At 45.7% G+C, this 144179-nt stretch overlaps 2 protein-coding genes across 3 annotated transcripts; one reads left to right on the top strand and one right to left on the bottom strand.

The window, feature by feature from the left end:
• Window positions 1–41124: 41124 nt before the first annotated feature.
• Window positions 41125–70872, bottom strand: LOC143341434 (LHFPL tetraspan subfamily member 6 protein). Its single transcript, XM_076764394.1, has 5 exons — window positions 69882–70872; window positions 59664–59782; window positions 56640–56815; window positions 52444–52542; window positions 41125–51450 (listed from the first exon to the last, which is right to left on the bottom strand). Exons 1-5 carry the CDS (start codon window positions 69969–69971, stop codon window positions 51317–51319), a joined length of 618 nt encoding a protein of 205 aa, XP_076620509.1. The 5' UTR covers window positions 69972–70872; the 3' UTR covers window positions 41125–51316.
• Window positions 70873–71733: 861 nt separating this feature from the next.
• Window positions 71734–123147, top strand: LOC143340902 (band 7 protein AGAP004871). Of its 2 annotated transcripts, XR_013079521.1 has the most exons (7): window positions 71734–72495; window positions 114444–114656; window positions 114782–114962; window positions 117166–117327; window positions 121876–122041; window positions 122559–122985; window positions 123114–123147. XR_013079521.1 is itself a non-coding variant. In XM_076763298.1 (6 exons), the coding sequence occupies exons 2-6, from the start codon at window positions 114470–114472 to the stop codon at window positions 122781–122783; spliced, it is 921 nt and encodes a 306-aa protein (XP_076619413.1). In that variant the 5' UTR covers window positions 71734–72495; window positions 114444–114469; the 3' UTR covers window positions 122784–123007. The 2 variants fall into 2 exon arrangements, 1 of the variants encoding a protein (XP_076619413.1); XM_076763298.1 differs by lacking the exon at window positions 123114–123147 and having other exon boundaries at window positions 122559–123007.
• Window positions 123148–144179: the final 21032 nt, after the last annotated feature.

Below are 144179 nucleotides of genomic sequence, written 5' to 3'. Positions count from 1 at the left end.
TATTTTTATACTAAATATTACTCGTCGCCCTCTGACCTCGAACGTCCCTACAGCAGTAAGAGGGCCAAAGCCTGTGTACACACGAGGACTACAGGGATTTCCATCGTAAGCACGGCTTCGTCGACGGGGCGCGGTTCGTTCCCAGCGTCTCTCGTAATCGTCTTTTCGACGTCGTCGGGTCCGCCACCGGCTGAAAATTCCTACGCGAGATATTCCAATTTCTTTCATACGAATCGCTCTACCCACCGCGATATTTCCTCGCATATCTGGTTTTACGTTCCAGAAAATATAACGCTGGAATTTGTTAAAGCACCGGCGAGGCCAATTGCCAAATTTTTGCGAAAAGATAGACCGAGGACGAACGGTGGAGGACGTTAAAAAAATATGGTGTTTAATTTTTAATCGACGTCCACCCCACGCGATCTCAATCACCGGAGTATCGCGATCCCCGCGACACATGGCACCGCGTTTCCATTAACCGATCGTCCCTTCTGCTTGTAATATAGCATGATCGACTGCAACGATGCGCAATAAGCCCCGCGGATAATGTCCCGTTTCGACGATTCGCAGGATCCGGGGGAATAGAACGGTCGATTCCGAAGAACAAGCGCCAGCCATGTTAACTTCCGTTTAATGGCGCGACGTTTGAAAGAGCTTCGCAGCTTTAAGCGGCAAAATAAACCTCCGTCCAGTCCGCTCGTTCCTCTCCGCCCAAACGTTCCTCTTCCCGGTCCTTGTTTTTCTCCGACGACGGTAAGATACTTTCCGACACATTGACTTTTATCGCGGTGTATTTTTCTCCCGATCCCCGTTCCACGGTTTCGAGCGTCTTGAGTTGCGAATTTGATTAAGGTCCAGCGAACGGAACAGTCGACTACGCGAGACTCTTACGTCAGGGGCGTTCTGTCGGGGGAAATCCGTCGTCCTCGAGGGTTCGAACTCGATCATTCCCCAACAAATTTCGAGTTTCTTTCGTCGCGAAGGCGGACGGTAACGCCTTGGGTTTTCTCAAATGCTCGCATTTAAATTCCCCCGCGCGACACGAATCCAAACAACACGCATAATCGTTTCGCGTTTCCGCTGAAATCATTCCGGCAAATTCACTTTTACGCGTTCATTAGGAGCGTACCGAGTCTTTGTCGCGAGGTGAATACTTATCGCCTGATACCGCGTCCCCGGCGAAGGAATGCGAGTTTAGGTTACGAAACAGACGACCAACGTGAGAGTAACGTAGCAGGATCTATTAAGCTCTATGAATAACCGAGCGTTCAAATTAATTATCAAACTAAATGCGTGTCGAACGACCAGTATCAAATAATAAAGTACAAATATGGTTGGGTTGGAAATATAGATTGCGTTTCGTTGCTTGTACATCTATATTCACGAATATAGAAACGAATTAAACTTCGATGTATTCGGGATTGTACATTTTACGTAGCGGGGAATAAAATTTTTAAATTAAAATTAAATTTAAAAAAGATGATACCGTTACGTATCGTGTACATTGTAATAAATATTCGATCGATACCAGAATCGTATAATACCGAATCGCACCGATAGTATTTCAAATCCAGAAACGAAACACATTTGGTATGAAATATTCAATTATAAAAAAGTTCATTCCTAGGACAGACCACTCGAATATAGAATTGTTTCAACATCATGAATATCGTGCTTTCCAATAACTCTTTAATATAATTACTCGCTTATTTCACTTGTACACGGGCCTCTTAATATCGCAAAGCAGAGAGTCTTGACTCGTTAATTATAAATAAATATCTCCATCGTTAATTAAAATTAAGTTTTCGATCGATGTTTCGTGAACAGTGTTTCGATTCTGTTCGAGGCGATTTACGCGCCGATATAAAACGTGTTCGACAAATATTTTTCTCCGTTTATTGTGCCCTAATAGTCCAGACGTACAAAGAACCGCTCTTACTGCTCCTTTCCATTTAAAACAGCTTTAATCGTGGTGATTATACGGGTTGCGGTTCGATCGATAATCCAGTTTAAAAACGAAACGCAATTATCGAGTTTTCCAACAGCGGGTTGCCTCGATTAATTTTACGATCACGGAACTCCGTACTTTGTCTGATCGACGCACCGAGTAACCGACGTATCGAAAATTACGCGAGTTTCAGTTAAAATCTGAACAGATATTGAGATTAGAATACAGAATGAAAAGAAAATAATAATATTATAATTTCTATATGGTTAATTCATTTATTTTTGATCTCGATCGCGGTGCTTTGTATCTTTTACGACGGAATTAAAAGCAGGCGTGGAACCGCGAAATGTATTAACTGGTCACCGATTGAAGCTTCGCGATCGCATTATCCCGACTGCATTGAAACGTTAATACCTTCGGTCGGGAGCTTTGTCTCTCGATCGTTGTAGTTGCTTTCCACTCGGTTCCGCCGGTTGAAAATTAATTAGCAGCAAACTTTGTTCATTCTGATATTAATCTCTTCGCAATCCTGTTATCCGGCAAAATATCATTATGCCATTACCGATTGTTTTCAAGTGAAAAATACGGTGCACTGTAATTGGGATTATTGGTGGAATTCAGGTCATCGATTTTAGAGAAACGACGGTTCTTTCGAGTCCGAATATATCGGTTCCCGCCGTTGAATAACTTCGAACGTTGTTTCTAAAGAGTGACGAGAAGTTTAGCCAAACACTATTATTTCCACGTTTCGAACACGTTTCGTATATTTCTTTTGCTGTACGCGGGTACAATAGTGCCGTATTATTATTATATTTATCTAGACTAGGAGCTCGAGATGGTTGTTTTCCGCGAAGGTCCTCGTGAATAAATCTAGGCTTTAATGCAGCCGCTTCGGTGATGCTCGGCCATTATACTCGTAAAATAACCGTTGTTTTCGTTTGTTGTTCCGCGAAAGATTCCTCGGCGGTGCGTTTCCTCGCTGCGAAATATACAAAATACCGAGAAGGAGGATTGCGTTATCCAAGGATGTAATTGAAATCTCCAGGCGGTCTCGCAGCGACGAGCAGCTGCGAGGAGGAAGTAGGAATAAAATTGCACCTAAGCTGTTGCTCCGTCTGGAATTCATTGTTTCTGAACGGCATTGTCGCGAGTCTTTTATAGCATCGACGGAGGTGTTTAACGTTTACTTGAAATCATGAAAAGCTACGGTGTGTTTCTCCAGCCATCGAAGCGGTAGCAATCGTTTCAGCGGGAGCGCTCGAGCCTTTCCTCTCCTCCATCGGGGGTCCATTGGAACGCTTTCCCGGGAGCTCGAGGAAACGGCCAGACCTTCCGACGTCTATTTGTGCTCTAACTCGCAGCTATAGTATCGCGATCGAAGTTAATCAACTCCAAATTCCCCGATACGTTGATTAAAGCTTCGACAGCTGGTCTCTTTTCATCCAGCTCTTCTTCGAAAACCCGCCAGGACTCTCGTGTTTTACTTTTTTCAAGCAAGGTTCCCTCGGTTACGAAATGCAGGAAACGCGGCTAGAACGGTGTACTATAATAAAATGCGAAAAGCGTTGGACGCGTTATGAATAGATATAAAATACTTTGTACGCGTTCTACCTGGAACAAAGTCGATTTCTCTAATATCTTATGGCGGTGTAGTTCTTTAAAGATACTCCGCGCTACTTCTTTTCCATCGAGCCGTGTGTTTCAGCGGAACGTTATCTTTGAGAGGAAACGGAAAAACGTTTTAAAATCAGCCTCGAGGGAATTTATGACTTTAAACGAAAGCGGAGTGGGCTTTATCGAGCTGCTTTGACGGTATTGATTTTCTCCTTTCTTTCCACTCGTCTGCCCGACAAGCTGATGAAAACGAGAAGGTGACTCGAATTTGTCGATCGATCGAGCACTCGCCGAAGAATTTCTCCAATATCCGAGCTCTTCGATGCACGGCTATCCGCCTTTTAAAAAGAAGCCGCTTGGTCTTACGCTTCTATCAAGCGTCCGTGCAGCTCGTCGCGAAAAGTTTCCAAAACAATTCGCTTCGGGTGAACGAAATCTGTCCGGTGTGGGTAGTCGCAAAAAAAAAAAAGAAGAACGAAGTATCAAGTAAGATAGAACAGTATATTTTATGAGTAACTTCCTATTTGAAGCAGCAAAGTACAGTATAAAGGAAGGAGAAACTTTAAAGGATATAATTATGACCTGTCGTCGAGCCAACTATGGAAAATTCAAAGTAAACGTTTCAAAGCAGCAAATTTTACTGCACAAAGAGAAAGTAACGAAGCTCGGAGAGAAAAAGTACCATTCAAGAGCATGGTAATCCTTTCAAACAGTATAGAGGATTATGGAGCAATGTTCCACAGTAGGAATATTTAAGTTTAAACATTGTCGCGAGCGTCGCGCGAGTTTAGAGAAAAATGAAGGGAAAGTAAGATCGAATTTTGAAAGGCGTAAATTCTTAATAAGACGCGTCGAGTTACGGGGGGGATCTCGTTGCCAATGTTTCGTTTCTATCGGTAATTTCGAGCTACGAGGAAAGTTTCGTATCTCTTTTGGTGCGCCTGGCTTCCGCCGCCTTGGAAGCCCGGCGCTGATTTATGTAGCCGCGCTGAAGGTGTCGTGTTTGCAGTTTACTCGCCGCTGCGAGCTCTCTTTGCTTGCTCGTCGGATTTATGAACGTGCGATCTCGACATCGGCGCCGTGGCACAAAAGGATTATTCGTTGATAATTAAGCGTCGTAACTCTTCGGATCCGCGAGCAGAACTTGCCGGCGAAAAGTTGCTTTTCTTCCGACTGCGTAGCCGCGCAGATTGAGTACGCGACGCGACACGACGCTTTTATTACTGGAAAACATCGTTGACTTTCTACGAATGTTTCCTCGCGATTTCTTAATCTTTCGCGCTGGGCATTCGAAACGAGTCACAACTTGAAATCAGAACAGTTTTGAGCCACGAAGCCATTTTTGAAATCAGAGACGAGCCCGATTTTTTCCATGTAAAAATATCAGATAAAAAACAAATACTCTGTTATTTGTTAACGAGCAACAATTTCACACCGCAACAACTATGCGCTCCCACGCGAACTGCGTTTTCGCCAGAGTTGCAACCAAACATACGTTTATCGTTCTAATTAAACAAATATCGATTTTATTGATTTATATAGCTGGTCGGCGATGGATTAAATATAGGAGTCAATATTCTCGTTGTTTTCAGGAACGTTTGTTATGAAATATCTCGGTCTTATGAGTTCGCGCGAATCGAAAATGGTGGATGAATCGCGGGGGAACTCCAATAACGAAATAAACAGAGTTTTTGGTTAAAAGCAGCTTATCGAATCGCTTCCGCCCGAAACGGTGAACAGGTATATCCGATGCAGAAATTAGAAATTGTCGGCGCGCTAAACGCGAACGAACTTAATTGCAAATATCGATCACGAAAATTCTGTCGGATACGATAGCGCGCGATTAAAGCGTTTGAAACGCTATTAACGACGAGACGTACGCGTGTAACGTATCGTCGAGACAGCATCGGTTGGCAGCCGATGATAACTTGTAATAAGTTGCACTGGTGCACGACAAAGCCGATCGCTCGAAAGCTAACGTCGTCTAGGCTCTCGTGTTGTGCAACAGAAAAGTAGTTAGCGAGGCTTTGCGTCAAAGCGTGTAAAGCATGTAATTCCGTGGTGCTCGGGCGACATTAACGTTTCTATCGAATCTGATTAGCACGCTCGAGAAATCGTGCTCACGCGTGACTGTTTCGACGTAATTCGCTTTTGCCTCGTGCGAGGAAACGCGGTACGGTCGACGAAAACGACTCTCTTTACGCGAGGTCGCAACGTTTGGTTCATCTGCGCCAGTGGTCCCCAACCTCTCTGTCGTCGAATGGTGGTCAAGATTAGAAAAGAAAATTCTACTCAAAAGAAGCTATATCATCGTGACGATTTCAAGGTCCTCGAAAGCACCATCGCTAAAAATTTAAACGTTTTAGTATCTCCGACATTAGGAGCCCCGTTTTATTAGTCACGGTAGTTCTCGCTGTTATGAACCCCCGCCATTACGATAACTTTCTTTTCACAAATCCTGTCGTTGGTCCGCTATCGTCGCAGCGCTAGATTGTTACGAGTTAATTGCTACAAGTTCTAACGTAGCAGTAACCAAATCGTTTTAGGGTTAATCGCTTCGAAGACACAGGGACTCGTCGCTGACTCGTTGGAAATTCTGCTATCTGCACGGTAACGATCAGATCTACGCCAAAGCTTATTAACACCGATACGTATCGTTTCCCAAGTATTGTGTCCAGACTATCGCTGAATTGCTGACACTTCTTGCACCGTAGATGGGAATTCGAACGTCGGATATCCTCGAAACTCGCAATTAAACATCGTATCGAGATATTAACAAGTCGTATAGAATTCTGGCTTTGATAAATGATACTCGCTAGTTCTACTTGGATTTCTTTGAAAACGAAGCATCCCGTAGATTTTTCAAAGTTTTCTGGGTTCTCGGGTGCGTGAACTTTCGTCGTAAGCGACAGTTCGGCTGCAGCAGGGATTTTCCAGTCGATTAGTTTAGTTTCGATCACAAGACGTGTACGATTGCGACACGCCAGACGTCTCGAGCCTGTAATTATGCACCGCGACGTGACCTCGCGCGCGGGCATGCTAACGCCAACGTCGGGGAACATAACTTGGACGAATTCCCCGCGTCGAAAGTTTCACTGAATATCGTAGCTCATCGAAGAGCGAACGTCAGAAGGCACGAATCCCGCGACAGGAGGAAACTCTTTGGAGTTTCCGGGTAGGGGGAGGACTGTAGACGAGAGGGCGGGGAGGAACTGCCGATACCTGGGCGCGATGTTCCACGGAGAAACAGTGCAGGAACTTTTCCAACGGGGATAGGGCGTCGTGTCGAGCCAGGAAGGAAGATGCAACGCGGAACGAAGCTAAACTGAACGGCAATCGATGTCGCGACGTCTCGACGTCTTAGCAACTTTTTTCTTTTAAAGATCCTCGCTGCCTGGATAGTTTACGACGGTTTCCCTTTCTATCGGCCGTTATTTCGAACGAGACCTAAATCAGCGGCGGGCAACTTTTTCGCGGAGATTCCGGACCAGTCGAAATACGACGAAACCGAAATAAACGGTTGGCCAAAGTTTCACTCCGAACGCGTGACTAGTTTGACCCTTTGATAAAAAGCCTTTGGAATAAATTTCAAAGGGAGGGTAACTGTTAAAACTTCGAACTAAAAACGAGACCGGAAGCTGGTATTATTGTTACGGTATGCGAAGAATCTCACGGACAGATATTTCCCGGAAATGCGAATATCTTGACTCGAATTGCGCTCGAACGGATCTTCCGAGCGAGAGGACAGACTATTTTCGAATTCCGTGAATTGAGATTCTCGGAGATCGCGGTACAGGGCGAAGAAAAATCGCGGCACTTTCGAAAATGGAGCGCAACTTTGCCCGGGGAAAAAATTAGTTCCGCAGCGGTGCGCAAGGGATTCGTATCGGGCGAGATCGTTCGTCTTTTCAGCCGACGACATTCCTTTCATTTAGAACCTATAATCGCGTTTCCTTCCTTCCACTGATCGCACATAAATCATCGAACGAGCGCGTGGGTGCGACCACTGGAAGGAAGGGTCTCGAGAATCGCGAACTTGCAGGAATCTTTATCTTCGTCGAATATCGAACCCATTCCACGATCGGGAAATAACACGAGATACGCTCGATGATTCGCCCTAAGAGATAAATGTCCCAATTACCAACATATTTTACTCCGATCAGGAATCCCTCGGTCGATCCACGATCTAGGATCACGTCCCGACTCATACGTTTCGCGTTCAAAAAGTTTCTGCTCCTTAATAATTTATTAGCATTTTTTAAAATTTCGTTCGTTATTCGTTATTTTGAAAAGACGAACGATGCCCATTTGAAACTGGACAAGAAACGTGTTTGTCGCGCCGCGAACGAACTCCGCTCGCGATGATTAAAGCGTCGCGTCATATTCCGCGGGCGTCGATATTAAAATCACCCGCGTCGCTCCTCTATGATGGACAGCGCGTCGCGAGCGAATCCTCCGCGAGCTTTTTTGGCCATCGTTCGATCCGTCGGCGATTTTGAACAAAAAAAACGAAACAAATATAAACACCGATAACAATCGGAAGTGCGGGCGTCTGTGTCCGAAAAAAACGAGCCGGCCTACGGAAGCTTCGTATTTTATCCTGTGTCATTTTCCATCCGCACTACCTCGTACCGTTATAATAAAAACGTCGAAACAATGCTGCGCGGCCACCGGCCGAAATTTTTTTGTTATCTCCTCGAGAGCTTTCTATCTGTTCGACCGATCTTCCAACCGCAAGCTCACCTCTCTACGTTTGATACGCAAGTAGCAACCGACGCAAACACCGTATCGCTACCCCCCTGGTTTTCGGTGTATTTTAATAAACGTTATCTCACGGTCCATTTAGAAAATAAAATACACTCTTCGGTATTAGGTTTTTGATCGAATTGAAATTGTTTAACGCTTTTCGCATAGAGTGTCGTGGTTCTAGACCAAGACTATTTCATAGGGGTCTAATCAGCTGAACGTCGGTGGATATTTTCCAGGCCCTGGATTATAGGGAAAGTAAGGACAATGGGAATGGTTAATTTCGAAACAAACATCAGGGTAAAACGAGTGCAATTTGGGGGACGTAGGTTCTCGATAGGAAGCACAGTAGTTTCATAAAGCGCGTAACTCGAGCGATACGAGAGGTTTGGTTTGTGGCTCGCCGCGTCACGAGCATCCGGGTGCTCCGGAGCTGGGTCCTGTAACTCTGCTGGAACGAACGAGCGCGCTGTTAGGGATTGTATTCTGTCCCTGGCAGAACTTGGCTGCAGCACGAAATTCCATTACGAAATTAATAGAGAGACCTCTTATTAGCCGAACCAACCGATAGTGCACTTCTGCGATAGGGCTGCCAGATCGCTTGGCAGCGTGCACGCGCTCCCCGATGATGTTAATGCATCGCTGACTCGTCGCTTCGTCGACCGTGTTGTTGGTAAACGGCTGACAATAAGCTTTGATTGACGGAGCCTCGTACGTCAACAACGGCCGGAAAGTAACACTGTATACGATGTTTGGTCGCAAATTGACTACGATAATCCGTCGTGCGGAGTTTAGGGGTCCAGAGACCGCGAGAATCCATATTCTACTCGGAATCGGAGAATCAGTTTCGTTTCGAACGATTTCAGGTTTAAATTTATTCTCGTCTCGCACTGCGCGCAATAATTTTTGTTCGAACAGAAATAACGTCGTCGACGTCGACGTATTTGGAAATTGAGTTCATGGTTTTTGCCGAAGCAGATTTAGAGCACGCTCCGCATCAGAGATGCCACACCATACGGTTCGCCGAACGATATAATGTGGCTGGCACCTGATTTGAATAAAGCAGATAGCTATGTTAACTCTGGCACGACTATGGCTGGGTCACTGAATATACCAAGTTTAGAACAACACCGTACACAATGATAAAACAGTTTATATTGTAACGGAGCGACGATCGTTCCTAGAGCAGAACTCCGACGATGGAGTATTCTGTTGACGCTCTGGAAAGGAAAGTACTCGCCCGGTGCTCGATCTTTCGCGTCCTTGTTGCAGTCACGGTGAATATTTCATCCGTATTGTTCTACGTTTATGAAAATTCCACGCAGAAATTTCTTGCAAACGATATATACGAAACTTGCAAAACGAACGATACGAAGTTCTGTAACTCTTGGGGGGGTGGTGCACGTATCCCCCCTGGATTCGTTTGTGAAAAGAACCGCGAATGGAGGAGGAAACAGACGGGCATCGGGGAAAGAAATTAATATCGTTACGATAGCAATCGGTAATTCGATATGGCCGACGATGGAAGAAGCACGGCGGAGAGACGCGAAAGCAGAAGTCGATGGAAAAAAATGAGCAACGAAAGAGGACGGATAGTTTCGAGACACGGAAAGATTCTCGAAGAAGCGGAGACTAGTTCGCCCGGCACATGAAGTGGAAAGAAACGTAATTAGAAGTGGTTGTTCCACCTTTCGTTCGCAGTCTGGCCTGTTCTCCTTCAATATTTGCTCGGTCATTCTGCCGCTTTTCAGGCGAGACCATGACGAGTCTCCAGCTACGTTCTCGTTTAATTTGATAAATGGCCGCATCGAATTGTTGGGCTTTCGTGGACAACAAGTCATTTATGGTTTTGCCGTGGAATACTCCAGGAAGAAGTTTGCTCGTACTTTCTACCTTAAATCCGATAGATCGCAACAAAACTCATGGCGAGACTACAAAAGTTCTTTTTTCCCCAAAGAAAGATATATCGACTACAATTCTCTTGCAACGTGTCCATCTGCACTCTATGCTTTCCCACCGTTCGTACTCGAAGTCACACGCATACCGCACACTCCTTGGCGCTCTAAACCTCCACGTGCATGCCAGGGATTCACTCCCCCGCATATAACGTTCGCAACCGATACTCTAGTTCCAACACCCACTCGATATCTTCTGTGTTTCAAACATTCATCGGTCGCACAATACAATTTCTGACACAGAAATATGCCAAACGCGAACAGACACCTTCGTCATCGGACGCATTAAAACTACATAAAACAGTAGACGAGCAAATAATATTAAAAACCGTGTCAAAAGCACTTGGCTATTTCGTTCAATTTAGAGGATCGACACCCAGAAAATGTCTATCAATTACGGGAATACGATTCGATAAAAAATAGTTGGAAATAGTAGTATTGTACGGAATTAATTGCACTATAAAGTTTCGGTGGAACGAAATTGATATTCAGAGAGGCCGCGATTCGATCACCATTGCAGGTTTATTTAGAAAACAAAATTAGATACCGTGAATAACCGCGCGTTAGCTAATAGGGAGTCGATCGTTTCATTAATTTGTAACCGAATTTTCTCGCGCACGGCGGTCAATCTGCATTAACGACGTTTCCATCGGCGTAATTACCTGAGCAACTGCGGCAACTTCGAATCACCGTGGTCCGTGCAAACGTGGAACCGTGAAATTGAAACCTCGCGAAGACCTCGGTCATTTTCAGCCTAGGAATATTTCATTGCGAGCCGTCTGTGTCGCCCGGAAGCTCAAATTCCGCAACAGCGCCAATATTTTCTGCTACGCCGCGCGGTGCCTTCGATCCGGAGGGACGGTCCAATAAAAAACGAACGAAATAATGGAACGATGAGCGTGCATTGTTAACTCGTTAGACGAGTACCGTGGTACGTAGCCGTGGTTTTCCTCGCGAGCACTCGCTGCACGTAGATTTCGCACACGCTCGTTTCTGGAATTTACTCCAGTGATTTAATTCCGGGACGCGAAATAATGGTACGAGCTCGAAGACAGCGAATCAATACGGCTGAAACTTTGATCAAAAATATCAGCGTTGCCCGCGGAGGCGAAATCCCGGCGTTTCCCGGAACGAGAAACTTTTTTCCCGCCTTTCACCGGGCGATTACAACTTTATAAATTAACTTGGAAAATTTTATATAATAAACAGCGTTTATATTCTTATAGACCAGTAATTAGCTTGATCGGTTTCGAGTAACTTACGAGTACTTGGAGCGAGAAGAGAACTTAATCAGAGTAGATAAAAAGTCGATCGACCGTAAGCTTAGAAGCCAATTTGTTCGGGCTAATTGAAGACGAGTTTCCATCGAATTTGGCCAACTTCGTTAGGACCGAAGTCCTGGAGATTGAAATTCAACCAAAGAATTCGGCACTAATACCGCAGAGATCCGATGGTTGTACGTATGTAGGAGTATCTTCAGTGTCCCTGCGTCGTCTTCGGGCAGTTAACCCGATTCGTCGATTCGTTGGGGACCGCAGACCGGCTAACGAGAATTATTAAATTCGCGAAGTCGTCCGGACGCAAACTGGAACTCGGCCGCGGAGGACCGAAGAGACGCCGGAGAAACGGAACTCGCGATCGACGCAGGGTCGCCGCAACGTCGGTGTATTTGCTGATTGCATGGCTCGACTGATCAAGTTAGATGCAAACTGAGCTTACGACAGGTCGCACGGAGCCGTTCTCATCCTGTTCCCTCTGTACACACGGTTGGCCAGCACTTTCCAGCCGGGCCTCGGAGCTCGTGTATACATAGAATTAGCGGTACCAGCAGTCCTCTGGCCCGACGAAAGTGTAGAATGCTTCGTTAACCCGTCGATGCCCCGGAAGACGTGCCCGGCTTACGAACCAAACATCATCTTGGTCCGTGGAGATGACGTCGACCGAAATATCCTAAACGAGAGAGCTCTCTTATGCGAGCGATATCTGGCTCTCAAGAATCCTGTGATTTTGGATGAATGCATTCGCTGTCATTTGATATAAATGGGAAATATATAGCAGAGATGAAAGGAGAAAATCATCGGTTTCCTTTTTGTGGAGTTTGTTATTCAGAAATTTAGTATTAAAAATAGTCAAACTTTAGACGCGTGCAATTCCGAAACTACTAGTGCTTTATCCATTATTAAGCCACTGTTAGCGGCGGCAAGGCCTCCCCTTTAAAATGGTTTTTGGTTTTTGTCGATCCGACTTTTCGTTTTCGAGATATCGTAATTTATGTAAAAGGTAATTTTTCTTATATTCCACAATCCATGCGCTCTCCGTCTCCCGAGAGCCTATTAACGCGTATTAAAAATACCAAAACTTTAGACGCGTGCAGTTCCGAAACTACTAGTGTTTTATTAATTATTGAGGCATTGTTAGCGGCGGCAAGGCCTCCCCTTTAAAGTGGTTTTTGGTTTTTGTCGATCCGACTTTCCGTTTTCGAGATATCGTAATTTATGTAAAAGGTAATTTTTTTTAATCTCGCCATCTCACTGTCCGTCGCATGTACAATAGCCTATTCACGCGTATTAAAAATACCAAAACTTTAGACGCGTGCAGTTCCGAAACTACTAGTGTTTTATTAATTATTGAGGCATTGTTAGCGGCGGCAAGGCCTCCCCTTTAAAGTGGTTTTTGGTTTTTGACGATCCGACTTTCCGTTTTCGAGATATCGTAATTTATGTAAAAGGTAATTTTTCTTAATTCGACTATCGCTGTCTTCGTCTAGCGTGTCGGACCTCCTTGTCGCTCGTGCGTCGCGCTGACCTACCTTGCGTACGTGACTCTCGTGACCTAGTTCCGCGTAGTATTTCCAAGAATTTACTACGCGCTACTATTTACGCGCGCGCGGTCATTCTTCTCGCGTCAATGAAACGTAAACAAACGCTTCGGCCGTCGTATCTCCGAAACTAGCCACCGCATCGACTTGAAACTAAAATCCTCATATCTCCGGAACTAATTACGCTATCGGCTCGTACAAACGCTCATTTTAAAGGGCATTTCATCCTCTATCCGATGACTATACCACCTACTATATTTTATGCTGTCTTCCATATTTATTTTGACATTTACTTTGACGCTACAAACCCAAAGCAGTTTTAGCAATTCCTATTGATTATACGACCGATGCGCGATAAAACTGAATTATAAATAGTTTGTTTAATTGAAAATAAATATAAATTTGTACACTAAACGTTCGCGTAATTACCAGCCAGAATTTTTGCGTAAATTTGCGAAGTGTCAGTAGGTTTAGCGTTAAAAACACGCAGTACAGTATTACGTATAGTATACGTACACGACACACTCGTTGATAAATTTACGAGTTTCATTCCTCTGTTAAGCGACCGTACATGCGAAGATTATTGTTTCACGCGAGAGTGTGTTTTTCACGGTGGCGAGTCCGTTTAAAACGAGCCACTCCGTTGTCGATAAATCGAGCGAACCGTTTCGATTCGCGTAGACGTTGATGGAGCTATAACTCGAGAAACCGTTCTAATTGGACTGCAGATTGACACGCGTTCACGTTCATTAAATTTCGGTTTTCGGGGAAGAAAAAGGGAATCGGATCGATGGGAAAGTCTGGACCAGCGCGTGGATTTCCACCGTTTTGCCTTTCGCGTGCTCGAATTTAAATTACAGTCTGTCGCGCAACGAGCACCCGCCATGTTTACGAAATACAATTCGTAGAGTGCAGAAAGGGTGATAATCTAAGCATATACAGGGTGTCTTGGTAGCTCTGACGTCCGTAAGAAATTGAAATTTCCGGGTTCGCTTTGTCGAATTTAACTCACCGAACAGCTCGAGATAACTTTCTATGCTGAGATTGTAAACCTAAGCAAGGAACATGAGAATTTCTGATCATTAAAACGACCGATATCTTTCGTTGGCGGACTGTTAAAAGTAACAGGGATATTTCTTTACAACAGAGTTACCAAGACACCCTGTACAGCCCTTGTTAATACGAGTTTCGCTGGAAGTTCCTGCAAGGAATATTCGCGAAGCGTTCCACCCTCTCGATTTTGATGAAACTTCGCACGAGAGCTTGTTCAAAGACGAGGGAAACGTATTTTCATTTTTCCTTTGCCCATCGGATCTATCAGACGTTGCGCAAATTAAATCTGATCGTCTAATATCGTTAGTGCTATCGATTCAAAATTTTCTTGACGTAAAACGGGAAGTCCTGTCGCCTCGCGTTAAAAAGTGCCGCAACAAAATTTTCCTTGGGCAGCTAATTAAATTCTTGTCAAAGCATAACGTACACAGAGACCTTCGTGACATGTTGCAAAAATTAAATTCGATCTAATGCCGTTAGCGGTTCGATATTTTTTCATGGGAAACAAGAAAGGCGATTACGTTACCCGCCATTTTTCGAACGTATTCCTGCAATAACTCTCGGCACTCAAACAACTAACGACGATAAATGGAGTTTTCGCCAGTGAAAAACTGCCCCTCGTGTTTCACCCACACTATGTTGATAAAATTCACATTCACTATGCATATTTGGAAAATTGAACGCATCTCCAAAGTTTCTTAATTTTCAGAATTTCCGAATCGAGTATCTCGCTTTGACAGTGATAATGTAAACGCTAATTAGGCCAATTACACGAGCTCGCTAAAATACGGAAGGCGTATGGAGTAACATTGTCTTCCGCGTTTGGCTTCTTGTTAGACGCGCCTGTTATGGCAATTTCCTGCTCCAACGAACTATCAAACATTCAACGAGGTGTATTTACACCTTTTTAACAACAATTTAAGTGCATAGAAAATGATATATTGAATAACTGGAAGCTTTGTCATATATTATTAAAATAAAATTATCCAGGTAAAATCAGTCTTCGTTTGAATCTAATAATTGAACAGCCGCCTAGAACGTGGCAGACTTCAGGTGTTTATTAAAAATTCAGGGAAACTCGTTTTATTAACTTGGGCTCGAGAACTTCAGAGAGAAGCGTATAATAGTAAAAGAGGAGACGTAATAAAAAGACGAAGGGGGTTGAAAAATATAATGGAACGGGCCTCGTGCTAGCCACGTTTGCATTAAACAAGCAAAGAACGAGGCGCAAGGAGGGTTCTACGTTCATCTATCGCAGGCAGCTCGACGATAACCATTACCGTGACCGACATCATGACTCAAATTCGCCACTAATATCCGATTAAGCGTCGGCAGCTCGGGGCAATGAAACAACGAAACGAGCTCTAGGCTCGAGCTGATTTACGAGCATGTAAAATTACAGGTCCGCCGCCTGTAAAAGATGTAAAACGTTTTACGACCGTGTAAAAGTTTTCGTCGATCCCCTCGCCAGCGGAGTTATGCGAAAATAAATTGAGCGACTCGTGAAATTACGCGTGGAACTTCATCCGTTCGAACTGATTTCTCGTGTAATTTAATGCTCGAGTTCTCGCGTCGTCGACTGTAAATAGAGAAGAATCGTCGAGGTACATCCTTGATATTTGTAGATGCGTTGCGTTCAAAAATCGGAAAAGGAAAGAGCTTTTCGACCGCGCATATATTTCGAGGTCGATATCGGTTTGGCGGTAACGAAAAAATTTTCGTCACCGATATTGGCGGTTGGCGGTAACTAAAACAAAATTCACGCCTTCGTTAACGGTCGTCGGTGGCTAAATAAAATTTTAATCGTTTGTCGGATATTTCTCTGAGGTTTAACGATGCCTGCCGTCCCATTCGACTAAAAATTTATTTTACCCTACGCTTCGGGAGTACTGCGTTGCTCGTAAATTAAATTATAGTTATCAAATATTCGGCTGCATAGGGCTCGAAAGCTTTTCGCGGCGGCTTTCACGATGCGAACGAAGCTGCCAATGAATAGTCTCTGAAGCATGTACGAATCCAGCTTGTGGTGGATTTGCAGAGGGTAACAAGGCGACCGAATACGATTTATCGCGTGCCACGAATCGGAATGTTTTTTAAGAGTACACGCGCAAACGTGTAAACGAACCACAAAATCAACATACGCCCGGCGCGGCTTGTTCCCCAGCTCCTGAAAGATATGCAAATTGTGAGAAAGTCGCGGCTGCGGATAAACGGAAGGGAACGGGTTCCTCGTCGGGGAAGGTCTGTGCTAAAAAGAAGGAACGGTTCGAGTGCTCGGCGCCACTTCTGATCTAAATACGCGTGTGCCCTTACCCTACCCCGAAGACAATTGAAACGGGCGCATAATAAGGAGCCTCGTTTCGTCCTTCCGCCGCAGAAGGCCTTGCTTTGCATCCTTATTGTTTATATTCAACAGGAATAATTGCTTTTTAAATTAACCCCTCAGCGACGAATTAACATACCAAATACAGAGTCCCCCCGGCGCTTTTTCCCTTTGACTTTGCGCCGTTTGCGCGTCAAAGGCCACGCTGCGCTTGTTGCTCGTCGAGTGCCCTTGTTAGGGAAATCGTAAGAAAAATCATTTCGAGAACTTTCGCCCTTTATTCCCATTTTCTTCTCGAGTTTAATGGAAATGCGTACGGCTCGCCTCGCCTAGCGTCCCGAAATATACATTTTAGTTGACGCGGCGGCAGGTCGTTCAACCGAATCGAAAAACGTGCAGCGCGAAGCGTCCGGGAAACTATGAAATTCTATTAAAACTTCCGGCATCGAGCATTCCCGACGTTATTTTCATAATTTCCAAACGGGACATTCGTTATTTTCGTACGACGACGACTATCGGGTTGCTGTCGCCCGCGAGACTATTAAAAATATCGTTAAATATTTTACAAATCCTACGTTCCCTGCAAATTTCTATTATATATCACTTAAATTTGATAAATTAAATTCCGTATCCTCCTCATTATTTCTGAGAATGAAATTTACATGTGAGACAGAACGCGAGCTCGATAAGGAAACATGTTGCGGACTAATTGGCGTAGAAACGAAGGCTTTCCTTTCAAATCATCCTGCCAGTTCTGTTTTCAAGAAAATTATTCGAGCAGGACTCTGATAGCGTCGTGTATGGGGCCATTACTAGTAATTTTCATTTGAGTTCGATGTTGTAAACATTGATCGGGATACGGTATTATTTGTTTCCCGTCGATTTTACTACCTTCTAATTAGTTAGAACCAGTTTCAATGGATAATGCCGTTGATGTTTACAAACACCGACGCGAGTAGAAATAACGAGTAATGGACATACGCGTTAACCGAGTACGTGTTCGGTGGTACGCGTACTCTACAAATTTCCGCCATCGATTTTCTCGAAAACAATGCCCCTTACGATATCATACTTCCTCGATTAATTCCCTTAGCTATCGGTTCTACAAATTAATTCTCGACTTATCATCGGTATCTTTAGCACAATATTGTTTAGTACATTCAAATCACCGCGTGGGTTAATATACGCGATTTTCAATCCAAGTAGAAACGTCGATTAGCGATCAGACGCTCGAGTGGCAATACGCGTCAGAGTAAACGTTCACCGGAGAAAAAAGATCTTCAATTCGCGTTCCAGATTAATCTCCTCTCGCGGAATCACCGGCTTTCCGCTCTCACCATCAGTTACACGACACTCGGTACAATTTACCGCGCGAAAATACTCGGTGTCCTAACCAAAATCTCGACCCTCCTCGTCGCGTCGAGTTTCGCGAATCGTCATCCCCATTACATTAACGAGCAGGCGGGGTGCAATTTACAGCGGAATGGGATTTTTAACGAAAAACGTTGCGAAGTGCTATACAAAAAAAAAAAAAGAAGAAAATGAAAGCAAGGAACGGGAAAGCACGATCCCCGGCCGAGGACGAAAGTTTGTCGAGGCGTTCCTCGTAACGGATGTACTTTGTCGCGGGATGGGATCCGGTTCTGCCTTCTCGCGAGATAAAAGATTTCGAATCAAACGTCCGAGTGGCTTCGATAGAAAGAAACATTCATTCGTCTGGAAATTGCATCCCTCGGGAATTTAGCGACTCGTAATATTTTTAAATCAATAACTCGAGGAACGACACGAGCAATTTTCAATATATTTATTAAACAGACAACTCTTCTCTCGTTCGAGTACTTGTCGAAATATCGAGAAAAACTATGTTTACCATTTCTAGCTTTGCTGGACTGTGTCCACACCACGTACGGACCACTGCAGATAAAAATACACGCGTCGAACATATTTTTCTGAGAACTGTCTCGTGTATAAATTTCACTAAAACCAACGTTCCCTGCTGGCAAAAATTAATAAGTAGTATGTAAAATGAATAGTAACTATCCATTTCTATACGGATGGTTCTTTGTTATTAATTCCCTATAAAATCGTGCATTTGTCAACGTCTTATCAACTTTGTCGAGGGAAGAAAGACGTTTCGTTGAATGAAATTTACGAGGAGGCTTCTTAGTATGGCTTCGGAGGCGCGTGCTGGATCCTAAGGCACGCGCGACCTAAGCAAAATCGAATTTCGACCCTTTCATCGGAGGTAGCGTTCGTAACGCGAGCGAACATCCGAGACAAGCGAACCACTAATTCCCTGATTCGCGGTAACTCGGGAAATTAAAGGGAGAAAAGGCAGGCGAGAGGGAAACAGAGGAAGCGTCGGTCTGAAGAATCAAATTATCCCTTCGGCGATTTTATTTCGGTTAGCCGCCGGTCGAGATTATTTTCTTGAATTAAAGATGATCCCGGGGCCGTTCTAATTAGACATTCCGGGATAATTTTCCCGTCCAATCGACTCTTCCGCTTCCCGGCCGCGAAAGAACTTTTCGATCGATCGTCGATTCGCTAGGCGAGAGGGAACGCGAGCCTCCACGGAGCAGCGATTTCAATTGCAGTTTCGCGGAGACGACTCCGTTGTCGGTGAATTATCCTTTTGCGACGCGACAACGCGGCCTGTTATTACTTAATGCGAAGTAAATCTCGAATCGCTCGTCGAGCTCCCTCTGCACCGTAAATAGAGAGCCCAGATTAAGAGGAATCAGATTTAACCGGGTCCCGACGATGGAATAATCCGTCATTTTCTCTCACACTCTCTCCCGTAATGTTATCAACTTTAGCAGACTCCGAAAAATTGGACGTTGACAAGGATCAAACTTGCTTTTCGACTTACACTCGACGAGCCAACCGTTTCTATTCAAGGGATTTGAGTAAAATTTTTAAAAATCGGATTCTTTGGTCGTTCTCCCTCGAAACAATTTCGACGATTGTAAAGCACGATAGCGCGACGCAAATTGGCCCCGGGCGCCAAAATGGATTGCGAGGGAAAATTAACTGTAGCCTTAACGCGCTCGTTCGGCGACGCCATCAACTTTAATTAAACAAAGTTTGTGGAATTTTACGGACGCGTCGATAGGTGATTTTGTCCGGACCGGGGTTACGAATGTTTCGTCCGCGCTGAATATCGCGATAAAAGTTCGACTTCAATCAACGATCGCGAGGGGACGAAGGGTCCTCTCGGCATTAACAATGGAACATCCAGCGTTGGTTTCGTGTAAACACTCGCGCCTCCGCCTTTCGCCATTCAAGCCCCGGGTCTGAAAAGCTCTGTAAAACGTCCGTGCGAATGGGCGGAAGCTCGCCGTCTGTTCTTTATTGCGGCGGTTAAACAACCAGCCTTGAATATTTGATTGGCAATTTCACGCTCCCACAAAAGATCAGCCCCAGACTGACTGGGCTGTCGTGGCTCGGGTTCCCCCGACTCGCTAACCGCGCACAATCAGCCGCGTATAATCAAACGCGAGCCCTGAAATGTTCCACGGTTACAGACATCCGCACGCCCCCGCGTCTTCCGCGTCGCGAACTTTTCCGCAATCCGAGATTTCGAAACAGCGGGGGACCGGTGTCTCGCCAAGAGATAGACCTTTATTCCATGCGGGTGCAATCGATCCGCGAAAGAGTCGATTTTATCGAACAGGGCGAAAGTAATATCATCTACCAAAAATTAGATCGCTGCCAGGTTAATTCCTCCGAAAGTGTGAAGAGATTTCTTGAGTTTCAGACGGTGTAGGTTACAACTGTTGAAATCTACGGATTATTAATTGCAATTGAGAAACTGATAAGAGTGTACCCAATATAGATAGAACTATGGGTTGATTTCAAAGGAATATCGAGATCACGTTGCTGTATCTTTATTTTGTTAATACGAGAGTATTACTGTAATTACGGTATCGAAGAATATCCGAATGTCGTGTCACGCGATCCGGGGGACGTGAAAGTTCAGCGATGTTGGGGCTCTTTCATCGATTCTTTGTCTTCCAGGTACCGAGTACATTGAGTATCTCGTTATCGGGAAACGGAAAAATGAAAACTCGAGGGGGGATGTCTCGAATCGAAAGAACGAAAAATCTTGAGATTCACGGTACGTGCGCTGGAGACACAATAAGAGAATATCAAATGAAGACATATCAAAGGAGGCACTCCATTACGGGGCAAGAAAGAAGGAAAAACGTGAAACGGATACCTCTGAGAACGAACGGGGCTGCTTGATCTCATCCAGGCGACATTCGAGAGAGTTTCCTACTTTCCGCGGCAAGATGAGACGAAAGAGCCGCAGAGGATATAGGAAAGCTCGACAAGCCGGGGATATTTATCGTTCCTGTCGTTAATATCGCTCGCGGTCAGCAGGAACAAATTAACAAAAAAAAAAAACCTCCGTGCTCGGATGCTAAAATTCGACGTTGTCTCTTTTTCCTAAAAGTCACGAAAACGAAAGATACAGAAATCAATTTTACTCTCGTACGGTTTAAATAGGAATATATTTAGCTGGTCGTGTAAAACTTGGTATCGACGTACACTCGAATGTAAAAAAATATTTAAAAAGATTTGCCAACTTTTCGGATGATCGACGTCTTAGGAAAATTCGTCGTAAGAGGGTTGAGACACGAGACTTATCCGGAGGGTAAATTTGCTGGAGAAGCGTCGATCGCAGGAGCTCGTTGGAAAGCTGATTAGAATCGCAGGGTTCGTTGCGTCGCGTGGATGAGAACGAGCCGGAAGCCATCCCCGTCGAGGTATCGCGTTTCCCGAATGAGAAAACGAGATCCTCTACAGATGTTCCGGCAACTTTCCATCTTACGGGTGCCCTTACAAATCCCATCAGAGGCGCGCTAAGTAACCGAGTCGCGGGGAAACTTGCCAGGAGGATCGTCCTGTGGGCGTAGCGACGAGGCAAAGTGCGAAATCGTGTGGAGTCCCGTTTGATTTAGGGTCGATCGAGAACAGCCGGGGAACGACGGGGGCCTCGCGGTCGGAATTCTCCAGCGACGAATGGTTTCGTCGACGACGAGACGCGATCGGTTTCGAGAGCAACTTACGAGCAGTTAAACGTTGCTTTAATAAGCGCTCCACCTTTCTGCTCGACAACTGTTTAATCGTCCCCCGTACGATTAATGGCCCGAACGAGCGGAATAATTGTTGAAATTAGCGTTTCTGGTGGATTCGAAGCGATCCGTTCTTCGTGCTCCAATATATGGAAGTCGTTATGAAAATTGCGCTGTTCCGGTTTACTTCGAGAAACCCAATTTCCACGAGCAACGTTCGAACGGGTTCGAATTTGACGAGATAGGATTTATTAACGGTCCTGGGAAAAAATATTCGTTATAAAAGCGGTGCAAGACCATTTTTAGCTACCGGGAACGCATTTTTTTACGGGTAATTATATTCTACGAACACCTGATTTGCTTTTCGATAATCAATAGGAGCATGCAACGGCCCAATTAGCGTTCATCAAAATTTTCCGGGTATTGAAACCTGTACCTATTATATCTTGTAACAAAAATAGCTCGATCTACATCATTTCCATAATGAGCTCGCGAGCAGACCAGTCATTAAATTAGCGTGTATTTTTCGCAGATACGAAATATAATAAAACGATGATATTTACTTTTAATTTTTAATACTCGGTTCGTTATTCTTTCCAACGTTTCGCCGTTTTTCAGTTGTAAAATCACACTGGTTTCAAAGGAAAATAGTGGGAAACTACATGTTGGGTTTTATTTTCGTTTGGATACAAGTAACAAAATATCCGCGCGAAATCACCGATCTTCCGAAACAGAAGGCTCCACAAAGCAGCGCAAAAAACAACGTTTAAATGTTTTGTAATAATGGAAAAAAAAACGGGGAAAATATTTTATTTGCTGATGGAGAGGAAATTTAATTTAGTCGGTTCAAACGGTTTTATTTACTACTGCCACGATTTATGAAGAGAAGAAACGGTGAAAATTCAACGACAAATGGCTCGTGGTGGTCTCATAATTCCAGTTGGAATTCGTTATAATGGCAAAATAGATGTATTGTTCGTTCAGGGGTGAATAAATGGCAAAGCACATTTAAATTCAGCAAAAAAACAAATTAATAAACTCGTGGAACGATTGACTAAAAACGGATTTATTTTCCGGCCCGATAATGCAACGGTTCGTCGAGCAAAAATTATAGAAACGTATTTTGCAATACAGAGGACATTCGTTTTACCGTGGCTTGCACGTTTCGCGAACTCGGACGTTGTAGAAAATTCCTGCGGAACATAAAAATGGGAGGATCTACGAACAGAAACCATTAATATAACATTCGCAGTAAACTTTTCAGAAAGTAAATTCTTTTTCAGAAATTATTTGATAAAAGTCGAGTACCAGTGTCCACCCATCGAACGTAACGTTTATCCACCGCTTATACGAGATAAAAAATCCCGAATGATCGTGGTGAAATTAAAGATAGCACGGACGATAATGGGTTCCACTTGTCCGCTCGCGGAATCGATTGGTTTCGTTAATTTTCGAGATAACTTCGGTCCGTTCGATTCCAAAGTAAACGTTGCATCGTCGCCTATCGAATTATACTGAATTTAATTAATTGGTGCAGCCAACGATGCGTTGTTTATCTTAAACGTCGATTGATGGAATAGCGCAGAGGGGGACGATCCGCAAATATTTAATCCGTTCGAAATCAATGTTTCATCCATTCGGTAAAGCGCAAACTTTTATTTCTCGTGCTCGTATAATTACGCGAAGATACCGTTTCGTTCTTTGAAAGTTCTTTAATATCGGAAACTGTTCGAGTTGCTCCGTCGCCGGCCAAGTGGATGCAAATTCGAGGAAAACGGTTTCGCTTCCACGGTCCCTCGCAGAAAGAGGACGCGAATTCGTTCGTGAGAAAGCTCCACGGTCCGCGGGCTGGTAAATGAAAATTTAAGGAATAAGGATTGCGGTGGCTGTATCCGCGGACACGAATAATCGATATCGAACGGTTGTTCGATTCGAGGGGTGGCATGACACAGTTTAGCATTCCAAATGCGTCGTCCTTTGTCCCCCAGGTAAGTGGATCTCCACAGAGCGCATAGTCGACGTAGCCTGATTCCAAACGCCTGAAAGCCAGCTTAATTTGGCTTCTCCGTTGCTCGCCGCGTGTTTATACGCGCGCCGCACCCTGAAAACCGCATACTCCGCGCAGGTTTCCTCGGATCCACAGAGATTTTCACGAATCGTCGGAAAGGCCATCGAAAACCGTCGTACAACGAACGGAATTTCTAGATCGCGATTTACTATAAATTTCTACCAATCGGGGGATGAAACTCGTGAGATTTATGAATAGAAATATTTTCGAAAGTTGGAGGAGAGTCCTCGTCCCCTTTAGCATACATCGTTCTTCCAGTAAATCATGTCTCCATCGAAAATTAGTAAAAAATCGATACGATGGAAAGGGCGAAACTTTTCACCGAGAGGATATTCGAGAAATTATTTTCCCTGTCCCGGGAAAGGTCTTAATTTCTCTGTCGATCGAACGGACAGCGTTTATGGATCCGATAAGCCGCGAGCCGTATATTTTCGCATGCTATCCGCAGCAACCCTTCGTCGGGATATTCCGCGTAGTTCGACAGGGAAGATGATGGGGAACTATTTGCACGATCCTTGCGAAGTCAGCAATAGCGATCGCGCCGATTCGATGGCATATAGGGTCTAACCGAGAGACGATCGTAAAACGACAAGAACCGCGCCGGTGCTCGTTTAGGAATTGGAAAAACTCGCGACGACAATTTTTCTGCGGTGTCGTTTGAATTCCAACTTATCGCGCTCTCCAGCAAGAGCATGAATTTCGAACAACGAGGACGTTAACATAATTTCTGAGTGCGACTCGATATTGGAGTGGGTTCTAAAATATCCTTATTTTTTCCGTTTGAATAAAATTTCTCCTTCGTTAAATTTATTCTACGGTAATTAGAACGATAAAAAGTCGAGAATTCTAACGTTGTAAAAATATATAATAATGTTTCCGTAACGCGACTAACAGGTATCTAGATTTTGAGAGTCGTGTATCCCATTGGGGGTGGAATACCGATCGGGAAATGTTGACCCGTCGGACGGGCAGTTTCGAGGAAAATCTAGCAGACGGTTATCGTTCGATCCAGCCCGTTTCCATTCCACGGACACTTTACGACTCAGCGGTATCGTTGAATAATTAACGAGCAGCCAGAGTACACCGGGACCGTCCAAGTCCGCGACAACGTCACGAAGACGTCGACTTTGGTAACGGAACTCGGACGTCTTCTGCTTCTCTGCTCCTTTTCTATTTTCGAACAATTACGTCGCATCGATCATAAATTTCGACCCATTGAAACTTTAATATCCGGCCGTTGCCGCTGGAAAAGTCGAAAATGGCGCGCGGTGCATCGAACCCGCGAGCACTTCCATGGAATTAATCTTTTGGTGCTTTCGAATTTTCTGTCCACACACCCCGTATTTCGATATTCTTGCATTTTCAATCAGACAAATCGTCCCGAGGAATTAAGCCTCGATTTTTTCAATTAATTCTTCGCTCGATCGTACGTAACGATTGCAATGCACTATGAAAATTTCTCTTAAGAAAAGTTCCCTTTCGTAGAAGAAGTTTCTGCTTAGCAAACGTCTTCCACGATCGACTACAAATCCCTCTCGAAGGGCAATTCGCTCGAGCAACAATTCCCTTTAACATTTTCGCCTCTGAATTAATCAGTGACAAGGAGAGTCTCTGGTTCGAAATATCTCCTTGCAAGGGAATTACTAAAACATTCTAAATAACGCAGTCGATTTTTCCGAGCAACGAGATTAAAATTCATTGGTCGCGGAAGGAGCTCGAATCCGTCGCTATGGTGATCGATGATTTTCCTCGATCCCGAGTGCCCAGGGCTGTGGGACGAGGTCCCCGGAGGAATCGACAAACGGAAAAGGAGTGCGTTTCCTTTTCTTCGTACCGACTGTCCACGATTTATCTTGGACGCGTCGGCGTTTTCCGCGTCGACGGCCGCGGGGAACGCGAGTCGGAAAACGTCGGGGTGGGGTTCCCGGGACACGCCGAGCGGAAAATTACAAATAGTTGGCGAATTTCTGGCGGCCAAGATTCGATACGGGCCGGAAAGTGGCAAGAAACGCGCCCCCGGAGGACAAGGAACGCCGGCGAAACAAAGAAAAGCGCCGACCGGCGACGCACGGTTGGATAAATAAATGGGAAGCTACGCGTTCGCTTCGGTCTCGTAAACATATTCCCAGGAATAATTGCTACCGTATCGAATATCACAGCAGCCGCGAGATATTTTCTCGGGGGAAAAATGGCGAACGCAAACGGAATAAATTTAGCGGTGATTTTTCAACGTTTGCTCGCCGCACGTTTACCAGATCGAACCATACTTCCCGATATAATAAAATCGCGTTGGTACCATTTTCTAATTTCCAAATAAATCGTAAATATCAGAAATTAATAGTTTTTTCAGGAAGCTTCGCGAGGAGTCTGGAGAATTTCGCGATGCAAAAGCTGAACTGCAAAGATTACTAATTCTTTCGCAAACGGATCGAAGGTACCAGCGTCGAGGTTGAAAAGGTTCTCGCGAAACGAACGCGTAAGAATGCGTGGGGCTCCGCCTCTGGCATTCTTCGGCAGCGTTTGCAACTCGAACATTGCAAGGTTGCTGGGCGTCTCGGGTTCCTGCGGAATAGAAATTTAATATTTCACAAAGAAGATGGTTGCACGGGCTCGCGGATGAGCTCGCGATCGCTGCTTACTTGGCCGCGACTGCCAAGAATCCAGCCGTTGCGCTCGGATGACTTTTGTTTCGTGAAAACGGAAACTTCATCGACCCGGTACGCGAGTTTCCGGGCGCGAAAAAACTCGCGAAAAGTCTAAACGTGCTCTGGAGATCTTCGAACACCTAATTTTGAAACGATTGCTCGTTAGAAAATAGTCTTTACTTGAAGTCTTGCGTATCTTTAAAATGAATCGCGAGTCCTTCGGAAAAATTCCAGCACTCGTTGGGAAGTCGAAGTTATGGAATTTAATAACCAACAGGTTGCGATAAGTCGTATCGAACGGTCTGGTGAAATTCGACGAAGAAACGCACCGAGCGCGGTGGAGGTAAAAAGCGGAGTAAAGCTATTGTAGTAACCGCGACGAAATCCAGACTGGAAAACCGACGCAACACCGCCGGGAACCAATAAACCTTTGCTGTTGCGAGGTACAGAGCTTTTCCAGGGCTTTGGAGAGAAAAAGAATCGGAGAGGAAGGATGAAGGGAATTTACAGAAGAAGCGGTGGGTGTTTCGGGGGACAGGATAGACTGTATAATGTTCGCAGGCCGCGAGAAAGGCGATTGCCGAAAGAAAAAGCAGGATAGTACGATGTTGGAACATTGGAGAAACGAGCACCGTCCGCCTAGAGTAAATCTTAATCGATTGGTGTTTTGCGTTCGATTTAAAAAACGCGATCGTATATTGGGAAGGATCTTCTTCTATCGGTTTCCAGAATTGCCCGGTGGGGAAGTAAATTCTATATAGCGAGATAAGCTTTTTGGCCAGCTGCTCCGGGATTAAGACCGCCCCGGTCGTATTTCCCATTCCACGCGAGCGGTCTTTCTTCGTGGTGTCTTGGCGGGCGTCTGGAAGCCAGCCAAATAAAACGTCGTGGCAGGTAGGACGCGAAAAGCCGCGGGAACTTGTTAAACAATTTGCGGGACGCCGACTGCGGGCTCGGAGACGCGGCGCGAACAGGATGAAATTGCGGCGGCCGTTGCACATTAGAAAGGCAAACAGTCGTAAAGTTGCCACTCGGCCAAAGGAAAGAAGCCAAAGAGCCTCTGTAGACGCGAGAAAGAGAGAGAAAGAGAGAGGAACGCTTAAGAAGAAATTCAAAGCGAGCGAAAAATGAACGTGTCAAAGGAGGCCATTCGAAGAAAGGAAATCGTAACGAGTTTGCGCAACTTCGCGTCAAAGTTTCCCGGCAAAGCGACGTTTCAAGAGCTCCAGACTCGCGTCGTGTCTAGGAAAATGCACGCTCGTGCCTCCGAAAGCTGAAATTCCAGCTGCAGCGTGCCGCGAGGGCCTCGCGATCCTTTCTGTCGTTCAAACTTACACACCCACGCAGCTTTCCACGCAAAGATCGACGTTGTTCCGGTCCTCGATTTAATAGAAAACGATTCGGCGATAAAGACATACTTTTCTGTCTTTCGTACGATGCAGAGGAAATTTTTATTGTTCGATAATATGTAGAAAAGGAATTGAAAATCTGCGTTACTTGCTTAGTTGCGTAGGATACACACACACACACGTTCTTCAAAAGAAACCCTCGAGTAGTTATAATTTAGCTTAGAATGATCTGAATCAAAAAGAAAGCGATGTCTGACCATTACTTGATATTTCTACTTGCACTGGTATTTCTAAACGTCTTATCACGTCTAACATGTCTCTTCACCAACCTTCCGATCTTCTAACTAGAACGAATTAAAATTTCCAGCACATCACCGTCAACGCAAGTAGAAATATCGACCACTGGTCAGACGTGCTACTTAAGAAATCGCACTCGCTAGGCAAGAGGGACGAATAGACTCTGTTGACAGTACCCGGGGACCATGTAGGGATTTTTGTAGCGAACAAAGGGCTAATTCAAAGCCGGATTGAGGGAAACAAGAACCGAGTGGACTTAATGAAACGTAATTTTCATTCCCCCCGTAATCCTTTCTCCCGTGGCAATTAGATTATCCAATCACGGTTCCGCGTGGCTCCTCGTTGAAAGTTAACAATCGCGGTGGTCCCACGGCATGTACCAGCATGCGCGGGGAAATATTTTCGTTTCTCGTTTCATAATTCCTGGCGGCACGCGTGCCGTCTCCGTTCTCACGGGACGGGGTGAGCGTTTCCCTGGAATGGTCGTCCCGTTTACACACGGAGGGAACTCGGAACGATCGGGGCCAATCTTTTCTCGAGATCGTAAAGCAGAATTATTCACCCGCACCCCCTATAACCCACTTAACCCCGCTCTTCATCCTCTTCTCCTTATTCCCAGCCGAACGCGAACCCTCTTCTCCTCGGTCTTCTTTCCGATCGGTTTAGCCCAGCACCTCGGTCGATAATGAAATTCTACCTTCGAGCAGCATGTGCCTCACCGGAATTCCATAGAGGGTTCTCTCTCCGCCTGTCCACGCCTGCCAGGACCATGCGATTCAAAAACGTGACGCGAATCCCTTCTGCTGCCTACGCGCTCGTCCCTCCAGGGCCACGGTTGCGCATTGTCTAGATCAGACGTCGTCGAACTCGCCTGTGAAAAAAATGCCTTTGCACCGAGCGAGACCAACGATTTTTAACAGGCAATGCTGCACTGTTTTAATTAACTTTGCACGAGCTCGGTTCGTTTTTGCTAAATCAATTTTCTGGTATCCAATACCGCGCGTAGAGAAACGTTATTTTAACATTCTCGATTTGCTTTCGCACGTGGAATCGTTTGCTTTTGTACTGCTCGTTATCGTACATTCTGTACTGTTATTCGAAGGAGGTCACAGTTATTCTTCGTGACGTAAGTTTAGTTAAAACTCTGTCTCGAGTATTTAGTTCCGCGTAATCCTTTATAATTCCTGGGGCTCGGATAATCTGCTTACTTTTGTTCGATATTAAAATTTTTATCGTCGCTCTCTGGATTCACGAGAGCCTCGGTTTGAGAAACTCAATGAGAACAACAATGTTTAATTCGTTGGTGAAATTTCGAAAACGCGAATGGAAATGAGTCCAACGGCGGTGCCCGTCGGAGATCGGTGGACGTCGCGACGTCTGGCGAGGTCGACGGAAAAAAAGAAGCGTCGAGAGGGAGGGACAGAGGGAGGATGCAGGTCGTGGGACGAGGAGGGCCAAAGACATGTCCTGCGGGATTAAAGCAAAGCTCTGCGAAATTGCAGGAAAGCCACGCAGTTTCAATAAACCCGACCGCCATGGTTAAAGGCAGCCCGTGATGGATATTGATTTTAATTTGAAATAAATCCGCTCTCTTTCGCGTGCTGGTTAACACGAGGGAACGAACCAGCGGAGCGACAGGATCGCGAAAAAATCAGACAAGTGTTCCATCGACGATTGAAAACTGCTACGTCGAATAAACTTTTCGAACATACATGGAAAAATTCAACCAGCGGATCTTCGAATACCTTTGCTATCGAGTCACGTGTGGTGGATACAAAATTATTTTATTTAATTTTTTTTTAGAACAAACACAGTTGTCTCGTTTCGTTTTTAACTTTCCTCTTTGTTTCGCTTTCTCGAAAGACGTAACCATTTATAAGCGAACTAGTGAATAAATTTGAGAGACGCGTAGATAATGCTCTGAATGTCCTTAACGAGATATTCCGTATCGCAACAAGCTCGGCTAGACTTCTCCCCTGCAGCACCGTGAACAGCAGCTTGTCGTTGGATGTCCATGGAGGATACCGTAAACGAGATAAATCAAATTTCCTTTTCCCGCTATCGAATATCGAGAGAAACTGACGATCGTATCGCGCGACGATATTCCTTAATTACTGTCCCACCGAGGCTGGAAAGGACGCGATTTGCGTTTTCCGTTCGCCTTTCTCGCGGGTCCACGATATAACGATCCCTGAACAAATCTATTGCTTGTTCTAGAAACGAACGAATTTCATTTTAGAAACAATTTTAGAGACATCTCGTTACCTCGGCGGAAAATGATTTTTCAAAGTAGATAAAGACGACGATCGCGAGAGCACGCCTGTATCGCGAGAGCCAGGGAATAATTTGCATTTGAAATTATTCGAGCCTCCCCCGTAGGGTCGTGCTTTGGAAAAACTCGAGCGGCTTATCCATATTTGCACGTTAATTGGTTCGCTGCGTCGGTCAAACGTAATGCAAATCTTGCAGTTGGTCGGACTGACGTTGCAGCCGCGCGCTTTGGCAAATTGGCTGGGAAGGAACCGGCGGAAACGATTCGTACGAGCGTCCAAACGAACGCAGACCAAAAGAGAGACGCGAATTCTTCGAAGGTACGATCTCGTCGCGGAAGAATCTCGCGAAGGAACGAGACGTTCCCTACCTGTTAGACCGTTCACCGTTTTGCGATATCAAATTCAAATTCCAACGATGGAATTCGCAGCCAGCGTTTCACGGAACGTTCGCGATTCGCGACACGCGAGTTCCATCCTCCCGACTCGAGGACGTCTGATTAAAAAATCGAGTGGCTCTGTTTTCGGGCGTTTAACACTCGGGTCTCGTCGAAGAATAAATTCTCGCGCGAAATAGAAAAGAATTTCAGAACCATTAGGAGTCGGGTGTTTCAGGGGAAACGTTCGCGGATATCTGTTCGCGTAGCGACGCTAAACGTTCGCCGTACTTGCATCAAACTCCCATTAATCATACTCTCGGTCCGACGCAACGCTCTGGCGACGACGTTTTTCTCAGACTCTCTTCCTGTCCGATCGCGGGGCTTTCGATCTCGAGGTTGTCGCCTCGAAGACCAAATTACCAACTCGCCCTCGGCGACCGAGATACTCGGGGATAGCTTAATCTTCCGCATTCGAATTACTTCCTCGTACCGTGCGCGTTCCCTGGCAAAACAAACCGAGCGGAAGAACGGACGCCATCTTGGCGTATCTCGGTCGCCTCTCTCAGCAAACGATATTATTATCGTTGTGCACTTTCTCTTCTTTTTGGGTTGCTTGTGCCATAATATCGCGTGTAAAAATATTAACGAAGACGTTTACAAACATACGCGTATAAATTAATCGCGTACAATCTGAAATTTCGAAGACTGTATAAGTAGTCTATACAATATTACCGAATATTTTTATATTTACCAGGAGCCGTTTGAAACGATATCGAATTAATACTGTGATTTAGACGTTCTTGATCGCACGATATCACGGAGCAAGGGATGAATTTGACGCGACAGAGCGAACAAGTTGATCGTGGCGCCTTAATGAGCGATATTGCGCGTCGCGCGGTACGACCCTAACTAAAAGGGCTCGATTCCGTCGTCGATAATGCGGCAATTCGGTCGATCGTCTAACGGAAAATGCAACGGACGATCCCGTAACGCTGTCCAAGCGTTTACTGGGCGTCGATCTGGCGAAATACGTCGTGACACGGTGCCAACAGCATCCAGGCACGTTTCTCTTGCGGTCGAGCGACCCCTTCCTCCGTTTCTGTCGTAGTTTCCGCCCGCGAACTTAGTTCTCTTCGCCGCTGTTGCCGTAATTACTAATTATTCTTGGAACGCTCGTGCCAGCAGCTACACGGCCAGTCAGTCCCTAGAACCAGTCCAGAACAGTTAGGAGAAAGTCCCAGGCAACGGCCAGACGGTCTGGCATTGCGATCAGCTGGATTCCTACGTCCGTCTCTGCGACTCTTGAGCGTAATTTACGCCTCGACTTAATTACTTTTAACGTTTGCACGTTTCATCGATGAGATTTCAAATTTTTCTAATGCTATACGTGTTATGAAACTTGCAATTCGTTTACTTTTACGCCAAGAGTGAAAGATCCACGCTGCAAGTGCAGTATTTAGGATTTTCCGCTCGCAAACTTCCACGTAGAAAAACATCGAAATTCATGGGAAGATGCAAAACGATGGTCGAACTTTTCCTGGGCGCTCTGTCATTCCGGGTAGCAATTTGCCTTGACGATTTACCATTTTACCCGTCCGCCTAGGTTCCGTAACCGTCGTAGCGACTCTTGCCCGTCGAGTTATTCGACTTTGTCGTTGTAACGTTAGCAATTATTTTCTTGGAAACGCGATAGAGCCGTCGCGAGACGAGAACGGTTCATCGCTGTTATGTTGCGCTTCTGGCAACTCGGGCTGGAGGGGTGGAGGTCGAAAGCAAGAGGGGATGGTCCAGGGGTGGAGAGAAGGAGCTAGACAAAGTAGCTTCTCGGGGGCTTCCTTCCTATTATCTGTGCTTGGCGGTCCGCTCACCCAGCATGCATACAAAGCAGTATTTATAGCCAGCATAGCGAAGCACGCCCCTCAGGGCCAAGTTGAACAAATATTTATCCCCTGGAGTCAAAACACGATCGCTCCGCTTGCCAGTTCTCGCCGCTAGCTGTTTCGGACTTGGAACTACGTAGTATCGCGGTCTTTCGGTCATTGTTCAGGGCTTTGGTAGAACCCCATGGCCGGTAATCGCGTTGATTTCCGGTTTGGGTGAACGAAAAATGGGGAACAGATTCGCGGAAATTAAGAGCAATCGCGATACACGGCGATGGAAACGGACGAAACCATTATTGATCCTTACAGGTGCCCTTTCACGTGTTTATGCAATTTATCGAGTACGTCATTCTATCAAAACTGTTAATATTCCCGCGTATATATAATTAATTATCTTACGATAAACGATACGCAACAATTTAAATAAAAGTATTCGAATAATTAAACTTAATTTATATTTTAATAGCATGTGGGATCCATCGACATAAAATGAAAGAATTTTTACAAATTCCATCAGCCTCCGATTTTAATTCCCAGTGTATACGAATAAAATGAAATTTGCATTGGAGATCGTAAAAACTGTCCATTTTGCGTCGCGATGTTGTGGCGAAAATGTTTGAAATTCGCGAGGGATGATTAAACGCGCGGTTGTAAGGAGCGACTAGGGGAATGGCTAACGACAGAAACGCCCGGAAGCCGCCCGGTGGAAGATCGTTATCGGTTTGCAGTAAATGACAATTTCCGAATACTGGATCCGTTAAGCGACACGGCGGATCGTAAATAGAATTACAGAATGGCGGAATTCTGTTCAGTCGGGAAGTTTCGAACGAAGTCTCGCCGGATTCGTTCCGTTTGCGTGCAACGTACCGGAACTATCGTCCATAGTGTCGCGCTGCGCATCCCCATACACGGAGTTATAAAACGGACGTAACCCGGGCGTCATTGACTCTCGCGTTGCGTTTCCCAGACGCGTTCGTTTCGATTCGATTGCGCGCGCGAATAAAGACGCAACGTCGCGTTGCAACGACGTCGCTAAAGCAGATAAAGACGCGGGATTCGCAGGCTACCGCGTGTAAAACCAAGAAGCTAAAATCGAACGACCCGATCAAAACGATTCCCGTGTTCGAGGAATACGCGCATTCGATCCCGTTGTATCGCCGTGATCCGTCCAACTTTTCCGTTCGCCTAACAGCGAAAACGGTTTTATTCCGAGCCCGAAGCACCCGTATCTGGCTCGCGATGGCGCGGTGTCACGGACTTTTTAACGATCGCCCAGTTATTATTATTACTTTAGCAGTTACGCAGGATCGATCGTACGCCCTGACGATCTAAACGGGTCTTCGCGTATCCGATGGGACAGTTTACGGAAAGTTCCACTTCCTATGTAAAATTGCTACTTTTTTACTACCCGGGTTTATGGTTCTTTTCTCTTGGAACGCTTACGATCCTCGTCGATATCATTTTGGACGCCACGCGCTGCGATTCTTGGTTTCAATTTAGTTAAAATCGCACGGAGCAATATATTTCACGATTTAGAATTCTATTCTTTCTGTTAGTCTGGCCCAGATAAATTACGTTACTCCGTAGCTCTAAACATAAATCAAACGATCCTTGATTTTCAGAGCAATTCACTGCCTGATCATTCCGTCAACAATTAGTTGCGACAATCGAGATACCATCGTACCAAGTACAGTAGCGATCAATCGATCGGTTCAACACCATAAGATTGCACGCAACAGTTTGTTCTTCGGACGTGCTCCGACTTCGAGCAGCAGCTATTATATTTTTCCCGTCCACCGGAGAACCTAAGAACCCGAGGAGGCTCGAGTCATTGCAGTAAAAATAAAAATTCCTCCGAATCGTGTTTAAGATCGAAGGGGTAGCTGAAGAAATTTCTCGGCGAAAAAAAAAGATTTCAAATCCTTTTGAAATAATTATTTTTAGATCCTGGGGTCAAGCACAACCATTTTTGGTCAATAGACATACCCCCGAAATCCTATCCACTTTCGAGAAAAAAATTCGAGAACGTGTGAAATTTTTCGACAAAATTTAAAAATTTCCAATTGTTTTGGAAAAATTATTTCTAGTAGCAGGGGTCAATTACAATCATTTTTGGTCAATAGACATACCCCCGAAATCCTATCCACTTTCGAGAAAAAAATTCATTACCGAAAACATCATGTCTGACCATACCTCTGGCTGTTTCCCTGAAATTTCATACGTATGTTTAAAACGTCATAACTCCTGAACGGATTGGAGGATTTTAATGTTTCAAAATGCAAACAACGCGTATTTTGACGAAGAATAAGTGGAATTTCTAAGAATGTTCGAAAAGTTATTCCTCAGGTGCTTTAAAGCCCCGGAAATACTAGCCGAGAAAGTACATTAGATATAAGGTCTACTCGTACACCTAATTGTGCTATAACTTTCATCGATGCGATCGAGGATGTCCGGGAAAGTTTACAAGCCGCGACAACGCCAAAGTTGCGACGCTCGGAGAGCTTATAATGTTCGCGAAATTACCTGTAGGTTGATTATCGCCTAGAACCGCGCTGCACTCCTAACACGTTCCCTCCCACGCGTCGCGTACAAGTTTATTACGAGCACAAAAGCATAGCACGTCTTACATCGTTTTTACAAATTCTATATTATACCCTTCTGCGTTTGCTGCAAATAGTTTCTGTCGAATACGAGCTCGAAATATAAACGAAACGGCTAGTTTTCGATTTAAAAAGCTTTTCTTTCGAGAGACTCCGCGGACCACTCGACCCGCGGAAACGGCGGCTGATAAATTTGCAAATTACAGCGCCGTGAAAGTCACGCGTTCGCTGGAGGGGGCCTGGGCGGGGGAGGAACAAAACCGGGCGAAACAATATCTGCGGGAATGAGGAAAAATACGGTTAAAGTGACTTTCTCCTAGCCAGGAGGTTGGTTATCATATTTCACTGGCGGCCGACGTAAATCCGCGTAATTTAAATTTTAAAGTGCAAAACTGTTACGACGGTGTTTTATTTCGCCTGCCGGGCCTCTCTCTCCCCGTTCCGTCGTTGCAAGTTTACCGATTCTCTTGCTCTTAGTTCCCCGTTGCGAAGTGAACGCGACGAAGTCGGTTCGCGCCGGGATAAAGAAGTCGGAAAAATAAAGATACGAAACGTACGACGTCGGGTCAGCGCGGTCGCTTTCGTCGACGGGCCGAATAAAGTCAAATAACATGTTATTAACCCGCGACAAGCTTCGAATTGATTCAAGAAAAGTTTAGCAGACAAGGCAAGATAAATACTGAATTTGCACGTTGAACTTTTTCTTAATGAATCGTTATTATCTCTTGGTGAACTCCGCGTTTCCATATCCCCTGTTCGAGAAGCTGAAACAATAGCAAGGTCTCTATTGTTCGGTCAAGAGTGCTTTTTAAAAAAGACAATAGAATTTTCGCTCGGAGTGTAGTCTGTAAATTCTGCAAACGGTGCAGTTCAAAAGAAAATTCTACGAATAAGAATTTTAGTACGTAGAAGTATCTCCTATATTCGCGTGCTAGTCAGGGTGGGCTTTTCGCATGATTTGTGTTTGCTTTTATCCTCTTTACCTTCGCCTCCAGCATGTACTATTGAAAGACGAGACGATGGCACTCTATCCACATACTAATCCTAAGATTCCCCTCGCCCCTTGCGTGGTTTAACTCGTAGTTGCCAACATCTCGTCTTCCAACAGTACTTGTGAAAGTATTTCTTCGAATCTGGAGCGTCCATCCTGCTCGAAGAGGGAATATAGTATCTCAATAACAGCCGGATAAGGGAAAAGGGAGACGTAAAGGTGTCGTCGAGAAAAGAGAATCGAGGGGAAAGGATGAAGGTGGGCGAAGGGGTGAGGTAGAAAGGAAACACGTTGAACGACAAGTGCTACTTCGCACGTAAATTCCAGCTTCCAATCTCCTTAGCGATGCAGTGGCTCCGTTCCGTAGCGCACGGTCTCTGGCTTCTTCCGCTTTGCATCGGGGGCCGGTTTTACCGAGGGTGTTCGTCGCTTTGCATCGCTTTCTGCTTCCCGAAGCAACACGGAAGGTTGGGCGCATCGCGGCCCGGTTACTCGGCTTCTAACTGTAAGTGGGATTTATCGGTCCCGTTGCGAGCGAGCAAGAACGAACAACCACGGGTTTGTCGTGCTAAAACACCGGTTCGATATCCTCTTCGCTCCTCGAGATTTCGCCGGATCTGTCGCCAAGACAAACCCCCGGAATACCGTGTGCCGCCGATCTGCAGGGTTTAGTCGCGATTCGAGTCGCCGCGGTGTTTCGAGGCTCGATAAAAAGCGTTGGACGCGAAAAATATACAGCGAAGGTTGATTGGTCGTCTAACAGCGAGGGGATCAAGCCATCGACTGCCGGGCTGAATTTATAAAGCTCCCTTGATTACTTTGGGTTGTTTCATAATTCGTACTTTGAATTCAATTCCCTCAGTTTGATTAGTTTGGCCAAAATTTCTATGGAAGTTACCCCTTTCGAACGCTCGTCGAATTACAAAAGTTTCCACGGTGGATGTAAAACGTGCAAACGCCATAGAACTTTGCGATTAATCGTTTTTTTTTTAATTCTGACGAATGCGTAAACGTGTTTCCGATGAACCGGTGACCCGTGCGAAACCCCCTGTTCCGAGCAACGTTTCTCGTGGCGCCGCTACACTCAATTACCCCTCTTTCTTTTATATTTTCCTTCCCGGGGACTCGTCGCTGCGCGATCTTATCCGTAGAGAGAATCATAAATAAACAGATACGTCTAGGGAGAGCTTTAAGAGAGCGAAGCGTCCGGGAAAGAGGATCAAAGGGAAAATGTAGCGACTCGATTTGAATGCAAGGCCAACGCTGGGACCCGCGATACGCAAATATGTAAGATGATGCGCCATAGGAGCGAGGAAACCGAGCAAAACGAACGAAACTGGCTAGTTACCGAGCTTGCAAACTCGCCACAAATGGAACAACCTCGGTGCCGATCGACCGAACACCGAAGACCGTTTCAATCGCGATGGAAACTCGAGGGAAATAGGGACTGTGTTCGGTATTGACATCGGTTCAGGAGCTTTCCGTTCCGAGCAGCGTTCAATTTGAGCATCGACGCGTCACTAGAGTTTCAGATATCTTCTTGTCAGAGTCAGGACTTTCTATACGGAACTAACCTTTTGGGTGTCCTTGCCCGTGAATGTGTTGGTTCGTCAGCTAATTTGACGCAATAGACGATCCCCGACTCGCATCGGCAAACCACCCCCGCGTTTCTTGCGAGCCACGAGTCGAGAATTGGATTAACTAGGAAATTTATTGCATCTGGGTAAATAAACTATCTTCGATATATGGCGATCGAACGGTTTAATTAATTACAAATTGAACGCTAAAACATGCTCGAACCCTTCAAAATTCTACCTGTAAAATTTCATTACTGCGCGTTGCACCGTTTCCAATCGATACCGTTGCAAACGACCGTCCCCCGCTCGGTTCTACTGCATTTTTCGGTGGAATTTTTCTATCGATGTTTCTACCGACACGAGTTAAAGAGAAACCCCCAGACACGGTTTTCAATTCCAAACAATCGTGATAATAAATTGCTCGGGCCCAGGCAGACACAAAGAAGAAGTTTCGAGATAAGAACTACGATCGGGTTTAAACGTAACGAGTGGCGCGGTCTAGCTGTTAATTAGATGCTACGAGTACCAGATACTTGGCCGCCAGGAACAAAGGACAAGTTTCCCGAGACAAATGGATCGGGAAACCTAACGAATTGCTGCCCGACACCTGTGCGTCGCCCAACTTTTCGTAATGGCCGGGGTTTTGCCTCGAGAACGTTCCCGATAATTCAGGTCGGTCGTTGTTTTTCGCTCAACTTCTTGGCCGTTCTTTTTCACCCCGCTTCTTATCGCTGGGAATTTTTTTGGATGTATCGAGGCACGTCAGACGCGGTTTTTCCACAGTTTCCACCGTGCATCCGGCGAAATTTATCGTCGCGTCGAAGGGTGAACCCGTCGTCTCGATATCTCGTTGCCAGCGAGACCATTAACCCTCGAAGGCGACGTCGATCCGCGTTCTCCCAAGCGTCCCCGTCCGAGCATGTGTACCGACGCCGAGCGTCGGGCTGACCGAACATCGCACCCGCCCCAATTAACAATTAGGTTCGTCGTGCAGGACGATAATTAGGCGACTGGTTTCGAGGCAGCATGTTCCGCGTGAACGAACCGATATGCTTGCGTGTACCAATTACCCGCGAAATCGAGTAGAATCTTTCCGCGCGAACAATTGCAACAGAAATTTAGATAATTAAGACGCGAACGGTCGTAAAGGGTTGAAAACAATCGCGTTCCATTACCGGCGAGAAGCGTTTACTATTGTTTTCCACTTTATTTGAATTTATTTCACTCGAACGCCACTAGACTTCCTGTAGCCTAGGTAAGCGCTTCCCGTAACGACTTCCACGCGATTTTCATACACGAGCCGCCCCGGAAACCGCACGACTGCGTCAGCGGCCATAATTTTCAAGTATGCGCGTATACCACACGCCGCGATAAGGCGAACGTGTTTTTCATTTCGCGTCGTAAAATTATTTTGATCGTGTAGCGGATATTCTGCGCCTCTAACGCGACGGAAGTCGTTTTTAAGAGTAGACTGTTTTATCATTTCGAATTCTTTGATTGAAAAATTAAAATTGCTGTGAGACACTTGGAACCGACGCGTTAAATAACGTTCGTACGGTGAACAGATAGGGATGGCAGAGCGGGGAGTGGAGCAACGTAAAATTACGTCGGCTGCAGCGAGTGCATTAATAGGAAGAAATGTAGCGGAAAGCACTCTGTACGCGGCAGGGAAGCGGGTAGAATGAATCGCCCGGCGATGAGAACCGTGGATACGTCCGAAGATCGACAAGGACAAAGCCCTTCCCTTCGAGGATACTTTCCGAGTGTTCCGGTATTCACAAAGAAAGCTGGGAAGAGCGATGGAAGAGATTTTCTTTGAAACCGCCGAGTGTCCGTTCCAAGGTAACTCGAGGGAAAATCTCAACTTTACAGTCTCCCGGTGGAGTGGCTGGCCGTGGCTCTCGAATCTCGCTCGCGATTCTTCCCGAAAGCGTTAAAAGCTGCTCCCTAGTCTCGCCTCTACGGGGGGGGGTTTTTTTTTCTCGACCGGCTCCGAAGAATCGATACGTCACCGGGACATTCGTTCGCGCGAAACTCGCTCGTTTGTTCGCGGTTGTTTGCTCTGTCTATTGGACGAGGCGCCGAAAACAGATTCCAATTAAACGCGCTTCCCGGGGAAAACCGGAGAAAAAAGTACTGGTTTTGGCCGATGACCTCGATCCGGTGAAACAATAGTTGCTGCCGATCCCCCAAGCATTCGATCGAAACCCTTCGCGACAAACTCTCAAGGCAAACATTTATTTACCGGAATAAATCTCTCGGTACGGAGAGTACTTGATTACATAAAGCGATATTCCTACTATGAACCGTCGTTACGAAACACTTGGTGCAATATGGTGGATAGGAGAAACGAAAACAATTACAAAAGTTCATACAAACCATTCGTGCCCCATTTGATCTTGTTCTCGAGTTATGGTCGTTGTTGCGCTCCGATAATATAGCTGCTTAAGTTTATGGGAAAAGTTCTAAATGGGCGCCTTCGGCTTGAATACAAGCCTGCTGTCGCCATGTTGAGATTAAAAATTATAGGAAAAATGGCTGGACCTTGGGAATCTACTTTTAACGATAGAAACTTTTCTTCTTCTCGTAAAAAATTGTTAAACGAAAAAAGGGAGAATAAATGGAAACCCGTTTGTGTTTAGCAAGAATCGCGCTGTCGGCGATTACGGCGATCACGAAGCCCCGGTCGGCCAATTAATTTCACCTGATCCGAATCGAATTACCTTTTGTTTCCTGGAGAAGGGACGCCTAGTCGCGGATTCGTTGCGCGTCGATTCGATTCGACCATTCGACCGAATTTCCTGGCTGCCGCGATCCGAGAACCGAGACTTAGAGCCGTTGATTAATTAATTCTCGCTCGGAGCCAGCGCACGCAAAGCCAATGGCAGCATCGCTGTATGATACGCACCACTGCAAAGGTTGCACGCGTCTACGAACCACGCAGAGGCAAATTACTAGCGACGAGATTGATACGATTAGATATCAACGAAACTCGAGCAATTCGATACTAATAGACGCGCACGGGGACTCCGGAAAATGTTGGCTCGGGAATAGATCGCCCCGGGTTATCGACGTTTCAGAATTCAGTAATTGGTAACTTCGTACGGAAAAAAAATGTTTCATCGTAAAATTTTTTGCTTTCAAAATGTTTGGTTCCATTGTCTCAATCGAAAAATGAATCGGGATAGAAAATATTGGGTCGGGAATAGATCGCCTCGGGTTATCGAACGTTTCGGAATTCAGTAATCTGTAAAAGCGTCAAGATGCAGTGAAAATAGCTTTGTATAGAAAAAAAATGTTTCGTCGTAAAATTCTTTGCTTTCAAAATGTTTGGTTCGATTGTCTCGATCGAAAAATGAATTTTTGAAGGGATAGAAACTTACCTGTCGATGCGAGGAACGTCCAGAATTATCGTGTATCGCTGTCAATAATGATAGAATTGATAAATGTTTTAAACTCAAGCGTGACAGGGTTATCAGGGACAGGTTCGACGATCGAGCAAATGAATCTTAACAAGCTTTTCGTTTACTCCAGTTTTATTATAAAATATAATAATACGTAACATTTACGCCAGGTCGAATATTTACGTACTATATGTATATGTATATGTATAGTATGTACAGTCGGTGAAGGGTTACGCGAGTGACGGAAGATCGACGCACGAACGGTGTGCAAATCGTCACCACTTGCAAAGTTCGCGCCATTTCCGGCGTACATCATTAATCTAAAGATACTCGTTCGCAATTCCGCGAACACACATCGTAGGAATAATGCAACGACCGTCTCCGCGATTACAGCGACCCCTTCGTTTACGCGGTTCGTTCGTTTCAAACCTCCTTCGTAAGTCGAATTTCATTAATATTATCTCCGCGTAGCCCAGAATTGAATTCAAACTACACGAATGATGGATAACTCCGGATAAGAATTTCCCTCCACATCGAAGGTATTTATTTATTATTCGTGAACTCTCGATGTATTTTATTCTTCGTTACGAGGGTCAACTAAGATTAAACAATCTTAAAAAGTAGGCGTTTCATCGATGATTAAAAATAAACAATCAAACGACCGAGTAAATCGAGGGCTCGTCGTGCGCGTAATCTCGCGTCACGTTCCTAAAAATTCTAGACGACGTAAGATCGTCGCGACTCGTCCCGTGGAACGGGCGTCGATTTCCGGTTTCCGGTCGCGGCGTCGGGAGAAAATTCGCCGCGGCGCGAAAATAAAACGACCGTCGCGCGAAAACGTTTCGCGTCGAAACGTTTGATTCGTCCTGGAAAAATATTGCCGAATTTCGCTAGCGGCGACGAAATAGATTGTACAGGCCAGCGCGTCAAACGGAATTCATTTCGCCGCGGTACGGACGCGCGTGCGAGCTCGCCATTATTATTATTTACTTACAAAGCGACTCCTTTTTTTTTTTTCTTCCGTTTCGGCCGCAATAACGCACGGAAATTCCGACTTGGACGAGCGATTTCGCGATGGCAACGTACGAGCTCGAATCCTTTTCGAAACTTTCGACGCGACGGCGATATTTTCAATTTGCTACGGTTCGCGCGTCGCTCGATTACACGGCGACGCGCGCAATCCGGCCGGAAGTTAATTCGCCGAACTCTGTCGTCTCTGACACGCATCCGGACGCGTTCTCGCGCTTTTTGCGTGCCCGAAAGGCCAGCAATTTCCATGCAAATAAGGAGCAAACGGTCAATTATCTCATCGTTTCGCCTGTGAAACCGCCCGCCGTTGACAAACTATACGCGGCTAATTATACAACGAACTCGTTCAATGCTAGCCGGAATAATTTGAAAGTAATGCACGGCACATACGTTTCTTGATCGCTGATTTAAACAGCGTGAAAGGGACGCGTGGAAACGAGGCAATTTAAACTTTTGGCCGAACGAACGTTTCGTATATTAATTCTTAAAACTTGCTGTACAAGCTTATTCGAAAGCTTGCTATGCCACTTAAAAATAATCTATTTAAACACGCGTGATTATCCGTTGTTTGGGAACGATAAACGCCCTGTTATCACTCGTCAGAAGCCTCGCGTTTTACCGTTTCACTGAAAATTCTAGTTGTAGCTACGGTTACGCCAGCGACTCTGTCGTCGCTGACACGCATCCAGACACGCTCCGGTGTTTTTTGCTGCCCTGAAAGGCCAGCAATTTCCATGCAAATAAGGAGCAAAGGGTCGAGAACGGTTACAAATCCGTCGCGATCGATTCGCCGTTCACCCGGACCATCGAACGCTAGGACAAGTTTATGAAAACGATCGTTCGAGCGGAGCCAATCGTAATTTCGCCCGTTCGTTCGATTCCAGGCGAAATCGTCGAGCCAACAACCCCGATTTCCTCCCTGTCGTACGGCGAACATCGCGCCGAAATTACGTAGTCGCGAGAAACCGTCGCGTCTCCTTCGATAGACCTCCGACGATCTAATTGGGCATCGTTTCGTTTTCAACCCCCGTCTCGGACCGAATCCCCCGGCTCGGATTCGTTTTAATTACTCCGCGAATCATTAAGGCGCATTCAAGGTCATTCCCGTGATTCTTCCTCGACGCCCAGGCGTCCCCGGAAGACGCCCAACGAGAATTTTAACTCGGTTGTCGCTCCACGTTTCCGCTTCCTACCCTCCCACGCGACGAATCGTCCATCGCCCGGGGATCATCGGGTTTGCATACATCTGCGACCCACCGTGACGATTCTTTCGATCTCTCTTAACCTCTTCAAGGATACTTATAGTAACCGCTAGACTTACGAATGAATATAGATTTTCCCAATGATATGACACGGCAGTATTGTCAGAAAATCGATGGACGAACAAAATAATTTGCCCCTGAAGAGGTTAAAGACGCTCGTTCGCCTTTGAAAATTCAACGATTCGACCCTTCTTCGTACACTTTCTACCCCCATTTTTCATCTAATATTCCTCGAGCCTTGTCAGATTCGTCGTTGGACGATTGCGTGGGCTCGATTCCGAGTCCGTTTCTCTTTCATCCCTTATTTCGGCGAAGCTGTGCTCGGTGCCAGGCGAGTCTAGGGAAACGGATACGAGCGTAAGGGCTAAACGTTAACCGGTCGGATTCGCCGAGACGCGACGAGAACCTCGACTCCGTAATACGAACAGAGGAAAATTTAATCTGCTCAGAAGGGGAAACTATTCCGAAATTGCGTTCCATTCGTTCGTCGGGTACGTATATTCCCAGGGAGGGTTTGTTCTTCTCCGACAGGGCGCGTTACGCGTGACGCGGAGCGGAAAAACGAGGTCGGAATATATCCCGGCTTGGAATTCCAAACACGATTCTTTCAGACGTATCGCGGAGCTCGTTGCGAATTCTGCCTCGAGGCGTAGAAAGGGGAAAACAAAAACTGAAATGCACGCAAAACAGACGCGAAAATAGAAGACGCTCGCAACAGGTAAGGCACCATCGAAATCGACGGGAACTCGATTTCGGAGCGAACAACGATATCGTCGTTGGCTCGCAGACTCGCGAACGTCCCACCAGGAAACACCCCCAGCAGAACGAGTTCCTACAACTTTTGTTTCGTACGACTTTTCCCGATAACCAGCGCCCGGAAATACGTGCTCGGGCCACTTTCCTCCCCCTCCGTCGGTTTCTTGCCGGACGGACGTCGCGACACGCAGGAATCTCTTGGCGAACACCCTGGCGACGTATTCCCTCGCATCGACTGCGACCATCTGTCCGTGAACGAAACTTTTCCTAGTTTCTCTCGTAATTTTCCGCGAGACCGTTTCGCGCTTCTGCGGGGTGGTCCTTCCCAGGCACGCGTGGAAAGCACAGTCTAGTTTAGAAAAGTCGATACTCGACTGTCAGAGACGTTGCAGTGATCTAAACGCGCACAATTTTTATTTTTGCGAGCCTCCAGTCCTATTAAACATGCTTGGTCTGCACTATCCACGACGAATCGCAATTTAAGCTACCGAAAACGTGTTTTTTGGCCCTCTGGTCACCTCAAAGTTGCTCCGAAGACGAAATACAGCAAGAGAAAGGTTAGCAAGGGGCGCGTGGCTCGATCGAGGCAGGATTTACGAAGGAGCTTTGCGCCGGGTGCTGCGAACGGGCATCGATCGACGGGGACTCGATCCTTTACGTCGCCGGAAGCGTACGTTCGCCGAGAAGATGGAGGGCGCCGACTACCAGAAACGGAAGAACGTTAAAAACGGGAAGTCGAGCGTAATAATTTTCGCGGCGAGCGTCGTACCGCGCACGACGAGGCGGAACGGGACGTAAAGCGAGTCTCTCGCGGTGGAAATTTAAGGCGTCGAGCGCGCGGTCGGAGAAAACCGGGACGACGACGGATCGCGGGGTACTTTATTCGATTGTTTCACACCGTGACGGTTCTACACCGGTCTCTTAAATCCCGAACGGTAAATCTTTCCGTCCACGTGCTCCCACCGGCGAGAACTTTCCAAGCTCCCGATTCCCGACGTCCTCCGGAACCGACAGGGTGGCTTTACAGACCGTGTAGGAGGGGTCGAAACCCCTCGGCGGACTACGAAAGATCGTATAAGCGTACACGTTTTGGGACAGTTTGACAAAATTAATTTTGCCGTCGTCCTCCCGCGAAGGGACGGGACTCGGTAAATTATGGCCCCTTCGATATCCATTCAAATTCCAATTGAACGATCGTTCGATCGTAAGAAACGGTTTGGCGCGTTCACGATGTTCCTTAAAATTCTACGGCGAATGGTGTATGCAAAGTGTCCTCGACGGTATTCGAAGGGCCCGTGGAACACGCGGCGGCGAGTCGCGAAAGAATCGTTTCGAGCGAAACTGGGGAACGGATCGCGACGCAATTAGTCCACGCGCGGCTTAACGAACTCGGTTCTACAATTACATTTTTTCGTCTGACGGCGCGTGGCTGAAAATTCAGTCTCCGAGCAGGCGTACAAAGCTGGGGGAGGGGTAGGACGGGACACGGTCGCGGAGCGGGAAACGAAAGAGAGGCGAAAAGCGGCCAGAAATAGGGTCTGCGGCTTTTAACGATTTTATGACGTTTTCAAAGGCTACGTTGTTTTTGCCGCGACCGAGAACGCGCGCTACGCGACAGATCTTCCATTGAGCTCGCATTGCCCGCTTCTTTCCGCTCCGCGACCCACCCGTTTCCTCCTCCCACGCGGCCCTTTCTCCCTTTTCCGCTTCGCGCCTAACGCTTGGTCGGTCGTTCGAACAACGAAAATTTTTAAGTAACAAATTTACCGAGACGTCCCCTGCGAATAAATGCTGGAGCAGCCAAGAATGGTCTCTAAATTTTCACCGGGGCGATCGATGACCGAGAAAACTGTGGTTTTTTTTGGGTTCGGTTCACCGTGGAATTTTTGACTCCGGTGATTTTATTTAGTTTCGAGCGTGCATCGATGAAGCCCGTCGAACCACGATGAACCCGAGGTTGCGCACGTGCCGCGGATGCATCGAAATCGGATCGAACGGTCCGAGCGTACATTCACGAGGAGCCGACGGTGCGTGCAACCAGAACGAACCTCTCGGCTGCTCCGCCAACGCGAATTTAATCCGGACAATGCGAATACCTTCGCGAATCGCACTACGTTCGCAGAACCGAGCCACGGAGGATCGATGTCCTCAATTCCTTTGCGCTATTATTCGAGCCCGGCCTGCGCGTGTAATTTTAATTGCGACCGATCGCTCCGCGAGAAGGGCCTCCCGTGGTCTCGAAGGGACGTCGATCGCTCTCGTCGCGATCCAGTCTTTTAATTAGGAGCCCCCCCGCCAGACCGTAGCCCACCGACGAACCCTAAGTTAGGCTTCCCTAACGCGTAACTGAAATATTTTTATATCGTACCGCGATAGAAATGAAAAAAACTTTCGTTATCTCGCGTCGTGTGCTTTCCTCGAACGATCGTAGTTTGACCAAAAAGCGTTCCGAAGAGGCACGATTCCTCAGCGTCGGTGGAACGAAACGACCGCCATTATTGCTGTCTGAAATCGACATAGAGATCAGCTTGAAAAATCGAGCGAACGAAGAAGCGTGACGAATAACCCGTCTGTTGGAAATAACCCACATTTGACAGTAGTTTTCTGTTTGATTTGTCGAACACGTTTGTAAGAAGGTCGTGCTCGCGTCGCAGGGGAAACTCTTACGTCCGTGGCCTCTATTATATCCGCGGGTCTCTGTTCGATCGTTCGGAAAGAGCGGAGAATCCTCCGTCTAAAAGACTGCAGGGGACTGGAACTTTTCACTTTACGTGCAACTGCGCGTCGAATGCAGCACAGGCTACGCAAAGAGTGGCAAAGAGTTTTGGTCCAAGTCCCGAGCACACAGCTCGAGCGACGACCGCAAAGTATGGAAAGGGGTAAATCGATCGCACGACCACGGAACACCGCATTCGGGTGTTGCAGCTAGCTGGTCCGAACCAAAAATTCTTATCTGGTGGAAAATTTCGAGAAACGAACGAAAAATCCATTTCTTTTCATTATACAGGGTGTTCGGCCACCCCTGGGAACAATTTTAATGGGAGATTCTAGAGGACAAAATAAGACAAAAATCAGGAATATCAATTTCTTGACTGAGGCTTCGTTAAAAAATTAATAAGAATTAAATTCAAAAATTTCAAATCGTTCTAAAAAAATTATTGTCGGTTGCATGAGTCGATTACAATCATTTTTGGTCATTACACATACCCCCGAAATCCTACTCAGTTTCGAGAAAAAAATTCCGTACCAAAAATGTCATGTCTGACCATATCATTGATATGTTTCCCTGAATTTTCATGCGAGTTTTTAAAACGTCATAACTTCTGAACGGATTGGACGATTTTAATGTTTAAAAAAGCAAACTACGCGTATTTTGATGGAGAATATGTACAAATCGCAAAAATATGCGAAAAGTTGGTCCTTGACCTCGCAAAATGAGAAAAACCCCATAACATTGGTTCAATTTTTAAATGACCATAACTCCTACAATAGTGAACGTATCACATTGAAACTTTTTTTCTGAAGTAGAGCTCATGGGTACCTACAGGAAAGTATTAGACAACTTTTCTGTAGAGTGCCAAACAAAATTACTAAAAATGAAAAAGGAATTTTTAAGAAAAATCGACAAGGGGTAGGTTTTCGACAAAATTAAAAAATTTCAAATCGTTCTAAAAAAATTATTTTTGATTGCAGGGATCAATTACAATCATTTTTGGTCAATAGACATACCCTCAAAATCCTACTCAGTTTCGAGAAAAAAATTGGATTATGTGCTGAAATTTTTCGGCGAAAAAAAAATTTTCCAGATCGTTCTAAAAAAATTATTTTTGGTTGCAAGAGTCGATTACAATCATTTTTGGTCATTACATATACCCCCGAAATCCTACGCATTTTCGAGAAAAAAATTCAGTATGGACTACTACTACCTACTTTGGCGTTTAGAATCTCTCATTACAATTTTCCTCAGGGGTGGCCGAACACCCTGTATACCCATATTATCTCTCGTAAAGAAACGTGAAATAATACTGCTTCCGTAAGATTAGGCTCGAGATAAAATTTCCACTTCCGATTATTCCATGATGAACTCGATTTTTCAACCCTGGGAATTGACTCAGTCTATGAAACGATCGATGGGGGTGAAGTATGTACGTAGATTCTGTACTCGTCTAAAATATTCGAAACATCTTCTTTTCGCAATAAGTCGAACCAGTTTCTCTTTTTGCTGGTGGCTAGAGGTCGGCTTCGGACCTCGGTATTATCGAACGAGATTATGAAGGGGTTGGTTTGCACGAGCGTAGCCGCAAACGCGTCTGAAAGTAACCGCGACGGACGAACGCGAGACGGGAAACGCATAAACACAGAGCTTGGATCTCCGTCGGAAAGCACCGACCGCAAAATGGAAGTAAAAGCTCTAGAGAACCAGCGAAACCTGGTGGACTCTGGCTGGAAATAGGAATTGCCGCTCGAAATACGCGCGTAACGCTGCGAATATTTTATAGGAAAGTCGCGCGTGAAACGGAACGTCTGGAAACGCGAGCGTCAGCGAACGAGAAAAAAAGAAAAAGGAAACTGAAAATGATCGAACTCGCGCGGTTGCTCGTTCCTCTTTGCCCTCGACAATTTCCTCGGGTCGCTTCCTTCAGGCTAAACAATCGTAACGCAGACAATGATACGTGATTGAACCCGACACCGCAATGGAATTCCACGGCACAAACAGGAATGGCGTGAAAGAGTCCCGTCTCAAGACGGAGCATTCATTCGGTCGGAGATCAAGATTCAGTCTCATTCAAGGAGTCAAGAGTTCAAGCAGCCATTCATTCACGAACGAGTCGGCGAGCGGTCCAACTTACGGCCAAGAATCTAAAAGTCAAGACCAGAGCCGGAACAGCTCTTGAAGATTGAACCAGCAGATCGCGTATCGACTTCAAGGGGATCGTTAAAAAGATCCAACCGTACGATTGCAAACTTCCGATAGAAACTTAACGTTGCGATCCCTTAGAATCGATAAATATATTGTCTTTCTTTGTTTATAGGCGACATAGTCAAAATTGTTTGATCGGTTCTCCCCAAACCTCGTCTCAAACATTTGCAAACATTTAATAGCAACGATAACAACGCGTATAGAAACCACCGTTCCAAGTTCTCCAATAAACCACTGAAATTTTCTCAACAATTTAAGGGCACCAATTTTCTATATATGTACAGAAGTCAACGCTTCAAATTTCATAACGTTCCGATAGACTACTTTTGAGACACAAGGCGAAACAAACTGCAACGTTCGTACACGTGCACACAGAATTTTCTAACATCTGGAAAATGCAAAATAACAGGGGGATGAAAATTGTTACCCATGGAAATAGGTCCCCTGAGCTATGTTTAGCCTATCGATAGTTAGAAAAGCGTGTCCGTATGCGTGTCACGCGTTTGATTCCCGTCGAGTTCTTCGATCGAATCGAATTCCTTTCCGGCGTGTTTGTCCTTTCTTGGGGCCAGAAGCGAATCGGAAATGGCGTGCTGCAGCCTCCGATACGGTTGTTAAGCCTCGCGGAAAGCCCGTCTACGTGCGACTAGTTTCCGGGCGTGTCGATCGAATTAGTTTTTCGCGTGCTTAGCTCGTTGCTAGGCTCGTGCATCGAACAGGCGACACGCTTCGTCGTCGTGCTTGTTTCGTTCATTTCGTTACGCGTCCGTTTGGCACTCGCGTACTATCTATTCTTGCGAGGGTATCGCAGATAGTTTTCTACCAGTCGCGAAATTGAGCGAGGGACAAGAAGTGCTCTGCCCGTGGCAATTGTTGGTTGTTTTCGATTCTACGCGAACGAAAGACTTAAGGATACACCCCCTATTGTTCGACGGTCAGAAGATGGATAATTGAGTTGCGGTAGTTTAGACCAACCCGCGATTCGCGCGCTTGCACAGCGATTGCGGTTGCAGTCAACGCTGCCATCGCGAGAGGCTCTGGAAAGTATTATGCGAAAGTTTCCGGCACTCGCTGTCACTCCGCGTCACGGTGTTTCGATGGAAAATAATTACGAAATGTATACAAGATCCAGGAGATACGAAGTTCCTTGGAAGAAAGGGATCGAGAAGTTCGCGGAACGTCAAGACGGAATTAGAGTACACGGACGCAATAATTTTTTAGAAAATGTACAGTTATCGTGATACGACCGTCCGAACGATAATCGTAAATTCCGTTAAATAGCTATCACTGAAACTCGAGGTACGACTAATCGTAGGATACGAAGGTGGAACGATAGCCTTTACGGAAATTGAAATTTAATATCTACGGCAAAGGCGACGCAACGAGATAAATAAATAGAGTCTGTTCTTCTAGTAAATATATGGAAAATAAAATAAGATCAACGATCAGACTCGAGTAAGGAATTGGATATTGCAGGTATAGATTCGAGCACAGTCGTGAAAGTTAAAACCGTGTCGGTGTTCGTTTTTATGAGGTCTCTTTTAAGACAAACGTGCAATATGGTAAGTGGAGAAACCCATGCTCGCTCGTAACAAGCAGTCGCCATCGTGGATCGATATCGAACGGGGCTTGTTACGAAGGAGGCACACGATATTCCACTTAAGACGTCGCATATTTCTGTCTTAACCCCTTTGTGCCTGCGCCTGGGCATCGTTTCGCAAATATAAAGAAATTGCAAGGATAAAGAAAGAAGTCGAAGTTACGATTCAAAATTATACGAAGAACCAACGAATACTAGATCTTCGTTGAAGTAACAAAAGCAGAAGATGCCAAGCAATAATTTATTTTACTATATTTAACGATCGATGGATAATATCTTGCTCTTCCCCGATACTTTCGACGACTTCACGTGAAATCTGAATTTCCGCGAGGGCTTTCATTCCGAGGCTTCTGATTCGTTGCGTCCGTGGCCCCTGGAACGTAGCGGAAATTCCGTCTCGGCGACACGACGACCAACGACGTCGGAAGACCGAACGCCAAAACTTTCCGTTCGAGCTAATGCTAAGCTACACACGTAAACGTTCATCTATAAGTACATACATAGCAGGGATCGTGTGCCGCGCTATGTAGACGCACGCATACAGAGCCAGACGTACACTCGGACAGGCAGACAGTCAAACGTGTGTATACCCACGTGGACGCAGAGGCGATGGTCGTCGTTCGATCGCGACGACGACGCTCCTGGCCCCCGACGCTCGTCCCTGTTCACGATCAACAGACCGTCACGAAAGAGAGGGAGGTCGTCTTCGGCGAGGCATAGGCGTGAATCGACTGGGAGTATCTCGATTGTCAAATGCGCAGTGGATCGGTGTGCGGGTTGGACGGCTTGTGTCGCGCAGCGCAGAAGCTCAGCCCAAAGCACAGCATCAACAACGCCACGGAGCTGACCAGCAGGTGGCTCGACCAGGACACGGAACACTTCCCTAAAACAATCCCCACACTTGCGTCAACACCTACCCTTCGTCCTACATCCAACCGGATCAGGACAACTTTTAGTATCGCTTGGAGATTACAGTGACTATTTTATGTACAAGATAGATTGCGGATCACTTTTACGAACGTTTAAGAGAAAACAAAACCGGCATATGTGTTTGGTTAGCATAAGTTCGTAGAGGAACGTAGACGACGATGGCGGAGCAGTTCGAACGCGGTCGACGAACCTGAACGGCTCGTCTGAATCGCGGGGAAATCAAGAATTACTGGTCGCAGACGCGGGCTCGTACTTTCGCCAAGTTACAACCACCATAAGTCTCGACAGGTTACGCAAGGTACTGAAATGGCTGCAGGTCGCCGGCTGCTACGGCAAAATGTCTCGACCGCGGCGTCAGAACTCCCACCGAAATGTGCAAACTTCCGAGGACGTCGTTACATTTGTAAGAGTAATCCCATCGCGCGCCCGGCCGACTTTTTCTATGCATCGTCAGGGCTAAGAATTCTCGCTTAACGACCGTCATCTTAGACGTCGACGCTCCGACAACTCGCGTGCATCGAGGCGTGGAAAAATTACGGTCGTACGAAATTTATCATTCGATGTTGCGACGCCGTTTAAGGACGCGATCGGCTAATTTTGCATCGAGAAATTGAATTCTTTCCCCCCGGTGACACTCGAAACCGCCACCTTAAAAACACGAACAGCCCTTTGTATCACATTTTCAAATTTAATTTATATTATTCCAAATTTTTAATTATAGTATACTCGAAAGTGTGAAAAGATTCTTGTATTGAAAAATGAATTACAGTAGGAGCGAGTGTACCGTAGCGGCGGAAGAAACGAAATTTCCGCGACGCGTTCGATGGATCGTTCCGTCGATCGCGGAGTCGTTTTCGGTGCGGGAAAGCGTCGGAAGAATAGCAGAGAAAATAGGACGACGGTGGATGGCACGGGTCGTTAAATTTACGCTCAGAGCGATACTCACCGAGATTGTATACGTTAGCACCTTTCCCACAGGACTCCCGCACCTCCCGGTTGTCCCATCCTACGGGATACATCACCAGGCCGCCGCATATCATCACTGCTGTAACGAGAAAACGGCAGCACGGTTACTACGTCGTGGGGTTAAATCTCGCCTCGTTCTATCGCCAGCCGGGGTTAATCTTTCGCCGGATCGTTGGAATGCCAGGCATTCCTCGCGTCTCCGATACCTCGGCTACGGAATCAACCCCCGCAATTCGAGCCCCGTTTCGGTTTACGTGTACACGGTCAATCGACCCTACGATCCGCGGTCAACCGCCCGATTTTCTCTAATCTCTCTTCTTCGTCGCGATTTTCGCGGTTATCCCAATTCCTCTCCTCTAAACAAATCGATTCTCGCGATGCTTGCTACTACGTTTCTCTTCGTATTCTTTCCACTGTCGTAGAAAAGTCTAAAAATGCGTATTAAAAATACCAAAACTTTGGACGCGCGTAGTTCCGGAACTACTAGCGTTCTATCCGTAATTGAGCCACCGTCGGAGGCGGCAAGGCCTCTCCTTTAAAATGGCTTTTGGTTTTTGTCGATCCGACTTTTCGTTTTCGAGATATCGTAATTTATGTAAAAGGTAATTTTTCTTAATTCGACTGTCTCTGTCTCCGTCTGACGCGTCGGACCTCCTTGTCGCACGTTGACCCACTGACCGAGTGACCGAGTGACGTCACGTTTACTATTTACTACGAGCACGTGCGGTCAACGACCTTGCAAGGCCGTAGTAAGAAAGTTCATTGATCATCCGATCGATTTCAAATTAAAATCCTCATATCTCCGGAACTAATTACGCTATCGCCTTGTACAAACGCTCATTTTAAAGAGCATTTCACCCTCTATCCAACGAGTATATCAGCTATTACTAATTTTGCTGTCTTCTATGTTTATTTTGAAATTTTCTTTTACTCTATACACCCACAGAAGTTTCAGCAACTTTTACTGACCGATGATATGATATATGATATTAATTGACCACCCAAGAACACCAACATATTAATTTCTAATAAAAATAACGTACTGTTGTTATTTTATGGTTAACGTCGTCGAGTAAATTTGCTCCCCGAAACGACGCTCAAACGGTTCGTGCACGCAAACAGACCTTCGCCAACGTTTTCAATTTATATTTTTCGAGGGGGAAAACATTTTTCAACCGTTGGGCAAAAATGGAGCTACAAATTGTTTGTCGAAAAGGCAGGATACGCGATGCATCGTTTTCCCAATAACCTGACGACAATTGCTTCCGCGACCGGAAGAGTTACGGCTGCGTAAAAATGGCTGAGACCGTGGGCTCGATTTGCAACCGGATGAGCTCGGTTGTCCGACGAGACGAACGCCAGCTATTCCTTTTGTGCCTGATTGGGATACCGAGCATTCCGTGCACGGCCGATAGCGGCCAGAAAATCGAATGCCAGGCGTTGCTGGTTACGTTCACCAGGTTCTTTTAGTTCTGCGTTGCCTCGAGTTATTGTCGACGAGACAAGCAACGCGATAAAGGCTATATTTGGCTTCTTGATTCTACGAAAAAGCTTCCCACCGTGTTCCTCTGTTTCTATAGACTAAGACCGCCTTAATAGGACAGCTAAATAGCTCTGCGTTGATAGATAGTTGAAATTACAGCGCCCATTGTTCGAACTAATAGACTAGTCTGCTCGGATTAGGCAATTACCGGATAATGGAACACAGTCTCCTGACGGTCGTCCCGAGGAAACAATTTTCCTAATATGAATTTTAATTTCTTCTTAGTATTTGCACATTATTTATCGAAAACCGAAATTTCACGATCACATCTTCGCTAAACTCTCGTTAAAAATTCCGAGTATAATCGTGCGTCCAATCTGCTAATTGATTCCGTGTTTGGCAACCTTCAACAAACGGTTAAAAAATGAAATCTGGCGTTCCGGATAGCCGGAGGTGAACTCGTCGGAAACGCTGACGCAGCAAACCTTACTTCAGACACCGCATTTCCAATTTAAATTGCTCCTATATTAATCCCTTGAATATTATTAATCTATTAATCTCCTTCTTTCGCCTAAGGGTGGAACGGTTCGAGGCGATCGCGCTCCGTGGTCCACCCTGTACAGTGTTCCGGGTGGCTGTTAATATGTAGCAGCCCGGGATCAACGGCAGTCGGTGAAAAGCCAATTTAAAAGCGACAACTCCGGAACGACGAGCGAGAAAATGGAACGTGTCAACGTTTGAAAGAAGAATGATATCCGAGTAATATCCATTTTCTTTGTGAACCGTTCGTTGCGAGACTCTCCTCGGGAAACGACGCGTCTCTCTATTACCTTGCAAACAGTAGACGTTCGTTCCTGTTAGCGTTTCCGTTCGTCATCCTATCTCGCGAGCGTCTTGACTCCGTTCCGCTCTGCTCTGTCTCGATCGATCCGCGTTGGATCTCTATCCCGCGAAACTTCGAAAACGGTAAAATATTAACTTGCCTTCGGAAACGATACTGCTCCGGCCAGATAATACCGCGGGATTAAACTGCGCTCGGGGAATAGAGGAAAGTCGGGAAGACGCTTAAAATTCACTGTAGATCGTGCCACGTCGGTTCTCGACGGAATTTATTTTAAATTGTTCCGCGATTTAAGACCCATTCTCTACGACGCTCTAAAACGCTCCGGTTTCCTCTCGCGATAGGGTCGTTGGTCGTTCGATTCGAACGATTAACTTGCACCTCGCATATACTTGCGTTTTTACACGCTACAAATAGTTCCACGCAGTGATAATTGTTATGGCGTAGCGTATAAATTTGTTACGACATATTCACGTCGTACAATTCTTTAAGTATAATTCGAAGCAAACCCCGTATATCTTGACGGAATAAAATATATTCGATACTGTCTCTGTTTTAATTAATTGCCTTAAGGATTGTATCGAATGTATGATTCGCGTAATTTCGAAGCACAGCTGAATCTCGCAGCTTTCGAGGAAAACGATGGTAAAGCCTTCGATAATATCCGTCGTGTAGCGCGTTCGTAGCTTAATGCGGAATCATCTACTCGCGAATCTCTGGAACACAGCCTACCGTAAAATCTATCGCGGAGTCCTGCGAAACTTATTATGGAGTCTATTATGTACCGCCTACTCGGAAGCCTCCTGTCGAACTTATTACAGAACTTGCCGTATAACCCGTTACGAAGCTCGTTCCAGAGTCCACCGTGACGAGCTCGTGTAAACTTTATCGCGAGTACAGCGCAATCGTTACGCTGCAGCTTATTACGCGCCGCGTTAATTATAGGTTGCTACCGGCGCGGATGAGCAGCTCCTTTTTTTTTATTCAACACATGTCTCCGCTAACTTTTATAAACCATTAAAATTCACAATAATTGCCCGAGTTTTTACAATTATTCCTTAATTACTGCCCGTCCAGGGAAGAGGGCTAACGAGTGTATCTTTAGTTTACAGTCTAGTAGCTTCTCCGCTAACGAGAACCGCGTCGAAGATCAACCTATACCGATAGTTGCTTGTCATGGTAGGAAAGCTGGTAAAATTCGAGTCGTACGAGCACCAGGTAGTCAAGGTGTTGGAAATCGACGCGTCGCTTTAAAGCAAACGAGTTTACAAATTGCAGTCGCGGTCTTGGGGACTGTAAAACGACGGTAGTGACCGCGTATCGGTCGAGGAGCAGTCAAAAGTGAACGGTTCGCTCGTTGGACGCCCGTAGCGTTAATTACCCGTGAATACTTTCGGGGTTTTATTCTCTGGCTGTAATGGCTGACCCGCGCGCTTTATTTGCCGCTCAAGCGCGCGGAACGTAATGGGCCGATGTAACGATCCCCGTTGCCGATACTTGGTTAAACGATGCTCGCGAGAGCCACGATCATTCTCGGTTCGAAAGGATAATCCCGAATCCCGTCGGAAGCTGGCGCAGACCGGGTTATCCCGTCGATCCGGAGCAAGCTTGCGCTTTAACTTTATGGTAATTCCGAGGGGCTATTGTCTGAAATGCTACTTTACTCTGGCGCGCGTTTTATTGCGTGATTTATCTGTCCGGGAGAACGGTAACCGTGAAATATCGGCGGTATGAAAAGTCACGATCACATTACGTTAATTAACAGCGTTGGTGTCACCCTTGTTCGTGGTATATTTCCTTAATTCGGGACCGATCTTTTTCGAAAGAACTTCCAACGATAAGGGACACTTACCAGCAAGGAATTGCAGGGCGCCCAAAATTCTTGTGTGCTTGGGCGTTTTCAGTATGTGTGGCAGAAAACTGGAGGCGGCTGCCAACAGAGTCAGCGCGCCGATCACCGCGATCGCGACGCCGATTCCCATCGTCACGGTGCTCGCCTGCCACCAGGCGCTCGGTATATCCCAGAAACTGAAATCAACCATCGAGGAGATGCTCGTTAATCCGCGCAATTTAAACCCATTGTCTCGTTAAATCGACTACTCTCTTTAAAAAATCAGAATATTCCTATATTTTTGTAAAACAGTCACGGATTTGGGGTAGTTTATCCAAAATCCAAAAATTCCACGCTCCAAGTCCACGAACGCGTGAATATTTCGCAACTCGTACGCACGAGCATGTCGATGACAATTACAAACCACGAAACGAGCGTCGTCCAGACGATTGTGGTCAGATGCGAATCGGGAACAGGGGGGCATTCATTGATTGCACGTTTCCCGGGATGTTTGTGTGCGTCGAAGAACGGCGAACGGACTCCGGGCAAAAAGACGATCCCGGCCGTTCGCGGTATTCGTTGCTGTACATTCCATTAGATCCGACTGAGCGTGCAGCGTTCCAGCTAAATCGAGCGACCTAGAACGCGCGCGGCTTTCCCGATGAAATGTAAACACCGCGCGGAAAAGCGCACCGGAAGCGCGAAAACGGACCGTGTACTAGTTTTAATTAACGAGCTTTGACTGTAAAAGTTCCAGCCGACGGGGAAACCAACCTCGATTACGATTTAAAATTCCATCGAGTCGGTACTCGCTTCCGCCGTCTTAGTAAACACTCTTGCCAGCAGCATCCGGACAAAAGAATTTTCATCCGGCTTCGAATCGAAACGTTTCGCGGGGTCACGCTCGACTCGTGACCTACGGTCTTCCGCTACGGTTTCCAGACTCACGGAAACTCGAATCGGTTTTCAGTTATTCTTTAAACGAGACGTACCTTCGCGAATTCTGTACTTAAATATTATTTTCAATAGCTGTTTATTATTACGTGCGTAGACGAGCACACTAGATTGCTTTTTAAATACTATATTTACCGTTACGATAACACTGGCTCAGGTTCTCGCGAATGAATTTTAAAACGTTTTTAAACAGAGCGGAGAGCCAAGTATTTGAGGGAGTTTCGAGCCCACGGATTGAGTTCGGCTCGTGATTCACCGGGCGTTAAAACAAATCGCGATAATTCGATACACCCCGTGGAAATTGTATTCCGTTTTCGGTTCGCGGGGGCGGCGTTCGCTTCCAACGTTCGCGATTCCCGTGGAACTGCTTTCCGTGCAATTTGCCACGAGCCACGTTAACCCCGATGACTCGAATGCCGGTTCGAAATCAGCCCGAGAGAGTTTCATTCGCGGCTGCATCGACTTTCTTTCAATATATGCCCTTCGTTTTTCCGCGCGTCTCGGTTTTTCGTGCGTTTCCTGCGCGCCCCGAGTCCCCCGGCATCGTCGAAATTGCTGCGAAGTTTCTTTCAAACGAGTCGATCCGCGCGTAACAATACGTTTCGCGAGCAGAAATCCTTTGCGATAAAAAAATCAAATGGTCGTTGCCAGCCAAATCGATCGCTTTGTACGCGATAAAAATAGAAAAACTTTCATCGTCGCTTTTACGGAAAGAATATTTTATTTTGTTTTAATCAACGACAATTTCGAAGAGTTGGAGCTCGTACTCGATTACAAACGGAATGTAAATCGGAAAGATAATTATTATTTGAACAGCGTTTAAAATACACTCTGTCCATATCCGCTGGAGAAGTCCACCGAATCGACTTGGAATAATTTATACGCGCCTCTGGAGCGTTTCTCGAACGAATCCCTTCGCGATTATGAAAGCGTAATTCGAGCTATCTCGCAACGGAAAGCTCTCGATAAACGCGAATTCGCGAGTTTCGGCCCTCGGGATACAGCCACTTTAAGTTTTATTGACCCCGCTTCGTCGGGAAGTAGCTGCTTATGAATGAAAACGCGGGATAGTGGGTAGTTTCTAAGTGACAGCCAACTTATACCGTGCAGTTTTAGAAGTAATAAAAAAAGGCTTAGCATTCGCAAACTGGTAAACTTGGCGTGTTCGTAAATACGATCGCCTTATCTTTATTCTACGGAGCGAGTCTATAAACGAGGTAGAAAAGAAAATATATCTCGGTAGAAAAGAAAATATATCTCGCGTGGCTACGAAACAGGAAACATTTAACTCTCGACACGTAACGGGTTCACAAACTTTCTACGGGCAAAGAAAATATGGAAATTTTACGGAGAATAATCGCAATGTCAATAAATTGAAACATATTACACCATGGATCAACTCTTGAATAAATTTTAGTTGCATTAATTCCGACAAGTCTGAACCTTGCACGGAGCGAAGCTAATAAATTTCAATTCCATTATTACCGTCGCTAACGTTGTTATTTCTTTTAGCAAGTCGCGTCTTTTCCTTGGTAATCGGGTCTCGGGGGGGAAAAACTCGTTAATAGCTTAACAAATAAACGAACGACGTTTACGTGGAAATTGGAAAAAGGAAAATTCAACGCGAACGACGGAAACCAACGCCGGGACGACGCTCCGTGAGTTTGCCGGAGAGTAATCTGTCGCTGCGTGACTTATGCAAATACGGGAGGGTCATTCCACGCCAAATCGATCACTTTTTGCGCTCGATGTCAGGGAGTTTCGCGAAATTGCGATACGACGGGGTCCACGAAAAATTAGTGCAAGTTCGAGCCATCGTTTCTCGAATCTATTCCGGAAATGCGGGACACCGAATTTATTTCGAACAAATTGTTTACGAAGATTCGCGTAGTTGTAAATCATAGTCGACGATACAGAAACGCGTTTAACAAATCACAGTTTCAAATTACAATTTTTTTTCTCTCTGTTTCGTGATACAACGTGCGAACGAAAAGTTTTAATTAACTTACGTAAGTGAAAAATGTCAAGATCTCTCCGTCCATGGATATGTCTTGTTCGATAGGGGTTGGAGGAATAATTTGTTCGACGTACCTGGAGTACCTGGCGCACTCGTAAACGATTTCGGGAGCAGCGTTCGGCGCCCTTATTCGTGGATAGTTGCACCGTCGAAAGGAACTAAAGTACGCGTCCGCTTTTCCCAGCAGTCGTCCCTGAAATGCAAAACACACACGGGCACGTGAAACGAACACCGAACAACCAGAGGCCGCCGCGAGGGAATAAAAGCGCGAGAGCTTTTGCGTTTGAGATCCGATTTCCACGTTAACTGGAGGACCGGCGCGAAGGTTAAACATCGTCCTCGAGTGTACTACTAATTTCGCCAGCGAAACTGTTTCCGCGTCCTATCGACGAGCGTCCTCGTAACGGGTTGCCCCGGGACCGAGTCAACTTTTCAACGGCCAATTAAACGCAAAGTCAATCGAAAGTGGAGACGACCCGTCCCCGGAAACCCACTCGCTTGAATTTCACCGAGGATCGCGATCCCACCGTGAGAGCCTCGCTATTGCGCGTTCATCGACGAGAGGATTTTACTCGAGCTAATGGCGCTCAGACCGTTGGAAATAGTAGCGCCGCGGAACGGTTAGCTCTTTGTGCATCGCGGATTCCCGACGGTTTTGTGTTAGAACCCGATTCGCGGGGAGAACCGTTGAACCCGTGCCAACTGGTTTCTTCCACGAGAGATTAAGTTTCGCTGCCCGTCGTTTCTTCGACGCCTTTCTTACTCGCGAGACCGCGCACGCTTTGCTCGCCAGTAGAATAACCGTTTCAAAGTCGAGCAGGATTTTGCGGGAGATTATTCTTCCACGGGACAGCCGGCCACCGACGATCTTATAATGATTCCAACAACCGCGATATTGCGATGATTGTGACGAAAATGTTGAATCTCAAAATTTCAAAATCTCAAGAGGAAATGTAATCTTTTCAATGTGTTCTTCTTGCAATTTATTTACCCCAACTACATCGTGTGGATCTATTTGCGCGAAAGGAGTTCGAGCGTCTGACTATGTTCGGGAAATACTACTTGCTCGGAGTCCCGGGGACAGTGATCGCCATACGTAGAGTATTTAACTATGGGAGGCTTTGAAGGGATGAATCGAACAGAGATCGAATGGTTTTGCATTGATGTAAGCCTGGTTAAAACGGTCGAGTATTTGGTAGTCCCCTTGAAAAAGGTAAAAGGGAAAAGGAACACGCTGTAAACGTCCGCGAGGCAAGATTTCTTCTTAAACAAATGGAACCTGTTCCGAGCGTGTTTCTTGGGGTTCGCGTGCAGTACTCCGACGGTGGCGAAGCGATGAACGCAGGGTAGCAAATGTAAATTCACTTATGCATTTATTCATCCCGCTACTCGAGTATTTTCAAAGCCATTCAGAGCCCCCTCGTGCATTCTGCTACTCGAGAAGGGTATACGTTTCGAAGGGACGCTCCTGCTCGAACCTTGTCGAAATTATTCATTGACTGTTTTGTGCTCGTTTCCCGCGATCCTCTTAATAACGATTCTCTCGGGGGAAACGACTCGTACGCTCGCGAAACCCTTCGTCCGGATCAACGAGTAATTTAATGTTTCACGGCTGTTCTTCGATACGCTATTGAGAATTGTCTCTTTATACGATTAGCAACAGATGCTGTAAACTTGCATAAGCTTTCTCTATGCTCGACTGCAATTCTTGCTGTTGAGTTCGTACAAAATACTCCCTGTTATTCGATAATCGCGTAATATTATAGAAATATCAGAACCGAACGTGATTGCAAAACACACCGAAAACGTAACAAGTAATATATTCTATCGAAGGTAACATAAAATATCAATTATAAATCAATTATAATATTAATTATTTATAACGTGTCTTTGCAATGTGTCTACTTAATTTTGTCCCTTTTCAATTGGTCGCCGTACTCATTAAACACAAACTTGATTGCGCGGTAATGTTAATATTGGTTTCAATTATTAATTGAATATTCTATATATTATAACGATGCGCAGCAAATGAAATATAAATTTACACCGGTGGCCATGTTCTGATTACTTTCGAACGACGATTATTTCCACTCTTCCGTTTAATCTTCTCGTCCATGCAATTCCTCGTTCATTTTTACACATACTATATAAATATTTCTGTTTCGTCACGAGCAGTATATGTCTTTTTGAAGAAATATTATTTGTAAACGTAAAAAAAAGAATCCGGGGGTGCATGTTTTCGAACGCGTAACGAGCACCGATCTGCAATAACAAAATCTCTTGCGACCAATCTCGATAATGTCGCGATAAGCGCGGATTTGCCCAGCTTACCGTAACAATTTTTCAATTTCAATTATCACGTTACGTTATTAATGAAAGCGAACATCGGCCGGCCGTGTGTTTAACGGGGGTTCGTCGCCCTCGCAATTAGATTTTCGTTCGACGCACTTTCGTCAACGTGAATCGATTAGTACCGAAAAATTTGGCCTTTAAAACTCATCGTCACGTATGAAAACTTATTAATAAACCTCGTTATTAAACAGAACACATAAAATGCACAGTGACGTACCAGGACAAATAAATTCCACGGAGTAAAAAAATCCCATGAACGTGTTTAACTGCCACGATAGGAGTACTGCATTCAAACTTTTTCAACCTTTTGATATCGCACTGTTACGAGTGCTGTGCCATAATACCGTGCGTTCCCGTATTAAAGAACAAACGCACCACTGTTTATGCGAATAAATGGAACTGGGCCAGTCGTTGGTCGTTGTCCAGACATTCAACGACCTGTCTGGCGGTCGCTCTGAGAGACTTTAAAATAGATAAACGTGTTTTCATTAATCATACTCCTTCCCCTTTAAATCTAGATCGATCGCGCCCACGGTCGTAATTGTGCACGTCCCTCCGTCGCGATACGTTTCTAATATATTTATAGACCCGTCTCCTATAAATATTAATCCACCACTCCCATTTCCCATTAACCGTGAGGAGTCTAGAATATTAACCTGTAGTCAATACTGGCTTTAGAAGCCATCGAGCAAGGCAGATAAAACTAACTCTTCCCTACATTTTATATTTACGTATCGGTACATGTTTTCGATAAAAAGTTGATGAAAGAAAATTTGCTACGGGTCAGAACTGACCCGGACGTCTCTCTATCCAGCTTTCGAGGATTAATCCAAGGTTTCCTGGAAAATAGTTGACGTTCCTCCGACGCGATGCTTAACTCTTTGGCTACCTGGCAGCGTCGAAATAACTATAGTCAAAGAATTCGAGAACGGACGAGGGAAACGTCGACGAGATGGAATTTTTCTGGAAAGTTTCGCAACTCCGAAGCTCGAGAGAATTTCCCTGGTTCCTTTCAGCGGCTCTTCGGCCCAATTTACGAAACAAGCGCCGTTTCTCCGGCTAAAGACGGGGGGAGGGGGGTGGATTAAGCGAGGCCGCTTTTCCTCCCATTGGGATATGATCCCAGATCGCTGGATCCCGGGCGCAGAGAAGTTCGTTTACAATTTAATTCGAGTCCGTGGAGAAGGAGAGACAGCATTGGCCAGGTAACGTCGAGCAGTATTCGCGAGTTTCGAAGTTGCCCTTCCAGCGACGACTGGCAACTCGAATTGTCTCACGGTGCCCTCGAGCACTTCCCTCCTGTTCGCGAGTTTTCTCCCATCGTCCGTAACGAACCGTGCCTCGCGATCTGCTACCCTCGGTAATTTGCATCCCTCGACGTCCACGAGAACCCCGCACTTGTTGACTGCTCTCGATCGTCGCGACGCGAAAAGGACTCTCGCCAACTCGGATTAACTCTCGCCCAGCGAACGTCAGGCTACGAACGGGAAAAAGCCTCGATGAACCTTTCTAACAACGAACGAAAAGCAAACTGCATTTTCGATGGAGAATCTTCCAATTAGAAATACTTTGAAATGTGAAATATAATTAGTACCATCGTGAACACAGACGTGTACGATGATTACAGCATTGTATTTGTTCTCCACAGATTGGTCGATTATCAGTCTACGCAGAATATGATTCTCAAATTCTGTAGAGCGCTTTTCAATGCCGCTTGCAAATAGTTTGAACAATTAACCCTTGACGTGTATTTAGAGAACGGAATTAGTGTCGGAGTTTCCTTGCACAATACGGTCACGTTCGCGTTGCATCGTTGTTTATACCAGCGCGATTATCTTATTTCACGGTTGGTCGGAATTTCGAATACACTAATGAGCACTAGCATCGACGCGATGGGAACGCATTTTACGAGAGAAACGAGGGATTTCTCTCTCATCGCGGACACGACTCGTTTACATTTCACAGTGCGACACACGTCGAATGTTCCTGCACGAGCACCATTTGTCATTAAACTTTCATCGATCGCGCGTACCAGCGAACTGCAGTGCACTTGTTGATTTCGTATATTGTCGACGGCCGAGAACGCGGTTCATCGCGCGAAACAATGTAAACAGTTTCATGGAAAATTTGTAATTCGCCAGTTTTGGAACTCATCGGTATGCTAATGCGTAGCTGGCACGCGTCGCGCTCTATCTCGAGCTTTTTGGCCTTCGAGCGACCGTCGAACAGAGTCCCCCGATTCCGAGTCGAAAATACACGAAAATGCAGCGTGCTCGATGCACGGGAAGATAGAAGAGGGATCATGGCCGGTTGAGACTAATTTTACGACGGCGGGAACCCTCCAGTCCGCCACGAAAGTTGCCCAAAAATTGTTCACGCCTCCGCGATGCGGTTTCGCAGATTTTTTGTTTACCGTAGCTCGTGTAAATTCACCGTCCGCGTTACAGTACATTTTCCTAGCAATTTACAGAGAACACAAATCTTTGCACTTCCCTTCCATTGTGCCAACTATGTCCGTAATGAACCCGAAACTAGAATGTGCTTACACGCAAACATTGTTTGCTTCTGTGTGTTCCGCGGAGAAGGAGAGACCTTACCGTGCGAGTGGTATTGGGTCAGACATTATAGTCTCCCTTTGTGAGGCTAAATTACCAGACGCTGTCCTCATTCTGCTTACTCGCGGGCCGTTCCTTCTTTTTCTCTACGAGCTACCCCTTCAGGAACTCGTTTATTTACCATAATTTAATATCAGTTATTATTCTACGAAGTTTCTCGGTTTCGATAATCGAGGAAGAAGTCACTTACTAGCAACGATCGAAGATATACCGACGAGTCTATAGGGAAGAAACGCAAAGTTTTATCGGACGTACCGAAACCGGAAACTAATCAATTACCGCGTTAGAAGTCACGACCGTGCCACGGGAATTTTGACGAGAGTTTCGGAGGCGGAGGGGTCGTGTTCCCGATATAAATGCTCCAACAGCCATTAATCTCTCAATTTTTGATTTATATCACGAAGCGGAGAATAATGGTCTCGGATAGGGCATTGAATAATGAACTGCCAACGGTCTACGTACTCTAGTATTTTAAATATTTTATTAGGCGTGTGCAAAATTTCGTCGGACCGCAAATAGACGGCTATAATAGCGATTTAAACTTGTGATTAATATTCGCCGTTTCACCAATATCCAGGAACACTGTATACAATGATTAAACTACCGATTATCCGATGTATATACAGATCTCTTTTCGAGGGAAAATCGTTGAGATCGAACCGGTAATTTCTCGATGATCGGTAAGCCTAACCCACACCGCGATAATTTATCGAATCGTGTCCAATCGCGGAACGGAAATCAACGGGTAACGACGCGAATTAGGGGAACGTTCGCGTGTCTGGCGAGGCAACCAAGTTCGACGAAAGGTCTCGAATTTCCAGCTTCCTCAAGTTTCGCTCTTTCGTTTCCCGAAGGCTGCAGTCGACAAGCGTAAAGTTAGCAAGTATTTAATAGCGAAGCAATATCGGGAAACTTGGTCGCGCGACGCGCGTTTATCGCATTTGCTCGAAACGGCAGATAACGGAATAATTTAATCGTTAACGGTAGACGTCAGCGACGCGAACGTTACCGATACGCACGAATCTATGGCCGATCAAAATTATTGATCCAACAGAACCGTTTATCGGCTCCGCGACGCGACAACGCAATTTTGTTCTAACGTCGAGCTTCATTGGGGCCGTTTAAAACGAGACAAACAGATATATAGATGGCGAAATTGGTAAAGATAACCCGGTGTTTTGTCGTCGTCAAGGTGGCACGAGCCCTCGAGGGTGCTCGACTTTGTCAATGTCGTATGGCGTACTGGCCGAGTGGTAATAAAATTTTATCAACGCGTCTCGGACGAGCGACACGGGGAACAAGTTATTCCGGACGACGGAGCCGGACCCGTCTCCTGGTGCAAAAAATCCTCAAAAAGACGTCTGGAAAAGGAAAAACCGTCCGCTTCTTTCCAACCGGCTAATTTTAGTTTTTTCTTCCACTCTCCGCCTTCTCGTCCGCGACGGAATTCTTTCCCTCGTATAAAAAACGCAAAAAGGAAAACAGAATTTCGCCAGAACCGAGGGCCTATGTATCACCGATTCTTTGGGTCTTTGTTTCCGCGTCCCCGGTGGAACGTTAATACGAGTTTCCGTTTCGCGATAGAGTTTCCAAGTTACCAATTTGACGCGAGTCGGTTCCGCGTCGTCGCTCGGGGATGGCTTGAAATTAGCGAAGCTTCGCGCCAATTTAATGCGCGATCCACGACCCGACGCCCCGCCAATCTTCGTCTCGCAAACTTCCCTTCCCGCGGCGCGATCGCGAAGTCTCGCGTATGCAAACGCCGATCGCGAAGGGACTTTGCGCGCACTTTGCCCGCCCCGGAGACGTTCGACGCCGGGCAAAAACGACGTCGTACGGTTTTACGAGTATGGAGCGTACCTAACGGGCCCGACGAAAGCTCGATACCGTCGTGGAAACGTCCGAAAGCGTCGACGTCTCTCGAGGAGCCGAGCTCCCTCGTCACGGATGCTTTAAATAGGCATTATTCTTCTACGCCCGGAGTCTGTTCTTTGTGCCACCCTCGACGGCAACAGGGGTAAACGTAGGAACGTGCCGCTATTCGATTTTTCCGGATTACTTTCGCCCGGGCATTTCCACAATAAGAGACGTCGAGCAACGCTCCATTTTTTAAGCTTAACCCCTTGACCCAGGAAAGATCGACCGAAAATGTGGGGCACCGCGAACGCAGAAATAGTTTTCTACCCGGTCGACGAAGAAATCTCAAAGATAGTCGTCCAATCCATCACGAGTATAGTGCAAACGTTTGTCGCGGATTCCTTGACGACCGAGGTGCATAATTTTTTCATTTAATTATGCGTTCGCAAACCAAGCGAAATTATAATTAACTGAAATTCTGAACTAACTTCATTCCGAGCTCGCTGTAATATTCTGTTGGAATTCGGGCGAGACGAGGGAACACCGAGTTATAATATAATAATATATTTCGCTAACGGTCTCTCGCAAGACACGAAATTACAACGAAGTCTGAAGGCTGGCTTGTATTGTAGCAACTCGGCGTCAAGCGAGTTTGGTACCAAAGATCCCAAACGCAGCGTCTCGATAACTCTGTTACAAAGCATATTTTCATCAAATTTTAGTTTTCATAGTTCACGGTTGCCCGAAATGAAAGTTTTGCTCCGCGCTACGAACAAAGCTTAATTCGGTGACGTGTTTTTTTTTTTTTACCAAAATCGTCAACATTTTTACGCTCGCAAAAAGAGAAAAGGAAAATTTGTATCGCGTTGGTCGAAATAAAAGTTTCGCCGTTTGATCGAGCAAATAAATTCCTGCGCGTTGCTCTTCTTGGGTATCTATTATTCGAATGAAATTTAGCATATCTCCGATCTCGGCTCGCATTTTTCGAGCCGTACGCAGAAGTGTCCAATGACTTATGAACGACGGTGTACATTCGTAACGAGACTCGTCCTGCTCGTGCCTTTGTTACTCATGGATATTCGGATTAACGAGGACCGAACGAAAACGTTTTCCTGCTCCTCTCGCAGATACGCGCCGCGGAAAATCCAATAACTCGCGCGCGTTCACCTGGAACGTTGTAATCGAGATTTTGCTCGTTTCCCGCCGCGCACGGAAGAACAATTTACTGCCGCTGTTTATTAATCCAGTCAAATGACCGTGTTTAATTTACAAAACACGCTACCAGCGGTATCCGTTCGCGCGAGTGATACAATTGATATTGAAAATTTGATTCTGTCGAACGGAATATCGCCCATTGCTATGCGTTCCCCTCCCCCGCTTCGTCGTGGAATCATTCTCGAAACGTTGCTGGGAAAATTAAACTTTGGTTGTCGCGTGCGATCTTGGGCATCTGCGCACCAACGAATTAACCTTCGACGAAGCCCTGATCGAAGTTGTTAAATTCTCTTTCATAGAAATGTATGTGAAATGTTTAATTTCGTTAAGTATTCCAGCCCGGAACAATTGTCTATTTTGTCTCCGGTATATAATCGTACGAGCCTTCTGCGGTTTCCTCTCAGACGTGCCACTTTAATCGACGACTGCATCTGGAGCACTCGATGCGTTTTTGTCCGCAGGCTTTCGAGGCAATTTACATTTGATAAATTGTTTCTAGGAAATCGTATCGAGTCATTTATGCCCTGCGTTCCACGGAGAGTGGTTCTAGAAACAAGCACAGGCTGCAACTGTGTTTTAAGCAGAGATACAATTGATACGAGGCAGGATTGAATTTCGAACAAAGTGTTCCTTGTAACGGAGCCAAGTATAATTAAAACTAATTGATCCAACGTGGCTGCTGTACAATTTAAAAATGCGATTAAAGATACAAAGGATCGTGTAGGAGAGTCTTTAAAGGAGATAGAACTCTCTCTAACATCTGGAATAAAAAATATTGCCTGACGTAGAATGAAAAATGTCTGGGAACGTGCTCCAGGAATAGAACACTGTCAAGTTGACACCGACGGCGATGAAAGTTTCGTCGAGAAAACACGCAATCGCGATATAGTTCTCGAATGCCATGCATTTCTTGCTCTCGCGCATTGCAACCTATCCGTCAGAAAAGACACTTGCAAAGACGAAATGGCTGGAACAATACGACGCGTCAGATTCGTCCGACGAGCATTTACAATTGACTTTGATGACGTTGGTACGCTAACTTTGAACCCCAATTAATCCGTCACAGGTTTCACGACCAATTGTTACGCGGGAGCTCGCGCACAGAGGTTCGCTTCGTGTTTTAATTAGAATCGGAATGGATACGCGAATCTTTGGTGCAAATCCGGTATGACGGTTTCAAAAATTAAATCAGTACTTCGGGCCATAATTCGTAAAAAATATTTATAAATCCTTATACCGAAACTAAAATTATGGAATTTATTTCTTCCCCAACCCCTGCTCGAAACGAGAGAAACGATCGTTGTACGAGCGTGTTTAGGGCCTATTTGCGCGACGCGACACGAAGATATCCGGATCGGCAGCCGTTTCGAGAAGCAATCAGCGAACAGTCGGCCAATCATCGCGGCGCAAAATATCCCTACGGTGCGGGTACGCCTCTGTTGTCATTTCAAACATAGTGATTGCAAGCTACCAACCCGACTAGTTTGCCTAGCGTTCGTCCGTCGTCGGACCTGATTCGCTGCTCTTCTGAAAACGAACGACGACTTCTCGAACAAAGGTAGCCGACGATCTTCCGCTGAATAAACGCGACGCAGGCTACGAAGAAAACGGACACGTCGAAAAGAAGAAAATAAGTAAATAAAAATTAGAAAAATAACGAGCATCGGTCGAGTAAAGCGCACGGTAGGCTCGGTCGTTCGATGGATGGTGGAAACGGTTAATGGAAATCGCAAAGCCGAGAAAAATAACGCTTCGGACGATAAATCGCTGGTAATTCGATAAAAACGCTGGTCGCTCGATCGCGGTGAAATACGATTCGCGTCGTTATCGCGCGCACGCTGCGCCGACTCTCAATCCGAAATTACACGCTTTGTCCCAAAAGTGTCCGAATCCTTTTTTTTTTTATATATAAATGGTATTAATGGTGCCATTTTTTGTAACAGGGTGCTATTATTTCCAACGAAATCTCGCTCATAACTACGCGTTGCGAGCCAGAAGCTATTAATCGTGCTGACGGTACCGTTTTTTTTATATCGTCGAGTAATCACGGTAGAGCTGTCGGTGTGCGAAAGTTCCTTTCCTAAATTACTGGGAAAGCAGTTCGTTGAGCGTTATCTAAAAATAAAAATTGCCGTCGTTCCGTGAAGAAGCAAAGCTCTCGGACAACATTTGGTACGCACGGGGTTGCGTTCGGTTTCGCGCGCGGACAAAGGGGGCACAGAATGGTTCCGCGGGCCCGTAGGAATCGCTCACCTGAATCCAGTAAGGCAGATAAAATCCGGAACAGGCGAGGATCGATGCCACGGTGGACAAGGTTGCCCACAGCACGCAAAGCACTGTCATCTCATCGGTTTAAAAGCGTCGCTCCGCTGTCTCCTCTCCTGCTCTTCTGTCTCTATTCCACCCCTAAAAATCTCGGTGTTCCACTGATACTCTCTACGCGCGCATGATTAACGAACGTTCGTAACTGCCGGCTGCCACTGTCGGTGTCTCCAGGGGGGCCCTCGAACCGTCGCTGCACTTTTCGGTGACGCTTCTGTTCGCTCGAGACGACGTCGAACACACCACCGTCGAACCGTTCACAGTATCGCGAACTCGGATTCCTCGCACGTCACACCGTCGCTCTAAGAAAGAGGCACCCTCGTCTTGGTTCGGTAGCACGAGCGCATCCTCGACGCTCGGTAGGGAGAGACGAAAATAGAGCCGTTTAATAGGTCGTTTCACGGAAACCTCCGAACCAGCCTCACGGTCAAGGTTCGCGCGCGCACGGTATCAAGTCTCTCCGCAGGCCCTGTTCGAACGTCCTCTCTCGATCAGCGAGCCGGTTCCACGGGATGCTGCGGCATGCTCGCGCGTAGATCCCCCGTCGCCGGAGTACTTGGCCGTTTTATCTCGCGCGTTTAATTATAGACGGAGCGCAGAGGCAGCGGAGCGCGCGGAATCACCGAGCCCGTTCGTCTGCTCCCGATAAAAATTCACTTCCCTGCTTCATTGCTCCCTGGGCCCCTCCGCGCGCGCGAATCAACCGCCGTCTCGAGGGCCAAAGGGACAGGAGTGGGCGGAGGTGAAAATAGAATCACGAGGCGAGAGGAAACGTTCCCTTACGCGCGGTCACACCGGTCGAAAGTTTAATTTTAGACGCGCGTTTTTCTCGTCGCGGGAGGAGAGCACGGATTTTCACGCGAGAGGGAGAGCAAGACAGAGAGAGAGAAAGAGAAAGAGAGGTAAAGAAACGCGAACGAGAATCGTGGTGCTCGGCGCCGCTTCGTGACTGCGACTGAACCGAACCGAGCGGTGCCGAGCCGCTTTCCAGCGCGTCTGTGCGCGCTGCTTCGGCGTCTAGGCGAGCACCGTTCGAGTCTCGCGCTCTCCCACCTCCCCCACTCCACCCCCTACATCTGGCAGACATGTGTGCGCCGTGACGCGACCGCGGAGTGCGGATCCGACGTCACTCGGCCCGCGCGACAGCCGACGCCGGGACGCACCTGCGTCGCGCAACACTCGCGGCTACCTTTCGACTCCTCCACCAAAGAAAAAACATCAAACTACGAACGAAGATGGCTAACTAGGGCCGAGCTTCCTACCTGTTGATGGCTTTCTCGCGTTATCGGTCCGCTTTTACTTCCGTCGAACCACCCTCCCTCGTGGACGAGATATTACCAAGGAAAACCCTTTTCGATACGGTAACGATCCCTCTCGATCGAGGGGGACGAGGTAATCGTTGCGTGGAAATATCTCCTGGAGCGATATTCGTCTCAAGAACCATTGCCGTTCACGGTGGAAACTGTTTCGGACCTATTCAACGGTATATTTAACAAAAACTAACGGGCTGACCGAAACTCCAAGTTTCGTGCTAGCCACATCAAGGCCCCAGAGATCCTGTTCCAACTTCGCGCTGATCTCGAGTTGATACCTGAAGGAATTTCTCTCGCGGGGCTTATCGTGCCTATGGATAGCCAAAGTTTTTTTCCAACCCCGTGGCGAGTCTTTAAATTACAGTATAAAAACTAGCTATTATCCGCGGTCAATGGCGTTGCAAACAATTGTGTGACAAATGCTTTTACGAGTGTTTCGAGTAATCGGCTGTCCAAAGCTGTGAGGGAGGTATTGCACCCACCTACCGGCCCTCACAGCATGAGCCAACCTCACCTCCTCGCGGTGGACGCTGGGCAACGGCGTTGCCGGCTAACGAGGCTCTGGCTATTGGAATCTTTGGTTCCAAGAAGAGACAAGACCCTAGGATAAAAGTCCTTATAGTAATGGCTTGGAGTCAAGAAGAGTCGGTGACTATTCTACCTCGATGATATGGCAAAACAAACTGAATTGAGAAGGCTAGAAGTGCCATTTTTCCATGTTGAGAAGCTGAATTGATACGCAATCACTCTCTCGAGTGATCGTTTCTCAAGCAGGAACAGTTTCTTAACGTATGCATGTGTTACGAGAAGGTAGATCAAGATTTAAACAGAAGCTGGTAATTGAAGCATCCTCGGTACGCGAGGGTAGATTGGAGAGAAGGTACACAGGTACATACGAGACTATGAAGCAAGCACTTCGTAAACGAGATAGCAGAGACAAAGAATCCATTTCCGTCGCATATCCCGGCCAGTCAGAATGTTGAAACGCAGGTTGAATTTACGGGGACAGTAAGAATAACTAAGACAAGAATTTTGGATACACTGTACAGGCGAGGATAGTCGAGAAGAAATATACAGGCCATAAACCACATCGCAATAATCAAACAGAGAAACCCCTAGGGGTCGAGGGAGAGCATGAGTTTTGCAGTGGAAAAAGGACGCAAAGGAGAAGCGGAAAAGTACAGCGGAACGACCGAAACCTCCGTTATCTCGATTTTCAGAAAACTTTTCAGGTTTGTAGAACAGCCAAAAACAAGGCGTAAAGGTATTCTTCTCGCGGTAAACTCAAATTTTGGGGACGAAACAACCTCCGCGATTCGCTCTGAATCACAATTTCATCGCGTTCAATTCTAGTCGCGTTGTTGACGCAGTTTTTTGAAGCTCTGCGAGAAGTTTCGTGAAAGAAAAAGATCCGAGGTGTTCGAACCAGAGTTGTTCGTGCTTTTAAAAAGAAACGATAAACCGAGGGTACAGTTTGACGAGCCTCGATTCGTAGCTATTCACCGATTCCCGTCGTTATTTGCGGTTGGTTGTCCGTCAAAACACAAAGGAGTGTGATTTCGGGGTGTTCGTTACGAGTTACACTAAAATGCCGGAACCACCGCGCATAATTAATGTAAATGTTATACCTGCTAATGACTGCACTGTTTACCGGGACATGAAATACAAAACCTCGTGAACGCGACGCTCGCTGCTGCGCTGATAATTCCCGACTGTTCACCATTAATAATAATCATGCAATTAGCATTTTTCTGACCGCGCGAAACAGAACCTTCGCGTTTCGAACGATCGAGTAACTTAAATTCGATACGCGACTTGAAGGCACGTCCTGCCACAATTAGGATTAAATTCTGCCGACAATGGAGAGGCTCCGCGTTGTTTGTACGACTTCAAAAGGAAGCGGGACCTCGAAGTCAAGAACGTACCGGTAAAACGTTTTAACGTGCTATTGACAGAGAATCGAGTCGCGCAGTTTTCTTTCCGGGGAAAGGAATCTGCGAGAAACTGCCGCGAAAAGTCTTCCGCAAACGTACTGAGATCCCCGAGCGTTTAGTCTCCTTTGTTATACTATCTGTTGATAGAGACTGTTGCCACCTCCAGGCTACGGTAGCATCTATCAACAAACGCGTATACGTTTCCCGCTCCCGCTGAGTTCCGAGACATCTGGGAGATGCGTGCTCCGAAAATAACGATTTCAATAAGACTAACACGAGGTTTCGTGGTGCCCCCGTAAGTGATTCACCGCGCTTACGATCAGTGGCGTCGCTAAACTTAGCGTCGCCCAGCACTCTAACCCCCGACCATAAATCCCTCGAAAAAGACGAGGGCTCTATTTCGATCGAAAACAGTCAAATATCGTAGGGTACTTTTTATTTTCGTACGAGTTTATCTTTTATTCGGATAAAAATTGCGTTCATATTCTTATTCGCGTGCAAGCAAAGTAAGAACGACCGAATGAGGTGAACGGCTCGTTAAACTCGCGGAACGCTCGGAATTGCGCGCGTTGGAGCGTATTCCATAAAGAAACAGAGCGCTCAGAGTCGAGAGATCGAGGCTGAATTTCCACTTTTACGCGTAACGAGCCCTTAACGGAGCTGCGGTTTACCCTACGCGTGGTCGAAAGTTGGCGGGAAGCAGCCGCGACCACGGACGAGTATATCGGGCTTACTGCCACGGGGGAATTAAATTTTGATTTAATTAATCGTTCCACGGGAACTGCCAGCGAACAAAATCGTCCATGTTCGCCCCGTGGAAACGAGCTATCCACCGTTGATGTTCCATCGGGAAGTAAATTGTAAATAAATGAAAACTTTTCGTTCGCAGTACAAAACGGGGGTTCTATTTTTGAGAGGACCGCGAATGATATGACAAAATCAGAGTACCATCTGTTCTAAAATCATAAACTTTAGATAACAATTGCGATTATACTCCAAGCTTGATTCACGAGAGTGAGTTATCGTCCAACTTGGCAACGCCAGAACCGCAAATTTCGGAATTTATCGAATGGCACGTTCATGGTTCAAGAGGAACAATATAGCGTACACGTATGTTACAATCAGGTTCGAGAAGTTTAAGCTACGATACGTGTAGTACGGCGTTTTACACGTATTTCGATCGCAAAGTTATTCGAGCCCTTTCATCCCAGATACAAACGCAACGGGAAACGAGCCTCGATTCGCGAGAAAGCTCAACTTCCCAGCGAGTTCTTCCGCTAAAAGGGTCTCGGCCATTCGATAATTCTGCGCCAAGTATTCCAAAAGGTGCCAAGTTCCAAATCCGCGATCGTCTTCGACTCGAACAAGCCGGAGTTTCCGATCGCTCTTCGTGTTTCCGCGAGTCCGATCAAAGATAAAAGTTCAATCACAGTCATCGACGAGCGAACAAGAGACGAATTCTTTCGAGACGAGAGCTCTCGATTCTCAATTATTTCGAAAGCCAGCCATTTCGATGCAAACCATTTCGGAAACGAGCCTTTTTCAGCGACTTAATTCGTCGTTTAAATACTCGTAAAAATACTTAATTCAAAATCCCAGGAATATTATATTCTGAGAGGGTAGTCACTTTAATTAATACCTTCGATACTTGAAATTTTATCGACAAACAAAAGTTCAGTGGAACGAATGAATATTTAACGGCGTGTACCAGAGTGATACGTGGTTTCTTCGACCACCGATCGTTCCAATGTTCGAAATGGATTAATTTTCACCCTCGAAAGCTCTCGTCCCGGTCGAATTTCCGACGCCCACCGGGGTGGGGCGGAGAAAAACGCGACTGGCGATCACAAGGCACACGGACGGCGGTTCGCGTAGTTCAAACGGAAACAGGAAACCGTGTCATCGCGGTCGACTAGAATTTTACTCTCGATTCCTATTGGCCGCGTGTGCAAGCAGAGCTTGATGTACGAATCAAACCAACAGCGAGTCGGTTTCTCCTCCCGGAGGGACGACTTTTCGAACACAAGGTTTTGCGTTCCGCGCGAAGTACGACAGAAGTTTTCACGGGCAAATTGGCCTGACGGGAATTCCACGGAAAAATGGTGGCGACGTAATTGGCAGGGAAGCTGGTGTACGGAAATTGATGAAAAGCCAAACAGCAACGATGCAACGGGTACATCCGCGAAACGTCCCTTTTGATGAAACTTTGTGGGATGGAAACGGAGGACCGGGTCCTTTCGCCGGCGGCGAATCGAATTTTATTCAATCGTGCCTGAATTCTCGTTCTTCCGGGTAAAATATGAACGAAACAGATAGGAAGGAAAACAAGTAGCAACCATCCGATATTGTACGCGCGCAACGAAGACCTATTATTATTATTCTATCGGGACGTGTATTATTTAAGGTGCTTTTGTCGCGGAGGGATCCGCGAACCACGAGTTTGCTCGCGACTTGCGTGCTCTCGCAGCAAATTAACGTCGCAACAGGTAGTTGAATTAATGTGATTTTGAGGCGCGATATAAAGTGATATACACGTGTCGTAGCAGAACCAGTGAATTTAAAAATCGCGAAATTGTTAACAAGAGATACTCGTGCGCCGTAAATGCGAAGTTTACGCGTACGTTGCAGGCTGGAAAACTTATGGTAACGCTAGATTTAGGGTGTCGTCGGTTTTTTCGATTCACCGTTTCCTTTTTCGAGGGATCGGGAAACCTTGCGAGGGATTATTTACGATCGGCGGCTCGCAGCGCGCGGTGAGCTAAACGTTCGTCGAGACAAAAGGTAGCATGAGTTACGGGCCACCGAACGACGCATTATTTTCGGAGTCGCGGCACGCGGTCGATGTTTCGACAAAGCCACTTGTCCGAAACAATATTTTGACGTTGTAACGTGTCGCCGGGCAACGTGACCGATTGAAAAACCGACAAGCTCTGAATTTTTCCGGCGAATCCGTGCCCGCGTTTTTATCTGTTTTCTTTCGTCCCTTTCCTTTTTCCTGTACCTTTTTTTTTTTCTCTCGTTTTGTCACCGTTGCCCGGCCACGTTCGTCCACTCCGCTAAAAGAGGACGAGGCCGTCGTTATCGCTGTCCGACGCACGCTTTTCATGCAACGGTTTCACCCCCGCGTTGTCTGGTTCTCCATTACTGCCAATTAAATCTCGTTCCAGATGAAACATTTCACCAAGCAGCAGCTGCGAAGGATGTTTTTTAATTGTGATCGCAGCCGATGCGAATGTAATACGGTCCCCGGCGTTTCGTGATTGTACGACGTGACGTCGATCGCCTAATAAAGCTCATCGTCGGTTACGTTGTAGATAAAAGCCCCGCGAATCGATACGGTACGTTGAAAAAATACAAAATAGAAAGTTTTTCAACGCGAAGTCTCGCTGAACTTTCGCCGATTATCTATTAAAATTAAAAGCACTAAGTGTTTTTCAATTTCTCGAAACGTTACGGGAATTCCCGTGCAATGCAATTCGAATTCCAGTTTCTCAAGAACTCTAGTTTCGCGCTACGTCCGTGTACAAAGGGCTAACAGTCTGTACAATGACAGTGAATCGAAGCTAGGATGTAACGCTGTTCGAATCCGGTGTCGAATTAGTTTCCCTCCGGCATGCGAGAAATCAAAAAGGGAACGCCGGTAAAATTGGGAGAGATCCAATCGGAAAGAAGAGGAGACGGACAAGAAGGGATGCAAATCGAAACGGGAAGAGGCAGAAAATACTGAAAGCGAGAGAAGATAGAAGCTGTGATCAAAGCGCCAAGAGGGAAGGTTCCAAAGGAACCGGGAAACTCGACGAACAAGGAAAGGGGAAAACTTTGATGCGAAAGAGAAACTCGAGGCTGAGGTGGAAAAAAGAACATAGAGCGAGAGGAGGCTCGGATAGGGAGGGGAGGAAGATAGAATAGCGGCGAGAAAGGGAAGATATAACGAAATGTTCCATTTCGTAGAACGGAATAAAACTTTCCATTCTGGTGGATGGCGCGCGTGAAACGTGCCCACTCTCTTTCCCCGATCCTTCATCGTTCTTCTCGATGGTGCTTGTAACTAAGGGCCGGACGAAGGTTCGTGCGTGGAAAAAATGTCTCGTTTCGGTGTCGATTCCATCGAGTTTTATCATCCGGGGCCACCAGTGTCCGCATGGTAGAAATCAACCGAACGCCGAGCACATTTTCGACGAGCTTGGCTCGCCCTTCTCGAAACATTAACCCTTTGCACCCCCGGAGTCAACCTTTTTTTATATCGGTATTTTATTTCGTTCAAATGATAACGTTCCACGGCCTTACCCGACTTAATCCAAGCTTATAACTTGAACGTAAAACGGACGAAAGGATTCCGTTAAGTGCAAGAATAAAACGATAATGTACTACTATGGGAAACGGGGAAGAATAAAGGATCGCGCTGCATTTTTAATACAATCGACTCTCCTGTAACGCGGGCGAATCCGTTAATACTTCGAGACTTTGGTAACATAAAATTTTCTGTTTATTTCCATGGGTGTATGGGAATCGCGTTGCAGGAGGGCCGTCGTAATTTTTTACGAAGCCAAGCGGAAGCAGCGTGGGGTCTCGATAGATGAATTTAAATTAAAAAGTAACGGGAAATTACGTCGGTGAACGGAGGCGTGTTAATTCGCGAACACAACCGACGTCGAAATAAGCCCTCGATCTTTAACGCGAGACGAATAAACGGCTCTCGCGTCGTGGCTTTTTCTCTTTATCTCTGCGCTCGAGTTCGCGCTGAGAGCTCGATTTCGTTTGAAAGCTGTATCGCGATTAATTGGAGGTGCGTTCCCCTTTGGCGGCGTTCGCGCGCGGCTGAAAGGCAACGCCGTCAGCTGAAAGCTAATGGGAACGACACACCGGGCATGTATCCCCATAAACACAGTCGAGCAAGTCGGTAGAAATATTAAAGTTCGAAGCTTCCCGGTGACTGCCCACGCCATATTGCGATGCGTCGCGACAGCCATTTTGCAACAAAACCCTCCCAGAGACGACAGGAATTTTATACGAAACAGTTCATAGAGACATTCCATTGTAATCAGAAAATATTAACGCAGTCTCTCGAAGCGTTGTACGCGTAATAATAATTTTCAAAATAACCCTTATCGAAGCCAAAACTACGGAAATTTAGTTACAACAAAAATTGAACGTTGGAATCTTTTACTGGTTCCACAATAGGTGGATTGGTTTACCTTCTCCGTTGAAATAGAGTCTCGCGAATTTGGCTGCTTTATCGGGCTCGAAAGGTGCCGCGTGGAATCGCCATCTTCCGCCACAGATTACGGCCGAAGGTGGTACTTTTATGATTTGATCCTCGGGGATGCGAGCCGATAACGTTTTCACCGATTCGATGGGCGCCCCCGGACGCCGTAAAACGTTGACTCCAAGTATAACGAGGCACCCCGACGACCTACTGTTTTGAAACGTTAATTAAGTACGTGACCTTCCCACCCGCGCAACGAGGATCCAGCTACAACCGAAAGTTGTGGGACCGATCGAACGATCGGAGCCGTGTTACCGCGAAAGGAACTAATACCCCCAAATTGGCTACCATTTTTAACCGAACTTAAACGAGTATCGATCGACCGGGGGCGGGTTATATGGCCAGTGGCGTTTCACTCGTTGATTCCGTGACCCTGTTAGTTAATTAAAAAACAGCTACTTCTCAGCGAAAGGGACCTTAAGACGAGAAAGCTTGGGCTCGTTGGACTGCCTCTAAACTTTATTGCGTGGGCAGTCGTACTCGATATTTCTGTTTAAACGCAACCTGGTTAGCTAGTTTATTAGTAGACTAATTGTCACAGTGCAATAATCATCGTGATACAAGAGATCGTTATTGAAATAATTTAATTACCTTGGCCCTTGCAATACAGTACTTTTCGAGTATCATAGTTCCAAACAGCATCGCTCTACCGTGCAATTGAATTTACGCGCTATTCGATTTGAAGCTGCGGAACGAACCGCGTAAGTCGAGGACCGGTCTATTCGCGATGTTATCTCGTTAATAGATCCCAGTCGTAGCAAAATCGGCGTCTCTGGCGCAGCTGGCCGTACGTATCCAAGGAAAACGAACCGAGGAGCGAACATCGGTCCAAGTAAGAACGACTCGGGCGAACTGCGCCACCCGCGATAAGAACTTTCCACGCTGGAGATCGCGGGACCGCCGCTAGCCCCCGTCTCCAATATCCATTATTCATAATTCGTAGAACAGATCCCGGAAAAGTGACGTCAACAAGTAACGGTCGTTCCTCTTCCGGTTAAACGAGCCGGATCCGGAGCGTCGTCTCGCGATCGGCAACATCTGCCCGCCATGCTGTCTACGGTCGTTATCGTTCGGACGAACCGTCAACCAGGAATATCAGTTTTTCCATCGTTTCCCCGCACGAAACGGCTCCCCGGTGCTATCGGGCTAGATAAGAAGAGGACCTTATTGCTCATCGGTCGAGCGAAACGAAACGGTTGCCTCCGGGATCCACGCGGAATCGATCGACAAGCGCCGCCATATTGAAACGGAACCTCCACACCGCCGTCAATTCTAACTTTTACGCGAGAAAATCGAAGGAATTTAGTTGGAAGTCGATTCCGATTTTGTATAACTGGGAACACCGTTGGATCTCCGCGTTAAGGCGCGTTCCGAGCGTACGCCGGAAGTCACTTAGCCGCGGAGGTTCGCGCGCGACAGTGTATCGTGCCCGGGCGAAGCACGGTCAGGAAAGTCTAGTTTTATTGCCGCTTTCTCGCGGCTCTACGGCGGAGCTAGCGAGCCGAGAACCGCTCGAGATAAGAAGGAGTTTATTAGAAGGGAGAAACCGGGGTAAGGATGTAGCGACCTCTTGCCGGCTCGGTGCTCGCCGAACTAGGAAAAGACCCTTATCGCGGGACGAAAAGCCGGTGAATAAATACAGTTTCACCGAGTTCCTGGCATCGTTGAACTTTTCGATTCTTCGGAGCGTCGGTGAAGCACGACGAGGATGGCCAGCCTCCGCCTCCCCCCCATCGAGGCTGGAAAAGGAAAGAAACAACGGGACCGCGCGTTTAACCCGCCGTCGACCAGTATCGCCTTTTTCCCGCCCGATGTTTGTCCCGCGTTCGCTTTTTTTTTTCCTTCCACCCCCCCTCCGGGCAAACCTGTACCAGAGAGCTCGAGACTCGCCTTTGAACCGACTCGTTCGGTTCTCGATCGAACTCGTCCGACGAATCGAAACCCCTTTTCGCCTCTTGCGGGGCGAGATTCGTGTCGATGGACCGGCGCCTGGCACCCGACCGAACGGAAACGCATCCTGCGATTGGTTTTGTTTTTCCGCACAGGAAACCGAATCCAACCGATCGGGATTGGGATAGCGCGCTCGATCGGATACTCGCGCGGAACAATGGACGTTGAGTTCGTTAGTGTTATGTATTTTCGAAGCGAGGAACACTCTACCAAATAACAATTTATTCGATCGTGGCCGTCGAGCATTTATCATCCGACGTTTCCAACCCCCAGGACCTTATTCGAGCGATTAAATAGATTGCAACGCAAAAGGAAGCACGTAACGGTTAATACGTTAGAATCAGCGGATTTCTGCGTTCGTAAAGTATTATTTTCACGCATCAGAAACGTCCCGAGCGATAAAAATACGCCGGTCCCGTCGCAGCTTCGATCGCTGGTTTTTGCTCCCCACGACTAATCGTTCCAGACGGAAGAATTCATTCCCGGCGAACGTTTAATTACCTACTTTTTCCCCGCGTGTCCCAGCAGGGTCGTAAGCCACGAACACGAAGGGAACGTATGTTTTCGAAGGCTAACAAACGATCATCGTAGATCGATACAGACCGGCGCCGCTGGATCGGACGCTGAGACGTCGCTGGTCTGCCAGCCGCTACATTTTATTCATTTCTAGAAGCGATCAAAATTTATTTTACTTCCTTTCGATCAAGTTCGCTATATAAGGGGTGAATCCACTGGGCACCGGTCCAACGATGGATTTCGGATCGCCTTTCTTTCGCCCTCGATAAGCGTACGATTTTCAGAACAGTTACCAAACATTCGAAAACGCGATATTGACTTGGACGAACGTGGATTAATTGAAATTGCGTAACGATTGGGCAAAAAGAGAAAATCGGGAAAACGAGGCGACGGAGGCCACGCCACGGTCTCCGGAGAGATCGGAAACGAGAAAAATCATGAGACGAGGGAGCGAATCGTGTCCGAAGAGAAATTGTCGCAGACGATGGGAATAGGACGGAACGAGAAATGTCCGAGACGCCACGGGTTCGACGGAGAAACGTTGCGAAATCCAGACAACCAGGCGTCCGTAATTATCGAGGGTCGATCGAAGGACAGTATGGTTTCGCGTCGCGACGTATAGGCGACAGGTAACGGCGAAGATTAGGTGGGTGGCGTCGATCAACCCGTTGCCGTCAGACCTCCGACCCCCGTGGTCGAACCAAGCATGCTAATGAACTCGTTCACCGACGCAGTTTACCGTGCTCGCTTTAATCAAAGACCAACTGGCAATTACAATTATCCCAGGGATTTGTCGCGATTCCTCCCGCGTACCAAGGAGGGAAAAAGTTTAACTCGAAAATCTTTCACTTTACACGCTTCTGCCATGCGTAGCGCTGAAAGACTGCTTTATACCCATATTGGGTGATTTAATAATTATTTACTAATATGTGGAAGACTCTCGTTTTTCAATGTTACAGCTGAAACAAATCCAAAATTTCGAGTGAAACTTTTTCGAACGAGAAGCATTTTTTCACCCATCCTCGGATGTATTTTTAATTATCGCTGAAGAGGTCCAGAACTCGAGAGCTTTGCAAATTGACTTGCTTACAGTAGTATAGCCAGAGTTTGCGCCACCCGCGGCAGTCTCTGAATTTGCTTCAAGAATTAAATACACATCAAACGTTGTTAAGTAAAAATATGGATACTACGTACGGTGCAAAGAACTGAGCCTTATATATTTTAATATCGTCGAGATTTTAGGAAATCCAGTACCCGATTAAAATTTTATCCACCTGGAATCTTGGGGCTAGAGTTGACCTCCTCCCCTGAAAAATTCGTGGATCCCTTTTCGATTAGGTCAGCCTCCTGACAGATTAGAGTTACATACGCGTTCGCGTAACGTCGTTTGCGCCACTTAGCAAACGTTTCACCGTCTAAAAGAGCCGCGGTAACAAGGGCGCGAGTCTTCCCTCGAGTATGTTTTTCCAACGTTTTTGCGCCATCCTACCGTCCCTGCGGCTTTGTGTCGACAAAACGAGCACGTATGAAAACGGCAGAAGAATACAACGAGTTGGATTTCATTATTAAGAAATTGCTCTGGACCGGGGCGCGTTTCAAGAAGATACTTCTGCCGCCTCGAGGAGCGCGAGCCTCCTTTGATACACCGTGCTTGGCAGCTCGCTTTGAAAAAGTCTTATATTCCCGCGGCACAAAGTCTCGCGAACGGGCGAGAATTTCTCGAGCCGTTCGAGTGATACTCGACCCTTTGCTACCCCTTTAAAACCCTCTGTCGTAGCCGCTGTCGTTGAATCGCGGCACGACCGACAAAGCAAGGATTGATCTTAGACTGCCTGTGAAATATCCTCTTCCCTCGCGACGGCTTTTCGCGAAATCAACCTCGTTTACGGTAAATCGCGTTTCGTCGGTCTCGACCGCGATAGCCTCATCGCGTGCACCGTAAACGTACTGGATCTTCCGCGAGTTATAGTTTAAATTGCTTTCGACGACCGACGGACGCTCGGGCTAGAAAGCACGAACGGACGACTAAATGGCCCACCGCGCTCGTTTCAGACCGTTATTATGTTCCGTAATGTTCGAATACACGCAAATCTGGGTCCCGTGGGCATTGGGAATTTATGTTCCACGGCACGTCCTTGGAATATCCGCTGTCCCTCTAATACCTTTGCACGGAACGCGAGGACTTTAAATTGCTTAAATCGCGCGATACATATTTCTCCGGGTCTTGCAAATGAATAATATAATCGACTGGGACCTGGTCGAGTATTGGGTCTCTCGCGATGATGGGTCGAAGAACGTCCAACGACTGACGTCTCCGTAAATTGGAGGACAGTGAGACGGGTCAGGTCGGTGGCCGCCTTTGACGATAGATGGTCCGCCATGGCGGGTGGAAGGCACGAATGCCGGCAAGTTCCGTGACAATTTGAATATATCCGACTAATGGGCGAGACGTCAGAACGAGTCGGGGCCACGTAGGACCCGTATACATGTCCCAGGACCGATTGTGTTCGATTCCCGATAACCAGTTCGAAGTTGCCGCGGGTACGTGAGCGAAATTTCTCGATGCAGCGACCGAAACTTTCGCCGAGATTGACGCTTTAGCGTCGTCTGCCGCGCCCCCCACCCCCTCCGACCAGCCAGCCGCGGGAAACCATAAACTGCAGCCCTTGTGTTCGGGGAACCGCTTCAACCTGTATTAAACTTCGTCCGCGTATTTATCCTCCGAATACGAAGTTTCCGATTAAGCCGAAGCCCGATCCGCGCGAATTTCCATCATCGCGCGGCCGATGTACGGCCGCCACCCCTCGACGCCCACGCCCCCGCAGCGACCCTTCGAACGCTCGCGACGAAACGGATCAAAGAGAACCGTTCAATTTTAGCTACCGACGGGATACGAGACCGTACGCCGACCAGATGACGTTTCCTCGGGAGCCGATCGAATCGAAACGACCAACTTCGGGGAACAAAGGACGCCGATATAGATTTGTATACGCGACTCTGTAACGAGCAGTGTATTACGGGAGGAAAGAGATTCTGCTAGCTAGTTTCAGACGAGATCTTGGTGACCAAACGAATCGATTCTCTTCTTTTATGGTGTATTGAAATTTCGGGTGTTCTGAATTGCACTTTGGAGGGAAGATGCTTTCGAATTTGTTAATATTATCGCGAACGACATGGACTGGGATCGAGTAGATTGCTTTTCCAAGCCTTAGAGTAAAGTTTCCGAGATACAGTTGAGTTTCGATTATCCGGTAGGTGAAGAAATTTTTCGGTGAAAAAAAACATTTCAAATCGTTCTAAAAAAATTATTGTCGGTTGCATGAGTCGATTACAATCATTTTTGGTCATTACACATACCCCCGAAATCCTACTCAGTTTCGAGAAAAAAATTCCGTACCAAAAATATCATGTCTGACCATACCATTGATATGTTTCCCTGAATTTTTATGCGAGTCTTTAAAACGTCATAACTACTGAACGGATTGGACGATTTTAATGTTTAAAAAAGCAAACTACGCGTATTTTGATGGAGAATATGTACAAATTGAAAAAATATTCGAAAAGTTGGTCCTTGACCCCGCAAAATGAGAAAAACCCTATAAAAATGGTCCAATTCCTCGTTTTTATCACTTCATACGTAGGTATAGACCAATTATCCATTTTATTTGATTTCCCTGCATTGCCACAATCCCGGGCATGCCGGATAATCGAATTTTTACTGTATATCTTAATGATAACGTTAGAGCGTGGTCTGTGGCCAAAGTGTATTTAGAGTACAGCCAAAAGTGCGTAATAACTGGTACTACGAATTATATGCATTTCTGGCGTACGATATGCTAATACGAAAAACGTATGCATAATGTGTTTCATTAGTCAATATAATAATATTAATATTTCATGTTCCACATTTGCATGCATTCTGCATACGTTTAGCATATGCTTTTCATATTCGAATCTGCAGTCCAACGAGAACTTACTGATATCAAGAAGTACGATATAAAAATGTGAAAATCACAGTTGAATAGACCCGGTGTTGGTCGAGAAACTTCCGATAGAAGTTACCCTTACGTTCGATGTTAACAACAAGTAGTCGTCAGGGTTCTAAGACAATTCAAATACCGTGTATACGGAGCGCGTAACATACTCAGAACTGTAATTGGTTCGCGGTGCGAATAACAATTAATCTCGAGCTAGAGCTTAGGAACGTGTCAGTGTCGCAGACAGCGAATGCTAACCGAACCCTTACTCCTCCAAGGCAGACCGGTGTCCAGAGGAAACTACCCTTCCACTTCCTCACACTGATGCACAGCCGCGTGTCGGAGGTCACGTATACGTGACTGTGCATCAGTTTGGGGCAACGGAGGGGTAGTTTCCTCCAGACATCAGTCAGTCCTCGAGGATTCCAACAGCTGATCGGCGTCGATCGGAAACGCTCGTAAGCCAGGGTCAGCAACCTCCCGAAATTCGACGCAAAGGGTGGAACAGGGGCGGGGGTGACGCCCGCGCTGATCGGATTTGAAACCGCGTCGAACGCGTTAACATATGCTCTATTTTGCAATAACACGTAAAATAACATTTCCATAATTGTCGTGTTTACGGTAGCTGAGCCACGCTTCCGTAACGAATTACTCGTTTTCGCATTTCGGCTACCGATAATATATTCCCGAACTAACTAAACGTTCGACGAGGTTGCAAATAATTTTTAACGCGTTTCAAAATCGACGATTCTCAATTTGAGGAAACAAACTCCGAGGTATCGAAGGCTTCGATACGTTGTCAACGCGTAAAATCGAGATCGTAGGCGAAGGAGGCGTCCTGTAAGGTTCGTCGGTGATTTCGAGTGGACTCGCACGAGGCTGTCTCGATCCCGGGCAGCCAACGGCCTCTCAGGAATTGCGAATCGTGCTCCCCGGATGAGGAAGCAATAAAAATATTGTTTACGACGGAATAAAACCCGGTCCCGTGTTCCATCTCGCGAATAAAAACGCCACGGGGGTGGTTCGAGTCGCGGGACGAAGGGGGAGGAAAAATAGACCGCGGACGCGAATCGCGAAGACGAGGAAAGCTCTCAGCGTCGATTCGTATTTAGAAACTCGCGCGCGTTTCGCTGATGGCGATGTCGGGTCCACGAGAAAATATAGAACCTGCGAGTTTCGCTGCTTTCTTTTATCGGCGACTCTTTCCATCCCCTCCCGGGGTCTCTTCAATCGGGCAGGGAACGCCTTTCCAACGAAAACGGAAGAGTCACGATTCGCTTTGATTCAGGGGTTTATATCGAGACACAAAGTGCAGCTATTGCGCCAATACCTTCCGGTTATGTCTGGGGAAAAAAGAGAAACGACTACCGATGTTATTGCGAGCAAATATCCTATGGAGTTTGCACTTTCTGTTATTAATACGAGCTCAAATTTGTGTACTTCTACCATTCACACCCTTTGTCTTTTTATTAAAAAAAACCCTGAGTGTACTTTCTTCGCGCGCGTTTTGCTTTTGTTTTCAAACGACTGACAGAATCGTCGAATCGAAAAGAAATATCGCGCGTCGGTGTTGTTATTCCACGACTATAATTTAACAAGCGCGCGTAGAAAGGGACGAGACTAAACGGCGTCGGGAGCGCGCTCGCACGAAAAGTCCATCGATCGACGGAAATTCGCTAATAACGCGAAAGTTCGTTGATTCGGTCCGTTGGAAAATCGTTGGCGAATAATACGGTGGCGCGCAATCTCTGGCCAAGGGCAGAGAGACGAGCCATGAATATAGATCGCGGAAGTTAAGGAACGGCCGCGTCCAGCTTGTTATCCGCGAATCTTGGAAAGTTTGTTCGAAAAATCCCGTTCGACGCGGTCCCGTGCTGCCGGGGATGCGCCTTTTTTGCATCGACGGCCGCTCATATTCGAGTAAACACGGCTACTTCTGCTTTCTATGCAAATCGAAATGCTCGAATTACTTTAGGTTGAGGTTAACCTACGTTATTAATCGCTCGATGATTATTAATCTTTCGTTAATTTGTTGGAAATTTATTTCCAACGCTCGTGTCACACCTGTTCGAAAGCACGGACGTAAGTCATGCACAGTCTGCAACGCGCTTCTATGCGCCATCTTGCACGCATTTCTAAGCTCAACATATCCGAATTTTCGTCCCTTCGAAAAGCGTTGCTCGACACTTTCCCAGGGATAAATCTCGTTTAAATATTTTGGAAAAGATGCCAGGTATGAAAAACTGTGATGTGAAATACGTCAGCTGTGAAGGATTGGAATAACTAGAGTTTAGTGGCACATTAGTAATGAAATCGCTACCCATAAAACCGGAGGATTCCTGATAACGATTCGATCCTCGAGGCCTGGACTGCTCCCAAAGTCTTAAAAGTAAACCCCTTGATTTATCGACGCTTCCCTTTAAATCTCTCGAACGTACAGGCCCTAACACTGTTCTACTTTATCTGAAATCCTAAAGCTGGAAGATTCCTCGTTGCTTCGTCTACGAACGAGCCTTCCGAAAAGTTGCGTGGGGCGTTAGCGTCGAATTAATTTTCTCGATCGACGCGTTAACGAAGAGAGAACTATACTCTGATTTTTGGATTTATTTAACGGAGCTTATCGATTCGCCAACCGAGCGACCCAATTCATGCTCGACGCGTAATTACGCGAACGTACACGGTCGACGGTACGAGAAAAGCGCGGTGAGTTACCGCGATATCTCGAACACGCTAAAGAGCTATGAATGTTTAATGAAACACGAGTTTCGTCTATTGCTTATTTCACGACGAAATTTCCGACGTGCTGGACGCATTAATTTCACGCCTCCGTCAAATACGTGGCGGAACGGACCGACGAATATGTCCGTTCGCCGGATACCCACCGGCTGTCGACGCCATTTCGTTAAAGTCTGATTCCAACCGTGTCCGTTTAGATATATTCCGGAAATTTCGAACCCTCCAACTCCGTAATTTATCTTTGAAAATAAAATCTCTCGAATAGAAAGTGACTCATTTACGGTAGAATGTATCGCGACTAATCGTCCAACTTGTAATCTATTCCCATAAAAATCCAGGAAACTTTCTGTCCTTCGAGGGAATTTTTAAGGGAACGAAACACCGTCGGCTTATTCCGATAAATCTGAGTCGTTGGTAATTTTCATTATCAAAGAGCTATCTCAACGTCGAAATAAATACTGCTATAAATCCTTGTAATATTCGCGGCAGCCTGCAAAGTCTGCTTTATCAAGTACAGAGTTCGCCCTAATATAAATTTTCCTTACGTCCACTTTTACCTAACACGTATTAATCATCTTGTTCAAACTCGCTTCATCGACCGGAGGATTGAATACAAGGCATTAATGGACGTTTTATGGTTTCAAAGTCAAAAGTTTGCCACGGCTAGATACGAGAGGATTCATGAAATAAACCGATAAGAGACGCTGCGTACTTATCAGCCATCTTACGTTTGGGAAATCTAATTATCAAATGGAAAGTACGTTCAAATATTCCTACCTTCTACTTTATTAACTCCTTCCCGTACCTTAACGAGTCTGACTCGTGATGAAATATAATCTTTTTGATGAAAATGATGAAAATAATTTTTTTAGAACGATTTGGAAAATTTTTTTTTCGCCCAAAAATTTCAGCACATAACCCAATTTTTTTCTCGAAAGTGGGTAGAATTTTGGGGATACGTGTATTCACCAAAAATGATTGTAATTAATCTGCGCAACCAAACATAATTTTTTCAGAATGATTTGAAAATTTTTTATTTAACTTTTTAATAACTTTATAACGAAGCTTCAGTCAAGAAATTTTGCCCTCTAGAATCCCCCATTAAAATTTTTCCCAGGGGTGGCCGGACACCCTGTATATATCTGTTTGCTTATCTATCACTTTGGTCTGTTTGACCTATCCGGTATATTCGATTCGTGTTTGTCTGTCTCGCTGCGCCGGAAATTGAAAAGGAAAACGAGATTATCCTCAAAAGTCAAACGCAATCGTTCTTAAATGGGGGCCCAGGAGTATCGTTCGGAGCTTTATTAAAAATTAATCGATTATTATTTCCATGATTTCCAACTTTCGTACTCGTTTTGCAAGCAATGCACCGCAAAGATCGTGACTCAAACGCTCTAGACACCGTCTAGACTTGGCGAAGATATACGGGCGCGAATGGGTCCTCTCGTCGTGTCCATTAAGGCGTAGTTTGGCGTTGGAACGGAGCGGTCACGGGCGCAAAAACTTGGAAACACCGAGCTTTATGAATGTTTAATGAAATTGGAATATTCACGGGCGCCAGCCGCCCGGGCTCGCCACAATACTTATTTCGCGATAAAACTTTTGGTGGTCCGTCGTCGAATCCGAGTGTCGCGACAGCCAACAACTTTGCCGGGGATCGCCGGTGCCTTTTTAGGGCCTCGTATTCCCCGGGCACCGCCTCCAGAAATAATCTTCCTCGTCGCTCGGTTTCTCGAGACACAATTTAAAAATGTCGCTGGACGTTAAAATTCCCATCGTCTCGTTTTTTCGCCCGTTTCGCGAAACCATGAGAAATCTGGATATTATGCCGGATCGATCGACATGCATTAAACGCGACGCCATTATTAATGACCCGCAGAACCACCGAGAGCCACCGAAAGCGACGTTCGTTCGATTATGTAGTTTGTTATAATTTTTATCGAACGACCGACCTTTTCGAGCGATCGTCTCGATTTTCAATCCACGAGATTTCCAAGCCCATAAATTATGGATCACGTTAAATTCCAGGGGAAACGATACGCATCGTAAGGGTTAATTGAAAAGTTCGACGAGTCGAAGGGAAGGCGGGAAAGCTCCGCTGCCAGACGGCCGACGTTTTTCCCTCCTCGAGAACCTGGAACGAACGTAATTTACGATTATCGTATGCGACCGAGCTTAATGGTCTCCGCGAAATATCGAACAAGACGTTTCGCCTTTCGAGAAAGCGTGCCAAGGGACCTCGGAATTCCGTACGAAAGGAAGTTTCGACCTTCGCCCGTTGCACGGCTCCTTTTGAATACGAAACAAACGGAACGGTCCGGAGTTATCGAGCAAAATATTCGACCGGCTATTCAAAGGGTCCGATTTAAATTTTAAAACGACTGCCTTTGAACGCAACAACCACTTTCGACGCATTCGTTTTATCGTCCCCTGTTTCACATTTCCGACGATCTGTCTAGAAATCTTATTGTTTATCTTCTCGACTCTTTCGCGATCGCAAGGACTACACGTATCTTTTTAAAACGATTAGTAACGCTGGAACTTTCGTATTCCCGTGTTGCAACGAACGAAAGGAAAATAGATTTTCCTCGATCGGCTACGGTTATACGTCCGTGCATCGTCGATCGACAGAACTAATGCGTATGTCCCATGAGCACGAGCATGAACACGGCGTGATCGTCGCTTGTGCATCGCACAGTGGTCAATTTCAATAATCTAGGCCAGGGGTCAGCAAACTAGAACCCTCCGGCCAGATTCGATCCGTTATCTATTATTGCGTTGCTAGCGAACAGCAAGAGTGATTTTTAAATAAACTTTACGATAACATCGCGAACCTGCCTATCCGTTTGGGTATAATCGTGGGCCATTTTCAATAGTTGGCAGTATCTACCGTTCGAAGTTATTTACGATGATACAGTACATAAAAACATTATTATTTTAGATCAAAGATTCACTGCTACCAGATGCCTAAATCACCTAAATATTTCCTCCAATTACGCAAAGAATATTCCAAATATTATCAAGAAGTTTCAAAGATAAGTCTGAATTTAGTTTCGCACAGACGCGTGTGCGATGTTCCTCGCGAGCCTAACTTTCCAAAAGGGATTGTAGCGAGGATCGGTGACGAGTATCGCGCTCATCGAGACAGCGTCGTTGATCTTGGAGCGATTCGTCGACTTCACAGACACAAAGTTAAGGAACGGATGGTGGCTTAGGCCCGAGGTGTACAACGGCGCGAAGTTTGGCGCGTCGCGACGCCAGACAGAGGAACCGTGGCTCATCGGAGGAGCTTACCAGTGCTAGGAATTCGACTATGGCGTTTCATCTGAACACGCGGGAACTTTTAACGACGCAATGTCTTCCATCGGTTCGTTAATCGACGAGAAATAAATTCGATAATTAATACAGAGGAGATCGGGGGGTGATGGTGTCGTCGATAGAAGAAAGAAAACGCCGCCAAGAAATTGGGTGAAACTCGCCCCCGAACTGGTCGCGAACTTTACGAGGAAAGTTCCTTCGTCCTCCCTTCTGCTTTGCCAAGCATTATCGCCGACGCTGGTGTTAAAAGATTATTTCCACCTACGTAGGTGGCAAAATAAATTTTATTAAGAAATAGTCTAATACAGTCGATACTTGCAAGTGAGAGCAACGAACGCCTACGCCACTGAATTGCGATTTTTAATGGAACCTTAATTCTACGTAGCTGAACAAGCTTCAAATATATACGATAGCGTTGGACGCAACGTTTGTTTAAAAAAAATTACTTGGAAAACTGGCAGGTGATTTTCGCGTGACCCTGAACGATCAATTCGACGAGTGAAGATCGTGTGCGTTCCCGTTCGCCGTCACGGAATTGATCAATACTTCGAAAAGCAGTCCAAGCATGTCCTCGGAGGTCGGGGTTGGAAAAAAAGCAGCCGAACCTGGCGGAGGTAGTGGCAAGAACGAACAAAAGGAACAACGGTTGCCAGTGGCGTCGCGGGAAGCGAGCCTGGTGGGGGAAAAAAATGAATTATGCGACGGGATCGAAAATGCTGGTCACGATGGAGCTCAAGGGTATTGTCCTGTCCTGTCTCGAGCTCCCTGTCCTTTTCCCTTCTTCGTCCTCGGTTCCCGTTCGTCGCGCGGCCCTTCTCGCCGGCGCGCGAGCGGAAAAAGACGAGCGACGCCGAGACGAAAAGCGGTGGAAAGGGCTGCCGAGCTATGATTTGCAACGGTGCCGTCACGGTGTTTCTCCTGCTGATGGATCACCCATCTTCGCGAGCTTCTGCCCCCTTGCTAGGCGAGAAAGCTGGAAAACGAACCACCGAGACAAAAGTCGAACGAAACGCGAATTTCTCCGGAGCAACGATATCTCGCGCGTGAACTGTTTGTCAACTCGCAAGCCTTCGTCAATCGTGGACACTCGACCGATTTTCTTATTTGAAAATCAAATTTTATCATTTGAACATCGATTAAATCTCTGACCCGTGCAAACTGTCCACTTCAGAATGTTGAGTTTTAAAATCAAAATGATTGAAATGAAAGGTTTATATTTCGAAGCTGGTGACATCCCCAGAAGCGATCGACGCGACTGTACTCCGATCAGAAAATAACAAGCAAACGTTTATACACGTTTCTGTAGGAAGAATACCAATTCGTATCCAGATATCGTTAAGAGTTTTGCAAGGAAGGACTCGTGTATGTCATCTGTTTCGAGAGCTGTATTAGAATCGGTCCTCGATAAGAGAGCAAAAGCGTTGGCGGTTCCAATAAGGCGGGAACCCGTTCAGCAGACAATTTAATATTCCCGGTGAGATTGTACGATGCGTGTGGACAATGCATGAGGGAAGGAATCGACGCGGCACGGCTTTATTATTCGGCATTGTACGCAAATACCTGTACCGTGTTATGCATAAAAGAGGCGCTACTTGTTCCAGGCTCGAGTTGCTCCCGGCAGGAATTTAATAAAAGAACAACGCGGAAAGACTCGATTAATAAAGTGTGATTCGTCGCTCGCAAAATTAGTGCTTCTCTTTCCGTTACGTTTCGATCGTCGCGCCGGCGAGGACGCGGAAGGATTGTCACCTTCGTTAATAATAAAGCTCGTGCATTCTGCTATTGTCTGGCGTTCTCTCGATTTAATTAAATATGCATCCGCCGGCTGGTATCCACGCGTTCCCGGCTCGGTGTAAGCCGTAACACGAGACAATGGAATGTAAATTTATTTATTTAAAACTATTCGCAATTCTATTTTAAGGGTTGACGCGACGACGAACGGTCGTTTCTATTTTCGGGGGGGGAAATTTTCCAGTCGGCGTCCTTTGTGACGTTGGTCGACGGATTTCCGTTGTAAAAGATCCCGGGCTAGACCGTGGGGAGTATGAGGGGAGGGGGAGGGGGGATCTGGTAAGGGATGAAAGACGTTTAATGCCCGCCATCGATAATGTCGTCTGAGCCTGGCCACCGGGGAGTACGCACTTAAGAAGCATGGCGGAAAAGCCGAGGCGAAAGATAAAGAAGGAAGGACCGAGAGCAAAGATCCAAGCGAAAGGGAGCCTGTCGCGAACTAATAGCAGTCGAACGATTAAAACTAACGATCCCTTTGCGCCTCTAGTTCATCCCTTATTCACCCCTTGGCCGAGATTAACTGCGAAATGACGACTGATCCGACCAAATGAAAACACGGAGGGATTCGGAGACGCCCCATCGTCTTTCTCCTCTTAATCAGTCTTTTCTATTAATCCGTTCTTCCTTGGTCAATCGTCTCCATTGGCCGTGGTTGGGTCACCCGGTTACCCGCTCTATTGCTCGTCGAATTAAACGTGACTCGCCTCGACGTTTCGCCGGAGATTCGAGGGACGATTGGAACGATCGCAGCCCGATACCGTTGTACATTTCAATGATTTTTACCCTCCAAGACTGGGGGATCGAGTATTCGACTCTATCTAAAGTCCTATCGTTGCAGTTTATCGATCGTACGCGGGGCGCGTCTGACCAAAATCGTACTCGTTCTACTTAACGTTTCGTCCGACCGCTTAAGTCTGCACTACTTGGAAACGATCGTGTTTTCGGACCGTAAACGCTCGTTTATCGTTTAGTCGCGTAACGTACGCGCATATGCACGGTAAATACGAGGATCCAGGTACACGGTAGAATATTACGAAACCAGACTTCGTGCAACGCGGAGTCATTGTCGTGGAAAAATATCTTTATTCTCGATTGCAAATCTAACTACAGCGGGAAAGAGTAGATACACGCGAGTTACCGTAGATTCGAGGAGCGAATTTCCTTTTCAAACAGCCAATATTGTTGCACGTACTTCATCAAGGATTCAGAGAGGCTCGCCAATCCGCGGAGGGGTGTCTTATCTCCTACTCGCCAGGATTCAAATACAACGGTGTATATAGTCGAGAATTGTGAGTACTACGTGTTTTCTTCGAAATGGCTCGTCTCTCTGGAAATAATTCTCTACTCGCGGTAATTGAAAATATAATTATCCGTCGACGGAAATAAATCGAAGCAATCGTTCTTACCCTACTAGTTTTTTCTTTAAATTAATAATCCTTCCAGACGAAATTTTTAATTAAAAAAGTACCTGGAAGTCCTCGGTAATTAGAGCAACGGAGCCAGAAATTAGTAATACCATCATTTTATTATTAACTTTGCTTGTTAATGCTTTTCCCCGGTAGCCAGTTCCTGGTGCAGATTCCCTGCATATTTTCCATCGGTGTGCATGTAAATTAATTATAATTAACGAGTCGTTATTTTTGAAACCCAATATTGAAGAGTTAAAGTGCCTTTGGCTATCCATCCATTGTTCTACGGTCGGCTTGTCAGCATTTTTCTTCTTCGGTCCGTAGACAAAACGCAAAAGAGGAAACGTGGACTAAAAAATCAGTCGCGCGCACGTAGATACCTAAAAGGGCATTAATTTATATTTAGCCAAGTAGCTCTTACACAAGATTTCCCCGCTCTTGGTCGAGAGCAGTGCATATTAAAAATAATAATACAAATGTACGTACAACCATCGTTACTAATTATAAAGGCGCGCTTTATCTACGAGGAGCGGGGAATCGCGTAGCTCGTCGATGGAATGTTTGCAAAGTAAAAAATTCATTTGGTGGCCGGTGCCGCGACTCGAGCCGGACAACACGAAACTCGATAACGCGTATCTGATCTGTCAATCGCCTCGATCTATTTTTCTCCTCTCCTTGCTCCCCGTCGAAAAGTCAATTTCACCGATTATCGGCATAGCGTGGAATAACCCAGATACGAATACATTGCCGATGGAAGAACGTTATCAATACATTTCGATGCACGGTTTGACACACGCCGCTATGCAACATCGCTAATAAAACGTGTGCACGCTCAATCCGTTTCTCTCTCCTTCCTCCTCCGCGGCCACGATGACAATTCCGTGCACGACCGGACAAAGGGAAACGAACGACGCTGAAATATGTGGTTTTTCCGCCCACGGGAATTGGCAAAAATGCACGACGTTATTGTATTTTGACTTTCCGTGCGTCGACCGCCGATGACAAATATTCTTCCAACTCGATCCCGAGCACCATCTTAATCGCGCGTAAATAAAATGTACCAAACAGGCAAATTGAATATTTCTACACTCTGTGAGTGTAGAAAATATTTTCCCTTACTTTCTCAGCGAACTCGGCGTCCAAGTGACTTGGTTCGAGAGGGAAAGTTCGACGGTCGACGGTCATTTTTTATTCAAGAGCAATTGTTTTGCAACGTCGACGCGAAATCCCGTGGAAACGCGGCCGCGAAAATCCTCGAAAGGTAGCTGGTTTACCGGTTAGGGGCATTTTAATGCAAATGCATGAACATCTGGATTCCCGGTTGCCGCGACTGAATCACGCGGAAACGGAAGATAACATTCTCGAGGTAAGTCCTTCCTGGGCGGAGGCTTCCCTCTTCACGCAAATACGACTTGCTAAAATTCCAGTCGTTCCTGGCCGCGCCAGCGAACGTTTAACGGATAGCATGAAAAATTCATGCGCCTTCGTACGCCCTGGTTTACGCTCCTGACCATTGTCTTTGCGCGTACTGTGTGTCGGGTCGTCGTTGTTTCCAATCTTTCGCGTCTTCGCGATCGTTAACGCGAAACATTCGCTACGTTGACCCACTAAATTCTTTTTATGGTATAATCTGTCTGTCAAACTGATACTGCGTGTCAAAGAGGCCAAATATACTCTTATTTCGCCCACCGATTGAATGTAATATTTCACGGTACCGAACAATTCCTGCGTTTAATACTACGAGTACGATTAATCTTCATATCGGGGACAGTGGGATCGATTAATCGCGTCTAAGTCAGGATTTGCTAGAGAAGCCTTACCGAACAGTCGCAGAGACAGATCCAGGGCGAATCTTAATCACTGTGTAATCACTGTCTCGTTGCCCAAAAATATTACGTCCGCTTAATACGTATTTTACGAAATGGCCCTGTCAGTCAACGTCTCGAGCAATGCTTGTACGTAGTTCCAGGGGACTTTAATCCCGTTCCCTGGCTCGCCAGCGATTTATTCGGGCGTCGAAAACGTCGGTGCCTCGGCGAAATTAAGCGCCGAGGCGAAAACGAAAGGGCGACTCGCTCAAAAATTTAATCATAATCCCGAAGTAAGAATATCGTCGGGCTAATAACGCGGGCCAGACGGGCCGAAACGAGATGCCGGGGTCAAGAGGGTTACGTGGAGGGTAACGTAAGGTAAGGGAATCTTAATCTCGTCGCGGCAGAAGGGCCGGAAAGAACGAGAGAGGGCCGAGGAGAGTTCGGCTCGCAGATTTTCCATCCGACGCTGCTGGCCCTCGGGGAGTAATTTCGGTAATTTAATTCCTCCGCTTAATAGGGGGGCTCGCAGCTGGCCAGAGATTCAACAGAAAGAAACGAAATAGACCACCCAACTCTGATCTATCGTCTTCGAGAGCTTCCTACGATAACTCTAAAATCCGTAAATAAATTTCCACCGTGTCCAAGCTTCCTATAAAATGGTAAATAACTCTGAAAAATTTCCAGGAAATTCGTTCGCGAACGCTTTATTACAACGCTGTGCGTAAATATTGCATATCCCGGAATATGGAATGCGAAAAGTGGACTGTTTATATTGGATATTTACATCGACGAGTTTCTGCACAGGGCGGGGCACCGGTGAAGGGAGCTCTTGGAAATTATTATTTGTCGACCATTCTTTGGCGCGATGAAAAGTCGATAGTTTCGAGCTTCGTTCCATTGTAATGAGGGAATTTCATTAATTATTTTTTTCGAGGGAACGCACGTCGTCGCGTTATAAATTGCTCCGTCCGTGAACAAGTGCAACAAACGGGAGGACGGATCGTCGGTTTTATTCGCTGCACCGCGGGCCACGATCCGTCATCCTTAACGATCGCGAAAAAGAACGTCCCGTCCCCGGACGGATTTCGTTAATGACTTTAAGTGGTCGCGGTAATTCTGGTCTTCGACGACAGCCCGGCTGCGAGAGGCAATCAAGAGGAAACGCGCGTATTAAGAAGCCATCCTCGTTTCCCCCGTCGCGAGTCCTCCGCGCTTTTCTCGTTTAACGAACCTTTTAATATAATTGCACCGAGCCGTTCTTCGTTGTTCCGAATCTTCGAGTGTTTACCGGAATTCAGCACCCGGGAGATCGTTAACGAGTCACTCGGCCCGCTAACGAATCTCGACGTTTCTTTCCGGCCAGGCAAAAACGACCAGAAATCTCTATAACTCGTTGCTTTGGTCCGACGAAACGCTCCTTGTTCTCTCCGTGATTTACAAGACCGGATCGGGTGATATATTCTTGGCCTGAAAATTATCCAAAATGGACTCGAAACACTCTTGCAACTCTTTGCAAGAATATCAGGGATGGTCACATGCGTGTGATCAGATTCAAATATTCGGTCACTTTTAACTCGGATATAAACTATATTAAAATCCATAAGTGACTACTCTCGGCCAGAATTCGATGCAGAGTATAAATATTCCTGTGTCTCGGGTCAAGTAGACCCACGAAGAGAACAGAGAGGTTAAAAGAGTGCGTGTGTCGATCATTTTTTGCTTGTTGGTAGCCGTCAGAGGTACGAAAGAATATCCGCCGCGAGATAACAAGGGAATATCCTGCACGAGGATGAAATGGTCGTTGATATTCGAGTAACTGGATGTCGCAAACGTCGACGTCAGCCAGGCCCGGTTTCGAGCGAGTGGAAATCGAGAAAGCCGAGGACGTAGCCCCGTTTCACAGCCCGGCCAACAACGACGGTGCCACAAACGGCAGAGACGAGAAATGGCGCGCGTGTTGGTTAATCCGGTTTTCTCCGATTTACTGCTCTCGCATGCGGCACACAGAAAGCAGCGTTGTTGGGGCAATACGTGCTGGGCTTACTATCAAAGCACGCCCGTTGCCCACCAAGATACGTCCCTCGGACCGGATTAACCTACCGACGACGCCACGATAATTATCTCGTCCAGCGAACGTCGTCGCGACCGGTAGTCCTCGACAGTTTTTTCGGGCTTTTAATCAACAAAGGAATTTAACTGACTCGACGCCGCGCCAGATTACCATCGGCTGAGTGAATTAACAAACGGGCGTCCAAACGTTAAACTCGTGGAAGAATCGTGTCCCGCTTAAAAGGGGTGGTTTCTGGAATGGTGTCTTTCGTTGTGGATATTATTTCCAATAATTACTGATCGCGTTCGTCGAACGCCGAGAGCACGATGAAACGTCGTTATACGAAACAATCGGAATAAATTTAATATTCCGCGTGCAAAGTATCGCGTCCTCCTTTTACTCAATTTAGTTTGCAAAATATTAGCGTTTCCAAGTTCCAGGATACTTTCTTTCCGCGGTTCGATGGTCGATAAATCGAACACGTTGACCCAACATTTGCACATGGCGTTTCTCGGTGTCCCGCGGCATTAGTTCGAAGCGATACAATCTCGCCGCTAGAATAATAACGTCGAACGACACGAGGGCAGGCCGGAAGTGGCGCGCGCTCGTCGAATATTGCGCTATTATCGCGGACCGCCGCGAGAATCGATCACGGATATCTATGACCCTCGGTGCGCGGCTGCGTAAATCGCATTCCGTCCGCGATTCCGTGCACGAACTGAAACAACATCTTTCGAAATTCTTCGCAACGCGTTGCCAAAAATGTCGGATTCTTTTTTATTTTCGAATTCTTTCACCGAGAGAGATATTATCCAACGACTTCAACTACAATTACTCCCGCGATTCATTTGTCCTTACGCGTCGAGGTAAACCGGTTACCGCAAACGCTCGTCGACCATCATAGATTGTACGATCGTTCAGAGATTCGTAATTACAACGAGGTGATTAACGGGCGGCTCTTTCGCGCCCCTTGCCACGCATTATTATAATGCACTGTCCGCAACGATATGCTGAATATCAGCTGCCAAGATATCGCAAAAGAGTTTATTTTTGTTTAACTGCCCCCTTTGACGTGAATTTCTACGAAGAATTTGATAGACGCTGCCGATTTCATAGACTCTCCGATTCGTAATCTTTGAAGTAGTTCGAGTCTTCGAACAATGGTAAACATAGACAACAGGATCTAGGATCATCGCTAGTTATTGTATCCATAAAACAGACCGTTGACAGTCCGATAGCTAGCACGACCGTGAAATTTATTTTTGTGTAACTTGGTAACGAGCGGATCGGAGAAAAGTTATAAAGACTACGTTTTATTGGCTGCATAGTTGTTTACGACTGACCGTCCATTTGACGATTGTACGTTCGGTATTCCGCGACGGGGGTCGAAACTGGACGTATCGTTGGTTGGATATTTCGCGGGTGACGCGAGACGCGCGAAAAATCACGGAAATTTAATCAGCTTCGTATAAAACGTGACACGAAACGTTGACATGCAAGATTTATTAAAATAATCCGTTGTCGAGTCTGCGCCGCTGAGCGGCACGAGTTATCCTGCTTGTTTAATTTCCCCCGATTCCCTGCTATTGTTGCCGAATAAATCGAATGGCTAATTAAGAATTTGAATAATTTAATTCAACGGTACCAACACGTGACACGGTATTAAATATTTTAACGCATGGAAATCGACCCTTTATTAACGATGCATTTTATTTCCTTATTACCTGCGTTGTCGTAACGTATAGGGTGTCTCTCGCAGTCTTAAGCATCGATATAAATTTCTTAGTGTTCTTTGTAGTCTTAATATCGAATTTCTTAGAATACGATCACTGAGAAAATAAATTAGTATATTTAATCGTATAACAGAAATTGTCCAGCAACGTTTAGAAAAGAATTCGAGACAGTGATTCGTGAAACACGGAATTGGACGTTTCGAGCGTTAATCTTGCCCCGGTGATAATAATTGCTGGCAGAGGATGAACGCGTGGGTGTAAAGCAAGGACGCATAACGCAGCTATCAGGTACATCCTGCGCGGAAGATCCTCCGTGTTGCCGGGCAGCACGTACCAGCCATTAGACCAGAGATCGAGAGACACGGCGAATGCTCGACGCTCGAGCTGTAAACGTTTAGTAGAATGACCGGTCAGCCGGCCAATATTATCTTGAATCATCCTTAACGAGCTGCGAGTCCTCGTGCCCGATAATGGCGTCAGAATGGCCCCTTTCGACGGGCTACCTCCAACGATACTTCCGTCTCCAGCGTTCGCCCAAATCGCACACGCGTCGCGACGAATTATTCCTCATTTTCATCGCGAAAGAACGAAAGACTTCGACCCTTAGACCGTGCTAAATTCAAAGCAATTAAAAATGTTACGACTTCTGTACCAACGATCGTTTCGTTGGGAGTTGCAGTTGAGAATATTTTATTTTTTTATTTTATCGATGGGTGGAGCTCTGTTTGAGAATTTGAATGTTCTTGGAGTCGTTTTAAAATTAGATAGGAACGTGTCACGGTCTGGTTTCCACGATCTTTGTAGCGTTGATTCATTTGTTCGACAACTAGCTCAATAAGATTATCACAGCCAGCGACCACAGTGCAATACCACGCGTGCAACGGGACGATCACGTGCTGACCGAAACACGCGCGTGTCGCGACCAACGTACCACAGCTCTGGTTACGCAATTCCCACATGGCGTGCCTGCCTCGTCGATGTCTCCCGGCGACGTAAATATGAATGCAAATGATGCTGTTTATTTCGGTGCTCCTTCTGCCGACGCGCGAACGTCAACGATCGTTGGATAGAGGGTGGAATTTTTAGAACAGACCGAATTCTCAGATACAGTAAAACCTTGTTAATTTTTGGATTCCTTCGAAGGCCGCTACTTTACCTTTTTAGAGATCGTCGCGAAACGATGGCTCTGTCGGGGCTTCGGGGTTCCTAGAGCGTAGAAAGAGAGTGGCTGATACGTACGAGTATCGGTGCGAATGTATGCGAAAGACGTAGGTGGACGAGGTCGGTGGTAGGACGTAGGAATGGAGATAGGGGATGTAGGAGGGTTAACAACGTGATCACGGTTCAAGCACTCCCACAGGATCGCCACATCAGCCAGTACACCCTTTCTCGCCCCCTGCCCCTTCTCTCGTGGCGCATAGCTATTCCTGAATGTACTTCGAAGATAGACATCCTCCGGTGTGTGTAACCACATAAGTACGGATAAACAGACGCCACGCGTATGAATTCCAGCCGTCTGCCCGTACGTACGAGTGTTGGGTATTACAAATATGAACCGAGGCGAGCGTTGGCACGATTTACGACAACCTGCAACGCCAGAGATTTAAACGCGTTAGAGGGACTCGATCACTTTTACGCTAGATGAGGTAATTGCATCCGGAGTCCACGTACGTTTAAAATCGAACCACGGTCCACTGAAAGTTATATTCCGTCTTTCAGACTGTCGTTACGTTGGACAAAAGGTTTCAATTTGTCACGGTTGCGCGGAAAAGCTGGGGTAGCGAGGCTCCGAGGAAAAGAAATCGATGCAGAGAGTCGACGAGCCGAATTAATTTAATACAGAAAAACAGCATGTAGCCGAAAGAACCCTCGTAGCCGCATAAATCTCTGACCCCGGACGTTGGTTACACAACACCGGATTTACCAGCCCGCAAAGTTTACGCAGTCAAGTAAGGGGGTTTAAAGAATCACCGTCGTACGAGCCATCCTAACTCCTCCTCGTTTCCTTCTCCCGTAACACCTAGTTATCCTTGGGATTTACTCGCACACTGACACCCCCGCCCACGGTCGCGCGGCTGCAAACACCCCGACGCTGATATAGCTAGCAGGGTTGGTGACTCCCTACGTGGAGCACGATGCCGGAGGTCGTCAGTCACCGATCACCGATCCCTGGATAGCCGATGTACACCGCTAGGTACTTTGCTCCGCAGGATTTACACTGTTCTTGGCTTTTCGCCCCTTCCAATCGATGCAACGACCCTGCAACGACGCCCCCGCGTGTACGCTGTCGCTCAAAGTAATAGACGCGATCGTGCCTAACAATTTCTGCATTTCTTTCTCATCGACACCCTAAAAGCTAGGGCGTTTCTTCTAACTCGTTAGTTTCACCGTTATTTTTTTAAGTAGAATCGATTTTTGTTTCTTACATTCACCCTTCGACGAGGGAATTAAATAATGGTTCTCGTCTCTGTTACTTTATTCGAATCTTATTTGCCGTGTCTCTTATATGATTTTAAAAAATTGGCTCGTAACGAATATCAATTTAGAACGTATTTAATTTGATGGTTTCGTAAATACAGACGGCGCAGTTACATTGGAATATTCATTTTATCGAATCGATTTTTTCGAAATGAACTGCTCGCGCTGCAACGTGCGTTACCGTGCTCGATATTTGCAATTAATCAAATGCTTCCCCTTCCGGCGTGGAAAGTTGTTTTTCTCGAAAAAAATTGTATTCCATATTTTTCTACGATGATGATATTCGTAAATTGCAATTCGATCTTTTTAGATTTAAACAACCGGTGTCGGGAAAATGGGATTAAATCTTTCGAAATTCCGAGTCGATGGATAGTATTGACGTTGGAGTTATTATCAGTTGCAGTACTCTTGCAAATATTCTCACAATTAAGCTGCAATAAACGGTGGCGCGATCTCGTTTAAAATACGCTTCTGTTATCCGATGTTTTAAATATTCCAAGTATGAGGTACTGTTGGAGATAGTCCAACATAAATTTCCAAGATTTGCATTGTGTAAACTATGATATCGTAGTTATACCTCGGTATTAAGTTTAACACAACTTGCTGGACCTTGATATTACTCTTCTTTTTTGATACTGTTAATAGACATTCGCGAAGACGTATGAATATTCGAGCCAAATTATTAAATTCCCGAAGACTTCGGAAACCGAACCGTAGGCTAAACGTTCCTGGTCTAATTAACCAGAAAGGTGCAATCCTCTTAACGTTACTATTAAAAGCTACCATACGTTTCCCTTTTGTCACGGTGCTGCGTCGCGCGGAGAATTATCCAGAAGCTCGCCGTCGTCCATTGCGGCTTATTGTTAGCGGTATAGTGGCAAACTGCCGCCCCCGCAAACGCGGGAACACTGACCCAACTCTCGAGCGTCGTCGCCCCACAATGCCTTCGAACGAGAGTAATTTTGTTGTCCTTCGTTAGCGGCAAATCAAAACGTTCCTCCGAGAGACGCGGAACAAGTTGCACGGGGAGAAGCAGAATTTCAAGGGAGCAACGAAACTCGAATTACATCCCAAAGCATTTGAAACACGGCGAAACGATCGCGAACGTGCTACGTACGAAAGCTCCCAGAAACGCGGAATCGCTCGAAACGAAATAAATTGCCCAAACGAACGTTTACCTACGGAACGCGTCTCTTTGTTTTCGTTTCGACGATTATATTATTAGAGACGCGCGATTAATTCTCGTTCCGCGATAGAGATCCGCAGTTTCGAATGCATCCCGATCGCATTTCGATCGAGGTGGCGTCGCAGCTGCAACCTAATCCAATGGAAAGGGTCTCGCGATGCAGATAGCATCCATTAAACACCGACAATCGTAACGGTATTTGCACCGATCGAATTTCCGGCACCGGAATCCGCGGACGAGAATGCAATCTACGACGAAAACTACGGCACGACGTATTATTTGTACGCTGTAACGTCCGCGAATGCTCGGAGTGCTTCCATTTTCGGATGCAATCGGAGCGATTCGATCCTCAAACTGTCTGAATCTCTGGTTTCAAATCATATTAGACTGTCTAGTTTTAGAATTTAGGCGTAACATAAATCTGGTGCTTTGATGATGATCTTCTGATGCAAGAAGATGGAACTATAGTTTGCAAACAAAATAAATATGATTTTACTCGCGAGAAAAGCGAATATCTTGACTAACGTGTCTAGCTATACAGGGTGTTCGACCACCCCTGGGAAAAATTTTAATGGGAGATTCTAGAGGCCAAAATAAGACGAAAATCAAGAATACCAATTTGTTGATGGTGGCTTCGTTAAGAAGTTATTATCGTTTAAAGTTCTGCCTGTACTGAATTTTTTTTCTCGAAAATGCGCAAGATTTTGGGGGTATGTCTACTCACCAAAAATTATTGTAATTGACCTCCACAGCTAATAATATTTTTTTCAGAACGATTCGAAATTTTTTTTTTCGTCGAGAAATTTAGGCACCTACCCCCTGTCGATTTTTCTTAAAAATTCATTTTTCATTTTTAGTAATTTTGTAGGTCTAATACTTTTTTGTAGGTACCCATGAGCTCTACTTCACTACTAAATTTCATTAAAATATATTCACTATTATAGGAGTTATGGACGTTTGAACATTGGACCACTTTTATGGGGTTTTTCTCATTTTGCGGAGCCAAGGACCAACTTTTCGAATATTTTTTCAATTTGTATATATTCTCCATCAAAATACGCGTAGTTTGCTTTTTTAAACATTAAAATCGTCCAATCCGTTCAGGAGTTATGACGTTTTAAAGATACGCATGAAATTTAAGGGAAACAGTCAGATATATGGTCAGACATGAAGTTTTTGGTAATGAATTTTGAAGACTCGACGCGTCTATATCAATTTGCTAAACTCGTATATCTTCTCGTATGTCTATTGACCCTCACAGGCCCACGACGGGCTGTTATTAATGGAGGAATTAATTAACTCGATAATTAACACGTTCCATGCCGGATGGATTTTTGGTTGCTTTCCGTCCACGCCGTGTGGGTCGTATGTGTCACATGCTATTAAGTTCAATACTAAATTGCACGTATTTTTATTGAAACCTGTTACTTTAATGGCGTTTCTTTCAATTAGAATATGCAGGGTGTTCGACTACCCCTGGGAAAAATTTTAGAGGAAGATTCTAGAGGCCAAAATAAAACGAAAATCAAAAATAACAACTTCTTGATTGAGGCTTCGTTAAAAAGTTATTAACGTTTAAAATTCCGCCAGTATTGAATTTTTTTCTCGAAAGTAGGTAAGATTTCGGTAGTATGTCTATTGACCAAAAATGATTATAACTGGTCCCTGCAATAAAAAATAATTTTTTTAGAACGATTTGAAATTTTTTAATTTAATTGTTAATAAATTTTTAACGAAGCCTCCATCAACCAATTGGTATTCTTGATTTTCGTATTATTTTGGCCTCCAGAATCCCCCATTAAAGTTTTTCCCAGGGGTGGCCGAACACCCTGTATATTTCTAGTTGCGTTGTGATATCGTACGGAGGAAACGAGGGAAAAGTTTGAGTGAGAGATAGCGTTTGGGGGTAACAATGGGCATAAAATAACAGAGGGTCGTCCGAGCGAGCAATTGCTTGGACAAACATTCGGCTCGATGACCGATGACCGGTAGAATGGAATCGATTACGGTCATCCAGCAAAGAGTTAATTAACGCGTCGAGGGTTGGGCTGGGTAAGCTAAATACTCATAGAGGCAACGAGATCGACGATGAAGAGGCAAGAGTGTCCTTGGGGGGAACACGTAGGGTGGCGAGGGTAGAAATGCTCTTCCCACCTAATGCGGGATAATGTTAATCCGTCATTTCTACGCCTGCCAGGCTATACGACTAATATTCGTGATCGCTTGGCACCGGGAACAGGTTGTCGGGTAGCAAATACGACATTATCTCGTGTAATCTAGACGCGCAGCTTCTTAGTCATTGGAGGCAACCTCGGCTTACCGGCGTATCCGATGGCTGATTATTATTAATAGCCTGAACGTCTAAAGGCGACCCGCCGCGCCACCGGATGTTGACGTTCACGGGCCCGTGTACGCGCGTTCCATCCGGGTTACGGTACTCTGCAACTATCAACCATTTCGCTGCATTCCGTTAGGCGACCGCAACTTAGACGCCTTCACGGTCCGTGGAAATTATATCCGTCTTATTCGTAAAACCACCACCACTGTTATTCCTATTCCCTTCGTCGAATAATCGTGACAAATCTTACGTGTACAAAATTATTCAATAGAATACAGTGACCGTCTCTTTCCACTATCTTCCAGGCAACTTCGTTATACAATTTTCGAACACCGGCTGGAACAAAGTAATTTATCTTCCACGCGCAAAACGAGCGCAGAATTCCACTTCTTGCCTGTATCGATCCTTCGTACCCCTGTTCGATAAAGATCTACGCCCGACCTAATTTCCAGAATACGTATTTCTTCTCCCGAAACAAAAGACCGTCCTCGTGTTGCACCGTGTATGGGATCTAAGCCTGCGGGGAACATCGCTGTCGCGTTAATTATGCACCGATCGAGAATACGAAACTCGTGAAAATATTTCGTATCGCGACCGGTGGGACGGACGTCGCGTCGAAAAAAGCATCTGGCCTGTCAATCGATTCCGCGGGCTATCCTCCCCCGAGAAACGCTATCGTTTTGTTTCGGCTAACGAGTTTTTAATTTTAGTTTTTAATTGAAACGGAGGAGCGGAAAAAAAAGTGTACCGGTCGGCTACCGTGTAACAGCGAGTATCATAAAAAGTTATCGTTGCCCGGCGCGGAGTAAAAAATAGCTCGATAAATTCGAACAACGCCGACCGAAGCTCGTAAATTAAACCATATAAAAAGGGAAGGAAATTCCATCGGCGCGCGGCGACGAATAAATCGCGACCGTGGCTGCGATCCGGTGAACGCACGTCGAGCATTCGAGAGTAATCGCGCGAATTAGGCGACGTGGCCAGCTTCGAGAGTGGTTACGCACCCTAGATCGATCGGAGGAGTTCCGGTCCCCGGAGGATCGGTAGATATAAACGGTTGAAAAGACCCCGAGAGCGTATTTCCTTGCAGCAGTCGCACGGTAGTGTCGAGTAGGTCTTCCCAAAGAAGGTTTTCAGGTCCTTTATGATTCGTAGAACGAAGAGAAGACCGGTAGTTCCGAGTCCAAATAGTCCCCTGACAGTCGTGAACGGAACGGTAGTCGTTCGTAATCTTAGGACAAAGGGTTTGCTAGCGAAAACTTCTGTTCTCTTTAACGCTCCTGCGCTAAACAGTTGTCCATCAGGGACTTCAGGAATTGAGAACACTAAACGGCTCGAAACTTTTTCAGTCGGTGTTAAAACGCTTACCTGGTGTGCATTTGTTTGGATCCTCGATCGTACCAAATTGGAAGTATTAATAGAAAAGGGAGGAATATTTTTAGGGACTTCCTGGATCAGAGTTTTAAAGGGAGTTGCAAGATGCGCGGAAATTTTAAAATATCCCAAGAGCGAAGGCCCGCTCGGAGCCCTGATTTTCACACGGCGCCACTTCAAAGGCGATTTCCGCGCACGTGCCTTCGGCTTGTCAGTATTTTCCATCGTGAGAGTCACGGAGCCGAAAAACAGCGCGGAACCAGAGACGAAGCAACTATTTGTGGATAAAGCTCGATCTAGGAAAATAAATACTAGACGATAAATCAATGTTTGGACCATCGTCTGAGAGGGTTCTGGCGACTCTTCGGATGTTTGGGAAACATCCACGACCAAGAGCGTGGGAATGCTTCCACTACCGGGGCTGCATAGCGTTAACTTCAACGGAGAACTCTATAAATACGTACGGTATCCACGTTGCACGATATTTTCGATAATTAAATTGCGAATCGACGAAGCAAACCGTTCAAATTCCCAGCCCCTTTTTCCGCGCGGAATCTTCGACGTTTCCGTCGGGAAACGCGAGTTATGCAAGATGCGTTTCATCAACGGTACCGCCATGACTCAGCCGCCTAATTGTTATTCTTAGAAGCGGTAGTTTGCGAACATTCCGCCTTTATATACCGCGGTCTGCCTCGCGAGTCGTCAGTCTGCCGGCAGTGTTATTAACAACGGCCAAGTACAAACAATTTCTCGCCCGATGCGCGGAGTAACAGCTAACAGAATTCTACGCGCGGAATCTTTTCTTCTTTCCACGGCGAATGTTTGCCCGGCGAGCTTTCGACGGGATCGTTGGCCTAGCCGTTTTACTGCCAGTTCCCCTGTACAATTTTAATCTATGAACGCAAGCCACTCGTAAACTATCCTTTGTCCAAAGAAGTAGTTAAAAAAAAGATGCTAATAACAAACGGTGGGTGAATTCCGACCGCCAGAAATTGTTCGCCGTTGCGTTCTTAAAGCACGTAACGCCCGGACACTTATTTTCCCCCGGAAAAGCAATTTGCTTTTCCCCAAACCCTTAAGGGCCGAAAGGGGCCACTTTTGCCGCTATTGTTTCGAGCAGAAAATCGTTGATAGCGTCTGTTACCGGTTAAGTTGATTTCGTCGAGGCACGGTCGGGAATTCCGACAACCGCGTCTGTTCGTTCCGGGACATAAAAGTTTTACGCGATCGCGTACGGCGCGTTTAAGCTGTTCTTAAACCAAACACGCTTTATCCTAATTTTTTTAACGGTAACGCTGCCGGGCTTTTACGCCCCCGGTCGGCAGTTATCGTTTATCGTTGCACGGGGAGCGAGCAACCGCGTACGCGTCGAGATTCGCATCAAGAGAGAAGAAACATTATCCACGGGTAACCGTGATCTCGCGCAGTTTCATTAATCTAATGGATTTCGATACGCGAAAACTGCGGATCCGCGTAACGCGAGACTCCGAAGTAATCAAAGCGACGGTTCGCGGGGGGTGGAGGGGAAGAAAAACGGCGGGAAGTTTAAAGCCGAGTCGACGAGTTGACGCGCGAAACAAAAGTGCGGGGGGACCGAGGCGGAAAAATAGTAGAGACGTAGAAAGAGCTCGGACGTTGCTGTGGGAACGTTTATTCTACCGAGTAGATTCTTCCGCAATTATTTAATTGCGGGCTTCCCGGGAACGAGTCCGCCGTGAAAAAGAAGAAAACGCTTTTTCACCAACTTTGTCGCCCTTTTTAAGCTACGCTTTTGACCAGATTTTCCCGGGAACGGTGAAAAATTCACGCATCGCTTCGACGCGAACCAGCTCTGTGCGTTGCTACTTCTAGTTTTTGCTTCTCCTTTCCCGTTTCAACGTGTTGAAATTTTTCATTTTACGAAGGATGTTGCGATTAATGCCGACACAAGAGCGCGAAAGGACACTGGTAGAATGAAAATCCAACTCGACGAGACTCGGGCACTGGATTAAAAAGGACTCTCCCCGATTATGACCGTCCGGGAATCGACGATTTTCTGATTTATTTTCACGAAACTCTCGAATATTCTATTCTCTAACGTTTTCTTCTGTTGTAAACATCTTTTTAAGTCACAAATTAGCAGATATTTGCTCTATAGACGTGTCGAAAGAATCAATAAGGTCTTTTAATCGGGTCTAAGTTCTTAATTCGGAATTTCCAGTGCCAGGAAAAGTGCCTCGCGGCCATAATTTCTGCTCGATGCTCTTGAAAGGATCATTGGGCATTAGGCGCGCAGACGCTGTATCGAGACACGTCCACCCCCGATCGCAGAATTAATGCAGAGATTCCCCGTCGTCTCGTTCGCCACGAAAATTCTCGGATTACCTGCCTTTCTGCGCGATAAACGTTTAATTACAAGAATAAAGTGCACCACGGCGTAGCCCCATCATCGACCGAAATTAAACGCTAAATCAGATTTTAAAGCCTTTCTCGCGGCAGCCGCGATCTACCTGGACTCTTAATTACCTGGATATTAAAATACACAGTCTGATAAATTACCTGTAGACGATTGCCAATGCTCGAAACACCGTCTCCCAAGTGGAGGGACCGTAAAAGAAAATTTATGGAAAAATATGCGCGCGAATTAAAATCAACGGTGTTTAAGCTCGCGCCGTTTTAAATCTACAGCTTCTCTGATTTTCTAGGAGGTTGTCCCCCGATGCCGAAAAGTTCTCCGTATTTTAAGGGACTTTATTACGAGAACGGAAGAGTGCAAATATTAAATTCTGTTTTAAACTTGGAGAAACGGTCCGACTCCCCCCGACGCTTGAAATGTTAAGGGAAATTTATGGCGACAATTATATGTCCTGTACACAAGTATTCTCGGGGAAAAAAAGCTCCCGTCCGAGCCGTACTGGGCCCAGACGTTATAGTCAGCCTCTTCATAAGGCAAAATTACTCGACGCTGTCCACAGTCTACTTGCACCGCCGCGTTCCTTTTAATCCACCGCTGCTTTTTTTTCTTTCTTAATTCCTTCCACGGACTTCCATTAACGTTTGCTCTAACAATATTTTTCTAGCCTAATTTCACTCTGTTCCGCTTAGCTCCGCGTTTCGAAACAAAAAGATTCCGATTCTGTGCTCGAATAGCGCGACGATGTGTCCTGAAAATTTCAAGTAATTAGTTTACACCGGGTTGCTTTATTTGGGAAGCATAACTGGCACGATAATGGAGGTCGACAGAGCTGGGAGTCGTCGACTGGGGAGAAAATGTTAACGTTTAACCTGATCCTCGAGAAACGACAGCACCGTTCATGTTAGCGTCTATTCGCGGATATAGATACTTGGATTGTAACATTACACAGTGGAATATTTGATCTGAAAACCTGGCTACAACTATTTCGAAACGTGGCTCGAACTGTCACAGTTCAAAACCATTTTAGAGCTCGAGCAATCTAAAAGATGCAAAAAATAAATTACTTTTGCGTCGATACCTTCTGTAATTTTATTTTTTAAATCTTTTAGATGCACGGAGGATAGATTTCTACGATGGTTCCTTGTAAATATTGCGAAGAACGCGTCGGGAATGATCGCAGCATTATTTTTTACGTCGCCGGGCGTATTCGCGCCGAGTTCGTTACCGCGGGCATAAAACGCGGTACGAATTATACCTCGTAAACCATAAATTGCCCCCACATTCCGCCGGGCTTGTCTAAAACAGCGTCGAACACAGTATAATCGAGGTAGTTTTTCATCAGAGTAGGTTGATATATACTCTTCCTATAACGATTGGTACCTATGAATTTGTTATAGTCGGATAAATCGATAAAACGGATATTAATCGTTGTAATGGTTATAAATAACCGTAATAAATAATCGGGAATCGTAAAAAACTGTATATCGTTCGAAAGCAGCGGAGTTTTTACTATTCTCCCTAACCAAGTCGCGTTAAATCAACTTCGGGGCCTTCAAAAGTCATTCGTTTTACTTTAATTTTCGGCGAACAGGAATTTATGATCGCCGCATAAATCCACCCGTGCAAAAGTTGAAACAAATGTGCAGAGAAAGGGGTAATGATCCCGCTACGTTCCTGCAAAAAATTTCTAGAGTCGATCGATGACTGATACGAATGTTTTCAAATCTGTCTTTCGTTTCTCGAGCGTGTAATATACGGTCCTGTTGGCCACGAGGAAACCGTACAATTTTTTTTTGTCTAAACACGGTAGTTTCGTTAAGAAAGAGAACCTGTGAAGCGCAGACCTCGATCGTCGCGGATGGTTCGGCTTTTTCCGTGGAAATTCGGCCGCTGGGAGCGTTTAGTGGCCAATCACTCATTTTGCGCGTAAACAGCGTGCACGTTCGCGCGTTGCGGCGACGGTTAATTTGGTATAGGTTTGCGGTGGTGCGGTCCGTGCGTGCGGTATCAATCAGACGACCGGGACAAACCGTGCCGGACGCGTCTCTCGGCACGTCGCGGCGGCTGCTCGCGATCCACAAGCCCCCTGTCGAACCATACTGCTTGCTATTATGGTAGCCGAATCGCTCGCTACGCCGCTCAATTCGCGAGTCTTCCTGGTCGCCGACTTAGTAACCGAGTCGCCTCCGCCGTGGCCAGATTAGTTCTCCCTATCGATGACCCGACACCCTCGCGGCTTGGACTAACCTCGTATCTCGATGAGAAATATCTCGAAACTTTATCGCGTCCGAATGGATCGACGCAGAGTTCCGCAAGTGTCTCGCCAGTGTCCACGGGTAATCTCGTAGTTGGACGACAGAACTCGATAGCTTGTTTCGCGTCCGCGAGACTCGTTTCGTCCGGGTCTCAACGATAACATAGGAGATCGAAGGGATTTAGCCGACCTTGTTATTGGTTCTCGTCGTTGGTACCTGGACCACGTAACCGAGGGAAGAAGATCGAGGAGGGGAAATAGAAATTATTCCCGCGGCATGGTACACTACGGATGCACAAAGACCGACAGCGGTGGAGTCGAGTGCTTCGTCGAGTTCAGTGAGATACCTCTCGATAACGTTCTACGGGGCGATTCTCTCGTCGCTAGACTCGAAAAGAATGCCTAAACGCTGCGACGATGATCCCATATACGTTCACAATCTTTCTCTGTTCCTTACAAATAAAGTCGTCCGCGTTGCAACAGTTGCAACATTGATCTGTTCATCGAACCTCGACTTTCGAGTCTACTGGCGAAAGAATCGCTCTGTATCGATCATAGAAGACACAGAATCACAAAAAAGTACACCTAACTTACAGAACTACGTGTCATTACTTTTGAAAGTGTAAATAACTAAAAGTATTCGACTTAAAAAGAGCGATATTAAGAGCACAATAATTTGTGCAACTGTCGTAAGAGGGTAGATATTTTAGAGTGCACAGGGTTGTTGTACAAGTTGTCATACGACGCAGGTGTGTCGAATGGCAGCACGGTGTTGCAGTGGTCTACGACCCTTATCCTAAAACATAAATATGATGTTAGTGTTCTTTTATTCGGAGAGTTTACCTACAGGTGGGCAATCTTTGTTATTACATGTTAAAGTAATACGAAAATCAAGACTGTCAAGAACATTTACGAAATTCAAGTTAGATGGAACATCCTGTATACTAGTACATATATTTCATAGCATTTCACCTCTAATGAAGCGTACAAGAAGACTATGGGATGGAAATGATATGATTGAAGCAATTAAGGTAATGAGCTCCCTGGTGTAGCAGTTAAAACCCCTTTAAATGGGAAATCAATGATTCAATATTACCAGCATTAAAACACTTCGGTGGAAGAGTTTATTTGTGGGAATAAAGATAAAATGTTTTAATTACAGTTTCTTTTCTTCGAGCCCGTGCATAAAAAAGTGACTGAAACTGGCACAGTGTTTAAGATAATTAACTCGTTTATTTTGGAGGAATCAGTCAAGTAGAATCGATAACTAAAGTATTGCCCATCTGTAGATAAATATGAAAATGGAATTGTTGAACACCTCGGAACTCTTTTAACTATTTTCATCTCAGTGGCGTTGAATTTGAATCTCGAAACCTCTCAGTTTAGTATAAGCTGTATTAAAAATGCAGACGAAGGATGAAGTCGTTAATTTTAGAACAGAAAATTTACTATAATTGGAGTTTAACTCGGAATCTCGAAACTGTAGTCTTTGCAAAAAGCTTATCCATGCAAGCTTTAATCCTGGATAGTCGTATCCGAGCTACTCGGAATTTTTAATACTAATTCTTAAAAACGTAATTCTGGGAATGGATCTCTGTAAGAAAAAAGCTAAAAACCACCGATATAAACCGCCCACGCAACAATTTATCTCACGATTCTCCACGACAGTGCGACGATAGTTGTATCGATTTGTCGTACGTTATTTTTCCCACAGACGTACCAACCTGTTGCTCGACAAATCTCACCGAAAAGTAGTTACGCTAGATCTGTAATAGTCCAAACAGCGACTGTAAAATCATTACCTCGATCATTTCGGTACTAATTAATAAACTAGACGCTCGTTACACAAACAATAACGCAACTTACACTCGCGTTTATTTCAATTAAAGCTAGGAAAGAGATTGTACAATATTTTGTATACTCGATAACGTAAATGATTTAACGATCGCCGCTCGTACCGTGATCAGAAATACTTTCGTTTCAACGTTTCTGTTTCGAAGCTGAAATTATACAAATACCTTTTCCAAGTCGCCGCCAGAACGCCCACGCGTGTTTCGACCAATCGTTTATCTAACAGACTGCCAGATTTTGCAAGCAGACCGTAACTCAATCTGCCAATACGACGAGTCTTCGAAATAAGTATCTGCAGAAACTGCTGATCGAAACGAAGATGATCGATAAAAACTATAAACAACGAGAAACCCAGAACAGTGTTAGGAATATAAATTTGGCAATCTGCTCGTTAACAGTGCACGTTTCGACGGCGCTGGATTTTAAGAAGCGACGAGAAAACGCTAGCAGAACGGCGTAAGATGAAATTAATGAAAAAAGCTGTCGTCGGACAGCGGACGGATTACTTTCTCCCGACAGACGTTCCATTTCACGCGCAATTTACCGACGGCTATCCGTGTAAAAAGCCTTTGCATGATTGCTTTTGCCCGCGGGGACGAACAAAGGAGCCACACGGTTGGCCAAGCGAAGGAAACCCCCAACCGTGCAACCAATGACAAATCGTACCCTCGAACGCTCGTTAATTACTCATTCCGGTCCAAGGAATCGAATATTTTCGAAAGCAATCTCTCACCGACACGTTTAATTCGAAATATCTCTCTTTGTTGCTCGCGGGTTGCTTTAATCCCTTTGTTGTTGTTGAAACAGAGGAATCCAGGGTCCCTAGCTCGCAGATGGCAGAAGAGTACAGAGCTGGCCTGATGACGAGGTTGATCGAGGTCCTGGCCACCATCGGGTCCTTCCTCCTGGTGCTCGTCACGTTTCCCTTCTCCTTGTGCTTCACGTTCAAGGTCGTCCAGGAGTACGAGAGAGCCGTTGTCTTCAGAATGGGTCGCCTGAAGGATGGTGCTTATGGCCCAGGTACTTTCAGCGTTTAATATTTAATTTATATTTTCTTATTTATCTTATTAAGTCACTCGTTATCGATTGAATAAAAATTAGAAGCTCTGCTTTGGTTTTTGGAAATCTGGAATAAACTTCCATAGGGACGTTTTTCGTGATGCCGTGCGTGGATAGCTGCGTTCGCGTCGACCTGAGGACCGTGTCCTTCGACGTCCCTCCGCAGGAAGTTCTCACCAAGGACTCTGTGACCGTCAGCGTCGACGCTGTCGTTTACTATCGCATAAAGGAACCGCTGAACGCCGTTGTCAAGATAGCCAATTACAGGTAAACCCTTCCTCCGTCAGACTGAATAATTCTAACGCGCGTTTAGGGACCTCTGTTAAATAAAATCTTTCGCTGTTAATCGCGTGGTTGTACCGTGGAGATTTATGACGAAGCGTTAAAGAGATTTCGCAGATGCTACGCGCGAGGGAAGAGTCGGAACAGGCAATCTCGCGGCGGTTCGAAGTAGATCGAAAAAATTGGCAAGAAACAGAAGAAAAGGAAAGGAGGAAAAATGGGGTCGTTTGAATAGCTGGCCGCCATTCTCTCGATTCAGACGGTACGAGAAAAATGACGGGGGACGTCGCGACGTCGTCGCGCAATTTTTTCGTGGCGCCGCGGCGCCGAATCGAAAGTTCGCGCGACTGAAAAGCTCGTCAGAATTTCGGTGGAATTAGTTAGGCGAACGCCGGCCAGCGGAATAACGGAGTTAATAAACCCGACGACGTGGCCGTTTCTTTCCTGGGAAAGGCGACGACGCCCTTTCCTTTTGCATTTCTCGCGCGGCGCGAACGTTGAATTAAGAACGAGCAAAACAGGACCTCCAGGCGTTCTAAAGACACCCTGGATTAATTGGAATTCTTTGCGTGGCCGGGTTAATTAACGTGGACACGATTTTCTGAAATTTTAATTACCATCACAGATGCAGTATAGTTTCGAGAGACGACATCGTCTCGAGGGCGAATCGACTACGGAGGAGAAAAATGCGAGGGTGAGGTCGATGAGTTACGAGAGCGTGAGAGAATTACTTGGGTAATTCGTGTCGGTGCATAGAATCCAATTAATTGCGTAAAAGTTGCGCGATCAACTTGGAAATCTACGGTAATAAACTCCCCCGGTCTCGAACGATTCAAGTTTCGTGATTCGATCCGCCCCCCTTACGATGGAGCATCTGCTTTTTTTCACCCTCGAGCGAAAGTTTCGCGACGCCTCGCGAAAATATTGCTTTCGCTAGTTTAAAAGAACTCCCGTGATTTCGTTTGCTTGGAGATCGATGATCGCGCGAACAGCCGAATTTTCTATCCGACCAAAAGTGAATTTATTTTTAATAAAAGAAGAAAAAGAAAACGATGAAAGGTTGGAAGTAGAAAACCGCTGACCCGTTGGATTTATTGTCCGCCGAGGACAGGCTGGCCAACGTGCCGGTTCCGTAGGTGCGTTTTTAAGCCGCACGCGTGACAGCTTGCTCGAGCCGGCGGACGTTTAATTAACTAGAGCGCGCCGGGCCCGATGTTCAATTATGGGAAAGACGGCGGGCGTAATTAAAGTTACACGCGTATTTATGTCGCCGGCCAGAAAATTCGATGAACTCCGCGCGAAAAGTAATTGCGCCGGGAACGTTACCTTCTTCCGTACGCGACGAAAAATTCGCCTCGCGAAACGGCGCCGCGCGTTTCACCAGCTTCGTGCCACGGAAATTAGATTACTGGGCGAGAAACAACGCGCATAAAGCGACCCACGGTACGCGGTAATAATCTCCGAGTCGTTTAACGCGTCTTGCTCGAGTAATACTTGACGCTTAACACGTCCACCGCCGGGCCAATATCCCTTAAAAATTGTCAACCGTTGGCGGACATTTATTTTTACTCGACGAAATGAGATTCTCTAAAGGACGAGTGGTAGTACCAATTTTGTAAAATACATTATTTTCGTAGAGATCCTTTGGCGAAGTCTGGGACTGTTTCGCCCCGAATCCGAATTTCCATCGACGTTTGTAAAATTATTTATCGAAAAGCGTGACTTCCAAATGGCCCCGGAAGTCCGTTGGAGTTAATGGAAACGAGTTTTGATCGGCGTGTAAAAGACAATCGGCGTAAACAGTCGAACGCACGGCGCATTTTAAATTCCATTTCGTGTAAAACGCACGAGCGTCGCGCGGAACTGGCAACAAAAACCCCCGATCGTTACCGATTCGGAAACGTAAACCATTAACTGCAAACCACACAGCAAAACGACGCGCGTTTCGAAAACAAAAAGCTTACCTTTAACGGACCGAATGGTGCACGTTTCGAAAAAAACAAAGAGTCGATTGCAAACTCGGGGACAAAGAGCCGCGTACATAGAGGGAAAGGGATAAAGGTCCTGGCGAATTATTTTTCGCTATCGTAACGCCAAACCCGATCCCCCCCAGACGTGTATAAACATTTGACGCATTTCGCGCATTCAAACACGAACAAACCCGGCCCGTACGCTCGTTGCGTTTCAGTCACTCCACCCGCCTGTTGGCTGCCAGCACGCTGAGAACGGTCCTGGGAACGAGAAGCTTGGCTGAGATCCTGTCAGAACGAGAGAACATTTCTCACACTATGCAGACATCCCTCGACGAGGCCACCGATCCGTGGGGCGTCAAAGTCGAACGAGTCGAAATGTGAGTGCATATCGATAATCTTTGGATTAATCCAACAATCTCCCTGGGAGCTATTTTAAAATAAAGCTCGAACCTTCTACTTTCGCAGTCCTACGATTCGAGAAGACTTTTTAACGTCTATTACAAAATTCTTTTGCACGATTTAAACTCTATGTCGAAGGAAGAGGATATACAGGGTGTTCTGAGGGATTCTAGAGGCCAAAATAAGACGAAAATCAAGAATACCAATTTGTTGATGGAGGCTTCGTTAAAAAGTTATTAAAGTTTAAAGTTCCATACTGACCGGAAAATTTTCCGGCGAAATTAAAAAATTGCAAATCGTTCTGGAAAAATTATTTTCGGTTGCGGAGGTCAATTACAATCATTTTTGGTCATTATACATACCCCCGAAATCCTACTCAGTTTCGGGAAAAAAATTCATTACCAAAAACTTCATGTCTGACCATATATCTGACTGTTTCCCTTAAATTTCATGCGTATCTTTAAAACGTCATAACTCCTGAACGGATTGGACGATTTTAATGTTTAAAAAAGCAAACTACGCGTATTTTGATGGAGAATATATACAAATTGAAAAAATATTCGAAAAGTTGGTCCTTGGCCCCGCAAAATGAGAAAAACCCCATAAAAGTGGTCCAATGTTCAAACGTCCATAACTCCTATAATAGTGAATATATTTCAATGAAATTTAGTAGTGAAGTAGAGCTCATGGGTACCTACAAAAAAGTATTAGACCTACAAAATTACTAAAAATGAAAAATGAATTTTTAAGAAAAATCGACAGGGGGTAGGTGCCTAAATTTCTCGGCGAAAAAAAAGATTTCGAATCGTTCTGAAAAAAATATTGTTAGCTGTGGGGGTCAATTACAATAATTTTTGGTGAGTAGACATACCCCCAAAATCTTGCGCATTTTCGAGAAAAAAAATTCAGTACAGGCAGAACTTTAAACGATAATAACTTTTTAACGAAGCCTCCATCAAGAAATTGATATTCTTGATTTTCGTCTTATTTTGGACTCTAGAATTCCCCGTTAAAATTTTTCCCATGGGTGTTGGCTATTTCAAATCAAAAGCTTCGCGCGGAAAATGGAGAATCGAGATTACAGTAAAGTAAATACAATCGAAAGTCACTGTTCGCGAAGGGAGAATAGGAAACCGATCGATCAAACGTTTGATGTATACGGCGATAAATATCGTTTCTCGCGGAGGAGAGCTTATCGTCGGCGCGGTTACGTTCCATTGAGCTTATTGGGGGAAAAATTCACGGTGAAATATAACCGTGATCGAGACGCATCCCGGCGGAGTCATTCGACAGCCTCCTATTGTACCGGATTTAAAAAATTTCCTTCGCCGCTGATCGTTTTTTTCTTCGTTGTCGCGTTCCAATTTGGAATCGACCGGTATTACCGCTCGATAGCTCGATCGAGTCCAATGTATGCTCGAGGATCGGAATTAATTCGATGTTTAAGTCTCGTTTGGCTGCGGACGTATCGAAACTCCGCGAAATTCACGTTGAATTCGATGTACTTGCACCGGTACTTGGTGAAACGCGGTATCGAAACTCGTGCGAGTGCTTCGAGAACTTGCCGGACGTCGAATTTCTAATAATTAGGAACGATCGGGGAACGATATATCTCGCAGGGGAAGTTTCACGTACGACCCTTACAGATTTTAGTAAATTAATTCAGTCCTCCATCCAGGCGCATCGAGCACATTTGGTTCTATTTTTCTCTATTTCGTCGACTTAGTTAGAAAATAAATGGATTTAGAATACTTAATAGAAGATTCCTGTGTCTCGCGATTTATTCTCACGTCCCGTTCTGTCGAGAACCCTATAGTGTTACGAAGAGTGTCGCTGGATGGTATTGCACGCACGAAGGTGCACGCGGATATACGTGGACGCGCATAAATGCGGGACGGCCGAGTATGGCATCGACCCCTCGACAAGCTATCTACAAAAGAAGAGCCCTCTGGTCTCGACGTGCAACGACTTCGCGCGCTCCAATAGCCAGACACTGCTGTCGCGCGCTTCTAAAGCCCGAAAAAAAACTCGAGTGCTTTCCAGAGAGGCTCTTTAGGTGAGTATCGAAGGGACATCGAAGGGAACGCTTCGTGCTCCGCCACGTTTACATACTGCCAACCTAACCGGGGTTCCCCGTGGCCGGTGCTCCGTGTTCGACTCTGATAACGGCGTTCAAAATACGCGAAACGATGAATTCAACGTTCGTACGTGGGCTCTCAGGGCTCTGGCAATGTTTCAGCCCGGTGTTGCATCGAAGTTTAGACGATACAAACTATTTCGTGTTTTCTAATTGAAACGCATGCTGCCGCGTAGAGCGAGTGTTTCGTGGCTTTCGTTCGGGGTTTTACAAACGTCATGCGATCCCGAACAACGCTTTAAACTTTCCTTTTTTCAGTCGCGGACGAATCGTATTTGGAACGTCTGTTCGAAACGAGTGCAAAATCGTAATAATGAAAAGCGAAAGGTGACTGAAACACGAAAAACTATGGAGGAAACTAAATTGAATGTAAACTGTTACGCCCGGTGGGTAAACCTCGCGCCGGGAGTCGCGTGAAATTTAATCGATGAACATCGCAGAAACTGTTTTTATTACGTTTGTTAATGGAAGCATTATGCAACAGAAGGTTAAAACGTTCGTTGCCTCCGTTCGGTCGGAAAACCGACCACCACAGTCCACGCTACATTTGTAGTAATTTTATTCAATGTACCGTGTGCTCTCAACTATGTATTGTTCGAGTAAAATATATTAAATGCTTCACGCTACATTTGTTTACACGGACGTAAAATAGAGAATTATTGCTGTTGCGCGTGACTCTGGTTTCCCGCGAGAAAGTTCATACAGACACGAATTAACAATTTCCCGGGGGTCGAGGGATTTGGAAATTTCAAAAATAGAATTTATTATCGGTCTAAAGAATTCTTAAAACTCGAAAACTAAAGTTGACGTTTGTTAAACCATCGAATACCATTTTGGCGAGCTCCTCGTTGCTTAAAAAATGGCCAGCGCCTAGCGAACGGGGACGTAAAAAGCGGAGGAAGTACAGTTTTATTCTGGTCGAGTGTAACTGGCTCAAGGAGGGCCGCGCCTTTTGCCTCGACTTAAAAACCACCCTTGAATGTACGACGCGCCGCTGCGACCGTGGGAAACGAGGACGCGGTAATCGCGAAATTTTTGGAACGCCACCCACCACCGCCGTACGCTCCCGCATAGTTGCGCGTAAACGTGAGAAACAACGTCAAAATTGTTTCGACCGGTACCGGTTAACTTCCTAAATTAAAGGGTTTGCGGCGCGAAACCCGGACGTTCCATGCCGCATAACTCCAATTTCAGCGGTTTCGCGTGAATTCGCAGCCACGCGGCCTTTCTGCGATCCACCAGAATTCGACGAGCCACGAGGGTGGCGAGCCTTTTGATATCGAAGGGTTACTTTGTCGAGTCCTCGTGACGCCCTTCGTTCGCGAGAAGGGCTCGTAATTCTTTCGGATACGCGAGCCATATTGGATTTACTAGGGGATCGAGGGTCGCCGCAATCAACGAGAATAAAGCATAGAGAATCTACGACGACCAAAGCGCATTCTAATTTTAATTGCACGCTTTCACAACGAGTGTGTGAGAAGATTTGGAAAAGTAAATAAAAGCCCACGCGTCGTCCATCGATTCTCTTCCTTCTCCACGTAATCTCCCTACGAACGTTAGATATTCCTCGCGAATTCCCCGTGACAATAATTGGATAGAACAGCCCTAACGAGGAACGGAATTTGCAGGAGACAGAAACGGCGAGTTGCAATTGGAAGCATGCTACGTTGCAACAGTCGGAGATGATGCGTCGCTTTGCGTCGTCCCCTCGACGCGAGTCTGTCGTCTATCGCGTCGCGACGTCGAATTCGAAACGATCCGCTCGTCACGCGGAACCGTATTCTTCCCTCGGAAAACGAGGTCATCGGTAAAGAAACGTAAAACAACTAAAGCTTCTTTATTCCGGTCGCGTCTGCCGAAACGTCTCGAGGAAGTTGCGTACTTTGCCGTAACTCGAAACGACCGTCGAACGGTAGTCGCGCAGTTTTACGTAGAACGTTTCATAACGCGCGGGCGAGACACTCGATACAATACGTATTCCCGTTGTTTTTGCCTTCCAGCGATCCTGTTTCCCGTCCGAGTCGACAAAAACCGCCCCGCACCTTACTCGTTCCCAGAGCCCTTTTTAATTTTACCGGGCTCCGTTCTACGCTGCTTTGCATATTTATGAGATCCCTTGGATTTTTCGACTCTGAAATAATGTATCTTGTAACCCGGTACCTTTTTCGAGGTGGCTCACGGTGAGATTTTTAATGAAAATATAAAGGAATTGCGAAATTATACCACTTACCATCGATCCCCTAAGAAATTCCGACGAACAACGAGACTACTCTTTCTTTCTCAATTCTAAAACGTCTGCTTTGATTTTGTACGCGGCCATCTGCGTGTACACGGGTAGACGTAGAGGGCAAGTTGACGGAACGAAACGTAACGGATGTCCCTGATTTAGAAAGGACGTTCGACTTCCGGTGCAGCTGCAACGAGCCATGGCCACGGAAGCGGAAGCTGCACGAGAGGCACGGGCAAAAGTGATTGCGGCGGAAGGAGAGATGCTGGCTTCCCGTGCTCTGAAAGAGGCCAGCGATGTCATTTCCATGAGTCCGGCAGCCCTTCAGGTACGTTCCAAGCTGACCCTCCGTGAAATTCCCGAGATATTCTCGATATTCCAACAACCACGACAAAACGTCTACTTCTTCCGCAAGGATCCACGTACGATAATTTACACAACTATGGTTTCTCGATCGATTTCGAAAAATTATACACCGCTGTCCATTACAGAAATATTTGAGATATTTTACGGCCATAGTTTCGCGAATTATTGCACGGAGAATCATCGAATTAGTTCCCTAGAAATTAGTCGAGCGTCCCAAGTCGACGACGTTGATGGTAAACTTGAAAATCGTTCGTTTCTCTTAATTGATGTTCTTTGGAAACTTTTCAATTGCACCCTCCCCGACTTCTGTATAACCATACAGATGGCACAATTAGTTTCGCAATTACCCGGTCTCTAATTAAAAGATCTCGTCGTCGACGTTCTGAATGAAGAAAGTCGGGGGCCGCGCGACGTAATTGAAAATTAATCCAGTGTCGAGAGAAAGACCCAGCTTCCTCACTCGCTTTCCCTGCCAGCAGCTACGGTACCTGCAAACGCTGAGCAACATATCCGCCGAGAAGAACTCGACGATCATCTTCCCGTTGCCCGTCGAATTGCTAACGCCGTTCTTCACCAGCGGCTTCAAGTCAAACGTGATCCAGAACAGTGTGCAGACCTCGTCGGAGCAAGTGGACTCGAAATCGGTTAAAGTTCAATGCGACGTTCACTCGAACATCGGCAAACGCGAGACGACCGAACAATAAGGTACGTGGAACGATCCTGGATGACGAGATTCGCATCGCTTTGGTACAGTTGGGGACATCGGAAGATGCTTTAAGAAAGCTCATCTTAGACTTGGAGTGGGTCGAGACCCCGAACGTGGCATTGGTATTGGTAATCGTCGCTTCGAACGATAAAAGAAAATCCCTGATATTGTTTACTGTCTACGTTACGACATATAAGAAGGTAAAGACAACAATATCCTCGACTTTTCTATAAAAATAATTGTATGGTACGAAGTGCAATATCAGAATAAATTTTGATCAATCACAGAGTATCTTATCTTCGATATTTAAATGCTTGTTCGGTTGCAGAACGCGAACCAGGGACCCATGCGAAAGAAAGGAGGCTCTCGATCGTTCGTCTGAAGAGCAATTATCGTAATATTCGAGTCGGATGATCGTATCGCGGACGGATCGAACACGCGTTATTAATATCCGTAGTCGCGACAAATAAAGGGATTGGGAGTCGCGGGAAAAGGAATTTCGACGGCAACAGCCGGCACGTCAGATTAATTGCACGGCCTTTGATCCAATTCACTGGTAAGCAGATATACTTGATCGGAAACCGATACGCGCGTATCCGTGTTCGACACGCTGGGCGCTCGTCAAAGCCCACCACCCTTTAGGCAAACTTCGTGCTTTCGTACCGCGCAAACGACCCCGATTCCGGATCATTTCAAGCGACGCACGTCGGTCCAAAATCACGGAAACGCAGCGAAAGATCAAAAAATAGACATTCAGCGATCTGCGTCTCTGTCGCGAATCCATAGGTGATCGTGCACCGCGGCAAATATTTTTCTTGATCGTCTCCGATTCGTGCAAAAAGCGAGGGAGTATTAACCATTATTTTAGTACGACGTAGATTCAATGTTACCAGATTTTTCACACAGATTTCACTTTCACGAGTATGTCACGTCCATATTGGAGATCCGGTAGCTTTAGAAATCTTATTCAAATTTTGGCCGCGACCGGCAGCCGTCCGTCGAAACATTTTCCAATATATTTCGCATGGGGATATTCGCACCATCCATCATCGATCCGTCCAAAGGACCCTCCGAAGAATGAATCGACGGATAGTCGATAGACAGTTATCCGACAGATAGTATGAATCCAGATTGCTTCTGTTTGGGGTATTCTGCGTTCTTTGTTTATCTTCGATGCGGAACGTTTCCCGGATAGCGGAAGGAAAATACAGGCGCAGTCTTCCTGGAAACTCGACGGAAATGGATCGCTTGTTCCGATGCCTAGCGAGTACGAGAGGTCAGTTGCTTCTAAACGAACATTAGAACCAAATAATACAAGAATAGATTTAAAAATTGCAGGAACTCGAGACCAAAAGTGACCAAGTCCCTCGACTTGTATTATACAGAATGTCGTGGTTCTTCCGCCTCGCTACGAGAACTTAATCTGACACTGGTAAACTTTTAGTTATATTAGCGATACTATAAAACGATAGAATCTTCAATTGCCACTGCCTTAGAGTAGCCTAACAACACGTACTAAAACTAGTTCAACTTTACACACATGCAGTTCCGAAAGTACTAGTGTTTTATTAATTATTGAGGCATTGTTAGCGGCGGCAAGGCCTCCCCTTTAAAATGGTTTTTTATTTATCGCGATCCGGCTTTCCGTTTTTGAGATATCGTAATTTATGTAAAGAGGTATTTTTTAAATTCCACTGTCCACGCTCTCGCCGCCTTAGAAACGTGCATTAACGCGTATTAAAAATACCAAAACTTTAGACGCGTGCAATTCCGAAACTACTAGTGTTTTATTAATTATTCAGGCATTGTTAGCGGCGGCAAGGCCTCCCCTTTAAAATGGTCTTTGGTTTTTGTCGATCCGACTTTCCGTTTTCGAGATATCGTAATTTATGTAAAAGGTAATTTTCTTTAATCCGGCCATCTCACTGTCCGTCGCATGTACAATAGCCTATTCACGCGTATTAAAAATACTTAAACTTTAGACGCGTGCAATTCCGAAACTACTAGTGTTTTATCAATTATTGAGACATTGTTAGCGACGGCAAGGCCTCCCCTTTAAAATGGTTTTTGGTTTTTGTCGATCCGACTTTCCGTTTTCGAGATATCGTAATTTATGTAAAAGGTAATTTTTCTAATTTGAACTATCTCTGTCTCCGTCTGACGCGTCGCGTCGGACCTCCTTGTCGCACGTTGACCCACTGACCGACTGACCGAGTGACGTCACGTTTACTATTTACTACGAGCACGTGTGGTCAACGACCTTGCAAGACCGTAGTAAGAACGTTCATTGATCTCGCGACGTAAAAAAAGCGCTTCGGTCTCATCCGATCGACTTGAAATTAAAATCCTCATATCTCCGGAACTAATTACGCTATCGACTCTCACGAACGCTCGTTTTAAAGGACATTTCATCCCCTATCCAACTAACCTAAGAACTATCATTATTTGTACTGTTTTCTGTGTTTATTTTGACGTTACATACCCAAAGAACTTTCATCAATTCCTATCGATTATACGACTGATGCGGGATAAAACTGGGTTATTTATGAAACAAAAGTCGATAGGTGCAGCGTTAATCGTTCGAATAAAATGTAAAAAGAGAAGAACTTTTTCTCGAAATCGATCGTACGTCGCGTAAACGAGTTTTATCGAGATTCTTGCACGAACGAGCGAACGCTCGACCGAGCGATTCGCCGCGGTGCGTAAATAAATACTCTCGTAGGAATTCGAACGTGCGTATGCAAACTTGGTCGACTCCCGTCGAGCTTTCGCGTCACGTTCGAAACGTACCAGCGTGCCGCGGAAGCTCCAAGACCCAGAAAGATCGAGACGTACGTGTCGTACTGTCGTTTTCTCGACAGACGTTCTAACAAACATTCGTGTATTGAAAATTACGCGTCGAACGATAAGGAAACGATGCGGTAAAGATCGCAAAATCCACCCTTATCTTTTAAAAAATACTTGCACCATACCATAATTTGCTTTCGAATCGAACAAAGGTATCCAAAATAAAAAGAATTCACTAATTTCTTTGTCATCGTATTCGCGACTAAAACAGATTAAATTCCGCAAATGTGATCATTAGCAACAACTGTCAATTAAAATGGCATAATTAATCCTTTGGATAATTATATCTTGGCTTCCTCAGAAATTTAATATTTTCGCCATTGCTAGAATTTCATACGTGGAGTCTCTTCTCTATCATTTTTAATGGTTCGAATTATTTTCTAAAAAAGTACGTAAGGTGAAAAATGTAGTTGTCGAGCCCCGAACGGATTGTTCTTAATTATCCGTCACTGTAAAAAATAAGAAAGCTCGTTTCGTGGTGTCGAATACAACCACCAAGTCTATAGAAACATTAAACGCCCGGCGAACAAGAAAGGAAGAGAAAGTATAAATTTCAAATTTATTATACCGCGCCGAGGGCGTGCTTCCTTCCGTTTTTAACAGAACAAAATATCCCGCTCGTAATGTATGTGGAATGTTTTATAAACAGCGGAGGAGCTTTAACGCGGACTATTATTTATGCAGAAAATTCTTCGGTGAATTATGGGGTTTGTTAGCAGTGGCTACGACATACGACCGGGGTTAAATAGCTCTCCTACTATCGTTGCGTAAAAACTTGGAAAAAGTGGTTCGTTCAAATGAAAATAATTCCTAACGAATGGGGTATGATTACGGCAACGAACTCGAGACCGACAAATATTTTCTTCTTTCTCGTAATTATATTATATTTACAACTGGCTCTACAGAGGAAGCTTCCAGCTTTATTTTTTATTATTGAACCTCCAACCAGCAAATTTGATGAACGTAGATATCACGCGCGTGTGTAGATGACGTTCAATAGCGTTTTCATTAACACGTTTGCTTCCACACACATTCACGACGCGCCAATTTTCATGACACACCGTCGCGTATGTGTGACAGCTGTCTATTTTATATTCGCACAGACTGTCGACCGTTTGTAACGTTACGCGAAATGCTGGATTAAAAATATTTTACCTATTCGACATATTTTATTTCTGCATAATTGAAAGCACGCTCTACGCGCTGTACATTTTATCTCGAACCGTGTAAAGAGTAATAGACCCTCGCGTATATCAATGAATTTGTGCTCAATTTATTTTTCTATCCGTTGCACGATGGTGATTCGAAAAGGACTCTCTCGAAAATATGTATAAATAAACGTGCAAAGCTGTCGAGAAAGCAATTACCGGCGGGTGCTCGAGAAAGAAATTCGCGAATAAGCGACTCTTTCTTGCGTTTCGCGCTAGAAGGCCTCTTAAGAGGAGTTGATGAGAGCGAACGCTCGAGAAACGTCGAAATTACTTAACGACGCGGCCAGACGTTTCTATCTCTCCTGGTCGCAACTTTTCGAGCAAGTTAATTGTTAGATTCCGAGTGTAACTTGCACGACGTCTACGGTCACGGCGCGGAAACTTTCGTCGTTCCTAAGCGATTCGATGCGTCTACGCTCGGCTGTATACGCGCGTATCGTGTTGCAAGAACGCGCGGTTGAACTTTCCGTATTTGAGACGTGCCAATATTGAAGATCGTAATTAATAAACACGGCGCGGTCCGCGGAGTATTAATTCCGTCGCCTCAAATATTTGCCGGCGAAATTAATTCGTAGGTACCGCGGGCGGGATGTCACTCGGACGCGCGTAATCCAGCCAAAGAGATAACCATCAGGATACACGGCAATTACTATTACAACCGAGACAGACATTCCGCGCGCGTCTACCAACGACTTCGTTTAAAGGGAATTTCGACAATTACGTCGAAAAGGACGCGCATGGCTGATTTCAATGTCCTTAAAATACGCTGTCCAGGTCGATGGCCCGAAACGGGAATCCTAATTGCTTTCGTCCAATTTCTGATCTACGTGGTTTTCATTGATCGAAGTTGCCCTGAAATTATTTCACGAGACGTTTTTATACTCGAGGAGAACCGAGAGCTTTTCTGTGGTCGCGTAAATAGTATAAGCGTTCCCTTAAATAATCTCGGTCGTTTGCAGCTTTCGAGAGACGCGCTATTCAAAAAAAAAAAAAAAAAACATTTAGCCCGTGGTTTTCGCGAAATTTTCCGGTTCGCGGATGTAATGGCCGGCGCAATTGTGATTCTCGGATAATTAATGTCGCGCAACGGTTATGTCCCATTGCAGGCGGGTCTGGTATTGTTGGTTTTTCAAGCGCGGGACGGTCTCATCCCCTGACCCAGGTTAACGCGGAAATGGCTGCTCGTGAACCGCGGACGGTTCGCGATTTATCAGAGCGCCGGAAACGAATTTTCCCGCAAGACACAGAACGCGTTTACAAGCGAGAAGGTCCTTTCAGCGGCTCGCGTGCCCGGAATGCCGTTCCTCCCCGGAATAACTGGCATAAAGTTAGCGCAAGAAATTACGAGGAGGTCCAATTGTCATCGTCGCTACCAGGAAGTTACGTTGGACCGTGGAAAATGGAACGATCCTCGCCTAAACTGGTCTTGGAATATGCGATGCAACTTTTCAAAAATTTCGTCCCGAAACGCTTGACCGATTAATCGACGAAAAGAAATTTATTTTCTCGACTTCGTTGCGCTCATTTTGCGGAGTCTCGTACGTCCCCTTTAACGAAGAAAATTAATAGACGCAAAACTTTGAGTCGAGTAATGACTGGTAGAAGAGGAGGAGGCCACGATAACGCGGCAAGTAGGCGAGAAAGATAGCGTTCCGCTGGCAATGCTGGGTGAAATTAACGGTCTCGTTATGCAAAAAGACAACGTTATCGTATATTAAAAGAAGAATCCACGGAGGCTACGGTCGTTGGATATTCAAGAGTCACGCGACAAACGCCGTTTTCAACGCGAGCCACGACCACGCATTCAAGAGAATTCGATAACTTTGGAGGGACCAGCTTGTTTTTCCCTGTGACTTCCGTGGAACGCGGAATCTCCAATGATTCAACAGCGAACAATGAGAGGGGCATTGTCGTCGATCCAGGCGACGAGATTCACGATTCGCCCCTTAAATGTCCCGTAATTTCTTGGACGATAATTAGCAGTCGCTTGCACCTCGGTTGGCGTCGACGCTGCTTTACGGTTGCAATTAAAAATTTTTTAATTCCGCGGAGGCCTCCCCTCGTTTCTTCCCGACGACGTCGACCCGTCCGTGGGGAGCCACGACGAATATACATCCCCCTCGTCGTTCGTTCCTCGCTCGACGCGAACTTTTCACCCTCTTCGGTTCAAACTAATTTTTTACTCGAGAGAAGTAACCACTGGACGGAGTCGAAATGGAACACGCCCCCGTTAAATTTGAACTTAAACGACAGACGCGTGACCCACATGCCAAACAGGGACAAATTAAGTCATACGCTGCTCCGCAGCGTTTTCCAGTTAAAAAAGAAAATTTCTCGAGCTCATGGACGAACTGTTCTCCCCTAATTTACGATCAAGTTACGAATTTATAAAAATTAACCTTTTCGTAAATCAAATTCAGCAATACCGTGTCGTAAAATTTTTATTCGCGAATAAGAACTGTAGATTTGATTTTTATCGGTCCCGTTTCGTCAAAAGGGACGAATAGAGTGGTTTTTGCGCGCAATTACCCTGACCCCCGTCGCGTTTCAATATGTATTCGCCCAGAACCGAGATACCGTACACGGGAGAATAATTCCGTCGCGCGAAATTAAGGGATGATCACGTTCACCGTTGCTTAACGCCCGAGGAAGACGTGACTGGCTAAATAATAGGAGGCTGTTGCCGCGTTGGATCGCAACAAGCGATCTATAGGATCGTTAATCAGGTTATTTAGCACGACCTAACCGCCACTTTGCCTTCTCGCCCCGACGCGTATCTCCTAATTCGGCTTTCGTCGCGACGCGCTGGGAAATTTGATTAGATTTCGGGATCCAAAGAGCCGCGAGATCTCACACGTGTCTGGGAAAAATCCACAGGGCGCTCGATCTTTCCCAAGGACCGAAGAATCCGCGGGGTTTTCCACCAACGAGCACTTCGAGATCTACTTCAAACGAAAAAATCTTCTAAATTGGGTGCACGCGAACCTTTTCGAGCAGCAGCTTCCAACATTTTGTCTCGGCTTTCTCAGAAGTTACAAACTGAAAGGGCACTCGAGAATTTACATTCACCGACCCTTACAAACGACGCAACATGCTACTGCAATTCCTTTAAGTGTCTCAGATCCTCTGGAACGCAGCTAACTAAGCATCGAAAAGGCGATTCGACGTATCGATCGTCAAAGACGAACGTTTCGTAGGTTCCTGGTGTCGTTCGATAGACACCAATCGACGCGAACACGATCGACGAACGCTGAACGTATTGTCGTTCGTTTGGCGCGTCCATTAACCCCTGTCGTACGGGTTTAATTACAAGCAATTGGATCTACATTGGATTCGTCAATTTCAACGACGTTAGAACGAGAGTCTATTGATCGCAACGAAATTCAAGAATACTCCGATAATACGAGACCCTGCTTCTAAACTTTCTATTGAAAAAATATCAAATCTGATCTGTAAATCTCCAAACGGGCTTTGGAATGGCGAATTCGGCTATCAATAAATCCTAGCTGCCAATGTATCCGTGAAAAGGAACGATTAATGTTTCATCGGACTGCGAAGTTGGGTTCCCCGGGATTTTTCACGCATCCCCGTGGACACGTTCACACGAACGAACGATCTCTCTCCCGCGAATCCCGTTTCGTGCCTAGAAATACTTCCCCACCTACAAAATAATTTCTCGAAGGAATAGTCTGGAAATGGGTGAGTTATGTTGTCTGAAGTTTTATGTTTTCAGCGCCGACTTCGGGGGCTACGGTTCTTCCCCAACTTCTCGAATGGTGTAAGGCGAAGTAGAAACGTGACCGGGGCTTCGCTCGCGAGTCGAACGAACGGACAGAACGGTACGCCGTGTCTGTTTTTCCAAGCATCGAACAACAATCGCCCGTGTCAATTAAAAGCTAACAGCCCCGGATGCTGGTCGCTAAACAGCGGGGAATTCTTTCTCGTTAAAACGACTGTTAACCCAAGGCCAATCGACCGAACATATCGTAATTTTCCTTTTCCTTCTAATCAAAGTACGTTACTTGAAATTATTCCATACGTAGACCCTCGGGGTTAGCAATTTTTTGTTAATCGTAGAGTAATTTCACAAAAATTTAGAAAAGTCTTTACCCAATTTTGTCCGAAATGTTCCGACAAGGGGTGGGAGTCTGAAGCTCGGGCTTGCAGTTTAACCAGCAAAAAAATTCGCAGAGTCCGGCTTCTTTCACGGTTTCCCAGGGCGATCACGCCCCCAGGAGTTCCGAAACGCGGCCGTGATTCCGCATCCGGGGTATTTCCGCGTGGAATTGGGATTCGCTGCACGATGGCGCGCCCCCGTTCCGGCCATCGAGGATCGAGAACGGAAGAAATCGAGCTTCGGTCCACCGTTTCCACGAGGAAGACGGTGATCGCCGCGAGTCCGATAGGAGGCAAATTGCCGTTATTTCGAGACGTAAACCGACCCCCATAAATAAGGGTAAAGGAAATCGTGCGCGCGCGATGGGCAACGCGTAACCCCGCGGGGCTTTTCGAGCTTTGAAATATCGCCGGGAGCGTTTGCGAACGAGGGTGTAGATATTAGGGCGGATCGCGTCGCGAGAGACGGCCGAGCCGTGGCAAAAACGACGACGCCGGGAATAAAAATGAAACCTGGGGCTAAGGAAAAACCTGCCGGGGTGGGTGTTACTGCCACTGGGTTTCATTATGCAGCCTCTTATAGTTGGCGTAACTCCCATTGCTCGTAAATATGAATTACGGCTGGCCGAAATAGCTTGGCGTACCTTACTGTATCCACGTACGAAAAAAGCCCCGTTCCCCGCGCCAGTCCACCGGACCGGCTCAATAATTTATTCCGCCCGCGGAGGACCCGTCCGATGAATGAAAATGGCCGTCGACCTTTAGCCCCCGACCACGATTTTTTTCTCCACGTCCAACGATCGCCCCCCCACCTTCTGGCGACAAGTTGCACCGGTGACGAGACACGGGAATTGCACGGGACAGGGCCGCGAAATTGCTGGGACGATTTGAACGCACTCCAAACGATACCACCCACCTCCCCCCTGATCGTCGCGTCTCTGTCTTCTCGATCCATGCCCGACTAAACGACGCTAACTGGGCCAAAATAATTTTTTATCGATCGTTTTTCCGAGGAACTCTTGAAAATGCGAAAACATCCGATGGATTTAATGTTAAGTATAACTGAAAATTGATAAGTAACCACGCGATCTACGTTCGAATGGATGCTCGTTTTAGTCAGTAAAACAAAAGACATGCGCGCGTCGAATGTTCGTCGAGGCACGTTCCCTCTCTTCGTCACAATTTGCCTCTCGGTCGCATGGTCTGTACACGTGGTGTTTTTTCCTCATAAATAAAACTTATTCTTTTATTGTTTAACACGCTTAATTCATATTTAATATAAAACCCCTAAAACCTTTCAACATTTAAGCTTTTCTATCGTCGATGTTAATTATTTTAATGGCGTGCTTCGAACGCGCCGCGTTACCGTCAATGTCGACGCGTGTTTCGCCGTTGTTCGTCGTCGAATGGATTTACAGAAATTAAAATGAACCTTTCATCGTCGAAGCAACGCGGAACAAATCGTGGCGTGTTCGCGAAACATTTTCCGTATCTATTATATCAGTTTAACCGCTCTAAACGTTCTCTTTTAGAGAGAAACCATCAGGAAGTGGAAAAAATTAATGACGAAATCCCGTGCGATTGTTTACTGTAATTGTGCGAGCACTCCACATCGCGATTGACGTTCCGTACAAAAATATGAAAAGCATAATGTTTCCCTACTTCAGAAACATTTAACGAGTCTAGATTTCGTGCAATCAGGGATCACAATACTCTTTTAAACAATGTTACGCCTTACCTTTATGGCTGAATACGCGAAAGAATTTTTCTCAAAATTGCAACTAAACAAGAATTATTCTGTACAGTACATATTTTACTTCCTTCTGGTCCTCTTTAACCTTCGATTTCTTTTTCTCTGTCAAATACTATCGTCAATGTATCCAAACTCAAATGCAAGTAGAAATATCGAGGTATGGTCAGACACGTTCGATAAATCTTACTGGATCGCAACTGTACTCGACGAATTTTTGAAAAATGACTGCATATTATATTTAAGCAGACATTTTACCCCCAGTCTGTATAATTTTCGAAATTAAATTTCCCCGTTGATTATTATCTTTTCCCAATTATCGGCCGTTTCGTAATTAATTACGGTCAGCCGATCAATCAAACCCGCAAGTACCACAGAAGAATAGATGGAATTTCATTACAAGGTGTACCGTTATAATTAAAAATTGTTACATTATGAATGAACGTTGTCGAATTAATTGCAAAATGGATGCACCCTATTGTTCGCGGTATAAAGTCGTGATTAATTAAATGTCTTTTAAAGATGCTGTTTAAGCTTTGATCGCACATACAGGGTGTTCGGCCACCCCTGGGAAATATTTTAATGAGAGATTCTAGAAGCCAAAATAAGACGAAAATCAAGAATATTAATTTCTTGACTGAGGCTCCATTAAAAAGTTATTAACAAATTAAAATAAAAATTTTCAGATAGTCCTGGAAAAATTATTTTTGGTTGCAGGGGACAATTATAATCATTTTTGGTGAATAGACATATCCCTGAAATCCTACCCACTTTCGAGAAAAAAATTCGTGTAAGTGCTGGAAGTTTTGGGTAAAAAAAAAAGACTTTCGAATCGTCTTGGAAAAATTATTTTTAGTTGCAGGGGTCAATTGCAAGCATTTTTGGTCAACAGACATACCCTCGAAATCCTACTCAGTTTCGAGAAAAAAATTCAGTACGGTCGGAACTTTAAACGCTAATAACTTTTTAACGAAATCTCCATCAATAAATTAGTGTTCTTGATTTTCGTCTTATTTTGGCTACTAGAATCTCCCATTAAAATTTTTCCCAGGGGTAGCCGAACGCCCTGTATAGTAACTGGTTGGTAATATTTAATAAACAGATTTCGTGAGCGTTCCCTTTGTCGTTAAACGAATTACCGCCATTATAATTCCCCAATTCGAGATAAAAATGTTTCTCGTCTCGCGACGCACGCCGGACGGTTCCTTTCGCAAGTAATCACGGCGATAGAGGGAATATTCCAATTATTATAGTCGCGTGGGCAGCCATAACGCGATACGAAGAAAGATTTTATGCTCCCCATTTACAGCTGGTCTTTTGCAGGTTTCCAATTGTCTCTATTGAATTAATTTTCCGTCTCGCTCTCTCCTTTTGTCGCCGCTGGCCTAGATTCGAATTGCACCGCCGGAGAAAGAGTACTCTCGCGAATGCGAACGGAAATACACGGGAATTATGCAGCTCCAATATTGGCCGGTACAAACGCCAGAGAAAGGAGAGGCAACGGGAAACAAAGGACAGAATGAATTTCCTAGCGAGAGAAATGAATTGCGTTCCGCGGACAGAGAAAACCTGTGCCTTTCAAAACATCAAAATGCATCGAAGGGTTTCGAAAATCATTCGATTATCAAAGTCCATCTAAAAATAGCCAAATTATTCTTGCATAATTTACCGTAGCCTGGTAAGCCGTGCGAATCACAGAAGGTAAACGATCGAAATAAATTTCCTTATCAATAAAGTTTTTTGAAAGGGCGAGCAAAAATACATATTCGACGTAACAGAGACTGTCATTTGCAGTGTTATAAATTGAGTCCAGTCCACTTTTGACAATTACCAAACTCTTCGAAGGGGTGGAAACGTAATCCAGACGGAAGCACCCATTGTTCAGGATCGATTCGAAAAGAACTGGCGTAGAAATTGAAGAACCACTGACCAAAATCCGGTTAAAGTTCCGAACTAAAACACGGAACACCGACGTAAACGAGTCACCGTGTTTCTCCGCGCCGTTTAACTTGATTTCATCGGTTACCGAGTTCCTCCGAGGGCTAGAAAACGTTCGAGGAACCGACGCGCGCTTCTGGCCGAAAGTTTGTTTAAAAGTTCCCGAACGGGTATTCCAAACGACACGGTTATACTTCATGTTACACCGCCCCCGCTCCCTTCAGCCTCGCGAAGATCGCTTAATTACTTTACCTCGGCGGTAAATAGCATCGTTCAAACGAATAGTCGCAACGATAAACTAGGAAGACGAACTTTCCCCGTTTCTAATTTCTGTACGCCTCCTGAACTAGTGACCTATGGACCATTTGCATAGCCTTTTCATTTTAAATTAAATGCACAGATTCTTTAGATGCTTTAGATAGATGTGAACATTAATATATTAATAATGATTGATAATCGAGGAAAATGGACAAATAGATAAATTTAAATAAGTTTAAAGGTCTCTCTGTCCCCGATGCAGGCGTTTCGATCGGTCTGAGTGCGTACAGTTCAATTATAATTGATATTTCGAGGTATCCGGGTGGCGTTAAGTCAATTCCGGACACTTTGGAAATCTGTATGGCCTTGGTCCAATTTTAAAAGTGGGTCAAAGTCACCAGCATTTTAGAAACGCTTTTGACCGGTTTAAACGCTGTATTTTATTTTATTTTTTGTTTTTTACGTGGAGGAATCCTCATGGACAGTGCAGGGGGACACTTACCGGTTAAAACCCCACGGTGACCACCCTCAGGCGCCTGGCAGGGGACCAGGAGACATCACAGAGTTCCCCGCAGAGGCGCCTATTTTATAAATAAAGGATGTATTACAATTTAAAATGAAAGAAATAGAGGATTTGCGATGTACGTATCAATGAGACACATCCTTAGGTATTTTAATAATCTTGAAATTAATCGATTGATGTCCAATGATGGACCGTAAATGGTAATGGGGCTCTAGAGCCTTAGAAAAATGGGCACGAAAAAATATATTGGGTGAAAGGTCTGCTCGTATGCCTATACTATGGTTGGATTATGGTCTGCAGCGGGAACGCACGAACGGCGAACATTATAGCGGCCTGCAGGAATGTTGCGTATCGATTTTGAAAATTATCATGCAAACAGGCCAGCCCGGTAATAGGTTAATTACCGGTACCGGCCTCCCGTTAAATCCCGTTAGTGTAAATCATTTTCGATTCCAACAGCTTTATAGACGCGCCCCTGGCAATACATTCCGTGCAAACTAATTACACACTCGTCGTTACGTCTAATTCTGCAATTATCCAGCCAACGAACCGTGCGAATTGCCAAGTACTGCCTATCGCGACGAAAACGCACGAGAACGTGCGTTTCTCGATGCGCCTGGACCAAGTGTCCTGGGTACGTTCGATCTGCAAACTGCTCGGGGTTGTTTATCGATTCGGTACTGGGAACGCCATCTTTTAGGGGGTGAATCAGTTAGGAATTATCGTACTAGCAGGGGTAATATCGCCACAGTCGAGGTATTAGACCTTTCACCTTATGGACTTTCGTGGTCCAAGCTGACTGCCATACCGACCTGAAAATTCGGGGGTGATTTTAGCGTCCTCTTCTCATGGATGGTGGTCAGTTGAGAAACTATTCGCTGAATTAGTATTGATAGGGAGACAGCTGTAATACATGTGAATTGACTATGAAAAGGATTGAAATTCATTTCTAAATCTGTTGGTAATGTTATGAGTGACACGAAAATGGTAATGGGGTTTCGAGACCCTATAAAAGTGGACCGAAAAAATACATTGCGTGAAAGATCTACTATACCTCGTCTCTGACAATACTCTAGAATCTTTGATGAATCAATGAGAATCAAAACTAACCTAGGGAAGAAGCTCTGTATATATGATGACCTATGCAAAGCGGATCGCAGCCAATTTGCTAATATTATTTAGTTTTTAATTAATAATCGCATTACCCAGCTAAGAGTGATACGATTATTGATTAAACGTTAAATAATATTACCCAGGTCTCACCACGAGGAGGTTGCTGCGAGTGGAGACCCGAAGAGAGATAGATGGAATCCAAGTTCCATCGATCTCCCTTTTACATCCTTAGAAACTAGATTAGTCGTGCCAAGTAATTATTTTGTTTAAAAGAGGGACGAAGCTAAATCGTGGGAGACGCGACGCGATACGACGCGATGCACCATGCAATAGTGCAAGGAACGAGAGACGCGAACCGAATAGCGAGGTCAAAAGGGTCAGCTCGTTGCCTCTTGGCAAGTCCGATCGAAGGGGAAGGGAATCGACGCACCCGACACAGGTTCCCCATTTCCCCCAAGCATCCTGTTGGGAGCCAAATGGACCCAACTCGGGATGTCTGACAGAGAGAGGGATCCTGAGTCGGGGCTACCGTAGACAGGAACAGTCCCTGATCCCCTCTGCGGCCGAAATACCCTTTCCCTTGGATCGTCTCACTAGAGGACGGCAACTAACCCTTCGGACCAGCTAATCGGCCGATCACTTGCTTTCTACATGGAAGCAGTGGTGATCGGAGCAGACGAGAGACGGGGGAAAGAGAAGCTACTTGTTACATAATTACTTGGCAGGACACGCGGCTACACTAGGGGCTTAAGACTAAATACCAAGTAATTATTTTGTTTAAAAAGGGATGAAGCTAAATTGTTGGAGACGCGACGCGACGCGATGCTGAACCGTGCAGCAGATCTTCGGATCGAATCGACACTACCCTTGGTAGATTGATTTCTATTTCTAGAAATCGATCTATCATTGGCAGGCGACTAGATCTTTCGGACAAACTGGACGGTCGATCACATGTTTCGTTCGACGAAACAGTGGTGACCGAAGCAAGAAACGAGAGAACGAGTCGAGAGAAGCTACTTGTTAAATAATTACTTGGCAATATTGGGAGACGCATACAATAGGGACTTAAAATTAACGTCGAAGCTCAAGTCTAGTCAAGTTGAAGCTAAAATTCGGACGATAGAAGAAAACAAAGTTCCTTGATTTAGTTGTACCAAGCAATTATGTGATTAAAAAGAGGGATGAAGCTAAATCGTGGGATACGCGACTCGACGCGACGCGATGCTGTACCGTGCATCTGATCCGAGGATCGAACCTACTGCCCTTGCTAACTCGATCTCAACAAGAAAACAGAGAACTGCAACTCCGAATCGAGGTCTCCATTTCTCCAACGCAACCCGCCGGGAGCCCGAAGGACCCGACTTAGGCTGTCTGACAAAGAGAGAGTACCTGAGACGGAGTCGACTTCCGCTGGAAGGTATGCGTTTCCGCAGAATACGGAAACTCCACATCTTCCAGCGAAGTGCCGTTTTCCCTCAATCAAGCTTACCAAGGGAAGGCGATTAGATCTTTCGGACCAGATACACGGCCGATCACATGTTTCAATCGATGAAACAGCGGTGACCGAAGCTAGGAACGAGGGAACGAGAAAACGAGAAGCTACTTATTGAATAATTGCTTGGTAAAACGCGAAAATATGTACAATAAAGAAATCTTCGACGTTAATTTTAAGATTCGCGACGAAGCTTAAGACTAATTAACTTGGAATTAGAAGTCCCCCGGTGGTTGTGGCGTACTCCCTCGATGTCCTTGCGATTAATCTAAATTTAAACTGAAATCAAATTTAACATTTATATTAGTGAGATATGGGAGGAAATTAAGCAACATATTACATGAATTTAAGCTGAAACATAAAAATAAAAATCTTATATTAATCAGTGTCATCGAAACAAATATGGTACATGCATCGACACAATGTTAGAGATATCAAAACGAACATTCGTAATAATGGAAGAAACTTGGATCGAGACCCCAAATTGAATCAACACAATATTGTACATATCAAAACGAACATTCATAGTAATGAAAGAAACTTAGATCGAGACCCCAAATTGAATCAACACCAAACAATCAAACGAAATGAAAGAATCAAACCAAGTACCTCCGCAGATTATTACGAGAATTCGAGCAAGAACGTAACCACAAAAATCTTATTCTAATCAGTGGAATAAAAATACCTGATACTGTATAGAAACAAATACAGTATATGATTGAACATACATTATTATATCCTACAATATTACACATATCAAAGCAATAACATAAAGTCGACAAACAATGTAAAAATAGAAACAGAGAACAGGAACATTCATAATAACCAAATAGAATCAGATAGGAACATAAAGTAGAATTCACATCAAACAAACAAATAAGCATAATAAAATATAAATAAGTGGGGGGGGACTTACTACTTGTTGTCAGTACATAGGATAGTTACCAGTCATCACCGTCCAGCACTGGTCAGTAGTGGTCAGTAGTGGTCAGTAGTGGTCAGTAATCGGATCTGCGCTGGTCAGCACTGGTCAGTAGTGGTCAGTTCTGGTCAGTCCTGGTCAGCCCTGGTCAACCCTGGTCAGCCCTGGTCAGTCCTGGTCAGTCCTGGTCCCCCCAGTGGTCAGCGGTGCGCGAATGGCCTGACTTCGGCCCGCGAGACCCGATTCCCCTGGATGCTCCAGGGGTACTGAAGAATTTGTCCAGCGGTAGTCTTCGAGTGGGGAAGTCGAAGAGTGGGGAGACAATGTCAACGTGAAGAGTTAAGAACCGCTTGGTCTAGAGAACAATACTATTTCGATTGGTCCCATCTCTTGACCATTTCTAGATCTCCACTGGACCGCTGACCTTAATGTCAACCTCACTGTTGACCACCAGTGACCATAAGTTAGTCATTGTTGATCATTGACCCATTAAATACGAAGATTAAAGCCTTCTTACGAGGATCCCCTTACAATTTGATGCATGATTTTTTTAACATTTTGTTCCACTTTGGAAGAGTGTATCTCATGTTATAAAACACTCATGGTACAGCGACAGCGTTCATCCCACTAGCGATAGGTCTATTCTTTACCTCGTTTATGTGTAATAGGTGTACATGGGTCGGAAAATAAAAATGCCTGGACAGTTGAGACTCAGAATCGTATGCAGGTCACAATCGGATTTCAGCTGTTTCGAAAGCAAGAAAGAAAGTCTCACATTCGCCTTCTTTCTTGAATTCTCGAAGCTGTCCAAAGCACCTAAGCTCACGTACACATGGTTGTGAATTTGGTGTGCGTAAATGGACGGGTAAGCTTACTCTGGGCACTGGTCTGCCGTCTGAGAGAGAATACCACCGTCTGTGGTATCGCAGATGGTTTGAGAATCATCGTTCGATATCATAGGGTGCGTTTAGACCAACGAATGGCAAATGCATTTATCGAATGCTTTACCATAGATGAAAAATTGATAAAATTTCAAATCGTTCTGAAAAAATTATTTTTAGTTGAGGGGGTCAATTACAGTAATTTTTGGTCAATAGACGTACCCTCGAAATCCTACGCAGTTTCGAGAAAAAAATTCATTACCGAAAACTTCATGTCTGACCATATCTCTGACTGTTTTCCTGAAATTTCATGCGTACGTTTAAAGTATCATAACTTCTAAACGAATTGGCGGATTTTAATGTGTCAAAATACAAATAACTCGAGAATTCGCTTGGTAGATCTGCACCCAGCCTTACCAGTAGCTACCAAAAGGGTAGTTACCAAGGTCTCCTTCCTAGGGGTGGTTTCCTCTAAACTACCCACCGTCGATAACGCGTTCCGCAGTTTCTAAAACCAGCGTGACGTCGATATCTGCTCGCGAATATTAGTCGAGGGTAAATTCTCCAAGTTCCATCCGACAATAACGAAACTTCGCGCGCCATCAGGAATCAATAAATCGTCGTCGATCGAAATCCTGGCGCAACGTACCGCAGATACGGTTTCTCGATCGAACCGGAGGAAGGTCCAACCAGGAAACGAGGAAGTGCCAGTTGAACCGCTTCCAAACACTCGATTCTATGAATTCCGACGGAACATCGAGTCTATAACGGTGACCGACGTGCCCGCCAATTGGGTTACCAGCTATCGAGCTTTTTGCGCAATTACCCGAGCTCATCTGTGATTTCTTTTTTTCTTTTTTCTTTTTTTAGCTAGTGCAATGATTTATACCAGGGATATTAAATCTGCATCGCGATCCGTCCGAGTTTCTCAACTTTCGCGAGACCGTAGACCTTTCGTTTCCTCGATGCCAGATGCTGCACCGGAGTATCGCGCTCGCGTCCCGACAAGCGTTGCCTTGGGCGATCCGATGAATCTTCCGCGAGGATATACGACGTCTGATCTCTCTGCGAGTCCGTGAAACCTTGCCCCGGGCTGAATAATGCGACTCGCGAAGCCCGAGTCAACGACGCCCGCGATTAGTCTCCCGAAGTAAGAACGGGGGACTCGAAGGATCCATTCTAAGTTATACACTCGGTCGAACGAGTTCCCGCGCGCTTCCGTAATTTATTATACCGTTACTCGAAACGTAACGGAGACGAACGAACAGGTTTTTCGCGCAACCTTTCAGGGCGAGAATCGGATATCAACCCCCCTCCCACCGATGAACCCGGTTATCGCCGCGAAGTTTGACGTATATTAAAATCAACTATGAATACGAACAACCCCCAGTTTAATTGTTGCACGCTACGCCGCGAATTTTCTGTGGAAATGTTTAAATAAACCCGTCGGTCCGTAGCAGAATCGATAAATTGCAAGTTGACTACTCCAGACGCGCTCATACACACCCAGACCGGGAACAATGCCACCAACATGGTTTACGATTGGACACAAATGTTTAATTTGCATTTGAATATTGGGTTTTCTCCATACTGTTACCCGACCAACCGTACCAAACGCGTTAAATTTGCTTTCATCGATAAATTATACTTCCAAAAACTTATTGGCTGTTAACTTTACTAACGAGGAGATTTTTTTCTGGCCACGCGGGGTTTTCGAGTTACACCGCTCGACAACTTTGCCTGTGTGCAAAGTTTCGTCGAAATTAACGTATAACAGTTGGGTGAAGTTTCTTATAAGCGGGTTCCACAGTGTCACCTATTGGCCGATGTGCCGTTTTGCCTCACAGCCCCTTCTTTGGCTCCCTCGTGAAACAAAACTACTAACAAGGGTGGTTCGGTACACGATACGTTCCAAAAATATTTGCAAGCACATTTCGAAAGTCGGTGCTTTTCGTTGATAGGAAAATCTCAAAACTCTAGATTATTTCGAATACCAATTACCGTGTTTGTAAATCGATAACCAGTGAAACCGACGCGCGACGGATTATTCGCGACTTTCGTTCGGTCAAACAGTTAAAATTTCTATCTGCTCGCTGCGACATATTTCACCGGACAATTGAAACTTTTATTTTTATTTAACACGATCGCAGCCATGGGCTACCTCGCCGTCCAATACCGGCCGTTTATCGTTTTTAACGATATACATATCTCGCGACGCGACACCGATCGTCCGACCTTACGGACGAATTGTTTCGAATATTCGATTTCATCGATGTACCTAAACTGTTGTATTTTCGCATACCTTACCGTAATTTTGCAAACATAAAAAAAAAGAAATATTACGTTACGGGTGGACAGGAATTTTGCACGTTTCTCTGCGCGCGGTGTGTCAGAGCCAAAATCGAGAAGCGTTTCCCTCCGGCGTGTCGCGCCTGATAGAACTGTCATACTTCCCATCTACGTACAAACTTCGATACGACTAATATTCGCTGGATTCCCAGCGATACCTTTTACGAGCGAAACGCTTTAAACGGGAATATTTATTAAGCAAACAATGGTTCCCGAATCGCTCCGCAACCACGACAATATTTGTTTTCCACCACATATGCGTTATACAGTATTTTTTCACGAGATATCATAACGAAGGTACCGCGGAAATTAACGCGCGACAAAATCCTGTTTCGTCGAAACCAAACGGTCGACAGGGTGAATTTTTCGGGGCGCGAAACTCTCGCTGGATTTATCGGCTGCGTAAACATTCCGTTTTCACGCGGACCGTCCGGCGTTCCTATTAGCGGAACTTTTATCGCTTTGGCGTAAAAATTGTTTATAAAAAACAAGAGCCAATAAACACGACCGTATCTCGCATTCGAACATTGTCGTTTAATGCCGCTGGAACGGGGATGAAACGGCAATGTATGTCCTGCACACACGCGACAGAGAGAAGGGGCATTAAACATGGAAAAAGATTGGCAAGCGTGGCCACGCAGAGGAACGTTTCACGTTAAAGGCATACTTTATGGGACCGTGGTTTACAAAGTAGATAACAAATCGCGGTTGCAAAGGTAGCGTCGTTCAATATTTAATTGTAATCGCCTTTCGAGGAATCCGTTTTTTAAATCAACAACGATCGAGAACTGTCCGCAAAAACGTACAACGATGGCTCGCGCGGCGAACGGTACAGCTTTATTCAAATAAAATCCGCCCCCGTATCAGGTAAATAATTAAATTAACGATGTAGCGATTCCTACGGGGAATGATACACACCGGGCGGAATTGATATTCCTCGATTGCGACTCGAAATGGCGCTGCAAGATGGGTACGCCATACCCACCGAAAAAGTTCGGCCAACATTTTTTCGCAGCGACGGTATTAATTTTGACCCGCGCTAAAATTTTTGTAATATGTCACCGGCGAGGGCAAGAATTTTTCTTCTCTACCTTATTTTTATCCCCCCTTCGTTTATACATTCGGTGATATTTTACTCCGTCTGCCTGGAATAATTAACGTTTTCTGCAATATGAGCATGCAATATGAAACACGTCGAGTGTACGCAATTAATATTATACTATTGTATTATGTTTTCACTACATAAATATATTATATCATATTTTATTGCAATACGCATTATTAAATATTCTGGATACGAAGTTTAACAATCGAATATTTGTTTATTTGACTTCCCCGTTCATTTATAACGAACAACGAGGTCCTTCAATTTTCTTTACAAATTCCTGGGGCATTCCATATTGCGTCCACGCGTATTTACATATCGCACATTCGATTGCAAAGTGGTGGCCGTTCTTCGTCTAACAGCATCTCGAACGGTTTCCAAATTAACATAATGGCCCTTGCTTCTATCTTCCGATGGTCCCTGGATAATACGTTACACATCTGCAGTATAAGTTCGCTAAACGAGTCATCTGATTAGTTTTACGTTCTAGCCTTCCCTCGCGGAGCGTCGTTTAGATCCTCGAAATAAATTTACAACCGACTATCAGCGCAAGCACTAACGGGGAAAACGTTAAAACACTGAGTAAAAAATGACCCAGCATCGACTGACAAAGTCTTTTTAAAAAATATATAATTTCGTATTCGTCCCTGTTTTACTCTTAAGATGGTTTCGTAGACCAGTAAAGGGATCAAAAGAAACTATAGGAATGTATAAGTCTCCGGAGAATTTTCTAATATTCAAATTTACTGCTCGATGCATGGAATCCTCGCTGCAGCCAGTGCCTTCTTATTTACACGAGTTTCCCCTTACAAACCATGATCACCGCGGGGATGAATTCTTTTCCACCAGACGCGACAACGACCCTATTTTTCTCCATTTATCGTGCATC

The sequence above is a fragment of the Colletes latitarsis genome, chromosome 4, assembly GCF_051014445.1.
Source record: "Colletes latitarsis isolate SP2378_abdomen chromosome 4, iyColLati1, whole genome shotgun sequence".
NCBI classification, from domain to species: Eukaryota; Metazoa; Arthropoda; class Insecta; order Hymenoptera; family Colletidae; genus Colletes; species Colletes latitarsis.
Note: the sequence above shows the minus strand (reverse complement) of the source record. Positions and strands in the feature narration are given on the sequence as shown.

Coding starts and splice junctions, on each gene's coding strand:
- LOC143341434 (XM_076764394.1), bottom strand. CDS start 69,971: ATGACAGTGCTTTGCGTGCTGTGGGCAACCTTGTCCACCGTGGCATCG. Junction 59,783..69,881: donor ATCTGCCTTACTGGATTCAG/GTGAGCGATTCC, acceptor TTTGCATTTCAG/GGACGACTGCTGGGAAAAGC. Junction 56,816..59,663: donor GAGTGCGCCAGGTACTCCAG/GTACGTCGAACA, acceptor GGTTGATTTCAG/TTTCTGGGATATACCGAGCG.
- LOC143340902 (XM_076763298.1), top strand. CDS start 114,470: ATGGCAGAAGAGTACAGAGCTGGCCTGATGACGAGGTTGATCGAGGTC. Junction 117,328..121,875: donor AAAGTCGAACGAGTCGAAAT/GTGAGTGCATAT, acceptor TCCCTGATTTAG/AAAGGACGTTCGACTTCCGG. Junction 122,042..122,558: donor TGAGTCCGGCAGCCCTTCAG/GTACGTTCCAAG, acceptor CCCTGCCAGCAG/CTACGGTACCTGCAAACGCT.